Source organism: Thunnus albacares, chromosome 23 (genome assembly GCF_914725855.1).
Source record: "Thunnus albacares chromosome 23, fThuAlb1.1, whole genome shotgun sequence".
Classification (NCBI taxonomy): Eukaryota; Metazoa; Chordata; class Actinopteri; order Scombriformes; family Scombridae; genus Thunnus; species Thunnus albacares.
This window is the reverse complement of record NC_058128.1, coordinates 10,723,191-10,856,899: the sequence shown is the minus strand read 5'-3', so window position 1 is coordinate 10,856,899 and position 133,709 is coordinate 10,723,191. Positions and strand designations below refer to the sequence as shown.

At 39.7% G+C, this 133,709-nt stretch overlaps 6 protein-coding genes across 11 annotated transcripts; 3 read left to right on the top strand and 3 right to left on the bottom strand.

The window, feature by feature from the left end:
* Positions 1 to 12,466: 12,466 nt before the first annotated feature.
* Positions 12,467 to 23,805, bottom strand: mettl25 (methyltransferase like 25). Its single transcript, XM_044343252.1, has 12 exons — positions 23,493 to 23,805; positions 22,438 to 22,620; positions 22,182 to 22,288; positions 21,473 to 22,072; positions 20,979 to 21,126; positions 17,941 to 18,035; positions 17,616 to 17,645; positions 16,999 to 17,072; positions 15,495 to 15,588; positions 14,976 to 15,050; positions 14,410 to 14,481; positions 12,467 to 12,804 (listed from the first exon to the last, which is right to left on the bottom strand). Exons 1-12 carry the CDS (start codon positions 23,788 to 23,790, stop codon positions 12,697 to 12,699), a joined length of 1,884 nt encoding a protein of 627 aa, XP_044199187.1. The 5' UTR covers positions 23,791 to 23,805; the 3' UTR covers positions 12,467 to 12,696.
* A 716-nt stretch (positions 23,806 to 24,521) lies between these two features.
* On the top strand, positions 24,522 to 26,760 carry ccdc59 (coiled-coil domain containing 59). The gene is made up of 4 exons (XM_044343254.1): positions 24,522 to 24,785; positions 25,126 to 25,492; positions 25,998 to 26,106; positions 26,280 to 26,760. Exons 1-4 carry the CDS (start codon positions 24,638 to 24,640, stop codon positions 26,442 to 26,444), a joined length of 789 nt encoding a protein of 262 aa, XP_044199189.1. The 5' UTR covers positions 24,522 to 24,637; the 3' UTR covers positions 26,445 to 26,760.
* Positions 26,761 to 27,653: 893 nt separating this feature from the next.
* On the top strand, positions 27,654 to 37,828 carry cracr2ab (calcium release activated channel regulator 2Ab). 3 transcript variants are annotated; one of them, XM_044343251.1, is made up of 17 exons: positions 27,654 to 28,540; positions 30,016 to 30,127; positions 30,888 to 31,077; positions 31,241 to 31,387; positions 32,342 to 32,432; positions 32,541 to 32,636; positions 33,079 to 33,266; positions 33,435 to 33,506; positions 33,625 to 33,673; positions 33,772 to 33,854; positions 34,253 to 34,838; positions 34,958 to 35,096; positions 35,614 to 35,695; positions 35,825 to 35,939; positions 36,373 to 36,474; positions 36,697 to 36,773; positions 36,924 to 37,828. In XM_044343251.1, the coding sequence occupies exons 1-17, from the start codon at positions 28,388 to 28,390 to the stop codon at positions 37,009 to 37,011; spliced, it is 2,370 nt and encodes a 789-aa protein (XP_044199186.1). In that variant the 5' UTR covers positions 27,654 to 28,387; the 3' UTR covers positions 37,012 to 37,828. The 3 variants fall into 3 exon arrangements, 2 of the variants coding, with proteins under 2 accessions (XP_044199186.1, XP_044199185.1); XM_044343250.1 differs by having other exon boundaries at positions 34,160 to 34,838; XR_006400563.1 differs by lacking the exons at positions 36,373 to 36,474; positions 36,697 to 36,773; positions 36,924 to 37,828 and having other exon boundaries at positions 34,160 to 34,838; positions 34,958 to 35,092; positions 35,825 to 35,915.
* Positions 37,612 to 49,919, bottom strand: LOC122975068 (protein arginine N-methyltransferase 8-B-like). The gene is made up of 10 exons (XM_044343253.1): positions 49,066 to 49,919; positions 48,211 to 48,435; positions 46,595 to 46,750; positions 45,645 to 45,708; positions 44,352 to 44,494; positions 43,940 to 44,027; positions 41,736 to 41,851; positions 40,049 to 40,199; positions 38,543 to 38,664; positions 37,612 to 38,433 (listed from the first exon to the last, which is right to left on the bottom strand). The coding sequence occupies exons 1-10, from the start codon at positions 49,132 to 49,134 to the stop codon at positions 38,350 to 38,352; spliced, it is 1,218 nt and encodes a 405-aa protein (XP_044199188.1). The 5' UTR covers positions 49,135 to 49,919; the 3' UTR covers positions 37,612 to 38,349.
* Positions 49,920 to 53,174: 3,255 nt separating this feature from the next.
* On the bottom strand, positions 53,175 to 56,000 carry LOC122975094 (E3 ubiquitin-protein ligase TRIM21-like). Its single transcript, XM_044343297.1, has 3 exons — positions 55,907 to 56,000; positions 55,649 to 55,808; positions 53,175 to 55,509 (listed from the first exon to the last, which is right to left on the bottom strand). The coding sequence occupies exon 3, from the start codon at positions 55,505 to 55,507 to the stop codon at positions 53,876 to 53,878; it is 1,632 nt and encodes a 543-aa protein (XP_044199232.1). The 5' UTR covers positions 55,508 to 55,509; positions 55,649 to 55,808; positions 55,907 to 56,000; the 3' UTR covers positions 53,175 to 53,875.
* A 4,114-nt stretch (positions 56,001 to 60,114) lies between these two features.
* Positions 60,115 to 77,513, top strand: tspan11 (tetraspanin 11). Of its 4 annotated transcripts, none has more exons than XM_044343821.1 (9): positions 60,115 to 60,264; positions 62,723 to 62,830; positions 65,008 to 65,199; positions 68,841 to 68,915; positions 71,179 to 71,283; positions 71,710 to 71,871; positions 72,764 to 72,850; positions 73,909 to 74,031; positions 76,081 to 76,143. In XM_044343821.1, the coding sequence occupies exons 2-8, from the start codon at positions 62,744 to 62,746 to the stop codon at positions 73,984 to 73,986; spliced, it is 786 nt and encodes a 261-aa protein (XP_044199756.1). In that variant the 5' UTR covers positions 60,115 to 60,264; positions 62,723 to 62,743; the 3' UTR covers positions 73,987 to 74,031; positions 76,081 to 76,143. The 4 variants fall into 4 exon arrangements, with proteins under 4 accessions (XP_044199756.1, XP_044199754.1, XP_044199757.1 ...); XM_044343819.1 differs by having other exon boundaries at positions 60,116 to 60,264; positions 62,708 to 62,830; positions 76,081 to 76,140; XM_044343820.1 differs by lacking the exon at positions 60,115 to 60,264 and adding an exon at positions 60,438 to 60,765 and having other exon boundaries at positions 62,708 to 62,830; positions 76,081 to 76,142.
* The last annotated feature ends 56,196 nt before the right edge of the window (positions 77,514 to 133,709 follow it).

Here is a 133,709-nt window from a genome sequence, read left to right as displayed (position 1 = left end):
AAAGCTCACCACTTCCCTTCCAATTTCTGTCCTTTGATTACTGGAGGTTCCTTAATTAAGAGTCAACAACAATATGTGGTTTCCCCCATTCACAAGAAGGAACGGCCTCTTGGTCCAAAACATAACATTCATCGACACTAATGGATGAAATTTCAAGTCTATAAAAGGCAAATGTAGCTCTCTTCCTGTTTATTTGAGCTAGTATCTAAACTCCTGAGTCTTTTTCAAATTAAGGAGGTTAGCAGGAACTTGCACCATGAGAAACCTTGAAACTAAGAGCCAACTAAGTGTGTGATGCATTCATCCATCATTTCCTCCCATCATTCCTATTTTGCAATGAAAGTCAGCAGAGGTCGGATTGCCTTGCATGACTCCCCATGCAGACTATTTCTGTCTCCCAGTCTTCATCATATCCTGCAACCTCTTTTTCCTGTCTTCTGTTAAGTGCAAAGTCAGGAAATTGTAGTTTACAAATTGCCTTGATACTGCAGCTTTTGATGATTTCTTTCCAGCAAGTCTGCATGTTTGTTTGTGTGTGCTGGCAGCAGACCTTTTTATCATGTCGCTTTTCTCGTCTACTATGTGGGCACATGAAAGTGACCGTGCCAGTGTGCGTGTTTATATAGATACATGCGCACAAACATGCGTGCAAATATCAAGGATGAGACAGGTTGACAGGACATGACTCACTCTGCCACAACAAAGCCCAGCATCTATATCCCAAAACAAGCCTCGTTCACATCTTGAATTGCTTGCATTCGTGTCAGTCCGGTTTGGCCACTACAGCAGGCTGTCAGTGTGAAACACGGCAATGGATCCAAACATGGTCCAGGCACAGCAGAGAGTCTCACCATCTGTCTTTACCAAGATAAAAATAAAGCTCTGGGACCCAGTTTCGCCACAGTAATGTTGACAGACCTATGGATGGCCTACAGATGTGCAAGCTGCTGCAGCTAAAGTGACAAATAATAGAAGCAGTGGAAGAGGTGACAAAAGGCATTGCTTTGTACCAGCACTGCACTGTGTGAAAGTGGATCATATTTCCTTTGTTTCAGGTTAAATTTGTTCAAGACAGTCTCTACAGTTTTGTAAAAAGGATGTTCCTACAGAGCTTTAATCAACACTGTTCACATGCTGCCATTACCATTATTGACTCAGTGGTAAGTCCTGTGAGACACACAGGACGCAATATAACCAAATTAATGTTCTTTCATTTATTTTACATAATTTTAATCACATTGTAGTTTGTTTTGTTGTTTTTTTTCGAATGACTTGATCTCTCTGGGGGACGTGAAATGTGATTTTCATGAAACACAGGCCATTGTTGCTGTACTACTACTTACCTACACACAGTGACTCGGGCTGCCTTTCACACTAACCTGCCATCCTTTCATGGACCTTACACCTAGTTGGGTCTCTCTTGACAACATGGACATCATGGTTGTGATGAGGAGGAGGTGGGTTGCACAATAGGTCTTGTAATGTCAGAATTGAGAACGAAGGGATTTTGACAGTGTGGGAAAGTGGAAGTGAAGTAACAGAAGGAAATGGCAATGTTTACCCATGATATTTAAAGGCAGAGTGATGATAGAGATCTCCCTTACTGAACTTATGCCAAAGCTTCATTTCTGAAAGTGAAAAACAAGGTTTAATGTGATAAGCAACACAGAGATTTCGGCGATTAGACTCCGTCGATGTGAGGCACCTTCCTAAGCGTGGGCCCTTATGAAGATATGAGATAGGATAGGATCGCCCAAAATAAATGAAAGCATTCTTACCATGCAGAGGATGAATCATTTCTGAGAGGAGATAAGGAGAATATCATGAAACAACATATCAGACAATTAAACAATAAACATAATTAGCGATAGGAGTGAGTCGCCTACATGAACAATTGTTAGGATTTAAAAGATATGGAAAAAAAGGGAGAGGTAGAAATTCTGTGAAGGAAGATAAAGGCTGTCAAAGGCCATAGTAGAGAGGAGTTTAGCCCGGAATAGAGGGCCGTAGGGGGCCAAAGGAGAGAGGATTATCATGAATGTTAAAACCAGCGAAGAGGAAGAAGGCAAACATGGATGAGGTATTAATGTTATGAAATTCTAAATGAACAACCTATATGCACGACTTACCCTATGAGTCTTAGGGCTTCAGGGATTTTTTGAGCAGAGAGGATGATACTGGAGTGAGGTAGAGTGTATGTGGAGTATGCTGAAGATGACCAGCAGCCCATTTGTCGAAGAGAAGAAGATGAAACTCCCCGCATAGCCGTGGGAGTAGCAGCGTCAATCCTGAGGGAGCGGCTCGAGTACTGCAGAGGGCTTAGACACTTGCTTTAAGTTATGACTAAACCAGGATTTAGACATGGAATGAGGTGTTAAGAAGAGAGGAGGTGATGGGTGGGAATTTTCTGAGCTTTAAAAATGTTAACATGGAAACATAAGGACAGAAAGGGGAGTCTCAGTGTGAGCAATAATAATGGAACATGTTTGTAATGGCTAAGAAATAAAACGTAGAATTTGGGATGAAAGGTTAAGTCAGAAAATGAAACACTGATTTCAGGACTGAATGAATTGGAAGAGTCGGTGAAATCACCACACTTTAGAATCCCATATAGGCCAACAAAAATACACAGTTGAGTAGTGCGTCTATGTAGGTAGTAAAAAGCCATGATGGAGAATAGAAAGCATTCAGTGAAGAATAGAGATAGTAATAGACTGACAACTATAGAGGCTGAAGGGGAGACTTGAGCTACCACAACTAGGTAAGACTACAGTGAGTTTTTTTAAATTTTTTTTTTTTTTCCAAACCTTATGACTTCATATAATTACTCACTGACAGTATTTACAACAGTGAATAAATAAAGCCATTTGAATTGTGACTTAAAATGTTAAGACAAATGATATAATTTCAAAGTTTTTCTTTCAAACCATGTCTCACTTTATTAACATTTTAAATGAAGATGCTAAGCATTTGTCCAAAATTAGAGAGTAATAGAAAAAATAACAAAGCATGGAGCTCATTCAGGTAATTAAACTTAAGTTACAGTCATTTAAAAAGTAAATACTGTCTAAACATTGTACACAAATAAAGGTACAAAACATTATAAAAATGAACATGAACATGCTCCTGTAATGCAAGCTGTAACCAAAGTGAGTGTTTATAAGGGTTTGTAGTGAATGAGTGAGTGAATGACCAAGAATAACATGGTGAGTAACTGTGAAAAAATGTTTTATCTATTAAGATAATACCTAATTTATAGCACATCCATTCTTCAGTGTTGCATCCATCCAGGAGTTGACTAAATTTGGGATATTGCTGTAAATTGCTGATGTGTTTCATACAGGCCACTATGGTACTAAATCCACTAGTATTCAGGCATGAAAGAAAACAATTTCATCAGTTACAAAGTGGTACACACTACTACACAGACAGCAGTGGGACATTATCGAAATAAAATTAAGTCGTTTGGAGACGTTGGCATGTAAGACAAAGTAAAATGAAACTCACCGTGTAATTTGGAGCTTCAGAATCACAAGAATCCAGCTCCACTCTCAGAAATGTTGACTTTCCACTGAAACGAGAGATTATTTTAGCAACAGTGCAGATGTAGCTGGTTAGCATGACTCTTCTTAATTCAAGTCCACTGCTTTTCGCATTTAATTGGATTAAACTCGACTTCAAGAAAACAATTTGAGCCAAAACTCCAAAACATCAAGATTAGTTAATAAGTCAGAGAGAATCTCAGAGAATAGATCTCAGGCTTAACAAAAACATATATTCTAGTGAAATAGCTTATTTTGTCTGATGTTGTAATCAGATGGCAAAGTACCAAATCACTATCATGACAGAAGTAAGAGCTTAAAGCACAATTCAAACTGATTGGAAATGTAATGTATTTTGCCACCAATGCTACCAAGCAAAGCAACAAGCAACTCACTGATTTGCTGGATGAAGATGAAAAATCATAGCCTACTCTACTGTCCAGGCAGACATGTGCCAACTCTCTACTGTTGTTTCCCAAATTGCAGTGCAAAAATACTGTAAAGTACTGTTTTCTTCCCCTCAAGCAATTTATTCTGTTGCCAGCTCTCACACTAATTAAGAATAGAAAATAAATGCATTTGTGTAGTCTGATACAGCAAACAATATGTACGGTATGCTGTGGTAAGGGGTAAAAACAGTGATAACATTGTGTGGATAGAGAAAACCTGCCACAACTACAGTAGGGGGTCCAGGGGTGTGCTAAAATTGAAACAGTCTTTCAGCCATGTAATTGGTAAAATTCATGAAAAGCTTTTATCTACTCTATATGCATAATTACATATGAGAAGTAACATAAATACAAACATGAATTCAAACATTTTTCTTTGTTAACTACAATAAAACTATGAAAAAAATGATGCTATTACCAAGGAGGAAACAACAGAGTATTACTGTAATACTCTGTTGTTTAAAATATGTATCAAATAAACTAAGGCATCCATTGTTGCTGCGTAACACTTCGTCTTACCCGTATCCTAGTGTGAGGTTTGAGGTAAACAGATAAACAGCGCCATGAAAACCACTGACTTAGCACTTCTAGAAATCAAACCATTTGTCATTTTGCTGTTGTTTGTTGTTTGTTGTCATGGTCACGCATGAGACGCCCTTAAAGACGTACATTAGAGGTTCTCGGGGTTTACATGATTAGAAAGCTCCAGACCACATAATTAGAATTCTGTGCTCCAAACCAAGGGTTTGTATAACTAAAGTTAGAATTAACCAATTCTCCTTGGATCTACAAAAATCTATTTTGATCTCAAAATGGCAAATTTCACCAAAAGGTGAAGAGTTTGCAGCTCTGTTTTTTCCTTTGGAGTGAAATGGGCCACCATTAATTATAACTGACTGAATTCAAGCCGATCTCATTTAGGGAACTTCAAGCTTTTCAAAACCACCTTTCAAGTGTACATGGGGAGAGCCTTGGGGAGAGTTTAAATGAAGCTTTGATGGTTCAAAAGTTTGAATTTTTATACTTGATTTCAGGTCTGTCAGAAGTTGAAAGGTCAGGTTGACAAAACAGTCGGAAAAAAAGCAATTTTTACACAAACTCTCTGCAAGGAAGCTTATCCAGAGTCGCAAGGAAGATGACAGGAAGCAGAATCAGACTTGTTGAATGACTATAAAAAAGATTTATTCAGACCCATGTAACCAAAGAGCAAGGGTCTCCAAAAATATGAAATGAAAAACAAACAAATCAAGCATACTTTCCTTTGGTTGAACTCTCTTCTGCTCTCTCTCTTCAAACCAACAACTCTCCCCTTAAATAAACCCTCCAATCTGTTTTGCAGCACCATATTTCTCCCAGGGGTGTTTCGGTGTTCCCCACCTATCACAGTTAAACGACTATGTTACTTGTATCAGTTAACATTGTTTAGACACATTATCCAAACAATACCCCTCACTATAAGCTAAAAAACTGTGTACAAATCACACAAATACTAAACAAAACATTTAACTAAATACAATAAATCCCCCATACTTGGTCCAACCCATGACATCATTAGTGATGTCAGCAAGAGCATAAAAGCAGGAAGTGGTCAGGTGCCTCCCCCTTTTACTTCCTGGAAAGCAAGTGTAACAAAGCAAGCTAATCTATAGGCTAACTAAAGACTAAATCATTAAACAACTGAACTTAAATACTTTTCTGTCTCGATGAAACCAGAAATGCAGATGCAAATGTAACAAAATAATGCTAAACACAAAAAGCCCAGGACAGTACGAAAAAGCAATGCTACAAATAGAGCTGTTACACTGGTTAAACAAATGAAAAAGAAAAAGAAAAATAGCAAAGTGTAATGGGAACAAATGGTGTGGTCTCACCAACTTTGTCATACTTTCCCACAGGAAATTTGATTAGAAAGGAAATACAAAACATGATTTTCCAAACTCACATGAGCACAAAGTAATGTGATTTTATTTTTAAAAGAAATTAGTATAAAACAGTACAAACTGCTTCTAAATGCCATTTTAATTTTAACTCCAGACTTGTCCACCCACCTCTTCCCACCCAACAGGGCCTCTCTGCCGAGGCAGTGGATTGGCTACCAGGGAATGATAACATGCCAGACAGCCGCACAGTCAGGCTGTCATCATTTGATTTACACAGAATCAACTCCTAATTTTATCACATTGGGTTTCTGGTAGGGTTCCTCTGGTAATGAAGGAGAACCAAGCTTTAATGTGATTGGCCCCTGGTAGCCCTGTGCCGCTAACTGTGCACACTGATGGAGGCTCAGGAGCCAGAATTTTGTGCTTTGACAGTTTGATCGCCAGCTGACATGACTGGCACCAGAGTTGCCAGTTAATCCGTAAGCGAAAGTCGCCCTGATGCAAGCGTCTTGCAAAAGATGTTTTTTTTCTTCCCATATAGTACTGTTGTCTTTTTTCTATCTCGGAGGGATCAGCTGTGTATCCTCTAGACACTGTGGAAGTGTCCAGGTTCCTGTGTCTCGACAATGCTGCTAGGTTACTGGGCAACCTTACATTATTTATTTAAATACTACATGTGACAGCTCTTACATGAGGTGAGATGCAATAAATCATCTCAGCCTCATGAGGTAAGAGATAGCATAATACAACCTCCTCCTGTAGCATTGTCTGAACTTGCTTCTATATTGCATGCATGACATCAGCAGACTTCCCTGAGCATCAAAATGCAGACAGACTGAAAAAATCATGACTGCTCACTTAATTTATTAGTTATGGTGCTTGATCTATATTTGTTCTTGTTCAACATTAACCATTTATCAAGTCAAGCTCACTCACTCTACAAAAGGATAATCTTTTAAGATGTCAAGCATCATGTTTAATATGCAGCTTTTTCAACATTTATATACATCAGTAAAATGCAGTTTAATTTATTACCTACAATTCAAAATGACAGTAATCCCTATTAAGTGTTAAACAATGTGGATGTAATGGAAATCATATCCTGTTATGGCAAATTTAGTTCTGGTGTCCCACTGAAGCAAATCTGGAGGTGAATATTTTTGTTTAGATCATGTTTCTATAATTTTCACTTCTAACTAAAATTCAGCCATCATAAATGAAAAAGTGTCCCAAACGTCTTAATGCCATGCCAAAAAAAAAAAAAAAATTCAAGGGGAAAACACCTTCCTGAACACATTCCTGACATTTGACACTCTGTTTAAATTCATGAAGGTGTGTCTATTAACTGAATAATCTGTTCAGCTGTCAAATACAAGTTGCAACACTATTAGACAAGAACAAAGACAGAATAAAACCCTGAGGTTGTTAAGAGTTCATTGGAAAGTTGTTTTTCACCTCTTTCACATCTGCTTTTAAACCTGTTTAAAACACCTAAAGGACTAATCTGTAATTTTTATATATAATATTATTATATAATAAAGACACATTAACAGACATAGTTGGAAGAGTCTCAGTTTTACACAAATGTCAAATATCTGATCAGAGTTGCAAACATTAGTGATGTTAGCAAAACCTCCGAAATGAAAACACAATTTAAATTTTAGATTTGTGAAGACAGGTATTGTTATCTTATATTGGGTTTGCAAATTGTGCTTTGTACAATACCCATAGACTGTAAAAAATATGGACTGTCACTGTGACGTCACCCATTGGTTTGTGGACTGCAGTTTGTTTTGAAGCCTTGAGTTTAGCGATTTCACCATTGCCATCTTGGATTTCACTGTCACCATGTTTGATTTTTGGAGCCAGAAGTGACCATATTTGGATGAGAGCACTAGCTGCTAGTTTGGTTAACATGGTGGATTTACAATCTATGGTTAACAGTGATAATGCTAATGCTGATGCTAATTCTTGCTAGCCAAAAACAGGCCTAGAACCAAAAAACTGAAACATCCAACTCCTTAGAGGGTCTTTTATCACAACTAAATGCTGGAAAAGATTTTTAGGCAACCAAGATGTTATAATTAACTTTAATGAACTGAAAACACACTGAAATATCAGCAGCTATGCCTATACTCTGTGAATTTATGCCATGGTTACGTTACATAATCAACGTTGTCGCCATCGTAGCAACTTGTCAGTCACAACGTAGCCATGCCCTAAAGCATACGCTGCTTTATCATCTATTTCAGTCTAAACATGGCCATAATTTACAAAATGAACATCATGATGCATTGAAGAAGACTTGAAACTAGCGATTGAGACCATAAACTCATTAGTAAACTGTTAACTGAGGTAATAAATCAAGTGAAGAGTAGGGTCATTTTCTCATAGACTTCCATACAACCTGACTTCTTTTTACAGCCAATGGAGTCGCCCCCTGCTGGCCATTAGAAAAAAATGCAGGTTTAAAGCACTTCCGCATTGGCTTCACTTTTCAGACCAGGAGCTACCTGCTTGATAATATTTTTACCCTATTCTTTCAGCCAATTTATATTTGACTCTTTTCAAATTATTTATTTCAATTGTTTAGAACTTTTTCTTATGGCTGGAAATGTGAATGTGGCTCATCTTGTCCATTTCTGTCTTCAAGTATTTTGCCAGTACATGCTTGGGTCAAAGAACTCTAAATGGGAAGTCATTAAAGGAAAAAAAGATTTTAACAGACTTCCTGGTATTTAGGCGGTGGCTTACAGCATGTAAATTCATTCAGCTCTTCAGGTTTTTATAACACCATGTAGGTGCACCATACTCACAAAGTCTTTCTCTCACAAATGTGGCAGCATTTCATACATTTGCAGACTGAGCAGACTCTACTAGAAATGGTTTTGGAAATAACCTTGAGTGGTTGTATAGCTACATGCAACCCTTTCACCAAGAGTTCATTCAGTTTTGTTGATGCTTTTTTCAGCATTCAAAAAGTGGTTTCCTGCATGTTTGTCCTCTCCTTTTTCCCGTGACCACTTTCAAAAACCAAACTTAACAAAAACTCAACATTCATTTACTTTCCTTTTGAATTATGGCAATGTGGAACATAAAATGCATTCTGCTAGAGGTTTCCACATTTCTTGTGTAGCCTGCAATCTTCATCTAACCACTTTGTGCTCTATAACTCACTGCGGGGTCATAATGGAAAGCAGGACATACTGTATAGGCAGGCACCTTGGATATGAGGATTTATGATGGCGAATGAATGAATAAATACATGTTTTATAAAAAATGTCGAATTCCGAATGAGGATTGACACAAATTTAACCTCCTGGCTGAATTAGTTTCACAGCTTAATTGAAACAGAGAACCTAACAAGAATGAAACCAATGACACCATTTACTGCAGTAATAACAACATAATCTCTCTATAGCAGCTACAGGGGCAACTAACTCTTTACTGAGATGGACCTCAGCAATTTCTGGCAACTACCGTTTGCACTGAGTTGAATATAAATAATTCAAGACCTGAAACTATTTTCAAATTGCTTTTATTTTGAATAGAATACAAATAGACAATGAAATTTTCTGTTTTTCTGAGAGTGAGAGAATCTGTTTCAATACATTTTAATTAAATTAATAATCAAGTAGGAGAAAGGAGGGAGAGAAGAGGCGGGAAGGACAGGAGACTCTCTGACATTTTTAAAATCCTCAGCACTGCACAGGAGGCCTGAGATACTGCTGTGATCCTTTTAGGACTTTCATTTTGAAAACAGTACCTACTCCTGTTACTCTGTGGGGGGGAGTGGGGGGGGTTGTATTTTGGAAAAAAAAAGTATTAGTTTGTTGATGTATGTGTGGTTGAGTGTGTGGATGTGTGTCTGTCAGTGTGTGTGTACGTTATTTAGAACATCTAACCATATCCAAAGCCCCCCTGGTTTGCTCCTCTTGCCTCCTTGGGATTCTCATTTTCAAAGTTTAGCAATCTTATGTCCTCTCAGTCACGCTAGTTTTGGAAGAGAATACACAGCTGTGGAAACGTCCCAGTGACCCACAATACTTCTACACTCCACCATTTGAAAATGTACAAAATGTCAACCCCAGAGATAAACTGAGTATTAATATGATGTATAGAAGAGGTGTTCAGTCTTTATGAAGCAGTTAACACTGACAACACAGCGTAAAGCTCATGTTTGCATGAAGTATTTGTCTGTACTCATTAAAAAGAGGAGAGGTATAATCTGTAAAGTGAACATACCTGTGTGGTTCTGTTGGGCTTCACTGCTGCATATTTCCACAACTCTGTGTGTGTGTGTATGTATTTGATGAAGATGTGTCCATGAGAGGAGCAAGCATTGATATTAGATTAAGAATTTAACCATTTAATTAGCTAATCACAGTTTCTATTTCTGCACAGACACTGAGACACAAGTTGCTATGGTGACTTAGGCTCCCTACAGCAGGGTGTGTCTGTGAGGCGAGGCACACATGCTATGGTCAGGGTAAATAGGCAGGACACTGCTTCTAACAGCTAATCCATATAGAAAGTCTTTTAGAAGCATTTTTGACATCCGTCACTCGTGCGCCTCACAGAACTGATATGCCTCCATTTTATTAAATGTATCAATCCACACTGAACCCACATTGAGGTCAGAAAACTGCTGTAAAAGCCCTCTGGTTGGATGTCAATTGCAAAAGTCATAAAGGTTCTGACTCAGTTGGGTAATTTCTCCCATAGACTGCCATTATTTTGATTTTTAAAAATTAATATAAAATCACTGGAAAATGCGAGAAGAGAGAAAAATAATAGCACACATCTGCTGAATGAGCTGCACAGTTTGTCATTTGAATAGTTTTTCTAGCACAAAGTATGCAGCCGTTGAAAAGGTCCAAATAACGTGCGGAATGTGGAATAATAAGAAGTTGCTGGATAACAAAGAGTGAGAGGAACAAAGTGCGTTCAGCTTCCAGCAATCACAGTTATAAAAATGTCACGTATACTATATTTTTATTTGCAAATGCATTAATGACTAGAAAATTCATTTCCTGTGGAAAATGTGTGTGAATGCTGACAGCTGAAATAAATCGCAAAACATTGCTGAAAATGCCACAGACTTGTTCAGCATCCCCATCTGTACAACTTTGCTGAATTTGGTTACCATGGAATATTACATTTAACAGATATGGCAGTTATTAAATAATATGGTGGTGTTTCTAATGGCCAAAAGGTGGGGCGTTGGTGCCATGCTTAAATATGGCATATAATTCTCATGGAGAACTTGAGTACCAAGTTTCATTTTATTAAAGACAACAGAATTGTAGAAATATCATGCTATAATATTACAGTAGCGCCCCCTGTGGGTGAAACTGTACAAATGTTACACACTTGTGCAGTGTGGCTGTATGTACAACATTCCCAAATTTGGTTCCAATTGAATTTAGTATTGAAGAGTTATGGCCCATTAAGTGCATCTGGCCACACCTTCAAATTTTTGGTAACCAATTACAGACAAACGGTAAGTGATATCCGGAAACAAACTCGAAAGTTTTATTCAAAGGTAATCTAAATATGGTATGTACCAAGTATGGTAAGGATTAGATGAAATATAATCCAAAATGGCGGAAAATGTTTCCAGGCGCAAATGGGTGTGGCCTATATCAGTCGAATCGGCATCATCCAAGGAACACGCTGTACAAATATTGTTTTGATAGGCCTCACCGTTCATGAGTTATTAGTCAAAACGTAAAACACGCAGTAACTGACCATATGGTGGCGCTACTGGTGCCATGTTTTAATGTTAAGCATTTCCACATGGGACACCTGTCCATGAAGTATCTATATCCTAGCACTTTTAGTTTTTGAGATATCAACTTTAAAACTTTCCTCCCATAGACTTTCCATTATAATTTTTTATATTTTAAAAATGATATAAAATCACTTAAATACGCTAGAAAGAAGAAAAGTCACAACCTAAATGTCCTTAAAGAGCTGAACATTTTGATATTTGAATGGTTTCTGTTGCTGAAAGTATGCAGAAGTAGTTTAAGATTGAAAAACATATGCAAGAATGCTTGTCAGCATTCACTTCAACAATCCCACTATAACATAATTTGTTTTTGCCCCTCTAAATGCTCCGTTCCCCATTTACCCCATGTCGCCTTTTGTCTACTTTACTGTAATTCCCACCATCATAACTCATGTGTGTACTTAAGTCTGTAACATTTGTTGTCAAACATGTAAGAAGAGCGTGATTTATTAAATGACCAAGAACAGAGCAAAACGGAAGTAAAGATTAAAAAGGGGTCAAGGGCGCCTCTTGGCCCGTCTACTCCCCCCTCTTCCTCTGTTTTGGGAGCCTAGAAATGGAGTTTCCAGATCTGCACAACTCAACAGAGGGATCCAAGTCTCCCTAAAATCCCGCAATGGCTCTGGCTCCCTGAACGCTCCTTAAAAACTAGAGTTTCCTCAAGAGTCCCTCAAACATAAAGACAAAAGGCTGAGATGGATATAATTCAATCAAACAGGACTGACAGTTTTTCCAGGTGTTCTGGGCATGTGTTTTCATGAGTTGTCCTCCGGGAGAAGCACAAAGTCAAGGACTCAGCACTGGAAATATTGAGCATTTATTTTTCATCAAGGATATAAAACAAAAGATGCTACTGAAATTGATACTGGAACTGCATAAATAATTTACAAAATTAAGATTAAAGCATAGACAAAATAAAAACTTGCCACAGAGAATACATACATAATACATTCATGATGTATGATTGCTGATATGATTACAGATAATCATGACCACTCAGTCAGACCACTGTAATCATCTGCGTTTGTTCATCAGCTTGTAATCCTGTCTCCATAACTCTTTAGTCCAACGACAGCGTAACATCTTGGTGACAGCAGGGGATCAAAGAGTTGCACCAGCGCAGAGAATGATTCCTCCTCCTGCTCAACACCAAGAAACACACCCATAAAAACAGTAAGACACAACGGAACTGAATAAAAAACACATGGATAAGAAAATCTCGCTTCTCCTCCCAGTTTGGCTTTGTGACCTCTGGCATCCTCTGCTGTATGATGTTCTCACTATTAAAAATGTCTCTATTGAATCCCCTGAGATGGAACATCTGTACAAATATTGTGTCAGGTGGACTCCTGTTCGTGTGTAGAACACGTTTGTCTTCCTTGATGCTTAGTTACAAGTAATATTTTATTAAGCCTTTAAACCTAGGCATTATTTTATCCATTTCTCTCCTTTATTTACTGGCTTTTCACTGTTTAGCTTGTGATAAATTGTCATTTTCAGAATAGGATGGGCCACTCAGGAATACCACCACTTTGAATGTGAGTTGTACTAAATATGTTTAAGGACATTTGTTATGAAAAAATAGTTGTATGCACTATAAAGCTTTTAAACATGCCATTATGTTAGCATAGCCGACGTTAGCTTGAGCTGGAAGTAGAAAAAACTATTGGAAACCGAGCATTCAGAGCAGTCTGAAGCTGGTGCTTTTTGCTCACAGGGATTACGTCTATATACCTCATTATTTGACACTTTGGCCACGTTTACTATGAACATCCGACATTGTAACATTATATATATAAATATAACTGAAAATAAGGAAAAGCATATAAGGTCCCCTTTAATGCTTAACATGCTTCAGCACACTTATCATCACATGGATCATATTCACATCCATCCATCACCTTCTCTTTTTTTTTTCCTCCTTCGCTCCTTCTCGAGGGAGAACTCTCAAAGCTGACCAGCGCTCCTGACATTATATAGTTTGATTACACGACCCTATTAAGGAAGTCCATCTGACATACAATCACACGTGTAATCAGCGCTTCAAAGCCTTTCAGCTCGTGCATATCTCATCACGATGACTCAGACCAAAAGATTAGCTTGTTTTGTTTGGCTGCAGGAGCACAGGACGTTAAATTACAGGCTGGCTTTGATTTAGCCGACACCTATATTACTGTCAATAGTCTGAATTTGAAAAAAAAAAAAGGTTTAAAGATTTCAGATGAGATTTCTTCATGCTTACTTTTGTCATCCGGGAAGCAGATTTCAAATCCCAATCAACAAGCTGTACAAGCAAATCATTAAGATGAGTCGAGTTGTAAAAAGAGAACAAGGCGACCCTGTGTGTCACACAGCTACTGGATAAAATCACTCAGCTTCCACTACACTAACTTCAGTGTTTGTACAGTTTAGTATTTGTCAGTATTAGTTTTATTTCAATACTTTTTGCATATTTCTCTTAAATTTCAATCTTTTGTGTCTTAATGTGTTTTTATTTCATTTAAAGATGTTGTAAGTTCCAGCCTTTTTTTAATTTTTTCTTAATGATAATATCTGTGACTTACATTTAAACCTCATGTCTCTTTAATATTACTGGTGTGTATACAGGTACCAGGCTGTGCCATACTTATGTAGATTTGCTCTGAAGCATCATGGGAGCAGAGATGCACCGACAAACTGAAACACATTCTGTTGCAAAAAATGATGAAGACACCTTGATGAGTGTCCTAACTGAAGTATCTCACCTGTTCTTTCAGGTAGCAAAGGCGATCAAGAAGAATCAACCCCTCAATGCAGGGAGCCAAGGTCACCTTCAACTACACAAAGAGGATGACATGGAAGAAGAAAGATTTATTTGACCTTTTCCGAGTATCTAGTGCACTTTCCTTATGAGTCGGCCCTTTTACTACACAGTAAAAAACCCACCATGACTAGTGTCTTCCCAGTAGCTGGCGGACGATCCTTAAAAACCATTTGACTGTTTTATGTCACGAAGGAAAATCGGTTATGTTGGTTGACACTACAATTAGTGGTGAAACCGAATGCTGGTTTTCTTCCCATTCTATATAATCACATCTGTATTACTTCCCTGCAGACTGCAGTGATCTCACTTAATGGTCTGCAATTTATTGGCATTATGCATCTCATTTTACAGGAATGAAAATGTTTTACACAAAGTTGAGTTTTAACAGGTCATTGCGGCTGTTGTGTAAAAGCACGAGGTAACGATCAAATGCGATGATGCCCTAAAGCGTAGGTGTTGCTCATTTTTAGGGTTTTCCACTTTTGAAACAAAACAGCAAGGACTCACCAGATTAAAGGCGTGCATCTCGGCCATTCGTGGCCTGTGTGTGTCGTGGTAATCCTGGATGTCGCAGTCAGAAAGCTAAAGAAAAAGAGACAGAGAAGGAGGGCGTTGGATATGAATACAGGGGAATAAAAGTGAGAGATGAAGGATGAAGAACTGAGGTGGGAGAAGGAAAAGAGCTTCATGGCTTTTCGAATTGTGAGCGACATAAAACAGACAGAAACACGTCATTCTTATTCCTGTAATTATCCTCGGCAACCATACTGAACTCCTCAACATCAGGTAGTGTATGTGACGGTGCCTGGCAACATCCTGAAGCAACAGGGCGAGCATTTCAAGCACCTGTGTAGTTTACTGACCTGACATAAATTTGAATAATTCCTAAATAAACACCATTTCCCCTCTCGCTCTGCCAAAACAATGAGCATTTCTCCCATGGTGCTGCCTTTTTTTTTCACTCTACTTTCCACAATTTGTTTCTGGGAGATGTTGTCAGATGACTTGGAATATTGTGGTCTTGACCTTCGATTCATCCAGATCCAGTCTGCGCAGAGCCCGACGAACATAGTCCACGAATGATTTACTCTTGGAGTAGACGTTCCCCACTCGCTTTTCACTGTGGAACAAACACACATGCACAAATGACGCTTAACTACACCCTGAACGTCTCATTTCTAGCCAATGAAGTAAACAACATTTGCTCCTTTAGTCTCTGTTTGTCCTCTTTTTTTTTAATCATGCCTTAGCGACCAGAATCAAACTGTTAAACACTTCTAAAGGACCAAACAGAGATGAATAGGCGCTGCTTGGAGGAAAAAAACTAATGGATATTCTATCATGATCTGATGTTGGTCATTAAACTGAAGGTCACAGAGCACTGGGGACCAGAAAATGCTCAGTGTCTTATGAGAATCTTTGTCTGTACCGACAACATTTGATAAGGGCTATTTGTTATCTCCAGTATTTACTTCGAGAATGAAGTTTAGTCAGACTGAATGATTTGTCACCAAAGATCTGCAATGAATTATGCTAAAAATTTAGTTCTTAGTCATTTCTGCGGAACAACAACAGCAAATGACTTCAGCAGAACTTAAGGTTTTATGAGTGTATACCAGCAGGTTTCAACTTGTGAGAGCAAGTAGTTACTCATGTTTGCAAAGCACTGCATAGCAAAGTGAACCAAGGCCAAACAAACAGTCTAACTGATGTTCACATATTCTGTCTTTTCCATCTTCATGTTCTTAACTGGTTATATATGAGCAGGAAAGGTTCATTTCTATAAAGAACAAAAACAGGTGCATCAGGGCTGAAGCCAACTATTATTTTCATTATTGATGATATATGTTTGATTTATAAAATATTAGGAAATTAACAAAAAAAAAAACGACAGCAGGATAAAGCTTCCCAAACGGGTCAGTGACAACACAAGGAGCTGTTATATGCAGAGAAGTGAGAAAATTTAACATGCTAAATTTATGCAGGGAGGGAGGGATGCTACATGAGGAAGAATGCATTTGTATTTGTGCACATATTTAACATTTTTTGCATGCACCGGCTCTCCCTCCCTTTTAATTTTGTATGAAATATCCGAAAATAGTGAAAAATACACCCCATAGTTTCATAGAACCCAATGTGATGTCTACAAATCGCCTGTTCTGTCCGAACCCAAAGTCCATCACCCAAAGATATCCCATTTACGAGTCATATCAAAAACAGAGAAATAGCTAATGTGCATATTTTGCCAAAATTGATTATCAAAATTGATCTTGATTAAAGATCATTGTCTCCTGCTGACTACATCTGACTGCTCTGTGCAAGTCTTGGTTCATTTGTAGCCAAAATAAACCAGAAACAAAAACTTTACTTTTCTGGTTCATAAAGAAAACAAGCTGAGAATAGAAGACACTTATTACTGTATGTGGACACTGTGAAATAACCTTTTATTTAATGCACTATAATAGAAGAAAAAAAAACATATTCCAGGTGCTGGGAACTGGGTGTAATTTCACATGATGACATGAGTTACCTCTTAAAGGAGCTGTAGTGGTCCCTCAGAATAACATGAAGGACTGCTCGGTAGAACAGAGACTCCATCTGAATCTGTGAAAAACGAACAGATATAGGTATTAGATTCAACATTATGCGGTTTATTTTTCACTTTCAAAAAAAAAAAAAAAAGTTTGATTCATCCAGCGTGTGCACAAATGGGTGATGAATATTTCTGACACTTTCCAAGCCTGATGCAAGACTAGCAGGCAATCAAGTCTGTTTTTGGATTCAGACCCCAGTTTCCAACAAGTCATCAATCTTGCCGTGATTGCATTAATATTTATAAACATTCCATATTAATGGCTGGCGGTATCGTGTGTCAGCTTTTGGCCCGGAGCTCCGAGCTCCACATTTCAAGTAAATACACTGTAGTCAATCACAGACTTAAAACAATAGCAGAATTAAAGTGCTGATTGTTTGAATGCATGAAGGAGATCTACGGTGAAGATAATAGACCCTTGTGTGACTGTGAACATCCATATTTGATTTGTTTTGATGGGTGTGAAGTACTCGTTGTTAACAGAAAGACATTTAACTCCTATTCTTGTACAATGATGACTATTAATTTACAATTAGTATGCATGCTTTACTTACCCCTTGGCCTAGCGAAACTCTCTCCAATGCCTGTTTTTAGAGAGACAGCAAAGAGTTGAGTATAGAAAAAAAAACTGAGCCGTAGCTGTAGTCACAAAGGTGAAAACTACTCCTGACAACTTCATTAAAAAACTCATTAACTCTACTTCATCCAGATGTCTTGCTTGTAACCTACAGTAAATAAAAGGACAGCTTCCTATGAATTCATTATAGGGGCTTTTGTTACAGAGCCATCCCTGACAGCAGCCATTATGCCGTCAGGAGCTCATGTTTATGTAAAAAAAAGACTTTGTTGTGCCCTTTTTTTTTTTTAGTTTAAACTCACCAAACATGCTGACATCCTGGCGTTTCTGCCGCAGAACCAGGAGAGGTCGTGAAGGTACTGACTGAGAGGGAAACCGCACACACCGCGCAAACACTCTGCGGGGGGAACACACGGAGATCGACGGGTTAATTATTAAAGGCTTTTTTTAAACAATTGCAATCAGTGGATATGAATTTTGATTACTAGGAAACTTTCAGTTAGCAGGAGTAGGAAACGTTTTCATTTTGATATATAGAGACAGACAATTCAACCCTCTTCTTTTCACTGTGACTGTCTCATAGCCTTTATTGACCAAATAGTTCCAGGTATGAGGAGAAAAAGGTACTTAGGTACTAAACATGAACTAAAAGCGCCCTTTCCTCTCCCTATTTGCATTTCTATTGCATCTGATCCATGAAAATTAGCCTAATTAGTCCAATAACAGATTGAAAAATGGTGGCAGGGATTGAAACGTAACTTTCACACATGAGGAAACTACAGAATCATCCTGTTTTATGTCTTTACTGTAGTGTGACTGCAAAGTTCTAGTAGCAATAGTGATGAACGAAAAGCAGACTGAAAACCCCAGAATGCCTCTTTCCAAACAGAAGATCTGGCAAATGTTGGTTATTGTTCCTACTTTAGTCCACGATTAAAAAATCAGCAGGTTTTGACTCACTTTGTTGTCTCATTGCTTCTCCCTCTATCGACTACATCTCCCTCTCTCTAGTTTGCTCGTGCTCTCAGCTCGTTTACACTCTCTTTCCGTTGATCTTGCTGTTTTTTGAAAACATAACTTTGTTTATAATGTTAATGAACATTACCCTCATCCTAATCGTATTACTAGCAGTGCCCAGTACTTTCTTGTTTTATGAAGCAGCACATAACCTGCAGCAGTTGTGGTTTCAGCCCTTTTTCTGCCCCTGAAGCAGAGACTTTCTTGGCATCTCTATCATACAGGAACTAAATTTAGTCCCTAGTGTCTCCGGTAAAATATACAGGTAAAGTTTCTGAGTTCCTCAAAAGGTTCTTGGTCCCTTGCAAAAGTTTTTGCGGTGGAAACACCCAATTAGCACCCAATTATCTAAACTGGACCCTCATGATTCTTTACTTGCTGTTTGGCTTTCATTCACTCTTTAAAATCTAGAAATGTGGATTTTAGGAAATCTGATTGTTGTTGTGAGGAAAAACAGCAATAAACACCAAACATATGCAGCCGTAGCAGACCTAGGCACGCACGCACACACACGTGCACACACAAATTCCCAATGGGAGGTGCAGAGTGTGACTACTTGACAGTCTGCCATCCTTTTCATGTCGTTTCTACAAAGGGTCAGTGACTGAGGCCAAGGCGCAAGTGAATCCAGAGGGATGCAGTCAAAGGAAGCACTAATAACGTGCAGCTGGGGCCCGTCGGGCTCTCGCAAACTGCTCTGGACACGCTAAAACACGTTAGCAATCAGGTTAGCTTCCCTTCTGCTCGGCGCACGCCTTGCTGACACGGGCCCTCGGAGGCAATTGAGGTGGACAAGCCTTTCCTCCGTCTGAAGGGTAGATTACAGTGTGTACACAGAGCTGTTTATAGTAGCTAGCCTCATGTGAGCCACTGAGTCCACATCTGAAGTGCCCATGAACATGCACTGCCATTGAGAAAGACAAATATTTCTGACTGGCCACGTACACTTGCAAATATTTTGTGAGGAGACACACTGGCTCCAGACCTTTTTAGACGCTTTTATGTACTCATCTCTGAGCAGTTGTTGTTTTTGTGAGTATGAGACTGGATTCCTGAAACCACATAAGGTGCGAGAAATGAATGACGCATTTACAGTATTGCTTAATTCCTAAATGGGCAGATCACATCAATGTATAACTGCCCTTTAGAATTAAGCTTTTCAACTCTTTAGTGGTTTAGCTCCCTTTTAGGGTGAGGTAGGCCACCACAGGAGCTGGCCTGCATCCCAGACTGCACTGTAAGGCCAACAGAGTGTGTGTGTGTGTGTGTGTGTGTGAGTGAATGCCTTTGTTCACTTCTTTAAAAGATGGAGTTGGAGTTGGAAAGACGAGTACGGAAAGGAGTGCTGGTATGACCGGCGTGTTTTCAATCAGCTGTCATATCATTTTCCACTCTTGGCTGAAGCTTCGACGGGTCCCGAAGATGCGAGGGGTCGCGGGTCACGCTATTAACGAGAGATGATGCAATATTGAGCGCATACTGACCGCAGCGAGGGATCTTTCTTATAGATACGTAGAGGGCTACAGACACAGCATGAGGACACATGTAGAAGATTTCATACCTCATAAAAGTGAGGAGTGAGGGAGTGAAATCACAGATGTATCAAACTGGGATGATATCACTCAAATCTTGCCTTTTTGGAGCCCGAATTAACCGTCAAGGTGAAGCAGTGGTAGCATACAATCTCCTCTCCTCAGTGTGGCAGTCCAGGCTGACTAAATAACAGGGAAGTCCTGCTGAACCAGCATGATATACTACACACAAGTTGCAGAATCAATCATTTCCAATTGATTCCCTTCTAAATTAAAAGGTCAAAAAAAAAAATCTCATTTTCAGCGTCCTTAAACAGTCGTCCTAAATCCATAAATCCACTGTAATGGCTCTAACAGCGGGGTTAAGCTCAACTCAATCTCCAGAAGGTTAACTTGGCTAAATCTCATGGCGGAACATTTGACTTGTTTACTATAAAATTTGAATATGAGTGTTTATGTGGCTTTATGTGGGATGATAATATTTCATTTCAGATAGGATTAGAGTGATGAAGTGGACGCTGCAGGTGTCTGAGGTAGGATCAAGGACACAAAAATAGAAATGGAGTGAAAGACTGCCAGCTCCATGTACAACAGAAACCATATGTTCTCAAAAAAAAAAACCTAGAGTGTGTGTCTGAAGACTAGTACTGTCACGACTTTACAATACGCAGCCGCACCATGCTGAGAGACAGACACAAACACACTAATCTGTGGCTGGATGTAATCTGTATCTCCTAGTGTGTCACTGTCAGAGTGTCAGAGTGTGTGTGTGTGTGTGTGTGTGTGGTTACCCTGTCCGGCAGGGTCAAACTCTTCAGACAGCAGGTGATAGCAGCAGCCCACACTGCAGACTGCGGCCAGCTCCGACTTTGCCACAAACATCCTCAGGGTGCTGGGAGCCAGGTCGCCACATGTGTGCAGGCCGACCATGACCGCATCCTGGAATTTTGAAGAAAGCATGCAGAGAAAACAGAGAACAGGACGGGGGAGGGGAGGGGAGGGGGGGGGAAGGGAGAAGTGGAGATCGATGGTAAAATTGATTGATGATGACGTGCTGCAGATTTGGCACCGCGAAAAAACATCCCGCGCTCGCTCCAGTAATGCAAACTCCAGCCGCCTTGACAGACTTGTAATTTCAGGAGCTGCTGTGGGAATCTTGCTTCGCTACTATTACGGCTGGCCTCCTATCTGCGCCGCCACTCTGACACACATTAAATCTATTTTCAACATCCACTGTTGGCTTTTTTTTTTTCTTTTTTTTTTTTTCTGCTTTGCATTTGCTCACCTCCAGCTCGTCGATGAGCTCTCGGAGCTCCGTTTCCGCAGTGACGTAAGATGTGAGGGGTGAAAACACGGCGCTGGCGCTGTTTTTTCTGTTCTGAGCTTTCCTCTCCAGGTTCTCCCTCTTCCTCTTCTCCCTCTCCTCAGCACTCAGTTGGCTGGGGGGAACTCTGGGAGACGTAGGCTGTATCACGTCCACTGATAGGGCGTTAAGGAAGAGCTCCTCCGTTTCTGGGTTTGGCTCTGAATGCCCTTCCACTGCAGGGTCGACATTGGATAAGCCGATTAACGCCGGAGGTTGCGCCCTCTCCTCCTCCTCTTGTGATACGATTTTTGCCCCGGCATCATATAAAACATCATCTTCTCCATTTAGTCCAGATTTTATTTCTATTAACTCCTCCTGAGGTGATTGTGTGGCCTCTCCCTGTGCTCTAACTGTCTTGTTGTGTTTCTGGTATACCCTGGAGAACTTCTTGAGCTTCCTGTTCCTCTCCTGGGCTCCATGGGTGTTGGTGCTGGAGGAGTCGATGCCGTAGACCCGAAGGCCGTGCTGCAGAGACAGGAAGGAGCTCAGATAGCCCTTTCCTGAGCCAATGTCTATCACCTGGGTAAAAAGAAGAAAGTTTTTGGGTTGTTTTTGCAGATCACAATCTTTTACAAGAACAAATTAAATTCAAAATCAGGTCAATAAGATTAAACTTCCTTCTTCTTGCCTGTTTGACTCCACAGCGCTTGGCCAGACAAGCCACCACCTCAGACATGGACTGGACTTCATGGGATTTCTTGGAATTCATAAATTCATCTGGCTCCAGCTCAGCACCTGGGTTAAACAAAACAAAGGTGCCCGCGTTTTTTAAAATGACAACATATTCACCATAGCTATGGTCATGTTTTGAGCTAAACATTCCTTGATTTGTTTCCTTCTCTCAGCATGAAACAACATGTTCAGACCGTCCATCCTTCCCTTACCTATCTCTGCTGGTGGATCACCAGAGTCAGATCCGTTTTGTCTGAGGGCCTGCAGTAGTTCAACCCTGCTCATACAGACTCCAAGGCCAGGGAGAGAGTGGGCCTTGGCCGCCTGCAACAGTTCATGGGTATCAACCAGCCGGTTTGAATCATTGCAAAACCCAAACGTAGTACTGGATTGCTCTGTTTAGGGAGACAGCCATAGAAATATTAGTCAAGATGCACAAAATTGCATTAGGCTTTTTGGGTATTGTAACAATTGTTTTTCTTTTTGGTAGAACGTTGTTAGTTCTGTGTATATAAAAGATACTAACTTTACACACTAATTTAGGTTTTGCAGAATTTAGATGCAAGAAATGAAACCATATAACAGAAAAAAACACAAAACAAAAACATGTTTTATTGCATACTCCTTGCGGTCTCAAGCCATGCAGATAGTTTTGGGTTTATTCCGACAAAGAGGGTGGATGCAATTTCGTTTGTGGTGCATTCAGTATTGAGACATTATATTTTAAAAATCTAACAGCAACATCTTTTCCCAGAAACAATGCCCCAGTTACATTTGGATAATCCAGAGACCTCGCTGCGAATGTGCTTTCTTTGGAACTACTCCCCACCAAAAATAGTGCTTATGAAAACTGTTGGCTTTGTGTTCTCCGCAAATAAGATCAAATCAAGAAAAGATATAAATCTCAAAAACCACAGCAAATACAGCCAAAAACTATCCATGTGGCTGGATACCCTAGAGAGATTTTTTTTTTTTATTATTATTATTGTAATTTTGGTGACCTCTAAAGTTTTCAAGCAACGCATTAAAAATATTTAACTATAAAAAGAAGTCCAAAGTGTCCATCCAGGGGCTTTTAACAACCTGGCAACCCAAAGCTTATTTGTAAAGCAATGACAAATGACTTATTAAACATTATAGAAGCCATAGTTACAACTTACAACCCCTTTATAAAGGATGCCCTATTACACAGCGGTACCCTCATGAGTACTCTAAACTTTCATATATTAAAGGCCACTGTCAGCTCCTGTAGACTAAACATGTTTACCTTTTCCTTTGACCTCTGGCTCCCTCTGCTGGTCACTACATGAACTAAAGGCTGACAGGACCTCCTCTGGTGACACGGCCATGAAGCGGTTCCACACGTCGTGAGTGTAAAACTCCACAGTGTGAGCGTTTGCGATGCTGATTGTTGCTGACAGAAACCACTTGACTTCATCTATCCGTCGCTGAATCTCTTTGAGGCTGTACGAGGAGGGTATCATGTTTAAAAAGCTTATCTGAGGCAGACCTGAGTGAATGCGGCATGGACAGAAGAAGTCCACTGCTGGTGTACACCTAGACATTAGCAGCTGAAAAAAACTCATCGATGGATTTTTATTTTTTAATATTTATTTATTATTTATTTTTTCTTATATATGTATTTTTTGGTCTATACATTTGTTTGACCTGTGACATAAGGACTGTTGAAGGACTTTTACAATGTTCCTTGGAGATAAATAAAGGACTTTAATTATTATAGTGTCAATTTGTTCATGTTCTCATTTCACATTTTTTATTGGACGTTTAAACATGCAAAGGCAGTGTAAAATGCATTCAAATGCCGTAAATGCTTTGATTGCAATATATTTTTTATTGTGTAAATATAAAAACAATAAAAGATTTTAATAGTTACATAAAATAAACCTAGAAAATAATTAGGCCCAATTAGTTGTTTATAAATGGCTTTTAATTAGAGTGTTTCTTTTTGTTTTATCATGTTTTATTCAATTATTTATTCTTAAGATTTGTATTCATCGTCTTTCTATTTCTTGATTGCATTGAATTTATTCTAATTTGTAATTGCACTGTGTATTTTCTGTTTTTATGCCTGTGAAGCACTTTGTTAACTTGTTTTTGAAAAGTGCTATCTAAATAAAAGTTATTTTATTTAAATAACCCTGTATTTCGCACACTGATTTTTTTAGGTTGTACCCAAGTGCTGCACTTTTAGACACTAGCAAGAATTTTTTTTAAAAAAAAAGAAAAAAAGGACTATAGCTCGTTAATAGATTTGATGTTCTGCACTCGATTTTTCGTGTCTGTCTGATATGCGCACACGTCATCTGTCCCGCGACGGTACTGAGAAACACGCAGCCTAAACCCGCATGAGAGTTGTAAACATTTCACTTTTCCACATTATAATTAAGTGAAATGGCACCAACAGACCAGAAAACGAAGAATAATAAGTTTACAGGGAAAAACGACAACTGGAAGAAATCGAAAAATATGGCTGCCGGTGTCAAAAAGAAAAGGAAATGGATTCCGGAGCACAAAGTTTTCGAGGGCAGCGTTAAAGAAGGTACGTTTTTGCTAAACACAGATAACAGCTACGGTGTTAAAGTAAAATTACAGTAATTTGATACTTGATGGGAGGTTTGTTGCACTTAGAGAGACAGACAGCCATCATGTACACATCTACAGTACATCATATTATTTCAAGTTAAACGTGATGCCAAACTCAACTAAAAAACCTCACAATTTAATCTCGAATTTCTACGTGACAAACATTAAAACTAGCTAAAACATTCTTAAGTTCTTTAATAGGTATATCTAAGTCTACTTGTAAATTCGGTATATAATCAACTTTATTTGAATGAAGAATAAATTATATGGTGTGCCAAATTGTCTCCACTCTCCAGGTCAAGGCTTTGCTTTTAAGAGGAAGCAGAGAGTCAAACATGAGTACAACAAGCTGCTACGGAAGGAGAGAAAGAAGAACCCTGAGTCCATGTCTCTGTATAAGGAGGAGTACCCAGAACACCTCAAACATCTGTACATGGCCGAGGCAGAGAAACTGAAGAACGAGGCCTGGACAAACCGAATGAACAGGAGTAAACTGAGAATGAAAGGGCAGGAGAAGGGAGAAGAAATACCTGAAAGTGATGCACCTGCACAACAGACTGAAGCTGCTGCTGATCCAGAGACAGAAGTTACTGGTGGATCAGAGCTGACAGATGCTGTTTCTGGGAACCCAGAGCCAACAACAACAGCGGCAGAGAAAGAAAGGTAAGAAATATTTTTCGATATGGAGATTAAAAGCATTTTTTTAAAAATACAGGAACAAGTATTTTCCAGCACATTTTTCTCACCTGCTCTGACCTGTTTTCCATGAATTTGTAAGTGCATATTACAATCTAAAACTATGATACAGTATTTTAGATACAGTATTAGTTTCATGAGAGTTGTGCAAGCTTATTTATTTCAGCTGACAGAAAGTCATATTTATCTCGTTGTTATTTATCATGTGTTAAATAGATGCTGATCATTGGTTTTGTGGGTAAAAACCTTGAAACTTTGAACAGTAAACTCTTACAGGAATCTTTCTATTTTTCTTATTTTAGTTTGATTACAATGCATTTACGTAATTCTCAGAGTCCTAAAGTCTCATAAGACCCCAGAGAAGTTTTCAACAACCTCAGAAATCCTTCGGTTAAAGTGGAAACATGAAGATTGTCTTAATTACAGATTGGGAAAGGTGTAGTAATTCTGCCTCTATAACGTTTCCTTCTAGTCTTCCAATGAGCAACCGCATGAGGAAAAAAATGCTGAAGAAGACGTCCTATCAGAAGACAAAAGAGGAATTTGAGAGCGCACAAGAAAAGCGGAAAAAGAAGAAGGAGGTAACATGTTCACTCTATCATTTAGAATTAATTATTACACTTGGAGAAGAATAAGAGCTTCTTCTTTGCTTTTATCAGAAATTGTATTTCATGTTATTTTGAAATCAAATTCCAGTCCTACATGCTGCTGACAAGTGGTTTTGCTTCTTTCTTTCTTTTTTTTTTGATTCCAGGACTACCTGAAGAACAAGCAGCAGAGAGAAGAAGCTATTGAAAAGTACAAACAGAAAAAGATGGAGACGTTTCAGATGCTGAGCAAAAAGACCAAAAAAGGACAGCCAAATCTAAACCTCCAGATGGAGTATTTGCTTCAGAAGATCCAGAGAACTGATAAATGACTCTTAAATCAGAGCTGATACTGGGGGAACCAATGGAGTGGAACTATATTTAACTACGCTATTAAAAAAAAATTGAGTGGCAATCAATGACCTGTTTGCCTCTGAGCTTGGAGTGAAAAGCTTGTGGTTGCTCATTTGTTCACTGATTTCACTCTGATAATGTGATTTTGCAGTATTTTGTTCCAGGCAAGTTAATGCTGTGTCCAATTTTAATGTCAGACCACAAGATGGCATCGTAAGATATGAAGAGATGAGGAAACATGTAAAACATTAGTCAGTTTTTTTATAAAAACCAATAAATGTATGATGAGATTCACGTGAGTGTTGTGTTAAAATGGGCAACAAACACTATTTGTCATCCAACAGAAAATAATTATTCAATAATCAATCAGTCAGTTATTTTGGTTTTTACTAACAACACTTAAAAATGACATAAAAAAATGCAATTTTTTGATCTAACTTTGATTATACTCGGCTGCAGGCAGCTACTTTTCATGCCTTTTGAATTCCCTGATAAAACTCCAGTTAATCACACTATTAACATTCAAGAAACTAGTGGTCACAAATCTGCTGTCGTCATAGTTGCAGACGTTGTAAACATGTTGCATACGTGTGGCTGGCATAAAGAGAGTTCACTGCTGCAAGTCCCCTCTCTCTCTATCACTGTGGGAGCGGCGTGTGGACGCAGGCTGAACCGCCTCAGGCCTCTTCCTCATGACATCACATGGTTTCAGAATGACTTCTCTAGCATTCATCTGTGAGGCAAGACTTCCTAAACACAGAGCGCGATCACTGCTCTGTTGATACTAAGACTTGATACTAAGAGCGGAAAAAGGCTTCAGTTTCTTGTGGGTACCATTTGTAAAAAAAAAAAAAAAAAAAGGTAAGAGCTTTACTCTGTTTCCTGTTTATTTAAGGGATTAAATTGTACTTCACTGCAAAGAATGTTAAAATATCTGGTGATGGTGGGAGCAGAAAGTTTTGTATTTCTGGTAAAGAAAGGCCCAAAGCTTTTCTTATCTTTCATACTTGATATTTAATACATACTGCAGAGGGTAAAATACTTGATGGGAATATTTGAGGACATTAAGAGGAGTTTAATGTACTTAACGTCAAATTTTCAGTTTTTAAACATTTAGTTTGGTTTGCTACAAAGCTGAAACGCAGTGTCTTGCTAACTAATGGAACAAATTTTTATCACAAGGGCTTAGTTGTCTTCAAAATCTGCTTCTCATATTGTATTTGACATTTGCTGCATATCTAGAATCTCTGACAATATAATCTGCGTTCCAGCTCTCAACGGACCAAACCAAACAGCACTTCAAAACCTTGTTTAAGTCATAATGCAAACATGAAACCCTTTTGCGCTGTGAGAGTAGCAGAATGATACATTATAGTCTTGAATTCATCTATGACTCTGCCTCCTGGTAATGGCTCCTGCAGTCTTGCAGGCATTACGCTGTCATGTGTTCTGTATGGCTGGGTATTAAGATAATCCTTTACACTGTGTTTACATACCTTTGTGAGGTGCTTGTTCCTGGCTTATTAGAAAAGGGAAGTACTGTATAGCCGCAACAAGTGCTACACTGTTGCATTAATGTTCTGATGACTTGTGTAACCAGACATTTTTCCTTTAGCTTTCACAAAAACCTCCCCAAAGCCTTTGTAAAGAGTATTAAGGTTGATCACTGTATTTGTTATTTGCTATTTCTCTCTGTCTCTTAGGAGCCTACACCCAGTTTTGAGAATGTTTATAAGTTATCAGTGATCTCACCGTCTGATGCTACTTCCTGTCTCTGTCGTCATGGTGACTGCGAGGGCCACAGAGCAATGGATACAGGGCCAGTGAGGAGGCCTCATGTCTGATTCCGCGCCACACTGCCATTGAAGTACATGCTACTGGCACACTGCGCTGCTGAAGTGCCCTTGAAAGAGTTCCAGACATGGAGGAGGAGGGCAGGGTGAATGGCTTTGGACTGAACCCAGGGCAGAGGGGCTCAGACTGGGGTCACATCGCACTGCTGGACAAGACAAGGGAGTTCTTCCAGACATGCGATGTGGAGGGAAAAGGCTTCATCACCCGCACTGATATGAGGGTTAGAGAAGGAGACTGTGTGTGTGTGTGTGTGGTGTTGAAGTGTGTTTAAGTGTGAGAGGGGATGGAGTGTCAAGGGTTGAAAGCAAGTCTGCAAGCAACTGGAGGTCAAAGCTGCCATGTTTAGCAGGATTAATATATTGATGGCATGATTGTAGAGCTGCAACCTGCTGAATATTTTGCTAGTTATTCAAACAATTCAAAGTTTGGTCTGTAAAATGTCAGAAAATAGTGAAAAACTCCCGTCACAAGATATTCGGTTTACTATCATATGAGAAACAATAAATAATAAGATGCAACTCACTCAACTCACAATGATACCATGAAAGCTGGGTGCTGGGTCCTTAAAGTAGTTAATAATGAAAAAATAAAACTAGGACAGCACTCCAAATTGACTTTTTAATTCTGCAGCGATTTAAAAAGTCAATTTGGAGTGCTGTCCTAGTTTTTCTTTTTCATTACTATCAAATAAGACCATGAAAAGTAGAAATTCTTCACATTTGAGTGGCTGGAACCGGCAAGTTTTTGCATGTTTTGTTGAAAGATAACTTTGATAATCAACATTTTACAGCTGCTGAATTTCCTGTCGTATCAACTAATCAACTAATCTATATTCTAATCTATTATCAACGAATTGTTGCAGCTCTGAATGACTTTATATTTCCTTTAAAGCATGAAAACCTTTCAGAGAGCTTTGTTTGTCTTAGATGCGCTCATTCTTCAATGTCTCCTTCTTTGTTAAAATTCACGGTTGCTCTGCAGATGCATTAAGCCTCCACTAAGAGGAATAAAGGGTCAAGATGACACACTTTTACATCATTTGCATAATAATAACAATGCATAATTTAGTGTCCTGTGGTGCTGTAACGACGGTGAATGGCAAGAAGGAAACACATAGTGTCATGCTTGCCGTTTTTGCTCACTTCTGAGATTTTTTTTTTCTAGTGTTATATCACCAATGTTAAAGAAAAACACTTCTCCCACTCAACACACTCGAATAGCCGGTGAAGCAGCACCATTGATGGAAATGTTTATGAGTATAGGTGCAGCTCACTCATCATTGCACTGGCTGAAATGCAAAAAACACGAATAGGAACAATACAAACAACCCTCTTCAAAGCGTTAACAGAGTCCGAGTTGTGTTTGTCAGTTAATTAGGACGGGGCTCTTTTGAGCATCATTCCTGTTTGCTGCTGTTGTTTGTGTCGTTTCCAAGAAAACATAGCACTCCCTTAGTGCCTGTGTTTATTTTGCGCGAGGTTTGCTTGAGTTATAACAGCGCAGGCTCAGATATGGCAGATTTAAGGCTCAGCATTTTTTTATGACATTCTTTTTTTTTTAGAAACAAGTTATAGTGTTGTAAAAGACATTGCCAACCACGTCTTGCAGCCAACTGTATCATGTTTTGTCTGCCCTTTGTCTCTGTACAACAGAATTTAAAAGTTCTCTCTGTTTATGTTTTTTTTTTCCTGGCAGAGGCTCCACAGAGAGCTGCCTCTGTCTGCAGAGGAGCTGGAGGATGTGTTTGACTCTCTGGATACACACCACACTGGTTACCTCACACTGGAGGCATTCTCCTCCGGATTCAGTAGGTTACCCGCTGTCAGAGGCTTTTAACTTGCATCATACAGCTAACTTTGATCAAAAGTTGAACCAGCATTCACTCTATCAAACCTGAACAAATGATATAGTTGATTGTAAGAAGAACCCTAACACGAAGTAAGGGTGCACTTTAATTTCAGATAGTCCTTGCCATGCAAAATAATATACGTTATGCCATTCGTTTTATGTTTTAAACACTGTGTAACTTTGGCTCAATAGAGGCCACTATGGCCACAAGTTAAAAAGTATCAGCTAATGATGGATGATAAAATGTAGCGTAACAGTAACACAAATACAGAAGAGTCATAAAGTCAAAGAAATGACTCAGAAAGGTCAGTTACACAGCATCTAAAGTTTGCCAAAGTTAGATACCATTATCCAACAAAAGCTGCTAGTCATACCAGACCAAAGAAGGCTGTAGCACAAAAACCCCCGAGTGTACTGAGTCAAGTAATGGTGTGTTTTATTGCTTATTATTACTTCTCTCAAAAGTTATATAGTCGCTTTAAAATGATGTATTTCCTGAAGTCAGCTGACACAACAAAGACAATCTTGTTCAGCTGTTATATTTAGATTTTCATCCTTAGTGTGAATGTCTCTCTCCTGCATTATTTTAGCACCTTTTTTCTTCACAGTTCAAGCCTGAAAAAACAGGAAATATGATGGCATGATATGTTTTGGAAAATTACAAGTTAAAATAATCTCCAGATGATCATGAAACAATGACCCATGTGGATGTTTCTCAGGTCTATTCCTTCACGGCCGGAGAATCTCAGTGACTGACGACCAAAACCCGGCCCCCACTGCTGGCATTAGGGCCAAGGAAGCTCTCTACCAGAGCCAATGGGAAGCCAAGCTGTCAGCAGTAGAGGACGAGGAGGAGAGGCACTTCTGTATGCTGCTGGAAAGCCTGGGGGCCAGCAATGTATTTGAGGAGTGAGTGGGATAATTGCAAACCCTTACACACATGCACGGAGGCAGGTCCTACTTGCTGCACAACTGATCCAGCATGATCCATACTTGACCAGAGAAAGCCTCAGGTGTGGGTTCATTTGACTCATATCCCTCTTTATGTCTTCGTCATTTTCCCTTTCTCCAGTCCAGGCGAGGTGCGCAGTCTGTGGGCCAAGCTGAGGCGAGATGAGCCTCACCTCCTGACTAACTTTGAGGAGTTTCTGGCCAGGGTCACACACCAGATCAAAGAGGCTCACCAGGAGAAGAAGGAGATGGAGAGCGCCCTCCAGAGGTGGGATGACACACTTATGACACTATATGAGAAAGACAAGTTGTGAAAAGAAATAACTGAGGAAAAAAGGAAGGCAGAGAGTGAATAATGATGGAAGAAATGAGCATAAGGAAGGAAGGAAGGAAGGAGAAACAAATACAGGAAGTGCATTCAGGGATTAAATAAATGTGCTTTACAGCAAAAACAGTAAGTGTCGGGTTAAAAAGGCTATAATTGGTTCCCACACTTAAACACTTTATATGCTATGTACCACGTAAAGCACTTCTCTGTCATTAGCCACCTTAAGAATGGGTGACATAACGGTGGGTTTGTGTTTATATTACTGCCCTATGCAGGGCCTGCAGCCTGAGAGTGTTTGCGTGGATTTACCTGTAATTCTTTATAGAACAACCCCTTTATCCATGTCAAATGACCACTAATCTGGAGGCACACTCTGCAGTCTGACCACCTTCTGCTGGTGTGTAAACCCATTAATGCTATGCCTGAGGGGAGATGAAAAGCAGTCAGAGGGGTAATAAATCTTGGTTAGAATATTTAATATCTGTACTCCCATGATATGTAGAGCGACATGTTTGAAGATATGCCAAAATCCAGGTGTGTGTGTGTACAGGATGTTGTGTGTCAATGTGTTGGTAAAACATTCGTATGGTAGTTTTCCCATGGCACTGCATGGTACTATGCCTGTTATTCCTCTAGACTTTACTAATTGGCTGTTTGGGTCTTAACAGTTGTCAGAGGGAATGTAAATACCACTCAGTATTCTTTTGAAAATGAAGCTCAGGGTGTGTTTGCGTTCAAGTATTTACATGTAATTACAGATAAACAGAGAGAGTAATACAATCTTAAGCTCAACCTAGACAACAATGCCTCTCTGTTCCTAGATAGTATGATATTATGCCCCATCACTCCCCCAGGACGTTTAATATTCCTAATCACTGGTATTCTTGATTGCAGGAAGGCTGCAACACATGACAGTGAGATTCGTCACTTATATGAAGAGATGGAGGCGCAGATCAAAAATGAGAAAGACAGGCTGCTACTAAAGGTACAAGTCTGAGCTCTGGCTATAAATGTTGTGAATTCTTCTTCAGTTCTTTCAGGTGCTACTCCTTAACCGTGTGACCTTTAACTTTTTCTTCTTCTGGCCTTGAAGGACTCTGAGCGTCTTCAATTGCGCAGCCAGGACCTGGAGCACCAACTGATTTCAAAGGAGAAAGAGCTGGAACATCTTTTCCAGAAGCAGAAAAGGGTGAGTGGATATGTAAAACATGTCTCATAAGTCATTCCAACAACATTTATTCATACATTTAGATATTAAACATCCCTTTGAACTTATTGCAGCTACTTTTAATTAAAAAATGGCCTGATACAACTCATGCATATTCATTGTGTAAAATGAGGTAAGAAATGACACAAAATTTGGTTCAAACTGCTGAAAAATTAGAAATAAAAAGTTAGAATCATTACCAAAAAAAAAAAAAAAGAGAAGCCCACATCATTTCCATAAAGTCAGAATGTGTGCTACCACGGGAAAGTGGTTTGCTGGTATTAATCCTTGAACCCTGAACAAGTATTGTGGGGAGGGGATTTAAACAGCAGTCATACGGTTCCTTTTCCACTGCAGATGTATGTTAAGTACGCTCACCGAGCATTAGTGCATTTTCATTCCCGTGAATATTTTCCTCCTCCAGTTAGAGCTCCAGTGCCATGAGCTGAACAGTGAGAAACAGGAGAGCCACGTGGAGAACGTTAAGCTAAAGATGACCAACGACGAGCTGTGCCGAGCGCTGGAGAGCACCAGCCAGGAGCTTGCACTGGCCCAGGACCAGCTGACAATGCTGCAAGAGCAGGCTGCCCGACTGCACCAGGAAAAAGAGATGTGGGTATACACACTCACTCACCCATTCATTTTATATTGCCTATAATTTTTCCTCGCCTATACTCTTACTTAGTCTAACCTTAAACATACAAAAGATTTGCAAGACTAAAAGCACACATACTCACTTCAACTTGGATAGGCTTAAATATGCACTCTCTCTTGTTTCAGGGAAATGTACAGAGTAACTGAAGGACTGCAGAGAGAGAAGCAAAGTCTCATGAAACAACTTGACCTCCTCAAGTACGTAGGTACCTTTACGTAGGTAAAAGATTAGCAAAGGCCCATGTGCTTCTTATGCTTTTCCATGCATTTTCTCCACAGCATATTTATCAGTTATTTCTCTTTTCAATCTTTCCAGAGAGATGAACAAACATTTAAAGGATGAGCGAGACATATGCTGCGGTGTGGTAAGTATATATTTTATCTAATTCCATTGCAGCAGCTACTATCATGGCATTACCTGACGTGATAAAACTGTGTAACACATCCCCTTTGTTTAAATAAGCCTCGAACCTCACTCAGAAAGAAGCAGAAGCAACGAGCTGGCCTCGCCAACTTATTTGATGACACCAACCAGCCGGCAAAAAGGTGATTACTTTATCATCCCAAATCTCTTTTAACACATATCACCCTGTCAGATTCTTTCCTGTGTTTTTTTTGTCTTTCCTGTGCGAAAAATCATGTATTAAAAGAGGAGAAACAGAGGATATTTGATTTTATACACTTACAGTAATCAATTAAATTAACATTTTATTTTAGATATGACTAAATTCAGATGGCACACCACCAATCAGTTTTGTCTCAAGACATTTGAGTGCTTTGGCCTCCAGATTTTCATCTGAGTCAAGTGAATTGATCCAGCATATCCTCTGTTTCTCCTCTGTTTTCCAAAGAGCCCCACTGCTGGTGGACGGGTCCTACCAGTCTCTGGAGGCCTTGCCTATAGAGCACCTTCAAATCGTGTTTGTTGCTTCCTCCTCCTGCAGTGAGGATGACTCCACCACCGCTGCCCCCACCACCACCACCGCCACCACCCCTAGCGCCCCTGCATGTCAACAGCACCCTGTGGCAAAGAAGAACTCTGGCTTAGCCAACGGCTACGCCAACCCCGCTCCATCTAAAGCTCAGGATGTGAAAGCAAAGGTTAAAAAGGCACCCGGTAAGATGGTCAATGCTAAGAGGGTGATGGGGAAAGACAGAGAAAGAGTAAAGAAAGTGGAGATGGAAAGGAAGGTTCGGGTAGAGGAGGAGGTCTTGGATGCCCCTCCAGATGGGTGGCCCCTCCGTCGAGTCATCTCAATCGAAGAGGACCACCTGCCCCACCTGCTCCAAGGGGGCCCCCAACTGTTACTGCACCAGCTCAGTGAGGAGGAGGATGAAGAGGAGGAAGATGAAGCGCAGAGTGACACTGAATCTGGTGTTGTCATGGCAGTAGACCTCTCTGCCACCCCACCCTCCAGTCACATCCCAGTGCTGGCAGAAACTCTTCGGGCAAGGAAATCCCGCTTTTCCCAAGCAAAGAAGACGCCCACGTCTCCAAGAGGTCAACCAGTCGGGAAGGAGACTCAGCAAGTACATACACGGCTTTGGTGCTTTAAAATCACACACATATGTTTGAATTTAGGTCTTTAATTTATTGAATGCGATCCGAACAATCTCTCTGCCTTTGCATGTGTTTTATCTTTTATCAGAAGGCAAAAGAAGCAGCACTGCTTGCCCCAGACCGTCTGTTTAAGGTGGTCCTGGTTGGCAACTCAAGCGTAGGCAAGACATCCCTGCTACGCTCCTTCTGTGAGGGCCGTTTCCACCCTTCAACCACTGCTACTGTGGGTGAGAAGAAAGACATTGTAATAATACCATGTTGTGTTTCAAGCGGTAAAGTTTCAGGAGGTGTTTTGAACAAATTTGAGTGGCATGTGTGCGTGTGTGTGAGTGTGTTTTTTGGATGCTAACACTGAAGATCGAAGGGGGGGGACTTAGCATCACATGAAAGGGCTTGTGAAGTCACACAGCCTGGCACACATTGTACTGCAGATTATGTCACTTCTGATGAATTCTTTCTCCTTGCTTTCATCTTTCCCAATCCTCACTCGAGCCTTGTTATCTCCACTTTGTTTCCCCCCCCTTCCTTTCTGAAATGAGGCACATTTAATATCACGCCTCACTAGACCCCCTAGTGTCCGTTTTATGTCATTGGTCCTCTGTCAAAAATATATCAAATTTAAATTAGATATGAGAATTTAACCACAAATTGTATCATTCATACAACGAACTAAACAAAAATCCCCTAATAGGAAATTACTAATTTATCCTGGGTATAATATATTGATTGTTGTGTCTTGATCAGGAATTGACTACAGTGTGAAGACACTAACGCTGGACAATATACAGGTAGCCATGCAGCTTTGGGACACAGCAGGTCAAGAGAGGTGAGTGTATCACTTGAATTTGCAATGTCATTAAGAAAATACCCTGAAAGTCAAAATGATTAAAATAATTCATAATGTGTAATAATGAAATTCATACAGTTTATAAATGATGTTATGTTATTGACACAGGTACCGCAGCATAACCAAGCAGTTCTTTCGTAAGGCAGACGGTGTGGTGGTGATGTATGATGTCACAGTTGAGGAGAGCTTCAAGGCCGTACAACCCTGGCTCACCAACGTCCAGGTCTGACCTTTGACCTAAGGAAGTCTTCTGCAGCTGCTTTAGTGGAGTAGAGTAGGGGGGTTATGCAGTAGTTGTTTATTAATAAATCAGTGACTCCTTGTTTTTATTTCATATTATACTTTTCAATATGTACAGCTGTATGTCTTTCATTTGTAATCTTAAAATAGTTCTTTTTTTATTGACACTGTGAACATTATCCATAGATCAACCATATATTTAAATTCTTACTCAAAACTAAAGTCATGCTGTTGAGTTGCATTATGGGATTCAGTGTTTTTGAGCGTGAGCCATACTACAGACAAAATTCAGGATGCCTCTGCTGCTTTGATTTTGTCAATTTTTTAATCTTGCACATCTGGACATGATTGAAATTCAAAACTAGATCACCGAAGTACCTTTTTAAGAATATTAATCTTTCCTTTATCTTTTTAAGGAAGCTGCAGGAGAAGGGATCCCCATCCTCCTGCTGGGCAACAAAATGGACATGGATGAAGACAGGCAGGTGACATTCAAAGAAGCTGAGCAACTGGCTTATGTAAGTTTAATTCAGAAGCTCATTGATAATTTAACTATATGATGATTTTTATGCATTTTTATTCCTTTGTGCTTTCACCCAAAATCATAACAAGCAGTTCCTTGTCTGTTCTATTAAAAAATGACTGCAATGCTACTGAAATTATTTAAGATGCAATTGCTGACATTTCTGCTCCTGTCCATCAGTGTGTCTGACTTGACTTTCTGTATGTATCCTGTGCAGGAGAACAAAGTGATGTTCTTTGAGGTCAGTGCCTACACAGGCAAGAATTTGACAGAGTCTCTGACACACTTGGCCAGGTAAGATAATGAGTAAAATCAGTCTATAAAATAATAATGGCTGCTAGGAACAAACCATATCTAGAGAGTAGATGACCAATTAAAAATGTTATTAGGGGAATCGATTTGTAATAATGTTTAGCTCATTTTTCTCTTTCTGTCTTTTCTCAGAGTGTTAATGGAGCAGGAGGACACGGTGAGAGACACAACAGTCAACCTCAGTGCTCAGCCCATAAAGAAGAAAGCCTGCTGCAAGTGAAGACACTCTGATGGACAAAACAAACCAGAACTTTGGACATCTAGGATATCTACTCATATACTCAGTTTAGCAAGTGCTGGATCACTTTTGGACATTGGCCTTGCAGAGTTTGAAGACAACAATGAAATCATTTTTGGACTTTTTTCATTTGTTTGATGGTATAGGGATGTTGTCATAAAATGAAATTGTGCCTTTTAACAGGCAGTCTTCATTTTAGCTCAGAAATGCAGAAAACGTCCAAGTCAACATGAAATATTGTGTCTCCCAAGTGAACAAGAAAACTTCTGTAAAGCATAGACGATGAGTCTCACAGGAAGAGCTTGTCTAAAGTAAAATTACGATGCTGCACCATTTCCTGTAAATAATGCTGTGTTGGCAAATCACAGTAGTACTGTCTATACGATTTAAACTAAAGACATATTCTGTATTATAATTAGTATCAATAAAACCTTTACCCAGAGGAAAAATGATGAATATAGCTTTCCTTGTCTGGTGTAGTATACAGTATGTTAATGTAGTCGTATTTTATGATTTTGCTAAAGCTGAAATAAATTATTGGAAATGTTTTAAATGAAACTTATGTGAAGAAAATTGACTAAAATCTTTGCTTTGGAAGTCTTTGTCATTTTATTCATCATTATATTCATCGTTCTTTTTTTCCATATTCTTTGTTCATCTTTTTTCCAAAACAAAGTGGTACATGACATATTGCATCTGTGTTAGTTCCTGTTCTGAGGCATTGTTCTGTTTTTATTCTGGCACCAAAGTACAGTTGTTCTGAATTACCCTCAAGAAAACAAATAAAAGTTACATTTCACACCTTTCTGGAACCAATGAAGCAAAAACATGCATGCAAATAATAAAATAAAACACGATTAATTACTGTACTCTCTATACAATCATACAGTACATAATAAATCTTAATGACTAAAGAAAAAACTGCTCATGACTGTGCTGTAACCATCTCAACATCACGCAGATCAATACTTTTCAATTAGCTGCACTAACAATATAAATACTCACAAATGCTTCTCATTTTATACTGAAAATAATTTCCAGGAACTAGTGAGAAAGAAAAAAAAATCAAGTTCATTTAGGATCTTACATTCAACGACGTGCCCGAGTCAATCAAGTTGGTACAGGTGATGGCACTATTGCTGATAGATACTTGCCTATTCTGATGACATCACTTAGGTGCTGGCTTGATGGCATCCAATCAGATGCGTCTGGTCGCCCTCGCTGGCCAACGGGAATTCTTGTTGGAGAGCCCGTGCCTTCCCCCCCCTCTCCAGGTGTGTCCAGAGGGGCTGAGGGGTTCAAACCATGGCCTTGTTGCTCCTAACGCATTTTATAGTCATGGGAGATGGCAGCCTCACATAGTTGTCCCTTAAAGTCAAGCTCAAGGGTGAACTCCAGGTCACGCTACAAAAGATGAAACCAATACGGCAGAAATATTCAATTTGTATGAAAGTACTGAGTCAAACAAAACCTTCACACACAACAACAAATGCTCTCAAAAGATGTATCTTACCACATTCTTCTCATTGGGCCTGACAGTAATACTGCCAAAGATCTCCTCTCCCTTCTTGACAGTTAAGTAGTCCTCTAAGTAAAATACTGTCTGCTTCCAGTGTGTGCTGGGAGAATCCGGAGCTGAGGGGGAAGACAGGAGGAGTGGCAGGGAGAAGGGAGAATATATGTGTGGAAGCAAGATGGAAGCAGGACAATAGTGAAGGTGAAGTTTTAAGAGGAAATGGGGAAAAGCAGAAAAAAAAAACAGGAAAGAGGAGTTGAAGGGAGCATGAGAAATTACTGCATTTACAAAGCGGTTCTGATGGACACTTGGGTGTGCTAACATGGAAGATATTTTAACAGCAAAGCAACTGAAATTCATTCAACCAGTGGGAGAAATACAGAGGCTGATAGATGAGAACTCCTTCAGTGATGCTCACCCTCAGGCCCAACAGACTCAGCCAAACATAGAACCTCCTCTACACAAAATTATGTAAGCACTGGCTGTATGAATGTATTAAAATAAGCTTACATAACAGCTTAGCTTACTCTTTCTACAATAGGTATCCTCACAGCCACGTAACCAGAAGCGCTCGGTGATTCCATCAGTGCGAACACCGGGGTCGGCTCATGTAACACCAGCAGAGTGTAGCCAAGAGCTAAGATGCTGAAGTGCAGTAGTGGACACTGATGAACCATCACACATTCTTGGTTAAAGATTTCAGGGGAAATTTGGAAATCTTACTAGATATTTGACTGCAGGGAGGACCAGTCACCCTCTTTATGTACTTTTTATATAACCTCTACTAAATTCTTGTAGTTTTCTGACATCTTCTGCTTACATTACAGGACCAGTTCACACAAATAATGAAGAAACATATTTTCTCACTTACTTTTATGGGCATCTAGACATTGAGACATTTTGGTTTTATTTGCCCAGGTTTTGAGATATATATATGACTTCAGGATTACTCACCTATTGAACACACTGACAACAGTTTTCAAAGTGCCATCTGTTCAATAGACAGTAGTTTCAATGAAAACTGATTACAAAAAGTTCTGTGGATTATCAAGAGAAATGGGGACAATGTCTCTGAAAAGAAAATATCTGCCCCTCTCACCTTTCATTCATGCATTTCCTTTTGTTGTAGGCCTTACTGTTCATAGATAATCATTCGCAAATGATGTAGAGCTCCATAAAGACCTTCTGTCCAGAATTTATTAAGTTTGTGATACAGATGTCATGGTGCCTGGCAACAGTGCTATTGTTTTCTTTTGTTACTGACTAAAAAAAAACATTTTCTAATAAAATGTTTCTGTTCATTTTTTAAAAAATAATTTAAAAGTAAATCTCAGAGACAGATATCTCAGAATGTGAATAAAACTAACTGGGTGGTTAGATTTTATTAGAGGTAAATCAGAAAATATGTTTGTTTTGTAATTTGGGTGAAATAGCAGTTTAATGTTGGCATAGAAGAGCGTATGCATGTATATTAAGAAGGGAGTGACTCTGGTCTCGCCTCACCGGTGGAGAACCCAGTCTTCTTGTGACACTTGGTGAACTCGATGTTGAAATAGGTGACCAGGGCGTGAACGTAATCATTGCGCTGAATCTGAAGACAGAAGGCTGAGGTGAAGGAAAGATCCTCTGGCTTTACAGTGTAAATGTCCACTTCCTGGAAAAAAAGAGAAAACATGAAAACTGCTTTCAAGACATCTGAAGTCTTTTCAGTTCTTTCATTTGCCCTGCCATGTCGGAATAGCTGTGCGGTGAAACAACACAACACACAACATCACATGAACACAAACACACACAAGTTGTCGCCCCCACTCGCCATCTTGCACCTACATACAGTACATGTGTATGCCAATCCTCCTTGATTATTCACCATGATCATCGTGCATGTGTGAGTGTATGTGTGTGAAAGCCCACAGGTTGAATCACGGCTGGCTAACGCAGCCTGCTCACAGTACACATGCTGTGTGGGTGTCCTCCCTCGATTCTACAAGGGAGGGAGGGAGGTTGTATATGTGTGCGTGTGTGAGTGAGTGAACACAGCATCTGCGTGTTTGCTTGTGTCTATATCGAGCGCTGCCTTATGAATATGGTCACATAATCTAAATATCAAATTTTGTTACAAGCCAGCTATCGCAAGGGCTCCGAAATAAGAGTGGAGCAGGGGTGTCTCTGCTTTGCATGTAGATGATAAGACGACAAGGAGGCTTTTTACACTGCAACCTGTTCATCTTGCCCAGCCTATTGCCTGCTACAAAATGTGGCGTCAGCATGACAGATTGTGATTTAGCACCTCTGTCCTTTCCAATGATACCAGGCAAGTATCATATACAGCAAATTGTAGGAGGAGAGAAAAAAAAAAGTCCCCGGGAGCGACTTTGTAATTTTAGTGTGTGAGGTATGAGTGGCAGTTTGAATTAAGATGGGGTGAAGTGGCTGGCAGCGGGGGAAGGGGGTGAATAAGCCTTGAATACACGCATGTGAAACAGATACAGGCAGTGAGAATGAATTTTCAGACCAGAGTGTTACTAACTAAGTAGTAACCACGCTCACATAAATCACCTCCTTGACCACAAAAGGAGGGCCAGTGTTTATCGTGACGTGATGGAGAGCCCGTTTTATTCCCACTGGTGAATCAACGCCTTCTCTTGTGTGACATTTCACCATCGCGCAGAGGGAGAGATGGAGTGAGACCACCCTATTCGCTCCGACTAGTGAGGCCTGACGTTGTTTAAATCAGAGAGTGCAACAGAAGATGAAGGGTAAGAAGAAGTGAATGATTAGGAAGGAAAGAGTGAGTAAGAGGAATGGATTTTTAGAATAGAAAAAAACATGATATAAAGCAGAGAAAGAACTATGAAAGAGAGGGACAAACAAAAAAAGCTATCACCTCCCTGAATGCTCTTATCTTCAGTTCATTTGTGAGATGAAAGACACACCACTGTTGTATCTTCAAGCATGGAAACAGATCCGCAGACTGTTACAGCTCTTGAGAAACCTCTATTATGTGTTAGAAAATAGTCTCAGCAGACAGGGAATGTTCAGAGACTTGGGGAGTGATGACTGTCTCTGACTGTTTTTAAGGGAACTAATGGACTTGGTGACAGAACACAAAAGATGAATGTGTGCCTTTATCACGTAGGATTTTCAAGGTATAGCCTGAAATTACTTGCATATTTTATTTGTACACGCTAACCTTCAGGAGGCAGGCGTTTGTCACCACCTGCTTGGGATCCACCACGTCCACCAGCGGCTCTTTGATGGCCACGTTGCGAATGCAGCTCATGTCGAACCCATACACGTTTTCCCACCCTGTGCACACACAAACATAAACACCTAAACTACTATGCTCATGCAAATACACGTGGACACGTCTGGATTTTTACTTTCTTTATTTTCATACACTTGCAAAGCCCTGTTCTCTGTGTTCCTGCCAAGCTGTCAGCACAAAAAAAAATGGTAGCGGAGAAAATAAAACAGAGCGCTTAACCCTGCCAGGATGCTGTCTTTCTGTCTATCCTGTCACTATGTGGAGAAAGACAAGCCCTCCTGAAAATAGACTCCGGCCTACTCTACCTCCTCCACTGTGTCTGGCAGCCTATAATTTGGGCTGAAAACACACCAAGCAGGCCTTTCCTCCCCCAGTCCCTCTGTCCCTCCACTCCACCTTGCTTTGTCAAGGGGCCAAACACTAAGTCTGTATGATGAAAAGGTGAAAAATTTCCTCCGACGCAGGGAGAAACTAAAAATAAGTGTGAGTGTGAGGGTTTGGGTAGGCTGAGTTCTTTGGGGATTTGTGTGAAAGAATGTACCTTTCTGTGCATGTCTAGATGTACTAGAACAGAGAAGGCCACCTGTGCAGCGCGGGGAAACTCAGTAGGAGTTACTGACCCAGATTCTGTGTCTCTTGCAAGTCTGAATGGCACTTTTAATATTGGTGCCTTGATCTGGATCACAAGTTTAAGCTCAGAACTCCCTCTGTGATTGCTATTTGAACACATGGAGTGACTTTAGAGTAGAGTATGTACTGCAGGATAAAAACACCTCCCTGATTGAAATACTTTTGGTACAACTTTCTAATGAGGCATGCTTTACAAGTGATTTACATGTTGGAACTAACTGCTTTATCAATGTTTTTTAAAACATTTTTCAGCATGTATATCAGTAATAAGACTTTTTTAAGAGCAATTTGGGCTGCCAGGTTATGAAAAATCCCTGTGCTGTTAAATATCCTTATCCTAACTTGCTTTGTCATTTAGCTAGCTCTGCTAGCATAGCTAGACATTTCAACCACTTCTGCAAAAGGTCTGATCTGGACCAAAATCAGTTTAAGAACAGCTTTTTACAAATACAGACTTTATCACTCTTTATTAATGCCTTACTAACATTAATAACTGCAGACCTTATGGTTAATTACCTTTTATCATTTCTCACAATCTCTAGTTATACACCAACAAAACTGATTTTTCACAACCTAGCAAACCTTATTAATGGCTTGTTACTGCTGAATAAAGCATTAAAGTTGCTTTAATTAATATTTTTTTTATCTTAACAATGGGTCAAATGACTGTGTGTAATGTAAAATGGGTCACTCAGTGATGTACGCACCAAACTCTGCAGTTGCCCTCAGCTCCACAGAGCTTTTAAGCATCTTTCACTGTTTCTAAAATTAGCAACTAGCTGGTGAACATAATAGAGCATTTAGCAGCAAAAGAACCAGATATTTCTTTCAGTTCTGTTAGAGTTGCTAACAGTAAATACCTAACCAAATGAATATTGGACTTCATTAGGTGGCCAGAAACACAACTCCAGATTCATGCTAATGTTGCTCTCACCACACCTGCTGGATGTGAAAATAAGTATCTGTGTGCTAACATACTTTATGTGTTTACAGCTTGTTGTGCTGCCCCTAAATGCAGATTTAATAAAATATCTGAATAAATGTAGCCTATTAGTTACAGCTTGTAAACACTTTATAAAGTAAGCCTTATGCAATTTCATATCGGTAACACTTTACTTTAAACCCCCTATTTAGCAGTGTATAAACATTTAATAAATGGTTTATAACACACTATAATATATTTGTAAACAGATATGAGGACATTTTAAGTGTGTATTAATATTATCTTCTCCAATCAAGACTGTTTACTATATTGTCAATCATTAACTTCCATATACCAGCCTCCATGTTACTGCATTATAAATAATGTATTATATGTTGACATACTGCTTATACATGCTAAATAGGTGGGGTTGAAGTAAAGTTATGTTACCTTTATGTCTAACTTCATACAGTGGTCATTAATTATGCACACCTAAAAGAGAGACAGAGACAGAAGAAAGCAATGACATTGGAAAAACGTGAAAGCATCGGCCAACAAATGTGCTGTAATTACTCACAATGAATCTTGAAGTCCTTGTACTGCCTGTCCTCAATGGCTACAACGTAGAGAGCTGCTCTGTCAGGGAACATCAGGCCTCCAGGTTTCTGAACACAAGAAAAGCTTCGAGTATCAATGCATACACGCACACACACACGCACACAATAGGCCATCCATCATCTTTATTGTTCACACACCTGGCATGTAATATAAGATCACATGTGCCAAGTTTAAAGCCTGAAGGCAGCTACTGAGGTTAGAATCCAGATGACCTAAGCATCTGGGCACCAGACTCATGCACGCAAGTGTACAGTAAATCCTCTACTTCATCACTGTCTGGTGTGTTTATGAGTCAAAAGCCTTATTCATCCAGCCTGGCCACACATACACTGAGCCCAACATTCCCTGAGCCTCCAGCGCTCCCATCATACCAGCCACTTGTCCCTGGCGAAGATAACGGTGTTGAGCATGGACTCATAGAAGAGGCAGTAGCCCATCCACTCTGAGATGATAATGTCCACCTTCTCCACAGGCAGCTCCACCTCCTCCACCTTGCCCTTGAAGATGGTAATGACTGTGGAGTGGAGAGCCACAAAAACAGCAGGCAACAAATTACTTCACGGCATCTTCATCACATTAATGCAAATCGAACAGTGTCTCTATTCTCAGATGACACTGTTTTTATACCTTGGGAGTGCTGTAAATTAGTGCAGCTTAATTACTGCACTCATCTCATGCCTCAGTGTTATACGCATGCATTCTGTTTATCTTGTTTTCTGTTTTCCATTGAGGACTCTTTGACCTGTGATATGGAAATACAAGGAGATTTTGAAAAGCACCTCCTAAGTACTATCAAAGTAAATGAGATGTAACATGGTAGAGTTTTGTATTATCTTGGCTGGTAAGTATTAAGCAAGAATTAAAGGGTATTTACATGTGTAAGGTGAAACTCCTGTACATTTTGGAATCACAGAAAAGTTTTAGTCTAAAAAGGGAATTTTCAGCTGCCATATAACCAGAAATAAATATGTAACATTTTCAAAAAGTTTCTGTATGGTCTTGTTATCTGTGATTGCTTCTATCTGAAGAGTAATTATAAGCTACTGCAGAATTATTTGTATTGTACTTTCTACACAGGTGGAAACCTAATTAAAAAACTGAAGTGTTTGTACATTTAGCACTTTTCACCCCTTTGTGAAAGAGAAATCAGTGCATATAGTGTGCAGAAGCTTTCTTTGTAAACTCAACACCTTTTCAGCTGTCAGAAGCATGCAGTAATTGCATTTAGCTAATATAACTTCAGTTTATTTAACCACAAATAATCTTTTGGCCCTTGGGCTGTAATTCCTGTATGCCTTATGACAACCATCAGCTAAATGCCTGCATTGAAAATATAAAAGATGAAATAAAAACCAGCCGAACGTCAAACGTGCAGGTCATGAAAACCACCATCTGTTGCCAGACCTCCATCTGTGAAGTTCAGGGTGGCCTTTTACAATGGTAATCAGCACTGCTGGAGAATTCTGATTGATGGTACAGATTATGATTTTTTGACATCAGAGGCGAGCTTCCAGTTAACCATCAGAACCGTGACTAATATTGTCGGGTGTGACGGTAATGATGGAAATATGCTGATTTTTCACGCTACTTCTAATCCAAATGTCATCCCACGGCTCTGCATTCAGACATATAGAAATATGAGATGGAAAGCCACTTCAGCTTACCATTGTGTAGGTGATTCGACTTGATAATCTTCTCTGAATATTCGGATATACTTGAACATTCAATCTGTAGGCACAAGGACAAAACCACAGACTTGATTAAAATGTTATCTGAATGTGAAAACTGTTGAATGTCTTTTACAAAATCTATTGTTTATAGGTGTATACTTTCATGAAAGATACTTTTCAGTGTTTTCATAATTCATAAAATATTTCATATTCCTTAGGTGGAAAAGTGTTGATGTGAAGGTGTTGGCTATCATTTCCCCTCTACATACACAGGTTAACCTTTGGGGTAATACTTGAAGGAGAGATTTAATCAAATCCTGCTAATCCATCTAAACACTAATGTCCCTGGTTGCACATCTCATACCCTGCACTGCGTGAAAACCAATACATCATTTTGCTCTCCCATCCATAAGTGTAACACAGTATATGAATCATACATAACTGCGGGAGCCGGCGATGCCGGTAATGTCTAACCTGCGACTTAAAACATTGCTCTAAGGGGAGCCAGATGTCTCTTACTGCTTCTGTATGATTGTCTGAGAGATTACCAATTTCTGGACAGAACACTAGAGAGTAGCCCTTAAGAAGAATTTTAAAAAGGCAGAGTGTATGTGTATGTGTGTGTGTGTGTGTGTGTGTGTGTGTGTGTGTGTGTGTGTGTGTGTGTGTGTGTGTGTGTGCATGTGTGTGTGTGTGTGTGTGTGTGTGCGTGCGTGTGCGTATGTGTGTGTGAGATACAGAGAAAGAAAGGCCACGGATGAGAGATAATGTGACAGCAGAGCCAGATGTAATAGCTCCCCTTTGGATACTGAATGGATGTGCAGCTTTTCTTTATCATATAGGCTTAAACAAAAGCAGAGACTGAGACTTAGTTGATTATATGGGAAGATTAAAAATCTGCGGTGTATCTGTTTGTGGTCAAAGGCTGCATCTATCTGTCTCACCCCGTACACGTGTTTGGCGCCGGCATTGGCGGCGAACATTGAGAGGATCCCTGTGCCACTGCCAACATCCAAGACAATCTTATCTTTGAACACATGCTTGTTGTGATACATGGCGTTCCGGTAGGTAAGCGTCCGCACCTCGTCTTTCAGCATCTCCTGTTAAAATTAGAGATAAAACTGAGAGTTCACAACTGTAATACATCACAGTTTCTGCAGTCTTGAATCTCATGCATACCACTATAGATGCTATACTGAACTGACACATACTACTCAAAGAATGGTGTGAATCATACGAAATTCTCAAAGGAATACATAAAACACATGATGTTACGTAATAGACATACAAACGTGTATGCAATTAGACTATAAGTGGGCAGTTGCATATCTTTCTCAGTATGTGAATACATATTTTTTCATGATAGAAAAGGCAGAATTTAGGCCAAAAGCCTCAGTGACAGACTGACAGTGGCAGAGCTTCTTGAAATAGACAGGAGTACAACACAAAGCCTTTGGGGACCACCTGATATCCATCTCCCTTGGCTCATTCACACATCCCACTTTCCTCTCCTTTCTTGCTTTGCAACTTCTCTAATCAGGACACTCTCTTTGTCTGCAAGCAGACAAAAACCTGACCCACATGCTAAATATGGACACTATTTAAAAAGGTTTATATGTCCCCAAACTTTTCCACCGCCACTCCTTCACACATCAAGGTCATTAGCTAGGGCATTGTGCTACACTTTTATTCGGCGGTTCACTGTTGATGATTGTAAGAGATAGACACAGATACAGTAATTTTCATTTGTGAAGTGCTGAATATGGCCTATTAACATGCATCTGGTGTCTTTAGTACCAGTTGGTAATGGAAATATGTGGTGTGCACTTTAATCATTAGGCACTCAAAGTTTAAACGAAAATTCCTGCGACCTTCTCCCTCTCTGTGGCATGTCAGCTGAAAACACTTGAGGTTGTTCTCAACCAATCAGTTTGATTGTTCATAGATAGCCATTGACCTCTGTGGTTTAGAGTTGATTTTGGGCAATAATTTGGTTACATTTTTATACTTTAAAGCACGTTTTTACTACATGTGCTTTACACTTGTCTGAATTCCTACCAAACTTCTGAAGGATGTTTAAAATGATCATGCTGAAACTCGTCTTTGGACAAAGGATTTGAAAACTCTAGAGGACTGAGGATTTTGCCACTGCTGCTTTTCGTATAGTTTTGCATTGCCTGCATCACTGCATGCACTTGTTTTAACTTAAATTTGGCTTTTGTACTTAATTGCTTATCAGATACAATAAAAGATTTGGATTCAAGTGTCTGTATGCAATAGTTTCATGTATAGCAGTATGTATGCCAGAATGTATGCCAGAATGTATGCCAAAAAAAGAGATCTGGATCACCACCAAAATCTGATAGGCTGACTGTCTGTGAGAATTTGTCTGTGTTAAATTAGCTTTATTGACATATCCTGCTGACAGACAGCCAGACTAATAGGGTTGAAACTCTTTGGCAAGTTAAGAAGGATCAGGTAAGACAGACCATGAAGCATCTGGTGCCATTCTTTGACTCTGACTTTACCAAGCTGTCGTTTGTCCACCTGGCGTGCCTACCTCATGGATGCCAAAGTGGGCATAGGAGTCAAAGTAGTAGTCCCGTGATGTCATTTCCTCCGGACTGATGAACTTGGCAATTTTGCCTCGACCAGGACAGGTGGCCAGGGCTGCTACATGGGGCGTGTGGGGGACGCAGGGCACATGGTGGGTAGTAGGCACTGGTTTAGGCAGTGGGGAGGGCTGAGCAGCATGAGAGAAGGGGGACGTGACAGGCTGTTGCCGCTGTTACGGAGGAAAAAGAAAGAAAAGGAGGAGAGCTTGTGTCAGAATTGCAGAAAAGAATGAGAACAAAAAGCAATGGGTTTGTGAGGATTGGCAATTAGAGAACTGAAAGTAACATTTTGAGTGAGTGGACCTGCCTTTATGTTACTACGGGGCTGAAAGAGGCTGGGTTATTGAACCATGAGCAGTCAAAAATCATTAAAATAGCCTTTGTCTTTACACAGACGCCTTTACACACAGTGGTGATATACACTCAAGGGAAAAGCCGGCAAAAGCTGCAGGTTCCGTTTCAGCACCAAGGACAGCGGACATAGCCATGTTCAATACATCCATGCATCCAAAAGCTGATTTAACCTAACTGTAAATCTCCTGAGTACACCATCACTCTTATTGCAATTACAGCAGTTTACTCGGATCATCCATAACATCTGCAGGACGCAGGGCAATCCACTTTGCTCGCCTGCACGCCATCAGTGCAACATTCATTCCAAATGCGGTTACGATGATGATAACAAAAGCAAAGATATATGCATGAAATTCAAGTCAAATGTGGTGTCATCATTAAAATAAGGAGACTGAGAGTACACCGGTCCCGCTATTGCCGGGTGCAGGACACCACAAGGTCCCTACCTCTGCGCTGTCCGCCTCCGCCATCTTCCGCCGTAGCAGCAAACACCGCGACGAATGCCCCAGTCCCATGAGAGCCGGCGAGATTTAGGCTACAACTCTTTTAAGTGTACGAAGGATCCGAATTCTTTTAATAATAAAAACGTGACAAAAATCACACTAAGCCACCAAATATATGGCTTGAATATATAGGGAGATAACAGTCATAATAAGAATCGTGTGAAGATGTGAAGCCTGTCACTGTTTCATTAAATCCATTCTCCCAGAAAAGTTGTGACATGGATGTGCGCGATGTGAAACGTCCAATAATCCATACTGTAAATGTGATACAGGTTGTTTTGGGTGGGAGGACTCAGGATGGAGGAGCGGTCTATTGGCTAGAAAGCCTATGCTGCGACTGAAAGGTTGCAGGTTTGATCCCAGTAGGAGTCAATGTATCCATCAGCAGCCGGGCACCCAGTTTAGTCCATGCGCAAGACGCTGAACCCCCTCCTGCTCGCTCATTTTAAATCTCCGGGTAAGAGTACCCGAGGAAAAATGTAAAAGTGTCATTCACGAGCAACAGAGGAACCCAGCTGCGCTCTAAAAATACAACTCCACATCAGAAAAAAAAATGCTTCTTCTCTGTTACTTTACCGCTTGGAAACAGTGACATCTCTCAGCCCTGGGACTCGCAAAACCCGAAAGTCGCACAAATCGCATCCTCTTATGCGCTGTAGATAAGAGTGCTTTGCGTAAACCCCGATGGGTTTCCCGAAGAGAAAGTTAAAAGGGGTTCAGACTGTGAGGGTGCACTGCCGGTCCCTTAACTGGCATGAAATTAATCGTATTAAAAATACAACAATCATACTCAAAAAAAAAAAAAAAAAAAAAAAGGAATAATGTCTGCTTCACAATGACAGATGCCTCTTCACACCACAAAAGCAGAAACCCGGGCTCTCATTGAGCTTCTCAGCCGCTCGCTTATATAACAAAAGTGTTGTAGCCTGTGTGTGTGTTGGAAAAAAGAAACATACAGCATAGACTATGATTATGACATTGTGTAACTTTTTCCATCTGGTAGGCCTAATGTACTTTCTGGAACCACTGCTATATATAGCCTATGACTATAGCTTAACGCCGAGTTCAGGTGATACATTAACATAATAAATGTAGTGTAGTCACAGGTGTGCAGTTTAACCATTTAACTTGATTGGAATGCGCTTCAGCCTATCAGCACCGAGGACCAGTGTTCTAGAATTATCTGGACCATGTAAAGGACCAATGAGCTTGAAGTATTTGATTTTAGTGTCCTTGTTACATACTGTTACTATGGGGAGTTAAGTGTTTGTATTTCCTAGCAATGTCTATGTTGCAACCATGATAGTATATAAATACATTTATCTACAGTCAGTGGTTGCAACAGAACGCTATTTGTGGTAGGTCACAGTAATAATTCATGTGAGTTTTTTTTTTTTTAATAAACAGGTTTTTAGGCTATTTTCGCTAAAATTGTAAATTACAAAATTACAAATTACAAAGGAAGTAAGTTAGTATGTAGTCATCACCATTGAGCCCCACTGACAAGGCACAGAAAGTAAATGTAAAACCAGTATAACTTTCTTACACAGTAGTGAAAAGTAGCTACCTAAGTGCATTTAATCATCTACTGTTAAGTACAAATTTTTAGAGGTATTTCCATTTTATTCAACTACCTGATGATATGAAGAGCTGCAGTTCCATCAGTATGTTCAAAACCAAAGTAAAAAATCTGCTAAAAACTACTCAGCTCTGTAACCACTGACTCGAAATTTCATCTCACGGTCTTCTCATGAACGCAAATAATCTTGCTTTTAATTTGACAAGCTTAAATTGTTAATTTCTAGTCGACATTGTGAGTGTATGTGATGTGCTATTGTGTGTACCTTTGTATTTTGTATTATATGTCCTGGCTTATGTGTGTTTTTTGCTTTACACTGTTTGTTATTGTTCTGTTATATGTTTTAATTGTGACCTGCTGAAGGGACTGCAGATGAAAATTAGCTATAAGATAGCTCTGGTGCAGTACATCAAATGGTAACATTTATGTTTAACACTGTACATGGTCCCAATAAATACAATACAACAACTTCTACTCTACATTTAAGATGGAAATATTCTACCTTTTACTTTTTTACTACTACATTTATTTAACAAGTTACTATTACTTTTTATTTTATTGATATATTGTTATATATTAAACTACCCAGCCTTCGACCAACTACATCATTAAAGTACACCATTCAGAGTAAACCAAATTATAACACAATGTAAAGAAACCTATCTGGGACACTGGAAAGAAGAAACTAAAAGCCAAAGTAGATTAGAATGTTATCTGGCCCTAAAAAGCGATGATGAATTGGCAGAGTATCTCTCTACTGTCAGAGATCAGAAGCAGATACAGATTCTAACCAAGTGCAGGCTCAGTGACCACAAACTGGCAATTGAAAAAGGACAACATAAAAAAAAAACATGGCAACCAAAAGAAAACAGAATACATGGTCACTGTTCAACAGGTGAGGTTGAGACAGATATGCACTTCCTCCTACCATGTAAAAGATTCAATGAAATGAGTAAAGAGCTCAATGACATCAACAATACATCAATCTTAATGTTATGTTAATGTTATTTTGTTTCATTGACTCTTTGGCAATATTGTTGTTGCGACATTCATGCCAATAAAGCAAATTTGAATTTGAAAAAATTGATTTTTAGATCACAAGATCATACAACATGCATAGAATATAGATAGATAGATAGATAGATAGATAGATAGATAGATAGATAGATAGATATCAAGTACATTTTGCAATGTACTTCTGCGTTAATGTACTGACTTTTACTTGTAATGCAGTATTTTTATAGTGTGTTATTACTAATTATATGCTATACATATATACTCATACCAATGAGATAAAAATACAAATTCATAGTCATAGCTCAAGAAATATTATTTGCTTTGCAATCATAGAGAACTTGTTGAAACTGTATCACGTCAGACTTTTTCTGCCCTCCTCTGTATGGGCTGAAACTTTCAAGCACGTTGCCCTCTTACCTCATCCCAATCAGTGAAGTCACAGCAGGTACTTTTTTATTGGCGTGCTTAAGGCAAAACACCTACTGTGTCATCACTGACTGTTGGTGGCTCTATACTTACACTTTTAATCTTTAGAGAGTGGCATGATTGGCCATTTTTACACTTTTTTTGGGAGTTTTCCAATATTCACTGCCCTCTCCTGGTGTTCTTTCAGGTCACAAATTCTCCCGCTTTAGCTCTGTTGCAGAACACATCAACCTCCTGTAGGGTCGACCCTAAAATCATTCTATTTCCGTTCTTCACCTCATTTAAACAGCTGACCCTCATCTGCCTGGTAGTGAGAGATAAGAATATAAAAGTAATAAAGACACGATGTGTGCTGTTGGTCTTGTGCATCTATACCTCTTTCATTCTGTTCACTCATACTGTGTCATTCAGTATTAACCTACTTTGGAAAAATATTACAAGACATTTGTCACAAGAAAAAAAAAGGGCTCACGTCCCATTAATGAAAGACAAAACACAATGAAACAGTCACAGTTATGGATGAGCTCCATCAGTGGTGCTTAAGAACATCAGCCCACGCATCACACTCGAGGAGAGTGTGTGCGTCCACTCTATCTCACACACACATACACACACACATAAACCAGTGTGGGGGCAGGAGCACATACGCAGGAGTCAGGAGTGAAAGCAGTGGGCAGACTACTATTGATTGACTTAAAAGCCTCATAAAGCTAACAGCATGACAACACCATGAGAAAATATTCCATATCCGTTAAAATTGTTTCAAACTACAAGTAGACTTACTGTATATTCAGATGTGGCTCTGTAGTTAGATGAAGTTTAGGTGACCTGAATGTCATAAGGTCAGTGCCCTCAACATCTGTCTGTCTTTGTGCAAAACACTGAACCTCCCACCTGCTACAGCAGTGCTGGTCCTGGCTGCTCTTGTGCTGTAATGCCTCTAGTGAAATGTGTACAGGCACTAATAATTACCTCATTTTATCAAATGTATTTCAATCAAGGATTGTAAATAGCTTAGGTCTTCTGGACATAATGGTAATGTAATTTATTTATGGAAGTATGGTCAGGGGAGTGTGAGTGAGGGTCCTCGTTATTAGGAAGCCATTATACTCATGTTATGTTACATTTTTACACCCACATTGTACACTCAAGAGTTGTTCAAATGCTTTATATCTGGCAGAGCATCTAGGTAGGAATGACGCAGGGAAATCTGTCACGATTTTCTTCATTTCAAGACACTGTGAATTACAAGAAACAAGCAAAAAGAAGAATTTAGATGCATGCGTGTATTCCATCTATTACTGTCCCTTTTTGCAATTCTCCATCAGGTAGAGGTTGTATATATTCCTTGATTCAAAAGGCAAACCAAACTTGACACATGATTTTGTAGGAACATTAATTTTGCATAAAAATACAAAACAAAATATCTTAACAAATTACATTATATTATGACATTGGTACCATTATCCATTGTAATACACCGGGATCTGACAATATGACTGTGCAACATCAGCATCACTAGTTTACACTTACCCGTATGAATTATACTGTAGAGAAAGGAACAGAATGCTACTTACAGGACGATGCAATGTCATATGTCTTTTATATATGTATGCATGCCTTGATTAAAAACATTTTAAATATAGTTTGATTACAAGTAACATTTGAATGTTGTGGTTAACACTCGTTCATTTCTCTGTGATCTCTAGAGGACCAAAATGAGAACAAAGCTCAGTGTGTTTGAGGTACCGGGGTTATGATGAGAGGAGCAGAGTTTGTTCCATTTTCGCTCACTTCAGGGCAGAAGTATGGATAAAGTTTCTCTGTGAAGCGGCGGCCAGTGTAAGAATAGATATGAGATTTAGAATCCACATTATAGAAAGAAACCACTCCCTTATTATAGTCCACAAAGATGCCCACTTTTTGAAGCTCTTCTTTCAGTGTGATTTTAGCAGAATTGTTTTCAAATATTGAGTAGTTGCCCTCATCCAACCTAAAAGTCCAAAAACCATTCTTATCTGACAGGTTTGTGTTCCCCTTTCTTTCAACAGACTCTCTGACCACTCCGACAGTCCAACAAGTCTTTCCTTTCACCTGCACTTCATAGTAAAACTTCCCTGTTGTGAATCCCTCCTTTGCTAAAATGTCTGGAAACGTGTCAAATCTCTTTGGATTGTTGGGAAGCTTTTGGTCTATGTATACATTTGTCACTTGTTTTCCATCCTGGCTAATGACAAGTGTGCAATATGCTGTGTCAGGGTCAAGAGTCAAGTCCACTGCATGTTCTCTCATTTTTTTCATTTTGATCTCAGGAAGCTCTTCCATTATTTCATCGACTCTCTGTTTCAGCAGAGTCACAGCTTCTCTCACTGCCTCAAAAGACAGATCACTGTGAACATCAATGTTGGCCCAATCCTTCTCTAAAGGAGAGCACAAGGTTTGAAAGTTCTGCAGAAAAAGATGGTGATCCTCAGACTGTGACAGCTGCTCCAGCTGGCTGCTTCTGTTTTCAAGCTCAGCGACTTCCATCCTCAGTTCTTTGAGAAACCCTTCAGCCTTTTCCTTTCCTGCTTTGTGCCTTTCCTCAATCACCTCAACAAGCTCGGCCTGACTTCTCTGAAGGAAGCAGATCAAGTCAGCGAAGACCTGCACACTGGCTTCTTTCTCCTTCTCAGCTTCTCTCTCGCAAACATCAAATGAGTTTTCAATCTCACTTATCTTCTCAGACCGTGATTGGATCATCTTTTGAATATTTGCCATTGCGTCATCTTTTTTTGCCATCACTGCTTCATATTCTTCCTCAAGTGGGACAATACTGTGACTCTTGTGATCAGATTTGAAACATAAGACACAAATAGAGGCTTGGTCAGTCCTACAGTACAGTTCTGTTATCTTGTTGTGTTTTTTGCACATCCTGTCATCAAGATCCCTCACAGGGTCTATTAATGTGTGGCTCTTGAGAACTGCAACTCTCTGATGAGGCTCAAGGTGCACTTCACAGAAAGACGTTAGACATATCAGGCAAGATTTAACGGCCTTTTCTTTTATCTCAGAGCAGATGTCACAAAGGACGTTTGCTGTTTCAGTTAATTGTGGGTCTGGAGTGGAGGCTTTCACTTGAACTGACTTCTTAAACTCAGCAGCTAACTCAGACATGACAATGTTGACATGGAGTTCAGGTCTTGGTGAAAATGCTCGTTTGCAAAATGGACACTGGCAAATGTCACTGTTGTCCCAATACGTGTGGATGCATGCTCTGCAGAAGTTGTGTCCACATGGAGTCGAGACTGGCTCAGTAAACACATCCAGACAGACAGAACACAGGAACTTCTCCTCTGACAGCAGACAGCTGGCTGTTGCCATATCTGTAACGTTACGACAACCAAGAAAAAACATTACACTCACAATTCAACTCGGCAGACTCAGTTAACACTGTACATATTGTATAATATTTTATCATACAGTATGTAGGCTATGACAAGAGAAATACATTATCTTTCTTACCTGTGAAGTAAAAAGTAAAAATACAAAGGAAAACTCTACTTTGCTCCTGAAAAACTGCTGTTCAAAAGTCTCCTCGTTCAGTTTCGTTTCAGCATGTTGACGTTTAGCGCCCCTCCTTGCTACACTTCCTGGTAGAAATTTAACCCTTTAACCCTCCGTTCTGGTAAAAGATTAGAAAAGATTCACTCCTCCTTTTTTTATCATATTGCCAGATATCAAAACCAAATTTCATCATTACAGTTTATTTGTACATCCTACCTTTTAGTTGTACCATTGACTGTATTTCAATATGAATATTGACGTCATGACAGCTGCCCAAAAGTGAAGCCAAATTATCTCGATCTGCCCCTGGTGGCTGGCTGCAGTATAGGTCATAAGTCCCGCCCCCTCCATGTTAGCTGAGGGGACATGACCCAAACTAAAAAAAATTTTTTTCTTCTAAAAGATGGTTTCTATCATTTTAGGTAGTTCGTATCACGCTGATGTTTGCCCAATTGCTCATTTTTCTGATAATTTTCGTTTTTTCTTTGTTATTTGACGAGATTAAAAAGGGGTGTGACGTCATGATTGACAGCTGTAACAGCCGCTCTCAAAGCCGGCAGTACAGCTGAAGGGGCGTGTCCCGCGGGTTGTCATCCCGCCGCCCGACTCTACTGCGCAGACTCTGGTTCCAAATGATGTCACACAAGCAATATGGCAGCTCCCGGAAAGGAGGGGCTTTTTTTTCCAAATTGTTTTTTTTTCAAAAAAAATTTTTTTAATTGAACAAATTGCACATGTCACACACTTAAACAATAAAAATAACCACAGTGCAAAATTCACACATTCAAACATGCCAGGAGGTTAAGTTAAATAAATTTAAGGCACAATTTGTAGTCCAAGAGGTCGACCCCTTCAGAACACTGGAGAAAGTCAGTGAGACACAACATCACTGGGATGCAAACTGTGCTCACAACAGCTAATAAAGGAGATATTTAGACTTCACTTTTGCATAGTGGCAACGCGTCGTCGATATTTATGTACAGTCAGTGGTTCTGATTGTATCTCTGGAATCTTGTTTCTGGATGAAATAAAAATACCATCTGTTGCACATATTTTTTCAATTAAAAAAAAAATTAACTCATTTCTCAAACTGCACCTGTATATTTCCTATTACAGGTAACTGGACCTCCCCCTGATTGTAAAACACGTAATATTAAGCATTATTTTGTATGACAATATAAAATATTGAAAATAATCATTACGTACCAATATAGCTAATAATTAAAAAAAAGAGTCAGTTGACAATGAACGACTTGAGCAAGGAGATATGTCATTTTTTAGTTACTGTCTTTGTTTGCAAACTATTTTATCTTAACACTCATCTTACTGTACAAGGAGAAAAGGGAGAATTTCACATAAGAATCAGTTAGGGACAGAGATGTTGCTGTCAGTAAAGGTAATGTCTAGTTGTTCCACTCTTAAGTCACAAAAGTCTGACTCCCTTTTCCACAAATAGTATTGGATTAATTCTCATTTTTGGTGGACAATCTTACTTACAGTCCAGTCCACTCCAGCTTCAAGTAATTCTGAAACTGCCTTTCATCTTAAAATAGAATAAGAAGCTGTGCCCGGAGTTACACCAGCCGAGTATCCCAAGAGTTCCTCTACACAGATTGCTATCACCACGGATGTTTCTCTACTTCTTTGTATGGTTGTAAACTGACATAAGAAGACCTCTCCTGAACTTTTACAGTGGCAATTTCCAGCTCCACCTCCCAAACTGGATCTTAGTTCATGTCCAATTCTCTGGTTCTCCTCTAAGATTATTATCATGTCATACTGGCTTTTCTTAATCCAGGAAAAAAAGTAGGAAAGAGGATAGCACAGTCTAGATATTTTTGCATTTCTTTACTGACTCTTGTGTATGTGTGTGTGTTACCTTTACTGACTTTGTCAAACTTGAGTTATGCTCTTTTTGAAGAGGCCATTCTATCATGTGGCCTACGGGTGAGTCTGACCACAAGAGGTCAGGCACAACAAGCGGAAGCCAAGTGGATCAGGGTACAGATGGGTTTGGCTTAATGCTTTTGGAACTGAACACCCATCTCTAAAATGAAAATCTGCATGAAATATGGGTGGTTTGGAAAACATATTGAGATCATACAAAGGACAGAAGAGGAAACTGAAAAAGTAGTTTGGAATTTTCTTCATCAGTAAGAATAACTTAACCCATTATGTTTTCATAGGGCTTGAAAAAAGCCAAAAAATAGTGATTTACAATGCAAACGATGCTTCATAACAGTATTATTTCCCTTTATAATTTAGTATAATTCAGCATTTCAATTTAAGCTAGACATTTTTTTCATCATTTCATTTTAATTTTCCTTATTTACCCATTTTTTTCACACATTCTAACCATTTCTCTTCTTCTCTGTGCACCATTTCACCACAGGACAAACACCCAGCGCTCTACCTAACGGTACAGGCACACATCCAATAAAACATGTTAAAACAAATTTAATGTGAAATTCAAATGAATGGATGTACTTCAGTATCAATTGTACAATTCTGACTTTTCTCTCTCTTATTTTTTTTTTTACACGCATACCTAATTTCCCTTTGTCACTCATGCAAACACATGCACACACCAATGCACATCATGTTTGCTTTTCCCTCAACCAGTTTGTATTTAACTTGCATGCTCAGTCATGCCCCACTCGTACCCCCCATATGGGAGAAAGCATTAGCGAGCTTAGCAGGTCACAAAGCATGAGAGGCGATGAACTAACAACAGCAGAATGAGACTGGACAGAGGGGCACTGGCTCTGCATAGAAATGAGCTGGCATTAGGGGGAAACCACATTTCTGTTTGTTCTACCATGTGTCACTTATGCAAATATGAAGAAATGCAAAACACTAGAAGGCTGATTGATGATAATCTGTTTTTTTTTTCATGCTCTGGTTGGATGATGTTTATTGAGGAGAAAGCTTGACCTGATGGACAACATCCTCTGCTAAGTAATGTTGTTTTGGTAGACTGATTGTCGCCAGTGCAGGTGACCACTGCAGAACCCCTCCCCCCTGCTGCCATCATCTACACTAATAGCTTGCAAGCTTATTGAATTAGTAAGGTGGAAAAAGAGGAAAATACATAGTGAAGAGTCTGTTTTGCCAAAAGAAGTCTTGCTATGGTGAAGAATCATAATTACATTGAAAAGTCAGAAGGACAGGGCCCTGGTCTTTCAGTTGCTTTATATTATCGGCATATATTATGTCATGATAATGGTTATGGGTACCAGCAGATATTCAATCATGATTTATTACTTGTAAAGAGTTCTGTGTCCTTCTTTTCTCCTTGTCTGTCTTTTTACAAATTCTTTTCTTTGAAATTTTTGTCTTGTGGATTATGTTTCTTTGGTGATTAAATGACTAATGAATAAAAAAAAGGGAAGCAATCCTAAACACTCAAAGCAATGTTGATTAGCTCACTGCTGAAATACCAAATTACCATTTCTCCCTTTGAGGTCACAGAGGCCCCCTGTTAAAGCATTTTGTAGTCTACTTTACACGATGAAGAGCTATTTGACAATTGATTGTTAGTCTTCCTGGCTTGATTGGAATTCATAATGAGATGTATCCAAGTTAACAGTAAAGGCCTCTATTGTACATTTATTAATATATATTATTTTATGCAGAAATGGCCTTGCAAAAAAGGCCTACACACCACTTTTGAGGCTATGTTCACTGTACTCTGTGCTTTTTCTCTGGCTTTATCTCTGTTTATTCATGTACACCTCATTGTGAAATTCTTAAAGTGGTATGTGGTTACATTGTAACCAAGGTTTTGCTGTTAACAGCACGGTGGTATTCAGCCTATCTGGTAAGGTGGAGTGCAGCAGCTCTATTTCCTTCTCTCTGTCACTTCACATTGACCCTGTTCACACCGCGCTGCCTTCAAGGACTGTCAGAAATTTAATAATTGGAGTGAAATAAAAGTGAATAAATAATACTATGATCTTCTCAGCATTTTATGTAGCTTAGTAATCTTACATCTTACCTGTTTAATACACCATTTAAATAACAAGTCTCGTCAGCGTCAGTTTCACACCTAAAGTGTACTATAGTGTTATGCATCCTCAACATAGGCTATATATTAACTAACATGAAGCTGGGTTTATTGTGTGTATGTGTGTGTCAGCGAGAGGAGTGTTTCTATTGCATAGGGTTGTGTGTTTATTACAGGTATTTTGAACTTACATTTAGGCTGTACTGATTGTATTTTGTAGTGTTTATGTCTATGGAAAGTCGCGAATAGCTAAATCTACTAGAAAACACCTTTTCTGTTTGTGTGAGATAAATATTTTCACATTTTGTGTTGTCAATGAAGCATAAGAAAAAGCTCAGTTGATATCTATGACCTGTTTCTTCTCTGTTGGACTGTTATTGAAAGCCCAATAATGCTCAAAAACGAGGTGCACCCAAAGGCAGCATCCGCACTAACCTGCTATCGGACAGTCTGAGAGCAACAAGCTTGGCTGGACTACACATTCACTGCTGCAGTGTCGTGCTCTCTGATTAGACGGGAATAGCAACAAAACGAGGACATTTTTTTTTCCTCACTAAACGTTGGTCTGGTGAGTATGTTGTCGGCTATGAGACGAAAATGTTAGTTTGTCGATGTAACAGCAACATAATTCGGTTAAACTTTGTCCTGGGCATCAACGACGCAGGTAGAGGGGTGTTTTTTTTTCAGGATGCTCGAGTTGACACCCCAAGAAAGTTTGGTGAAAATAGTGTTAAAGCGTGATGGCCGTGTATTCCTTTGATATTTGGGCCGAAGGACACCTGCTGTGGTCAAAGTCCGAAATATCCAAGGCGGGGCATATCAGTCCTAGAGGAAATCACCTTAGTGGGAAACCGACGTTTAGTGTTCAAGGGTAACTAACCCCGGTGAAAATTGGTGCCTGTTGAAACGATTTAAACTGCAAACTGAGAAATTGCATGCTATTTCTCGGCTAGTAGACTTGTATCAAAAACGGCATGTTTGCTTCCTGGGCGAGTGATAAAAGTGAATTTTGTTTTGTTTGGCGCATTAATATTTAAAGTATGTGCGGACATAGGTGACTTAAAATCAGGTGAGTACAGGGCGGGAACTATACTCTAACTGCCATAAAGTTATATGAGTAAATGAGAAGACCTGTACAACATTAAGTATATTTTTTATTTTCTTTCTTTAATGCTTGTTCATGTTTTATTCAGTCAAAATGCCATAACAGGGCAGTTCATCAGCATTGTTTTTGATCATAGAAATGTGGAACAGTTATGGCAATTACTTTATTGGTTTACCCAAATTACAACAAACAAACAAAAACATATTTTCTCTCTTACCTATTTGGCCTGTTTTTATTTTACAAGGTTTGGAGATATCTATTTCTTAGGTGCCTGCTTCCATCCTAACTAGGGCTGGGCAATATATTGATATTATATTGATATTGTGATGTTTTTATACAGTTCATGGATATGAGACTAGATATCGTCTTAGATTTTGGAAGTTGTGATATGGCATAAGTGTTGTCTTTTCCTGGTTTTAAAGGCTTCGTTACGGTAAAATGATATAATTTTCTGAACTTAACCGACTGTTCTAGCTGTTCTATTATTTGCCTTTACCCATTTTGTCATTATATCCACATTACTGATGATTATTTATCAAAAATCTCATTGTGTAGCCTAAATATTTTGTGAAGGGACAATCCCTACAATATCGTTGCTATATCGATATGAGGTATGTGGTCAAAAATATTGTGATATTTAACTTTGTCCAGCCTAAATCCTAACACAATAGTAGTAAAAATCATTTATATTGTGGTGATTGCATCATCCAAAACTTTTATAAAAATTAACAGCTATGTGTCATTTGAGAAACGGTGTCATATTACTCTATAATCCACAGAGGACACTGAAATCCAAAGTAGTCCCAATGAAACCATTAACTGTTTACACTGAGATCTAGATAGATCATGAAATTCCATTTTCTTCTTTTGCACTGGAGTTGAAGAACATACAGCATCTTAAATCTCATGTGCTACTAGAAGTAAGTGGAAGAAAAATGTAATATAGATAAACCTTCTACAAGGCTACTAGTTTGTTCATGTACCATATGCAAGTTTAAGGCTTGTTTAAGTATTATAAGTAATCTAATACTCTTCCTTCTTGACAAATACTACCCGTACTGACTATTTTAGCATAAAACAAAATCTGCACTTTTTCCTTTGATGCTCTCCACTGAAGGTGTTGTATAGATCAATTTTATGGGTCTAAGTGCTTCCTGCCTTTTATTTACACTTACTGAAACTGTGTGCTCAATTAATCAACCTGAGGTTTATGGTCCGTTCAGCGCTATGAATAATTTAAATTGTGGTTTGTGGATATAACAAGAGAAGATGATATTGCGAACTTGGATGCTGCATCACTAAACAACTAATGGAGACCTTGATTTCGGCAGTATAACAGAGGGAGTTGCAAATAGAAAATGGTTATACTTAAAATAAAAATATTCAAGGTGCAGTTCAGTGATTTAAAAAAAAAAAAAAAAAAAAAGACTTGCAAGTGCTGAAAAGGGACCTGCAGTAATGTTGCTGCTGAGATTATTCTTTTGTCATGACATTTGATAGGCAGCTGTATCCCTTTTGATAAACAAAACCACTCCATCATGGTATTTGCATTACAGAACGAAAGGAATGCAATACTGTGACTTCTTATGACTGTAGACTTATTTGGGGTTATATAGGTAGTAAACATTACACATACATTATGTTATATAAATCGAATACTTGTAACTAGCACTTTTATCAGTGTTCAAGCAGAGGAAGGTGAAAACAGCCTTCTAGTGTCAAACTCTGCACATACGTCATTCTGTACAGTGAAGCTCAAACATCATTGGAGGAACAAGAAAAAAAACACATTTTTGACTGTAGGGGGACTTTAAGTTTATTATGAAAGCTTTTTAATCATGGATCCCAATATCTCTGCTATAAAATGTTTTATATTTCCCACTATCCTCTTCTTGTTTTGTGGAAGAATCTGCACTTCTAGGATTGAATTGGAGGAAGGAAGATGTCGGCAATTTATAAAGATGACCAGGAGGACTGGCTGACTGTGTGTCTCAAGTACCTGCTTTTTGTTTTCAACTTTCTTTTCTGGGTAAGTGGCAATAAGTAGGCAATCACCTTTTTATGATACCAACACTCACATAAAGCTTACTTTGTCATCTATTCACTTGTATTTATTTGCAACTTCTAACTCAGACAGCATTACATAGCATCATTTTATGTTTTATGACTAGGCCTGTCACAATAATTATATTATCGGCTTATCGTATGATGGCTTAAAATGGTCTTAAAACTGTGATATAAAAATGGCTTAAAATTACAGTGATATCGTTTATCGCAATCACATCTGGGACAATATGTCGTCCAGCAAAAGTAGTTATCGTGACAAGCCTATTTATGACGCACGGTAAAAATGCTTTAATGCTCTTTGGAAACTCCAGGCAGAGAGACAGTAGAGGGAAAGAGCAACGTAGAAATGGAGAGAGGATTAAAATGAGTTCTAGGTCTGAAAAAGGCTGAGCTATGGACTTGGCCCAAAGTGAGTCATAGATTATTTAGGGGCTTGTCAGTGTACGATGGGGAACTGTGTATCAAAACTGCTCTCTAGCAAAACACTTTATGATACCGCAGGTTGCTGCTAAAACTGTTCGCTCTTACATCTAGTGTGAGGACCGTCTGGGGTCACTTTGAAACATTTTCAAAGTCTGAGGTAGAGTCGGTGTGCTGAGAGAAAGACAGATCTGTGTGTGCGTGGGAGAGGTTAAAGAGAAAAGAAAAAGGATCGAGCTTTATCTTCAAGCTTTGGTTAAATCTCTGTCACCACCTTAAAGCTCATCTCACAAGGAAACCCATAGCCTCCCTCTCCTCTTTGCACCACAGACTCTCTTCCCTATTTTTCACTGACATTTACTCTAAGAGTGCTCACATGAATTTCAGACTTTTTTTGTCCACTGAACCATCTTGGAGGGTGGGGAGGCGGTACATCTTTTGTCAAAACAGTGGCTTCGACACTTGTTGTCCTCAGAAATTGTGCCATGTTAGCTTTGTGTGCTCTGGTTGTGCTCCAATAGCTTATTCAATTTTAGATTTGATTGCAAATTTAGGACTAATTAGACCTTTTGGGAAAAAACTCTTTGGCTTTCTTGCTAAGAGTTAGATAAGAAGATTGTTGCCAATCTCATATCTGTCTGTTGAACGGTTGTCGCCAGCTTTAGAGGTGCTGGTAGGCAGACTTTGTTGTCATAGAACAGAGCCAGGCTTTGTTACGTTCAGACTCTTTTCATCTCATTTGTTTATTAGTGAAGAGCAATATACAAAACATTCATCTAGTCATATAAGTGAATATCAAATCTATTATCTATCTGGTCAAACTTGAGTTTTAGCTCTCGGAATATTTGTGTTTGAGTTGTAGTTCTTATGTATTAAATTATTTATAGCTTTAGTTACTTAAAGGTACCTGATGGAGTTTTGGTTCACTAGTACGCTGAAGCAATGGAGCAATGTTTTTATGAGTGGGTGAACATTTTCAAAGAAACATCAGTCTGTTATAATTCAGAGGCACTTTCTTATTGTGCAGGTTAAACATAAAATAAAAGTCCTAATTGTCGTCTTCCTCTGTCTTGTTTATGTATCTAAGTGGTGCCTCCTCGGTAGGGCATGTGTTGTTATAAATAAGGCCTTTGATGGAAAGAGATGGGAGACCGAAGGGGAAAGACACACTCAGGCATTTCCTACCCTATGTGCTTGTGAAACTGATGAAAGGAACAGATCTGGACGCCACCCTGGGATTGTTATCCAAGATTTGTTTGGAAGGAAGTGGTCATTATGTCCTGACCTACTGCAGCCTCCTGAATTCTCACTGCTCTTTCCCCAGTTATTTTTAAGGCCTGACCACTTCTCTCTCTGTTTCCCTTTCTATTTTCTCTTTCATTTCTAACCTCTATTGTGTCCTCCCCACCCAACCCCACCCCTCCCCATTCACTGTTCTCTCATGTTGTAGCTTGTTTATTTCTGTGACTCATCGGGATAGCATTGAACTGATAGCATTGAACTCACATCCTGTTTGTCACTTCCTGCCCTGTACCCTCTACAGTGCTGTGCTTTTTGGTCTTTTATTTGTCTTTTCTTTAAGATTGAATTTAAACACTCAATGTTAAACAATTTCTTTTCTTTTCGCTGTTCATAAAGTATCTCTACTTGCTCCATTGCTGTCTCTCCAGTTTATGACCCATACCTTTTCACCATGCTTAAATTGTGCTTCTCTTTCAGGTGGGAGGAGCAGCAGTTTTGGGTGTAGGAATCTGGACGCTGCTGGAGAAGAGCGACTACTTGAGTCTGCTGGCCTCCAGCACTTTTGCTGTCTCAGCGTATATTCTTATCCTGGCTGGGGGCCTGGTGGTGGTCACTGGCTTCTTGGGCTGCTGTGCCGTCATCCGGGAGCAGAAAAACTGTCTGTCCACGGTGAGACATTGGACCCAGGGAGGGGTTTCTACTGAGGTCCCTGCCTTTATATACCCAGCTGTAAAGGTTTGGGTATATGGTGTAATGTGTTACAGTATATGATGAAGGAATGTGCTTACTTAAAAAAAATCCAAAGAAAAACATTTTGTTTGCACACATATTTGTTTGTCAAATGGGTAACAGTTGAGTACCAATCAAAAGTTTGGAAACACATCCCATTCACTTGAATGAGAGAGTGTCCAAACGTTTGACTGGTACTGTGTATCATTCAAAGCAGTGTAGTTTTCTCTGAGTTGGCCTAAGTACAGGTAACTTCCAAGGTACCCTTAATGTGAGTGTGTATATGACTGAGAGTAAGTCAGCCCTGTTCATTGTAACATTACCTGAAATTCATGTCATATGAGAACATCTACCTATAATGATGAATAGAATAGTATTGTTCTTTGGTCTACCATTCATTGTGATGTAATAAACTACCAACTTTGGGCTGAAGAGGTCTCCAAAGTAACTACTAGTAGTAGCTTTTAATTCAACCCTTAAATGCAAGGTTGGGGATACTCTCTTGATTCTCTTGAGTTTTGCACATTATGAATTTTGTGCAGCCATACTTTTTCATAAGTTATGTAATTGAAATGATCATATGGACAACAATGACATACACCACACAGAGCAAACAACAACAACTGCAACTATGCAACAACATAACATGGAACTCATCCACGCTCTCCCTGGTCTAAGGTGTATCACTGGATGCTGACAAACGACTCTGACGGGGCCCTTACTCTCTTCATTATTTTACAGAGACAGGGCCCAGTGGGAGAGAAGCAGGCAGGAGGTGAATGTTCGCTGCCGCAGGACTATTTATAGATCTATCCACTGTTGATTGATGGAGTAACTGGAGAGAAGAAAGGAGTGAAGAGGTGGATGTGTTTGGAGGATTTGGAGTCTGTGGTGCATTTTGGTTGAACACCAACTATATCGATGTGCTATTTATAGATTAGTTTTGGGTGATTAATGTTACTGAATTTGTGTGTGTGGAAGGGGTGAAGTTGGAATTTTGTGTGGGCAGCATGCACACAGAGACTAGAGTGTTTTTTGAAATCTTGTAACCAAGAGATTCAGAGCAGGCTGTGTTTCTGCATGTTCTAATCACTGTGATAACTGCAAAACAGAAGTGAACATTTGCTTAAGTGTCACAAATATTAATTCGCTGAGATCATTGCTCCCCTACAGCTGTTTATCTTACCAAGGGTTCGCCATCACTTCGTTTCCCTCGTCGCGCACGATGGGTTGTAGCATCTGTCTCTCTGTAATGGCCGTGAGCAAAACAGAGCTGGTGCTGTTGTCAAACTGTTGTGTGCCACTTTGTGACAGGTGGGACTAATGAGTTGTATGTGTGTGTTTGCTTCATGTGGCATGGCCACATGTTTGTAAGTAGGGTATACAGTGGGGTCCAAAAGTCTGAGACCACATTGAAAGTCTCTAATATTGTCATGCAAACTTGGAAATACTCAGAAAGTTTGAAAATTCAGAAACATTAAAAGAACACAAGAAGTAATGACGTGGAAAATGAAGAAGAAATATTTAAGATTCTGCACTTATGGATCAGCAATCAAATTTAACTTAACTCCTTTGTACAAAAGGTCAGATTTCCTTAAGTTGTATCCCTTCCACTGAAGCATCCGTTCAGATGACACTCATCAGAGGCTCTTTCAAGTAACTCCGTTTGCAGCCAGTGTTCACCTGCTTTGAATATGGCTGTGCCTCAAGTTTCCCGCAGATAATTGCTTACTAAGTAGCATTGTGATCATGGGAAACATGGCAAATTGTTGTTCTAAGCAAAGAGGGGCTATCTCAGTGTCAATCCTGGCTAAACTAAAGGTTTCTAAGGGGGCAGTACATGGAACTCTAAAACGCTTTGCAGAAACTTGATCAGTTGTGTCCAAAGCGTGATGGTATATACATGTTCTCTGTATTATGTGTGTTGAATAAAGAAATCAGTTACACCATCAGAAGATCAATACATCAAGCTTAGTTCCCTGAGAGACAGAAAAGCAACTTCATCACAGATACAGAATTTGCTAAATAAAGAACGTAAGACTCCAATTAGCAAAAGTACTATCAAAAGAAGGCTGTCTTGCAGTGGTCTCAGAGGACGAGTAGCAGTTTCTAAACCACTTCTCAGGAGGGGAAACAAGGCCAAATGCTCGAGGTAGGCTAAGAAATGCCAGTATTTCACAGTGGATGACTGGAAAAAAATTCCTATTAACTGATGAATCCATGTTTGAGATTTATAGCAGTAACAGCAAGGAGACGAACAAAAGAGAGAATGATACCGCAGTGGATCTAAACTGACAGTGAAACATGGTGGTGGGAATATTCTGCCTACTGTGGAGTTGGACACCTGCACTGAATTACTAAGGAGCAGTACCACTCCATTCTTCAGAGACATGTTGTACCCTCTGATTTGCATCTTTGTGTAGAGGGATTCATACTGCAACAGGATAATGACCCCAAACACACCTCAAAGCTTTGCAAGAACTACTTGAAGACCAAAGAAGACCAAGAAGTCCCGACTGTCATGGACTTTCCTCCACTGTCACCTGACCTCAACCCCTTTGAACATTTATGGAGACACTTGAAGACTGAGAAAGCCAAGCATTCACATCACAAGAAGCTCTTTGGAACATTGTCAAATCATGCTGGGATAACATGGGTCATCAGGTTTTGCACAAACTTGTGGAGTCCATGCCAGCTCAAGTGCATGCTGTCATTAAAGCAAAAGGGGGACATACTAAATACTAAGATATTCTGAAATGCATGTGCATTTCTCAGGGATTCGACTTTTCACTCAAATTGTTAAGCTGATATTGTCATTTTTAACCAAGAAAATAGTATTACATTCAAAACAAATGCAAAATAGAAGTAGTAGTGGTTACCTAGGGGTCTCAGACTTTTGGACCCCGCTGTATATATGAACAGTCAAAAGTTTGTGCTTGTGTTATTTGAGTTTGTGAAAGCTGTAGTTTTGATCTTGTTCATTCCACAACAGTCTGTCGGCGCTCTCTAAACGAGTGGGCGATCTGTTCACTACACATTTTACATAACTGTGCTCTGCATTTCAGTGCATACAATAGTCCTTGTCATTGAGGATGAAAGGTTACAATTAAAGCCATCAGTGTCATTCATTTATGTGACATATTAATTACACTGATCTGATGTCTGATTTACAATATTATTCCAATGTCTTCCTGAGGAATACAAGTGTATGGTGGTGTTCAATATTTAAATCACCTTAATTTAGTTTTTTCTAAGATTGTATAATGGAAGTGCTCTCAAGCCGCATGAAGAGCTCCTTAAGAGATGCCCGAGAGAGATCTGATTCTACAGTCTGTCAAATAGCTTTCTGGTTGTCTTTTTTTTTTTTGTGCAGCGTTGCCATCTGTGTTGGAAGCGACAGATGCAGCACAATGACAGTTGATGGAAGTCTTTATTGAGTCGTCACGAGTGTTAGCAATTTTCCTCAAATTAGTTAGCTGAGGGGGCAACTGTTCTGATGACTCTGAGGTTGAAACTTCTGGATGAACTGAAGTCCTTTGTCTAATTTTGTTGAATTGCTTCATCCCTTTTCTCATCCACAGTATTTCTTCTGCCTGCTGTTTATCTTCTTAATTGAACTGGTTGCTGGAGTACTGGCCTATGTCTATTACCAGAGGGTAAGTGATCACTGCTTATGCTTGATTTTTGCTAATAATAGTAATTTATTTTATTTACAGAGTGCTTGATAGATGTAGTTTGGAGTGGTGCTTTACAATCAAAATCCAAATTGCCGAAGCAAGTCCCAACAGTTGAACCAATACCCAAATAAAGAAATAACGGCCACACAAACTACATTTACACAAATAAATTGAATTATTATCACTTTAATCAGAATTTAACTGTATGCCACAGTGGTCGGTTGGAATTAAAGTATCACTGTATACATTTCATTATATCACAACAACATAGGTGCCTAAAAACAGACACTCCTTCAACAGTGTTATAAAATAGATACTTAAAAATCAAGTATTATTATTATTATTGTTATTATTATTGTCTTCAGGGGATTACCTTTATCTTGTGGGTGATTTTGATGAGTGAGGTTAGAATGTGAAATTTGGTTCAGACATTTACATTCTCCTCTGCATAAATGATAAATTAGAAGTTTTGATCTGATGATCACAAATTTAAATAAACACTTTGGTTTATGAGCAAATATCTGAAAAATTAATACCATGCCCGTCAGCCTCAGCTGCACTTTGTGTTTTGTGCTAATTAGCAAATGTTATCGTTCTAAAATGCTAAACTAAGATGATGAACGAGGTAAATATTTTGCCCGATAAACAACAGTTGGTGTTGTTATTGTGAGGATGTATCATGCTGAGTGTTGTGACTCTGAGTCTTGTTTTCTTATGTGAAGAAAGTTTCCCAGTGTTCTTTGTTCCATGCCATAGGACATTGGTGATGATGAGTCACTGGAGAATCTACATTAGATCTTTTAGCTTTGCTGTTTCTTTGTTCCTTCCTTTTTATATGTTAATGTAGGTTGTCACTTTTTGCCACCTGCACTGTGCGTTTTGTTCAGTATCTGGACTTTATCTAACACACAGGATCTTGTTATCTCACAAACATCTGCCTGTCAGCCAGCCAGGTCTGCAAAGAGCATTATGCTATCTGTGGGCAGAAGCACAGTGATTTATCATAATGGAAAAGATTCTCTCTCTCTCTCTCTCTCTCTCTCTCGCTCTCTCTCTCTCTCGCTCTCTCTAATGCGATTTCATTTCTTGCAGTTCTGTATGCTTTATTGGCATGAATATCAGAAGAACATTATTGCCAATGTGTCAAGGATAATACGATTCATTAAATAAAATAAATGAATAAATAAAAACAAGAAAATGTCAGAAAACATTAAACACATGTTGTGTGTGTTTGTGAGGGTTGTTTGATGACTGAAGATTGGCGAGGCTCATCTAACTTTCGAATTAATCCTTAGGCCACTCTGTGTGTGTGTGTGTCTGTAACTCTACTATGTAGTTACTGTACATTTACTTTGAATAATCAAATTTACAGATCAATAAAATTATCAAAGCATCAAGGATAATGCATTTCAATTATGAGATGAAATAAATACAATCCATTAAATAAATTAAAATAAATAAATAAAAAGAAAAAGTGTGTGTGTGTAACTCTACTATATAGTCACATTTACTGTACAGTGCTTGCATTTGTAGGACTCTGTAAAGTTGCAATGATGTTGCCAAAGCACAGAAACCGTGTTAAATTATGATAAAACAAAAATGACATTCACAATAATAATCAATGGAATAGATAAAATAACCATATATACAATAGACTACGTCAAGATAACTATGTGTCATATCCAGTGATTTTTGTTTTGTGTCCCTCAATTTGTGACATACAGTCACATATTGTGCAACTAAATATGCTGCATGTCCCTCTCCTACTAGCATCTGTTGCTTTTCATCTAGCTTTGAATATCTCTCTCTCTCTCTCTCTCTATGATTCTCTTTGTCTCTCCAGTGTGTTAATGTCTGTGCACGGATGCACACAAACATACACACACACACACACACACACACACATCAAAGGCTATGTTTAAAGTCTATTTTTTGCAATGTGTTGTTCATCTGTCTTTTTAATCACAGCACTCATGGATGTGTGGGAGTTGTTACCTGTCTATCTTCTTGCCCTAATCCTCCCACTCCTTCACTTTTGTCAAGCTTATCACTTCAACACTCACTTTATAGTCTTTGCTCCTACACATTGTTGCATGTATTTATGTTCCATTTGTAATAAATAAAGCTTGTGGTTACAAAGTAAATTTCTTTCCCACAAGTACCCACTGTTTTCTTTCTGTGTTTGTGTGTGTGTGTGTGTGTGTGTGTGTGTGTGTGTGTCTTTTTGTTCGTTCATTTCCAGCTGAGTGAGGAGCTGAAGCAGCATCTCAACCAGACTATGACGGAGAACTATGCCCAGCCAGGGAAGGAGGCCATCACATTAGCTGTGGACAGACTACAACAAGATGTATGGACTATATTTGCCAAAACCTCTGAGGTTTTGTTCGGTTTATATAAGACTGTATGCTGCATTTCTGCAAATTAATTTTCCATGACTCTGTCTGCAGCTACCATATGTGAAATTGTTTTAAATTATGCTGAGATTCAGTAGAAGAAATTACTCATAGGCCCTGTGTTATCCATTGGGATTTGCTCAAAGTATTGTTTAAAAAAATGAGTAGTGAAAAGGCAGAGCTACAGTAATTACAGTAAATATCCATGTCTCTGAAAGAGGGAAACGCCACTGCCATTGCAAGAATAATCAAAGTTGACAGTGTACTGATTAAAGGAAATGGTATTAAACTAAATAAATTAATCAAATATAAGCCCTAAAAACTGGATCAGTTATCACAAATATAAAATATATATTACTTTCACCTCCCTCCCTCTACAGTTCAAGTGCTGTGGCAGCAACAACTCCCATGACTGGTCGATGAGCGTGTACATTACTTCGTCACAGCAGGCAGAAGGCAGGTTGGTGCCTGACAGCTGCTGCAAGACCATCACCCCTAACTGTGGCAAGAGAGACCACCCCTCCAACATCTACAAGGTGGAGGTCAGTAGGTTACATGGGACTGGAAAATAAAAGGGCTAAATGACAAGCACCGTATTTAATCTGATCTCTAGCATTCATATAATTTTCTGTAGCTTAATTATAATGTTTAAAAATTTGAAAGAGGTGACAGCGCTCCCTTTTAACACCCTGTTTGTGAAATAATGTGTTGTGAAAATAAATTTACACAGAACTGATCATTAGAGTATTAGAGACTTATGCTACGTCTGAATTTCTCCTCCTGACGTTTCACTTGAGGAGCTAAAATGGAGAGAAATGCAGAGAAAACACTGAAATTTGTAACTTTTCTCTGATAGAATGAGCTCTCTGGAAATGAATAAAACATGAGGTTTTGACAGCTTATCCATGCCGCACAGGTGAAAATTTCCACCACCTTGTGTCAAACCTTTCAGCTCCCCTGCTTTTAGCTCATAGTACACTGTCTGTGTCATGTGCAAATGCATAAAGATGAGGATGTACTCTGCCCTCAGAATTTAACAAAAACATGATGAATATATCCACGTACCTGCCTCTGTTGATCACTGTGTTGACGCACTTTCAGTTCAGATTTGGGATGAAAATATAATCAGTATTTTTTTTGTAGTTTTGCATGTTGTTTATCTGTATTATCTAAGATATTTACATCTATTTTTTCTGACATTTAAGTGATTAGACTGTTGGGGAAAATAATTAAAAGTGGTCCCCCTGCAGGATGGCTTCTTGTTTGCTGCAGCAAGTTTGATATTAACCATGGAGAGATGCTGAGACTGAAAATTTCACCAAAAAAATGCGGGATATACATTGAACATGTTTGGGAGTCTAATAGTTATCTGTTCAACCATATGCATGATCTAGTTTATGATTTTTTTTTAACTTTAATTCTTTGGCTCTGCAGGGTGGTTGCATCACTAAACTGGAGCAGTTTCTGGCAGACCACCTGTTAGTCATTGGTGCTGTAGGAATAGGAGTGGCTTGTCTGCAGGTAAGTAAAATATATGATATGTAGTTCAGACAGTTGTTAAAGAAGCAGAAAACTGTTCCCTATGTCTGGTTGGCCTCTGTTGAATAAAAAAACCTGTCAAAACCCAGACAGGCAAGATTTAAATCTTCCCATTACTGAAAATGTACCATCGCAGGTCAACAACCTCTAAATGGACACTTCTTTTCATCTCACCCTAGCCTCTCAGTCATCATTATCTGATTTTTTTTTTTTCATCCCTGTTATTTGATTTGTCCCAGTCTGAGATGGACCCGAGCTTTTATAGTTGACAGAGTTCATGGAGGTATACAACAGTGCTCTTTTACAATTCTGTGCTGGCTGACAGCCCTTTTATAGCCGCACACCATCTCTTTGTAAATTAACTTAAGAGAAACGTGAGACCAAACAAACCTACATTGATTCTTTCCAGTGGTATCTGTATGACTGATATGTGCTTCCATGGCCACCACTGTGCATGCTGTTCAGTCTAAAAAGTTCTTTATCAGGCACAAAGGACAGAGAGAATAAGGTCAAGACATCGTTTTCTGACGTAATAATGAAGTCTTGCAACAGATGGTGGTGACAAGGGAATTTAAGAGCACAGCTTTCCATTTGCCTTCACTTTCATGTGAAGATGGCAGTTTTATTCCCATATTAAAGGGATTTTGCTGAACATATACATCAAGTGCTGAATATCTGGAGAAATGCATGTAAAATAAAACTGTCCGTGAGCCTGTTCAGTATGATTCAGTACGTTTAAATCCAAGCATTCTGTATGTCTGCTTTGTATATTTGTACTGTAGGCTTACTGTATGTCTTGTCCTGTCAACTGTTCCAGTCTTTCTTAATGTTGGTGCACTTTCCTGTCCCTAATACCTGTCAGACTGACTGAAATATTATTCTAGTTGTTAAAATTCATGTTAGATCTGACTTTTTGTAGTTTTTGTCATAAAACTTATGACATAAACTACATGTATGTCTTCTGTACCACACTAACCTGTCTATGGTGCCTTGTACTGTATGTCTTTATGTCCATGTGTGTATGTGTGGTGTCACTGTAGCTGGCCGGGGCGTTCTTGACAGCCTGCTTTATCTATCTGCTCTATAAAGAAGAGGAAGAGGACTTCGGTACATTGTGATTAGCTCTAGAACAACTTTGTGGTTTAATCAACTGGCGAGACAAGGTTTGAGGGCATTGTGGAAACTTGATATCTGTCTGCATGTTTGTTCTTGTGTGACTATCTGCTCTATGTTAAATGTGAAATCTGCAGGCTACTTGTGTACTATTTGAACATATTTATGTTCTAATGTGTTCTTTGATAAGCATGTAGCATGCAGCTGCCTGGCCTCGCTTTATGTTGCAAATTGTTACTTCTTATCATGTGATAATGGGCTGCTAATGGCTTATACAGATGCGATAGCTTGAGAAAGGTCAAAGATATAATGAGAATGGCTTGATTAACCAAAACTTAACTGCTGCTGCATGATGGTAAGAGTTCTGTATCTTCATACTGTTGCATCTCATGCTATAAGATGCATGTACAGAGAAGAACACCAAGGTTTTGATATTTGTCCTTAATTACAGTTTTACTTTAAATTTGAACCTTTTCACCAGGGTCCACCATAGAAATTGGTTTTCTGTTTTTCAATAATCCTATTTCATTCAGACATTTACACTGTTGATCACTTGTACTCGCTTTATTAACAAGGTTTCAGACCTCAGTCCTTCATCATGTAAAATTCATGATGAATGTGCGTTTTGTTATTTACACAGTCAGAGTTTATGATCTGATGCATCTATCCATAAGACTTAGTAACAGGAGTAATTGACTGAGTAAATTACATAAAAGACAATACAGAGACAATTTATTTTCCTTTGTGTTACTTTATCATGTAGGTAAAGCATTGATGTTGTTGCTATAGTTACCTGCACTCTAAAATAGAGTAGGTTGCCCTGAGCACTGAGTTTCTTGAATAGTGAGTAAAATGTTGACTGGATTTATGTTTGAGGTGACCATGTGTATAACTTTAACAGACAACTGCCATTTTCTTTGGCTAGGTTAATTATATATTTTTCCTCCGACGATATTCCATCATTGCTCTTAACTACAAATATCCATGATCTTCTCAAATTAGGCTTTAAGAACATTAAGAATCAGAGAGGCGTTTTTTTCTCACATCATTGTCTTTCCGTTCTCCGTCATATACGTTGTCACCGGTGGTGGTGGCAGAGTGGGGGGGGGGGGGGACAACAGAAACTTGCCTGAAGATAGATTGTAATGAGTCAATACACAATGCTGACTCGCTCGATAATGCTTTCTCAGAAGGCTTTTAGAGACTCAGAGATGGAATCTGGGCACTTGCCTGCTTATCCATCAAGTCTGGCAGGCCCAGTGGTTTCAGTCAGTATCTGTACCTGCTGTTCTGTACTTTATATATTTTTGAGCTTTTCTACAGTTGAGTAGGGTGCTTTTGTAAATCATGCCTCAAGTTAAGTCAAGTGAGTTTTATTCATATAGCGCCAAAACACAACAGGGCTCTTTTCACATAGAGCAGGTCTAGACCGTACTCTCCGTAATCCTCATGGATTTTTGTTTTTTAAAAGGTTTTGTATACACGCAGGCTATTACTCAGGAGCCAAGGGATTAAAACGTCAGATTGTGCGTGTTTATAAATGTAGAGATGAAAATATGAAACAGTAGTCTCACTTTATCGTACAGGATTTGTTACAGGATTTGTTGAACACAGTACTGTTTTACATAAAACCCCTATAAAGATTAAGATCAGAAAACCAAACCTTTTTTCTTAAAGTTTACTTTAATTTTCAATAACAATTATAATCCCTAATTACACACAGTAAGCACATTTCATTAGTATCCATTACAGTGGTTGTTTTAGTCACCATATTATTTGGAGTTTGGTTAAGTTTTTGGAGCCTTTTACTGTGTAGAAAACAGAATATTCAAAGATGATTAATTGCGCATAAATCTGCTTTTGTACCCACCCCCAGTTCTTTATTTTGGATCTGCTTGTGCAAGCCTGTGCACACACATGTTGCTGCAATAATGGTTGCTTGACTCCCTGCGTCCCCATAGTAACCTGCATACCTTCCAGCAGTCTCTAACCCACTCACCTTTAACCCCTCTTTCTCCACAGTCAATAGCACTCAAGCTTCCTGCAGTCTTCTATGGTGACTGAGCTGTAATCTTTGACCTAACACTTCCTGTTTTCAGATCTGTGGGATGGTGTTTACCTGCTGCTTGTACAAAAGGATCAAGATGGACCCTTACTGAGCACACCGAACCACCACTACAACCCGCTCAACAGGCAGATGGAACAATGACCTGCTAACTTCAACTTCTTTATCTTGAACTCTGCACAGCCATGTTCCAGGTCACCCACATCGCAGCAAGAAACAAATGGTGCCATTGACCAACCAGGCTGATTTTTAGTTTCTTCTTATACAGTATCGTACTTCTTCGATCCAGACTTAAAAAAATTCTAATGCTTGACTGTGATCTTGGCGTCCTGGAGCATCATGTCTGGTTGCATTGTTTCCTTGGTTTTAGATGCATGCTTTACTTTGAGCAGGACAAAAGAAAGGGAAATACTTAACTCTTATCAACTAATGATGATGCAAATTTATTTTTCATATTTCGCAGAGCAGAGATTTATATAGTGGTGGGTTATTAGTGGTCATTCTGCTACTTGAGTAAGCTGGGTAAGGGCACTTTGTACACGGGTGTATCTGGTAATGAAGAAAGGAAATGCATCTTTTATAAACACAATGTGCCTCTATTACAATTCTGCTGGTAAATGATTATATAATTCAGAAATTCCATTTAACTCTGTGCCTGAAATCTATAAAGGGGAGCTGAAAGTGCACTATGATATTTGGCAGCAAATTAAATATAGTTTATTATCTTTATATTTGTATTTATGTTTATGTTCCTGAAAATGGCACTAAATGTTAAACTGTAGGATAGTTATTCAAATTAACTGAACACTAATGGTTGCACACAAGTGTGTTGACAACAAACATTTAGACAGTCTAGTAAGTAAAGAAAAGAAGTGAAAGTTGTTTTCTGAAATGGTTGAAAAGACTTTGACATCCCTGAGTTTATAACTCCACCTAGTGGTTTCACTAGTCATTAGCTACACTGTGTGCAGTATTGTAAGGATTTATTCTCCACAGACGTTGACGTTGACCTTTCTATGAACCAAAGAATGCAAGGACTATGTTGTTTTTTACTGCTTTATCTATCACTTGACTTCTCCTTTCTGATAGCTATTATGTATGGAACCATGAGCAGCAAGCTTATCACTATAGAAGTGGTAAGTCTTGGTTTGGCTGTTGTAGAATATGAAGTAAGAGACATACTGTCTGGATACAGTTGTTTCTGTTACAAAGTTTAAAAAATATATCCTATTGATTTTTTTTTTTTAAAACCTTTGCAAAAACACATCACTGTTGCCATGAATCTGTACTTTGTAAAGGGATCTCTTAGGATTTGTTTTTTCTCCTGATTGACATATAATTGAAGGGTGCTAGGGTATGAAAATGGTTGTTGAGATAATGACATAAACACTGGCATGTGCTTCAACTACTGACTGTACTATTCAAAAGATTCATAAGAAACTCATGAATAAATTTTCAAATATTGTTGCATTAAGAAATTTCATTGTGTTAATGAAAGTTAAATATTTAGAGTTGGTTTAGACAGGCAGCTATAATGCCATGATTGCAGTTTGTCTATGTTTATTGGATTATGATCATCAGGGTATGAAGTCAGTTTATTTACATAGCCCAAAATAAGTCATATGTTTTTCCTAGAGGGCTTTATAATATGCACCATATGACCTCTATCCTGAGTTGCTAATATCTCAGGGCTGTGTCAGTTAATGTAGTTAACCACCAGAGGGAGACAAAGAATCAATTAATCATGTAAAATAATATTTCTGTTCTGCTAAAACTGATCTGATTTAGCCAATTTGGTCTCACTCAACGCTCAGAGTGGCACTCTCTAATAACAAGGAGCACTATTACCTGATTGTCATGTAGTGTTATGTTTGCAAAGATTCAATTTTGACATATCTGATCTGTTGAGGGCCTCTTTACTACAATGTGTAGTATGTAAGAGTCGAATCTCAAACACCTTTGATAGTTAATGAGAACCAAACTCCTTCTCTACTACTTACTGTAGCAAACTTACGTGTTTTTACAAGCCATAGTTTTGTGTCAATCTCTTCAAATGTCTTTTTTTCTGTATTTTCTTTTTGCATAATATTTTCCACACAACAAACACCTCATCAAAATCTTGCAAGCTCATGTGAGATCTCAGGTCAAGGTTGGTCATTTTATTATCTAATGTCTGGGCTTCAATAAGAGAAGATTGTAAAAACACTTGTTATGTGTGGGGTCTCCCACAATTCCACATTGGAAAACTTTGGAGTGTTCCCAGTTCAAACCACATTTATTCTTGATGCAGCGCTAGTGCAGTTTTGTGTGGTTTTAGGGGTCCTGTTGTGGGAAACTCTCCATATATATTAAATACTATGCCATGCACATAGATTTTTTGTGCATTATTATATGTGCTATATTGTTGCCATATGACCCAGCTATTTGTCTTTGAAGCAAAACTTTTCCATTTTCCTTTGTTTCCTCTCAGATCTAGATTACTTACAAGACACAGTGTTGGTCCCGAACAATCTATCATTGTCACCCAGAAAAAGGGCAAAAAGTTTTAAAAGAGTTTGGATGTTCTCCAACATTTTTGGCTTCAAGAGCCTATAGAGTTTGTCAGTCCCTTTGTCTTCATCAGCTATAGGAGGATGGCTCTCATTTCCTGCAGATGTCACACATACTACAATGCACGAAAAGGGCACACTGATGCTGACAAGATAGAAACACACACACAACCCAGAGGTTGTACACATTAGCATGCGGTTTACACTCCTTGCCAGGAGAGACCCATAAGGGAGAATTGGGAGCAGCTGGTGATTCACCACTCCCATGTGTTGGGAGTTGAGGCCTCTTTGCATCACAAGCAGACACAGACGCACACATACACGACTTACAGACACCCACCATCCTCATCACACTGTAGTTAGTGGGACGATATTTCAATGGGACAGCTCATGAAGTTCCTTAGAACACATGTTGCAATATCCATTTATCTGTCAACCATGGAAAGTGCGTTTGCATGTGCACTGATAAGTGTGACACACACAAATACCTGCAGATTAACCCCAAAGAGAGCAAAGCCTTCCAGGACGGAGCAAAAACAAAATGTACTGATGTCATTTCTAAATTATAAATGAATGCATTAAACTCTGTTTGGTTTATGTCCCCTTGCATGTCAGTGCGCTATCACACACTTGGGTTATGGGTTTTCTGTGTCTATAAGGCTTTTGTTGAGCTCTCATAAAACTTATTCTGGCACAACACAGCTATTGTCTCAGTAAGTCCACCTGTGTTCAATATGTGCAGAAAAACTTAAGGCCTCAATTGTGGTGATCGAATGCTGTGGTGCCTTTAGCATAATAGATGTGTGGGAAAGGACTTCTGTAACACATTTTGTGTTGAATGTAACACGCCTGAAGGTGCACATTGAAAGAAATGGATGAAGTCTGGTTAAGGATCCATTGTGTTTCCGTACCTCCTTTACTCGCCTCTGTCTTCACGTCTGCGTTAAGATCAGGAAGACAATCAGCGTCTTGTCTCAAACTGAAACTAGAATTTACATCAATGTCCAAGGATTGGCTCTTCGTTTGGCCATAGCTAGACTAGACATGCCTGAAGCCATGGGACTATACAGACAAAATAATGCAAGCAGTTCATGGAGAAATACTTCGAAGTTAAGTCAGTCACAATTACAGGCATTGCTACAAAGGTGGGTCAGATTAGGTTGAATGTCAGTTAGCATTTGTCAGTTATTAAAGGGTTTTGGATATGCACTTCACAGGAACATGACAATCAGTCCAGATCCAAATAGGCTAAATCATCTGTGTACAAACTGCAAGTGTATTTGTCAAAAACCTGCAAAATTAGAATAATAGTTGTACCATAGCAAGCACTCTTTTAGTCGTACCCTGTTTTACCTTTATATAAACATTAGCCACTCAGCCAGTAAGGAGTTACCTTTAGCCTTAGGATGTTTTCTAAATATGACCTCTGGTTTCTACATCTATGTTCTGTATGTTGATGGTCATCCTCTGATGAATGAGTTTGCCTCTGGCCTGAAACACATTAGCTCTGGCCACAAGTGTGTTTGACAGATTTCTACAGGGATCAAAGGCACAGGGAGGGAGATAGCATGTTTAGATAACTTCAGCACCGGACGTCAAGGATTAGGAACCCGAAGACCTGCACGCCAATATAAATTGAAAACTAATATCTGCCCTGATTTACTCAAAAATACCTTTATTTAGCATTTAGAAATGATTGTGGGTACCAATGTGGACATACGTTACTTATATAAGTGAAGAGTGGGTGGCAAACACAACTGAATCTTGCCTTAGAATGCATTTCTTTGAAAGGCCTCAGGATGCTGGCTCCAGAAGTGCTCATAATTCACTAAATCAATAAAAAATCCCCCAACTTCTCTATAGAAATCAAAGCCAACCATTCTTTTGCTCAGAAAGTCATGGTTTTGGTAGTTAATGTCTACTGTGTGTCTCTTGGTAGTGGTTTTGCAAGAACTTCAAGTCTTAAAGCAGTGGTTCCCAGCCTGGGGGTCGCAACCCCCCAATGAGTCAATAAATCAGAGGTGTCACAAAATGATTAATAGATTAGCAAAGCAGAAAACACACTTTTACTACCCAATACTACATTTATTTTTCTTGGCTTTTTTGTAATCTTGTAATCTGGTTTTTGCTTACTGGATAATCTAATTTATTTAGGTTTGAATTAAAACAATTTTAATCACCCTGTATAGACATAATGCAATCTGTGATGAGGGGTGACAAGAAAACAAAGCCTCATTTTAAGGGGTCATGCCAAAAAGGTTGGGAACCACTGTCTTGAAGCAGACTATGTTTTGCCTTGATTGACAGAGCTCACTCAACTCACTTTAACTCTAACTACGCTGCACCATGTTGCCCAATTTTTGATTTGACAAAGATGGTGCCTTCTTCAGGTTTTAAAATGTCCATTCTGAAACTTGTCACACTATGTTTGTATAGACTGTGAAGGGGAGAAAAGGCAGCTTTTGGTTTTAGGGTTTGTGCTGTCACAACTGGTCTTGTAACTAAATCTAAACAGCATTTGTAATGAATACTCTCATATTTAATAAATCTGTCAATTTTGTCATTTCAAAACGCTTTTACCTACTGCAGTGAAACTAAATAAGTAAAGACTAAATCCTGGACATGATGTTGTAGTATTTAAAGACAACTACATGTCACATAGTAATTTGAAAGGGGGCTATAAGTGCCTACCCCAGACCCCTTCAGTTCCCAGTACCCCCACAGTTGAGAAAGCTGTGGTTTCTGAAGTATGTGTGTGTTTCAGTGTGTGTGTGGGAGGGTATTTGTGCATGGGAGAGTGAGTTTAGATGGAAACAAACTTATGAAAGTGTTTCAAGACGGCTTTTAAAAAGCCTGCTGTCTGATAATGATGATGAGTGTCATGTTGATGAGGACGCTGATTGATACCAAACAGATGGCAGGGTGGTCGGAAGGTTACACAACCGTGTTGTGATCTATTGTTGCGCTTACTGCACAGGTACCGTAGTGGTGCCTGTGAAATGGAAATTAGAGACTGTTGCCAGCGCCAGTATCCTCTGAATAAAATGATGTTGTGTCGTGTACTTGACTAGCATCAACCATTTCGATAAGTACTGACAGTTTAGATTAGCATGCTTACATAACCTAGGTTTGTGTATCAGTGTGTTTGTTTAATACCCATTCTTTGTACAGAATAAATTGTTGTGATTTGTGGTACGTGATCAGATTTGCTTACATTACTGTCAAACTTGACGGACTTGTTTCCCAGCGTGAGTCAAAGAGAACTGTCTGTTGGGTCAAAAGCATCTGTTTCAAAGTGATGGATGTTGTGTTGCTTATATGTGGTAAAGCGGGCCAACAAGGCTATGGAATTTCATGCTTCAAGTACGTCGGGAGTGCCGGACTTTGACACAGCTTCTTTGACATTCACTGATGGTGTCGTTAGACTGTAACTTATATGGGCTGAGTGGCGTTTCTGTTAAAAGCGGGGGTTGGAGTCTGTAAACTTTTACAAGCTGGCCGTAGTCTATCTCTACACCCTATGGATTGTTCTGTCAGTTTGTTAGCATGCACATACGGAAACTATATAGTCAGCTTTGCGGTGTTGTGAAATGTATATTACAAAAATCCTATAAAGAAGGAAACGCTGCAACAACCCAGAATAAACTGAAACAATGTATGTACAAAAATACTCTTTAATTACTAAAATCCAGCCTTTTGTGAAAGTCTGTATTTTTGTGAGTCTGCAACTGAACTGTTTTTGTGGTTATGTTTGTGTACAACTAACACGTGTGGTTTTGTAAGTTATTTCCACTTGATATCAATAATATCTCTACCTTTCCGCTCAATGAAAAACACGACTGCCAGTCTTTCAGAAAAGAAGAAAAACAGCGTTAGTTTAAACACAGAGCGGTGAGCTGGAAAGGATAAGGCTTGTATAAAAACAGATTAGTCTGTCAACCTGTGTTTATTTATGCTCAGAGATGAATAAGAGAAGAAGAAGCGGATATGATATTTGGAGGGAGAGTGTATTTATCATACGCGGAGAAAAAAAAAAAAAAGAGGGGCAGAAGGAAAATAGCGTGAGAGGAAGTTTTGCTTCCCCCTCTGAGATTGATGGCACGGAGGAGAGCATGGGAGCGACCTTGACTTGGTCATGAGAGTGGTGTGATCTTGGACAAAGAAACAGAGAGAGAGAGGGTTTTTATTCAGTAAACAGGTTCTCGAGTGCCCCTTAGGAAGTAAACACTTAAACATGAGGCGCTCTGCCATTATAGCACAGAGCTAAGATACGGACAATAAAGACAGATGGCAAATTGGTTGAAAGGGAGGAAAAAGCTGTTTGGATTTGTAGAATGCACAAAATTCAGTAGAGATTTTAGAGTAAATTAGCACAGGCATCATACTGAAATGCACGTTCTTTGTTTTAGAAAGCACGCTCTTTTGCTGAAAGGCTAAATGGTTTTTGCATAACTGTAGGCAACTTATGAAGCAATTATCCAATTATCCTACTCTTATTGATGCTTTTGTACTGCACTTCAAAACTTCACTTTTACACTGAGACAGGACTTTTTAGGTCTCATTTGTCTTTTGTCTCTAATGTCGTACAATCACACATTAATTGCCATTTAGTTCTCTAATGCCACTATAACAAAGATTAAAGCATATGTTCACAGTTTTTCAAGCCCGTCTTAAAACAATAATCAGGTGGCCATTTGAATGTTGAAACAGGTTTTGCTTGCTGTAATAATGACCATTAGAAGATCCCCTCCAAATGCGATTATAATGGAAGTGATTGGGGACAAAATCCACCATCCTCCTTTGAGAAAAAATGCATATAAACACACAAATGTTGCATCTGGTCTTAATGTGTTAAAAGTTTATCTTAAGATAATAGACTTCAGCTGTCAGAGGTACTCTTTTTAGTAAAAAAAAAAATCCCCTCTTTGTGCCTGACAGACAGTGTTTTCCTGTTTAGCTGCAGTGGAAAGATCGTAACAAAAGAGTGAATTTGGCACTAAAAAGCTAGTAGCTCTGAAAGATATTGACTTGATTTGACAAATAAGATGACGGAAGCTTCATATTAACTTCAAATAAACTTTTAAATACATTTTTATTATCCTTTTTTTTATCCAGGAAGGTCCTATTGAGATATAAGATCTCTTCTTCCAGGGAGTCCTGGAAGAGTAGGTGCTTTTAGCACAGAGGGAGGGTTGTGGGTTTTGTCCCACATCCTTTACAATGATAGTACATTATGAAAGGATCTCTTAATGTCCAGTATGAACAGGAGATTATTGTTTTATGACAGATTTGAAAAATGGTGAACTTATCCTTTAAAATACATTCTACATCTAAGTCAGTCAATCATGTCACTCAGGTTTAGTTTCTGACATATCTTTTTGTATCATTTATGACATATGAAATCCACATTTTTAACCTGTTATCCATCCTACATTTAATACACGTGCATTGCAGTAGTCCAGAGTGTTGTTAACATCCTTCCCAACAACTTAAATTATCTTCTCCAACTTGTCCAACATCTGTCATCACTCATATCAGCCATTACTGCTCGAATTATCGAACATTCCTCTCCTGAAATAAAGTCTTTAAAAACCTTTGATTCAGTCAGCAGCACGTGAAACAAGCATATGGATTTCCTCATGCCAGGGCTCACTAGGAAATGATGTGTTTACAGAAAGCAATATTCTAATTGACAGTTTCACAGCAGCAGCGCAATTGAGCTATTTCTCTTTATCATAGCCTTGATATGCGTGTAATTTTGACATTTATGGAGCTATAACGCAGGTTTGGAAATATAAACACTGCATGGTATTTCATGGGAGTGTGATTGTGTTTATGCTTGGAGCTCTTGAAGAGTCAACCTTAATTTTCTTTTTGCTGGACTGAAAGGTGCGTGTCAGGCCTTAAGGTGTGCAGCTGTGGGAGATATACATTCTTTACATCTGGATATCCTTTTTAAGAGTGGCTAGGATGGAAAGTGTCTCAATAAATCAGGATTTGTCCGGTGAACATGATTTTGAATGTTGTAGTTGTCGGTCCTGGCAGCTGCTGCATCCCATCTGTGAAACATATCTGCAAATAAAATGATTACAGGCCAATGTGATTTATAAACAATGATAGCTTTAGCCTCAGGGATTTTCATGTAAAGTAGCTCTCCTATAGGCACAAACCAGTATGCCTGTATGAAGAAACTCGATATTGTATACCCTTGATACACTACTGCAGAGCAGACATGAGCTTTGAGTTTACCCACCTGGCAGTTTGATCAGAAAAAAAAGAAATGACCTTACCCTCAATTGCATGCACTATTAAATATTGCAAATGTAAGTGAAATCTACACTGTTAACACTCTTCAAATGATCCTAAAACAATATTATTTGCCCTGCATTTAATTTCAGTCTAGGATTAAATAAAAACAGCTGGTTTTGTGTCCATAAATTATGTTAAAGTTGGTTTGTTGATGGAAGAACGCCCCAATTTACAGAGTAAATTCCTGTAGGTTCATACACATTCCTTATCCGCTTTTTTTAGAAAAAGATGCAAATAAGATTCATAAAATATTACATTTATCTTCTGTGTTTTGTTCTGTGTTGAACCTGATGTACATTCGTGGGGACTGGTCAGAAGGTCAGAGCCTATAGATTTTGTACATACTCTGTTTTCAATTAAATATATATTATATATATATCCACATATATATATTGAGTTGGCTGAAAAATTCTCACTTTTTTAAAGAAAAACATGTCACTGGTCTCGAAAATGAAATGAGCATGGTTAACCAATGTTTTTAGTTTTTAAATATTTTGTCATATAGTGATATTGCACAGGTTTGATTGCAATATTACGTAACATGAAATAAAATTGCTAACTGTGGTTTTTATCGTATTTTATGTGAACCTCATAATTTGTAGCATCTTAGGAACTCTCATGCCAAAACGCAGCAGATCCCCCAAAAATTATACCATTTTCAATGATCTTGCAAAACAGTCCATCCTCCAGTCAACTCCTCGTCATTTCGGTTTTCCCTCTCAGGTGATTTGAATTATAGACAACAAGATTTATTGGTGACAGTTTGAACTTAGTTTGTGGTTTGGTGTTCAGACAGTTCAGCAGACATTGGTAAGCTGTTTCTTCTGTGTGGCAAGGAAAGTTTCACCAATACTGTGACCACAAGTGCATGTCTCTGTGTGTAAGGGAAACTCTGGATGACTTTAAAATGAGCATACCATCGCACAGACATGCATGCACACACGCACGCACACACACACACACACACTTCTTTTCCTCTGCCAGAATGGGATCTATTATACACATAACAGGGAGTTACTTACACTAATGTGCTGGCAAGAGTCAGCATTAAGCATTAAAATAACAGGATCAGGATGACAAATGTAACCAACATGCGATTCTCATTGTATCCACCAGATGGACTCGGAGATCTAAATGGACATTTTGGCAACCCTTTCTATCCTCCCTCCTTGTTAGAAGTGTAAAACCTTCAACTTGGACTGTCTGCTGATGGCTGTGATGATTGTGTGCATCAGCGGTGAAGATTTCGTATCATGTATCCAGCAATCTTCTGTAAAACAAGAGCAAGCTTTAACAAAATATCGTTCGCCTCTATAAAGAAACTAAGGTTTCTTTATTTGTTTGCTGTAGTTACTTCCTATTGTTGAATTCTGGCAAGAGTATTTATTGTGCTCATTTGCGGTGCTCTAAGAGCGCTATGTGGAAAATGAAAATAGTCATGTGGTTATGAATAAGTAATTGTTTTTTTTTGTGTTTTTTTTTTTTTTTTTTACACAAGGAACAAACACAGAAACAGATGCAGGGGGCAAGTTCACATGGGCACTAAAACAATCACCATGGAGACCAGGATTTAAGTGTGTTTGTGTGTGCTTTGTGCGGTAAGCACATGCGTGTGCAGGCTCATGTGTGATGTTTCACAGAAGCTGGCCCGACGTCTATTACAGAAGTGTCTCTCTGTGTAAGGAAGAACATGCCTCCATTTGGCGAGCTAAATCGGCCATGTCCGTCTCTGGCCAACTGGTGTTGTGTGAGGATAGAAGAACACTGGTGAGGAGAAAAACAGGGTAGGTGTTACTGATCATCACAGAGGCATAGAAATGGGATCTTAAGGCAGAATGTTCTTCATGAATAGAAACAGCCTTGTAAAAGCGTCCCTTGGATGAATTCCTTTATCTTGCTATTTTACTACCATCAGAGCTCAGGTTTTAGCAGTATCCGAAGTAATGATGTCAATCTAAAGTAATGATGCTGTAACAAATCGTACAAACATGTATATGATATAATCAGGGAATCCTCTCATAACAAAAATGATTGCTTCACCCAGACACTTATTGACACGCTTTCATTTTAATTCAATATAACCACTGTGTGCCTCATGAGACAAAGAGTGTCACCGCCTGCCGCAGATTTCTGCCAGTGCTCATTATGCAATCCTAAGCTTTGATAATTCCTCCAGTGCACCGTTTAATTAGAAACACATGGCCCTGAGATCGCAGAGGAGTACAGAGCTTCTAATGTCTATACAGCCTGCACCATGAGTAATTGTTTCTCCCTCGCTAGTGGCGAGCCATTTTTTAACCTGCTGACAGCCAGCAAGCAGGAGGAGGAGGGAGAGGGAGATGAAGGAGAGAAAAGAAGAGCGATATGAGATAAGAATTAGTCCATATCTTGAGTTTTTATTGTTGGTATTTTGCTTCAGAGGAAAAAGAAGATGTGAGGAGAAGTGAGAAGCAGAGGCAAAGCTTATGGATGAGGAGGTTGGTTATAACCCCGCCACCTCCCTTTTTTTTTTTTTTTTTTTTTTGTTCTTTTCTCTCAGCCAGGAGTTGTTAAGAGTGAGGGAGGTCCCAGGTGAGCCAGAGACCAATGGAGGCTGACATCATGACAGGACACTTCATCAAAGCCTGTGGAGGCTGTTTGGATACCTGCCCAAGCTGAGGAAGAACTGTTATAGCTTCTCCTATATACTGCCAGGCAGTGCAGGAACTCTCAAGTTCACCGGATATCAAGATCGTAATAGGTCATGAAAAAAGTGTGCGTATGTGTGTGTATGAAAGACAGATGGAAAGTGCGGTCATTTTTTCTACTCAAACCAGTTGAGGATATCTTGTAGACGTTTTATCTTTTTCCATTACATGTCACCCCTTTCGGTCTTGATTTGTGATAATTGATTTGTCGCCATGGATATGATATTTATTTTTGTCCCCTCTTTACTTTTACGTGTTTTCCTCACATTAACACACCACAAACATGCACACATATGGCTTTTACACTTTTACAGGATGAATAGATTATACAGCAAAGGATTGAATGAGTGAAAGTCTTGCACAACTTTAGGGGAGACAGAAGTAGAGCATAAATAGTGATATTTTTGATGCCAGCTGTCTATTTCTGGTAGTTCCTTATTTGTAGTTATTATAAATCATCATTTTAAAATACTTAAATGAATAGAAAGTGGGTAAGTTACACCCTTAATTAAGAGTCTCCATTTGGACATGATTAAGTTGATGGCATGAACACTGAAACAATCAGTCAGTTATTTGACTAGTTGATAGAAAATTAACTTTTTTTCACAACAATTCTTAGATTTAGCTTTTATTTCAAGGAAAAATGCAGAATATTCATTGATTTTAACTTGTTAAATGAGAATCTGCTGATTTTCTGATAATTATAAATTGCGTCACCATCAATAAATTAATCAAATAATAGTCAACAGATTAATCTATACTGAAAATAATTGTTAGTTGTGTGCCAAGAGGACATTATTGAGTAGAATCAATGTAATACAACCCAGTTATTTAACATAATCTCACACATTTCATTCGAGGCATCAATGGGCAGCATTGAGGACACAAGTTTCTATTCTCGGTGAGCGGATTTCTACTCATCATTCATTCTCTTGTCGAACTTTGCCATGCTGTGTTCCATGCCTATCTCTTCTTTGTCAGATGTCAGTCATTCCCAGCCGGCGGGTGCTACCCTGCTGGGTGGTGTGTAAGCTGAACTCAAATACCCACAGCTGTTCACAGACATTTTAGATGGAAAGACTGAGGCAGAGTGGAAAGTAAAGGAGGAGGAGGAGGAGGAGAGCGGAACTTGAGAGTCGTGAAGTCGATCAGCTTCTCAAAAGTCCCGCTAAACTCTTTCCCTCTTTTTCGTGTCTCTCTGTGCCCTGTCCAGAATAACCATTAGGTGGTTGGAATCCCAGCTCACATGACTCAAATCCTCCTCTGTGGGAGCTAACTGTTTGGCACCTTCTGCTTGTGGGTTGATGATGTCACCGATCAGGGGGCCCCTAGTTGTCATCGGGGAGCCGGACTCCGGGCTGATGTCACAAAACTGGCGTGTGGTGAGCTAGAGGCCCTGACGGACAGCTTGGTGTGTTTGTATGGCACAGATGGTTGGGGAAGGGAGAGGAGGAGAACTCGGGTGCCAGCATAGAAGGTGGCAAAGACGCGTCTTATCAAGTGGTGCCACATGCAGGCTCTGATGTGCCACTGTGACAGGACGTTTCTCTCCCTTTCATCTAATTTTGTCTCCTATTGTCTATTTTTTCCCTATTGTTCCTCTTTGCCTCATTCTTCTCAAAGTCATTAATTAATTTCTCTTTGGCCCATGCCTTTTTTTTTTTGCTCACTCTTGCTTGTTCTTTGTCTTTCCCTCTTTGTCTTCCTCTCACTCGGTCTCACTATCTTTTCTCCATCTCTTTCAATTTGCCAGTTTGTTTGTGGTGGTTTATCTAAGTCTCTCATCAGTGCTCTCTATAGCTCTTTCCTGCACTGTCTCCTCCATTTCTAATTGGAATGCTTTTTAATCCCTCTCTTTGTCTGTCTCTCGCTTCCTCATGTGTTCTCTCTCTCTCTCGCTCCCTCTTCTCCTCTCTTCTTCCCTCCATCCCTCCCGTTATTCTTTGTCTGGGATTGTGTCTTTTTCTCCTTTGTGTGCTCTGACAGGCCTCTTCCTCTCATTGATAGTGATGGCAGGCTCAACCCCACTCCATAATGCTGCTGATATTTTTCCCACTGGAGACCCCACTGTTGCTGCTGCTGCTGCACTCCCCTACATCCAAAAAAAAAAAAAAAAAAATGGACAGAGGCACCCCTCCTCCCTCTCGATCCATACTTCTCTGTTTCCTCCAGCTCTGCCAAGCTTCTACTATTCAGCAGGGGAGCAGTTTCAACAAGACTGGTTTGTTTTGGAGAGTCACTAGGCCCCAGCTTCATAGAGATTAATGCTTAGACAGACTGGGGTGACATTTATGAGGCATGGACTGTAGTAAAAGATGGAAGAAGGGGAAATTGTACAGGGTTATGGTGTTGGATCAAATGTGACCCTGTGCCGATGCACAACGCCACTTCAGAAGAAAGCTTTTGAGAGACAGAAGGAGGAACAAAGTATGTTTGTGTGACTGAAAAAAAAAGAAGGCCATATCTACAGAATGTGTACAGTGAAGTCATAAAATGAAGTCACAATGACAATGAGCCGGCCTCGCATATGCCGCCTCAGCATCATCCAGTGAAATGCTAGTGGTCATTCTGATTGATGGCGACAAACTCAGGGCCAGCCGAGTGTTAAAGTAACTTAATTAAATAATTCATCTCACAGCTATTTGCTCAGAGCAACCATTAATACATGTATCGACATAGCCTTCAGTTAGAAGTGATCGCTGCACTTGAACATACACACACACAGCAGTCATGAATGCATCCATAAATGTGTCCAATTATATCCGCTTTTAGCAGAATGATGAATATTGCTCAAAGGCTGTAAAAGAGGGCTTACTCTATTCTGCAACCTAACATGCACTGCACATCGCTACAAAAGGGTTCTAGGGGAGAAGTTATCAATATTAGAGCCAAATTAGAATGGATCTGAGAAGAATTAGAACATGCACAGCGCTCTCTCCCCGCGCCGAGGTCCATCACTCTTCACAGCCAAGTGATCAATTGGGGCTGAGACAGTGTTGCCAAGCTGCTATCCATTCTCATTACTGGCACCGCTGTCCACTGGCGTCGCTGCTTTATCCTTGTTGTCCGGCAGAGGCTGAGACACTGCAGACAAGACAAGCTGGAGGAGTTGTCAAAGTGGATTTGCAATAGTGTTGAAAGCGGGATTCAAATTGCCATGTTCTTCACAATGGAATTCGTGTTTTATTGTGTGACCTTTGGCTGAACTTAAGACGTGTCTTCAGGGAACGATGATGAACCTGTGCAGTGGCATTTGCAGGATCATCGCTGTTAAAACTTTGTCTCTGTTACATTCCTTTTCCTTGCACTAAAACTAGGACACATTCACACTTGGTCTGTCCATTACAAAATATATAATATGCACATCCTCCAGATTTCATGTACATGTACATATAAGAAAGTATTTGCACAGTTGTTGCACAGTATCTGCAACATTCTTTACATAAAAAGGAGTGCAGGAAAACTAGAGCGAGCATGAAGGTCAAGGCATGCAATTTCATCCAAAACATGCAAGGAACATGAATGGCATGACTTTAGTGGCCTTTTGTGCTTCCCCAGCCAAGTCCTGTGGAGTTCAGATTATCATCAGCCCCCTATAACAAACATTCCTTCTTCTTCTTTGAAGTTGTCTGAAGTAAGCAGAGTTCCACTGATTATATTCTGTTTCCCAGAGATTTCATTAAGTCATCTGTGTCACATAGTGAGTAATTGCTTATGATGTACACATGCATGCATGTACAGTCACATACACACGCATTTGTGTATGTGCACAAACCTCCAACCACACACAGCAACGTATGGATACACTGTACATTTTCAATGCAAACTGCTTTGGACAATGAGCCTATATGTGCATGTGCTATAGCCTGCAGATAGTCCGATGAAGATAAGACACAAGCGTTTGCGCACGAGTGTGCATGTGCACCCACACTGACATAGCCTGGTCTGTTGATTCTCAATAACTGGGCCTCCTGTTAGGGAACATGCCAGAACACAAGATACATCTAGTCATGTCTTAATTCAGTTATTTCGGAATTATAAATATCCATGCTTGTTTGTCATTCATCAAAATTATGTCAACTAAAATTCCTGCTCAGCTTTCTACAAACAGCTCCATTGTGAGTTGGAAGCCTTTGGGGGCAGGAGGAATCAGGATAATTAGATTGAAAGGGTAAATTATTTTTCTCCAAACACATCAGAGTGCTGTTGTCATGTATGAAGCTAATTGTTTTGGGGGGAAGAGACTTGGTACTTGGGTACAAGAAGCCTTTTGTTTTGCTGTGTTGTCTTGTGTGGTCAAACACTGAGCTGTTTAAACAGCCAGAGACATTTGATTTGAGTTTAAGAGCACTAGTGTAACATATGGCATGGTCCTTAGGGCTTTGTGGGTAATTCAGACATGCCAGAGGCCATGGGAATTGCCAATTGGGAATGTTCAACACTGACATATCTTTTCTCCGTAGAACTTTATTTTAGGTTGGGTAGCATACTCTTGTGCAAGAGACATATATGTTACTGTGACCTTAGAAGCACCACTTGTGTGGTGATTCATATCTTATCCGTGTTGCACCTGTGAATAAGGCTAATATCATTACTCACCCAGGAGAAAAAGGAAGTAATGAAATCTTGCATCTGGACCCATTCTAACAAAACAAAGCACTGTGTCTGCAGCACGTATATAATATCACATTGTGTTGTCATGTAAATATTTTCAAGTAATCCGACAGTATTCTTCTGTTATTAACCCCAAGTGAATTTTTATGACTGAGAACAGGCCACAGAGGCAACAATGAGCATGAAAGGTGATATCGATTTTGATGAATGCCAAATGCGCGCCGCTGGAAATGGGAGTAATTTCACAAGGGCTGAGGGCTGCATTAAAGCACAGTGTGTCTCCAGTTTCAGCCAGTGTTCATTTGGGAAGTGCGGCATTCGATTCATTTGTCCCTGTGTGTTGTTTCATAGACAGGGTAGGTTACTGATGGTTGTGGTGGCAAAGCAGTCCTCCATCATGGCTGACGGGTGTGACAGTAATGCAGAATGTAGCTGCTAATGGGACCGCCGGGACTTTCCGCTGTGTGCGACATCAATCAGGGTCCTCAGCACGCTCACTCAAATGGCCCTCCTCACTCACTCAACACATAGCAGATGTCCCACTCTGATCCTCCAGCACACGTATAAATAATGCCAAATGCATGCTAATGACGTTGTTCTGTTGCTTTGGCAAAACAAATCCCCATTATGGCTACAAATGGCTGCAAGGTGCTGGGCGTGTTCCTGCATCCTGTTCAATTCTGTTTTACGAGCAGCTTTCACTGTTTCCTCGAAAATTTTTAGTCTAGTCAAAATGAAAATCTCTACTGAAATGTTGCTGATGACAATTTCTGATATTGGTGGGCCCAAATGGTTGTTGACAGGGTTGAGTGTTTTATTGCATTAAGTAGGAGAACACTTCTGAACTCCCACTCCTGCTTCACATTAAAACTAATTTGATTAAGACTTGATGAATGTTCAAAATATCTACTCCTCCTTACAGCCAAGACACCTGTGTTGTGCTCTAACATGAGCAACTGTGTCTGTCGTACTGGAATGTAAGGACTGGTGTTCTGTAGGACAGGAATGGCACGGTAAAAGGTGTTATCTACCTTGATTTGCCCAAACTCCAATAAGTGACTGCTTTCTTCACCTATTTCTCCAACGAGCTCACTGTCATTATTGAACAATGAGTGACTGCTATTAAGAAAATGTGTTATAAAAACATTCTAGTAGTTTGTTCAATTGTTGATGGGAATTAGTGGGTGGATGGTTAAGATTAGTGGTTAAACATTAAGCATACTGAATATATGTCAGTATTGCCACTTACAATCAGTAACAAATGAAACGATCTTAAATTGCAAGTTCATGCTTCGTCATCCACACTTGAAGGGCTGGATGCATTTTGGCTGTGGTGCGGTACAGCACGTATCCCGCCGTGGTTCACCCTACTGCATTGTTCCACCAAAGGACAGGACTAGTCCGCGGTGGTCCCAAGGGTTCCTGCAAGCAATAAAATGATTCACCTTCACAAAGGATCCCACAAGTTCTTCAGAGTTAGTCGAGATGTCACTTTATTCTTTCCCTTTTACCATGTCCCTCTGGCCAGGTGCTGAATCGACACACCAGTGTCTGTTGGAGCGAAGCATCGATCTCTCCCCCAGTCAGCATGTCCTCAGGGGGGGAAAGAGAAAGAGAGTGATATGCTTAGAGCAGCATAGCCCCTCTTGTACCAAAAATGCTGAGACAGAGAGGAGATGCGCTGATCTGTGTAAGATACACTCCTGAACGCTGCATGATGGACGCGATAGACTGTAACCTTTTGGCAAAGTTTCAAGGTACATCAATGTGAACAGCTTTCGAGCTTGTTGTGGTGCTTGTTGCAGTTGTAATCTGTGTATGGAGGGCACAAAGCCTTGATTCTGACAGTCCAAACAGCTGCATCCTGCTGCCTTTTTTTTCACTCAAGGATATGTGTATAGTGTGGCTACCTCTAGCACTACCTGTTCTCCGTGTTGAATCAGCTTCTTTTCCTGTCGCTGTCCCTTCAAGAACAAGATAGTCCTTTTGTCTCTATGTACCTGCTCATTTCCACCATTTCCAGAGTGACACCGCTGGATTAAAGCCCCACGATTTCCTCGCTGCCATCATTCCTACCCCCCTTCACCCAGACAGGGAGGGCTTTTTTGAAGTTGGTCCCCTCCCCCTGTAGGCTGTAATCACCCTGAGAATGGGGTAATTAGGGCCACTGTAGGGTAATTACCAGAGCTTGAGTTGTTTAATTACGGCCTTCTCTGGAGCTGTCTGATGCCAGTGACAGTGGAGGCGCCACTCACCGATGGAGTGATTTCATCCTCTTGACTGCAGCAGCTTGTGAGGGACCGAGAGAGAGAGGAGACACAGTGATAGAATGAGTGGGCGTGAGTGGGAGGGGTTGCAAGAGCTAAATTGAGAGTGAGGGGTACAATATAGGCAAAAAGCAAAATATCCTGTGTTGATAAATGTCCATGTGTACAATAGTGAGGGGAGGCAATGGATAACAAAGCAAAGCAGAGTTCATTTATGAACAGGAGATGTACTGTACCTTTGCATGATATATTTCACCTTAGTTGTTTTCTGTTGGTATTTTATTTATTGTGGGTTTTTTTTTTTTTTGAGCATGTGATTTATTAAGCTTCTCATGACTGTGCAACAACAGCTGGATCAGGGAAAGCAGCTGAAATGGTGCATGGTTTGTGTTATGTGTGATTTTTTGATAATTACCCTACAGAAACTTTATCGGCAACAAATTTCATAATTTAAGTTAATTTTTTAAATCATTTATCAAGTAAAAATGGTAAACATTTTCTCATTTTATTTTCTCAAATGTGAACATATTGTCAGGTTGGGGGAAGCAGGAGTGGACCCAAACGCAGAGGCCATAATGCAGATTTGATGAAAAAATCTCCTTTAATCGTGGATGGTCATGAACAGGCAAACAGAGCTGAACAGAACTAGCAGATGAAACAAAATGAATGATCCAACAAAGACTCAACTCAAAACCAGACCTTAAATACAGACTAAACTAATCAGGGAATGGGGAACAGGTGACGAGACATAAGGGCAGGCTGGGAGTGATTGGCTGAGGAAACACAGGAAGCAGGGCAGGGCTGACAAGACTGATACAGGGCAGGTGTGGGGAAGACACAGAGCAGAGCAGGGCTAACAAGGGTGAAGCAGGGCAGGTGAGGAGGAGTACATGAACACAGAAGGGAAACACAGTAACAAAACCAAAACCCAGAAAACACAATACAACCCACACCAACCTGTCCAAGAACCATCATGAACCTAAACTAAAGTATACAACACACCAGGCTAAACAACAAAAGGCAGTCCAAACCTACCACCCAAATATAACAAGAAAACCCATATGACCCGGGGGACTAAACAGAAGTGCAAACCAGGAGACCCCAAAGAGCACAAGAACATAAAAAGACCAAAAAACACACAAAGTCCAGGCAGGGTGTGACACATATGCTGCTTTTCTCTGCTTATATCTCTGTAAATGGAATATCTTTGGATATTTCACTGTTGGACTACACAAGCAATTTGATAATGTCACCTACATTGGGTTCTCATGAGGTTCAATGAGCATTTTTCACTTTTACCAAGCATTTTCTGACATTTTATAGACTAAATGGTTAATTGATTGATTATTAATTGGATAAATAGTCAACAGATCAATCAAAATAATCATTTGTTTCACACACAATGTATTTGATGTAAACAGTAGACATATCTGAAGAACACAAGGAGAAAAAGGTAAATAAATGAAGTCAGCTGTGGTGGGCATAAATGCTTTGCTGCTGAACAGCCTTTGGAGTCTGTTTTGGAAAAATCTATAATGTATCCAATCTATGTCTTAGAAACTGAGAAATGATAATCATTTTTTCTAGAAATGTAGTTATTCATTCAAATGACCAGTTTCCAACACAAACGGCAGGGGACAACATGACAAACAAGCTTCCCACTGGCAGCGTAAAAGGTTCCTGTTTAAAGAATCACACATGAACGTGACCGAGGGAACCTAGGCCTCCCTTTTGTCTCTACCAATGGGCCATGACACCAATGGATGGCCATCTTGGACTCCAACAGTAAAGGACCTGTGGACCTGATGATTTGTGGGGCAAAGGGCAGGGTGTCAATCCCCAGACTAGGGAAAAGGAATTCACCCGGGCGGCCTGAAATTCCCCCAACTGGAAAGATGACTCTGTCTGCACAGTGTCTCAGACCAATCCAAAAATAGTGTGGGTGAGAAGTTTCCCGCCACCCACAAGCCACAATTCCAAAATCTTAACCAGACCTAATTAATACACATCATTTAAACCATGTTCTAATATTTTGACCAAAAGCAAAAGGTCACCATCGTAAGACTGCATAACAGTTTTAGATTTAGCTGGATTAGAAGGTCTGACTGCAGTTAAGAATAAGTCCACATTTCAGTCCAATGTGGTCAGTAATTGAAAGGGTCTGTTGGACACATTTGCATGCATGTTTACCAAACATCATCCTTTCCAATGTTTCTGAACTTTATGACTGATGATTGAGAGGCTTTTTAATGGTGCGATGACCTGTTAAATCTTTGTTCGGATTCCAATGAATTGCATGTGAGCTGTGTTTGTATTTCCACTGTACCAGAGACCCTCGTAACTCTAAACACCAGATGAAGATGTAAAGACAGAAAATATTTCCCGACAGATGTGTCGATTGACAGTGGCCCTTTGACCTCTTGAACTTTGACCCCACTCTCCCATATCTGGGATACTAGGTTTAGTAACACTGACCCTCTTTTTTGGGTTAGGTTTGTGTTGGTTGTAGGAAGTGTTCGTTGATGCAGCACTTTAACTCAACTAATCCCAGTCCCTCCGCAGCAAGTTGTAACTCTCCCTGTTTCTGAGAGTTGAATGACAGACATGTGTTTCATATACTGATCTTCAAACAGATGAGTTACAGTTATTGTGAACAGCGCAGATGTGACATACGACCATTCTTTAAGATATTTCACATGGTGCTTGACAGATGTTACAGCATGACAGTGGAAGTCCGTTGGGGAGGGATCGTGATAGATGAACCGGCTGCTTTCCTCGGCTGATGAACCCCAACAATGCGGGGAATCACCTCTGCTTGACAAGGATGACTGACTGAGGCACCTTATGGTAAAAACCACAAGACCTTAAACCCATGACCCGCTCAATATCTCATTGAACTTTTATTTGTTTTCACTGAGTGTATATTAACACTGTGTGACTGTCAGTCAGGTGGAACCGTCGGTCATATAAGTGTAAAACGAGGAGATACCAAAGGCTTGTTGAGAAGTGCTATTTCCAGACAGCCTTGCCCTCCCTGGCAGTTACGATGCAGGGTCAGATGGACACCCTCAAAACATCTTTGACACTCTGCACTCACTATCTCTGTCACCAAGTCCACTAATGTTTCTTCTAGGATGTGGAGACATTACAATTTGGTCCAATAACACTCTGAGTAATTTTTAGATTTTGTTCACACAGCATTCAGGTTTATTTCAGAGTAAAGAAACAGGAGCTTTGTAGACAAAACTTTTGGCATGGTTCAACAAGCACTTTCTTGTAAGGGCCTGTCCATATGTTGTGGATTTTCACTGATGTATTTTCCATGTGCGGTATCCTCTCATAAACTAATGAAGGTGCAGGCTTTGAATAGTTAGAATTTTATTAACTCCCTTTGCTTTGTAAAATTATTCTAATCACAATAGTTAAAAAGCTGTTTGCTGTTACTTTGCTTTGATTGGCTGAAGATTGATTGCACAACATATAATTAGTTGCTCCCAGCATAATTACTCTTTCAGTGTCGAAGTTCCCATACAGAAATAACTCCACTGTATTTAGAACACATCTCTTTTGCCAACATGTTTGCTGCTTACGTGTGGTCACCTGGCAGATTTCTCTCAGTTCAATAGCGCTTTGCTGTCTCATGGGAATTTATGAAAAAACATGGCACTTTTGAAACATTTCAAAGCATTTGAAAGAAAAAGAGGAACTTCATATCAGTGACCTTCCTCAGTTCCAGCTATCTCCTGCATCCGTCCGTGAGTCTTCTCTCCAATTAGTGAGAGAAAAACAACCTAACTCAGAGAACTGAGACAAATTCAATCGTAGACTGAAAAAAAAGCAGCCTGTGTGTTTGATCTCTGCAGGCAACGGTATAAAGAAACCTTCACCGAAATGTGTTATCTTCAGAATAGAGTGCAGCCTCACCTCCTCCACCTCAGTGACCTTGTCATTTGGCTCTCCATCTTATCAGAGAAGGGAATGATGTCAGCACTCATCCCTTTTCAGCATAACAAGGGGTGAAACCAGACTCTCCTGCAGCCAGTCAGTTAGAAATAATTAAAGTGGAGGCTCAGTGATTTAACAGGAGACCACAAATCGATAATAGCCTGTAGTGTGAAGACTGAAAATGCTGGGTAGGTTTTTGCAGAAAATAAAAATAAAATAAAAAACCCTCTCCATGGATTCTGATGTGTTTCCAGCGTCACATGAGGGTCAGTGTAATGCAGTTGGCTGCCAAACTCTGGTTTTTAATTGGCTCCCTTGTGTTGATCATTGGACTGTTCTCTCCTGCACTCCTGAAGCAGCAGTACAGTGCTACTGCCTCGCTGCCTATTAGAACTGACAGTTTAGCATCCATCACTTAATGTGTCCAATTTCTCATCCTCCTGTCTCAGGGCAAACTCAGAGACTAGTCCGGCTGCTTTACTTTCTCTTGTTATTTCTGCTTTGTTGTCCTTTTGTTCAGGCTGTATGGATGTATGCAGAATAGCATTAACCCCGTCCTCTAGTGTCTGTCAATCAACACAGTGCCTGTCCTTTGTGTATCACGTCACTTTTGCCAAGCGCCTTTAGCTGAGATGAAAAAGCCACCTGACCTCTTTTAAAGAGGAGCTCCGCTTGCAGCCGTGTGATCGCTCTACCATTTGTGCCCTTCCCCATGGTTTGGGTTTGCCCCCACATTTCATGGCTTCAGACACTCTCACTGAGATCAAACTCCCAAAGTCCCTAACCCCTGCTGGGACTCCCTTCGAAAGTGCTAATGACCCTGTTTGTCTGAGGAGAAACCAGCTCTTCTCTTGCGTCCGCCTCCCCCCAAGCCCTGAGTTCGTCCTCACTTTATAGTTATTACTTTGCCACCTGTGGCCTACTTGTATGACCTTAACTGCCTTAAGGTGGAGGATGTTTGAACTTTCACTGTAGGTCAGTGTCTTTGGTGGGAGAATAGTGCTGGTCTTGTTTTTTAAGGAACAGACGGGGCAAACACCTGCTGACTTGCTGATGACACAGGTGTTGACATGTCCGTGAACACGTCACATAGTGTAGATTTCTATATTAAAACTTGTTAGGCCTACAGTTTCAGATTTAGATTTAGTCAGGAAAAGATTTACTGTGTCAGTTTGATAGACCCACAAGGACAAAATACTGTCGGTAGGAGGACTATTAAATGTTAGCGTCAGCGCTGGCTGGATGTTCACAGCCTGAAAATGAATAAAAAATTGGGTGTAAATCCACCCCAAATCACAAGACGACAAAGGACCAACTGTATCATTTTCATCTGGCTATGTTTCAATAACACAAACTATGTAAGGAATCTGATATGAGAGCTGTGGCTATGTATCCGGTGTTTTGCAGTGATGCGTTTTTCCTTTATGTCAGCGGTTAGGATCGCAGGGAGATCATCTGAACTGTGATGATGCTTTCCTGGGATCAGACCAACTCTACATTATCCATGAGAGTTGAATTTGCCACTCCTCTACCCCCTCTGCTTTAGGCCTCACATTACCATGAGCCCACAAAGTAATTTGTAGACTGATAATTTCAATGACCTCTGACAGCAACTAGACATTGTTCACTGTAGTCCTTGTTTGGTAGAATGACTTTCAGAGGTTGATCAAGTTGCTAGCATTGGGAAGCTGGCAAGAGTGTCTGTGGTAGCCCAATTAGTGGTTTTGGCTGATGGGGCAGGGGATCAGTGTTAGTTAGTGGAGCACAATAATGTGCGTCATGTTTCTTCATCTACAGTACAACAGGATAACCAGTGAAAAATGAAGACACATTTTTAAAACATATTCTGCTTATTTTCAGTGTGCTATGTGAAGAGACACAGTATGTCCAGCGGGCTTAGTGCGGGCTGGATGCCATGAAAATCTGCTCAAATAACAGAAACAGAGAAGCTGGAGTCAACTGAGAACTCAGCCATCAGTTCTTGCATCAATCACTTGTGCAGATGCAGTAAATTTATTTCAGTTTTAATCTGTGTTGCTGGGTCTTTGTGGACTCACACTTACAGAAACACACAAGAACTCCTTAAAAGCGTAACTTATCACCTCCAACCCAGAATGTAAACAATGAAGGGCAGTAGACACTCAGCTTGGAATTGAAATGTGAAAAACAGTCCCAGCAATTCCCTTCAATCACCCACAATGGATATGTTCTGTAGACATGATTACGCTCCAAAAATGGATAGTAGTGCATATGATCACTATAGTGTTTCCACTATAATTGTACAGATCTGGCGGTCTGCCAGGCCAATGAGAACCCCTGCCAGGCCAAAAAAAATTTTTTTAATGCCAAAAATAACGCCAAATATCCATTCATTTGGAAATCAGTAGCGTTTGGGAGCCTCTGTGCAGCACTGTTCCAAAACGTGAGTCAACCTCTGTGTCGTTGCCTGGGAAACTCTTGGCAGCGTAGCTCCTTTTAAGGAATAGGGCAGTGCGTAATGTGTATAGAGAATGAGCGGTCGAGTGAGAGAGTGAGCGGCAGTTTGTCAAGACCAAGAAAAGTCCCGTCTGTTGTTTACCAAATTGCTGGAAAAGTGAAGGGGGTTAGCTCAAAAGTTAGTGACAATGGGTTAGCCTAACGTGACGACGCAAAAATCAATAGAAAGCTGAAAAATGAACTTATTTATGTAAATTAGGCTCTGATTTGAGGAGAAGATGAGTTATAGTAAGAGTTAAAAGTAGCTAAATAGTAGTTATAAGTGTTAAAAGTAGCTTATAAAATATATCATCAGTGGACACTGGGTTGACGTGCTAATTAAGTGATGCTGACAAAAAATCCTGAATGAATTTAATGTTCCCAAAAGTTTAACCAGATATTGTATATATATATATATGTGTGTATATATATATATATATATATATATATATATATATACACATTATATTCACTTTTTGTCAACATTTCATTCTGGTTTCATAATTTTTGTGGATATGATAGATTATACAGTATTCACTATGGTTCGCTATCTATTTATATCTATATATCTATATAGATATAGAAGCCAAAAACAATATAAGAGGTTCTTAATTCTTGCACATTGTTGTCAGAGAGTCTGTTAGTTGCTGGGACCATATTGTGTTACGATAGTAGTGATGATAATATGATTTTATTTATGGTTTACTTATTTCTAGGCTATTGAGATCCATTTAGCCAATAACCTTGTAACATTTTTGTAGATGTTTTATATGTGGGCAGAGCTGCTATTGAAAAGCCAGCTATTTCTTTTTTATTACTCTCTCAACATAGTTAAGCAGTCACATAGTGGTTAGTATAAACTTGCAACACATCCACAATGAGCATAAAGACTTCTTTTTCAGCACAGAATGGTATGTGAAACAGCAGAAAGCCAGTGACTGGAATACTTTTTGGCAGATGCCCTGATTTTGTAGGAAAAGGCCACTTGTGAATGAGTTAAACCCACTTTGGGGGGTTCATTCCTGCTCCGGTACCTGTGAGAAAACCACTCACTGTACTGCAAGTCTCCAGTCTGATTAGTCAAGGGTTTGGATTAAGCCCCTCCGAATACTTGTGGTTTTCAATTTAAAGCCTTGAAAAGCATCCAAATAATCTTGTGGCAGCCCCAGAATAACTTCTCCGCTTGGTGAAATCTGGTATGTAGAAGCAGCAGAAGTCCAGTTGTTGATTTCATGCCCCTCGTGTGATTAACTAATCACAGTCAGTGATGAGCCATGGTGAAATGTAAATATTTTCTTCTATACAACAATGTAACTTCTAAGCGCCAAACTTTTAGATTGCTTCCTCTTGTCAGGTTGTTTTTAATCGAATTCCAAGAGCAAATTATTTTGACACTATGATTCATTTATGCAAGATGAGAAGTTAAACAACATCAGTGGAATATGGACACTGTCTGAATGCAGACTTGCTGGTGTCCATTTAAGATTTAAAATGTAATGTTGTAGCACAATTTATTATTGTTTTAGGCCTCATGTTTAATTTCTCCTCTATGCTACTTTTTAAAAAGTACCTCTACGTCTACAGAAAGATGAAAGTTGATATATTTTCATGTGCTTAAATGTACCGTATGGTTGTGGAAGTACTGTTGGATATTATGTCTCCATATTTTAAAGGGATTTTGACTTTATATTAGTGTGTTAATTTCCCAAATGACTTGGAAAATAATTTTGTATTCAGGGAAATAATGTAAACTAATCAGCCTTCAATAAATGGCATAAGATTTTCAATGCAAATACTCTTTCATTACATAGTTGACAAATAATTAACTACTTTAATTAATTCATTCATTCATTCATTAAAGTCACCCCATTTGGTGATGGTTTGTTTTGTATGTCCAGCAAAAATCATGACAAATATAATAAATGTTCTGTTCATTAGCCAGGTCTTTAAGTAATAAAAAAAACATTTTTTATGAGTTTAATGAGGTTAATGAGGATTCTGTTAATCGAATATAAATGCATTTTATCTTCTTTTCTGCTGCTTCTTCAATGCTCTGAGCCCCCTTCACAGCTGGAATCGATACACTTTTTCCTTGGAATTCAATGCACGAAAAGATAATTACACTATGGTACAGGGAGAGCGCCAATGAGTTGCAAGCGTTCTTTAATTACTCTTTAGCATGTGAAAATGAGTGCCTGCAGTGCTGATTCTAGTGCTGCGAGTGGTGGTGTTAAAAGGAGCTGATAATGCCTGCAGACTCACCGCTAGCTCTGGAACAAAAGTAGGTTACAGACTTAAGATGTGAGGAAGAGCTGCTGACCGTGACAATACTGTATTCTACTACATTATGGAGTGGAAGAAACACTGAGAAAATGTTTTAATTGCTCTTATTAATTTTCCTGTTCATCTGTGTTTAAATCTGATTTATTTTTAACACTAGATTTTTCAGGTCTCAAATTGATGTCTAAAGTTTTACTCCATGAACTGTAGTGCGCTGGGGTAAAATGCTCGAGCATTGTGGGGTTTTTTTGGCCCAAGACAGTGAAAGCTTTTTTTGTTTGGTTGAATAGAAAATTGGTCAAATGTGCATCCTTCATCTGGCCATGGGCTCCTGCATCCTCCAGAGTGGGTGATTCAGGGGTGAGGGATGACGTAGGACTGAACAATGTGCCAGTCGTCATCTAAAATTCCCCCACGTTTAACTACCCATGGGTGGTATTAGTGAATGCAGTTAAAGGCTACTTTGTGATTAGACTGTTCAACATCAATGCCATGTATCTGTTTTGTTTTACACTTGATGGAACGAGAGGACGTCAGCTAAACACACAGACATTCAAGTCTGATTCCTCAAAGTGTTTTCATGATGCAACACGCCAACTTGAGCATGACGGCCAAGTGCAGCCACAGGATTCCATTACAGGGAAGGAAAGGCTGATTTTAGACATGGGTGTACGATGCATAGATGAAAAATAACCTTTTAGAAGCCATGCGTGTTATCCTCTGGGACCGTCTCCACGCCTCCATTGTGTGTGTGCTGGATATTGTTAGGAAAAAGAATCAAAAACCAATTTAGCGCTTGAATTGTTTTCCTTCAGAGGGGCCAGAGTCTTTTCTGTAGGTATGTGGGTTCACTCTCTAGCAGTAGAGACCCTTGTTGTGGTGTGGTGGCTGTGTTGTAGCAGTGCAGCAATATAACAGATCTCCTGTGGGACACTGATTGAGTTTGAAATAGGGCAGGTCAGCCTCAAGATATCTGAACAGGTCTAATGGACCTGCAGAAGCCCCTTGAGGGTGAGGCTGGCTTGTACGGGTCACCGCCGGGTCTTGTTTATTCAGTGCATCTTGGAGTGTGCCAAAAACCACGTGGTGCCTCCTTGTACCCCTTACCCCATTCACCTATTCTGTGTCTCCAACCCTGACTGACCGTGAGCCAGGCTCAGGCCACATCTGGATGCAATTCCCCTTTAAGCTGATGCTTAGAAAGTCTCCTGAAATTTTTTCAGGCCGGGGGAAGCAGGGAGATGTGACCAAAATTGAAGGAAGATGAAATTGTAAAATTGAACTTATTTTCTTTCTTTATTTATTTTTGAGTGCACCATGGTATCTGTCAGCCTTAAACGATTGCTTGTACTGTTGGCTGTCAAATCTGCAGATTTAGACAAATGTGACATATTTATATGGATATTCGTAACCTTGTGGGATTAGGTGGAGGGAGCACAGTTTCATATTTGAGGCCTGTTTAAAATGTGCAGTCACATTTCATTAAATTCCAACCAGATTTTGGAGTACCTGCCAATTGTTAACTACACTCTTTGTGAGTGATGCAATGGGGAAACACACTGTGCACGTGAGGAGCAAAATAATGCACCGAATGTGTGACAGAAAAAGAATAAGATGAGAGGGTTGACTAGTTCGCAATGCAACACTCTGGACTGTGGCTCAGCTATAATAAACGCAGTGTATGATCCTCAATGAAGGCTTGGCACTCGTCTGCTATGTAAGGCCAGCCGCCACCTATTAGCTTCACATTTTATCAATAGTTGGAAGAGAACTGGGCTGAAAAATAGGAATGCTGTTCACCATTAAAAATCTGAAACACTCCATTCACCATCACATTAGTGGTAACTTCTAGCATGGTTTAAAGTTCCTCATTAAATTTTATGTTTTGCTCAAATTTGTGTCAGAAACAACAATATTATTCAGTGAACTCAAGAGTTATAAATGGAAATAGAAATATTTCATTATAAACGTAAACAAATGAGGACTCTATTGCTATTAGTTTGCTTGTAATTTAATATATTTTATTGGAGAAAAAATGAGAAAAAATAGGGTAAACCAACACATTTAACACTGAAATAAAAAAGGTTATTGCGCTCCGGCACTTTGTAATGTATTCACATATCTGAAATGTGATCGGAGTACAAAAGATATAAAGGATAATCTTGCTATTATAGTTTTACTCAGGTTACATTCTGACGAGTTAAAAAGGTACAAATCAATCATCAAGGCCTGCTTCCCATCTGTAGTTTCTTTTCTAGGCTCAATATAGACATGGCATTTTCTTACACAAGCTCAGATTTTATTTGGAATTATCTCATTATTTGGTTATTTTGTGCTCCCAATAGGACAAACTAAAGTTGAAGCCAAGTTACTTTGACTCGAAGTCTCACAGCGTGGGCAACAAGCCCTCACGGAAGCCTATGGCTACTCAGTTGGCTTCGTGAGTAGGCTCGGAGTTAAATTGCTTGTGAAAGCTGTTCATTTGCATTGATGGGCAGTGAACTTCCTCTCACCCTTGGACCTGAGAGCTAAAGAATGCAACTCCCATTGACTTCAAATAAAGGGATTGACTTAAGTTGAACATCCTTCTAATATGGAAAAGAATATATGCTGACACCTGTCATGTTCTGTAAAACTGAGTACTGAGTAACCAAAGAATATGAAAGGTGTTAATTCACAGATGCTGTCTCTTAAAATAAGTGTTGATTTTTGATTGTTCTGGAGGCACTTTTGTGTCTTTGGGTGCACATATGTTTCAGCGCACATGCACACCAGTATTTTCTCTTAGGTATTGGCCGTGAATGTGCGTTTCAGTGTTCATAAATGTGCACTCATGAAAGTGTATAATTCAGGGAGAGCGGTGGTCAAACCCCAGAGGTCTACTGGGATTTGAGAGGTATCATGTTCAGCTTTTGTGATCCGGTGTAAGACGCTGACTGACCCCACTAAGACAGCAGAGAAGTCAAAAACAGCTGGGAGACTTGACACACTGTTTACTGATATTTATCTGTGACTCACTCTGATTACATGAATACTATCAAGGAATGGTGAGATGGTGATGGAGAACGAGTCATTGAGAGAAAAGTATTTGACAGGAAAGATTGGCAAAATAAATGGTAAGGAAAAAGGAAATAGCTTAACAGAGATTCAGGGAAATTACCCATATAGTTTTTGTTTAATCTGCTCATATTTTGAGTAATCCATCACAGGATTTTTTCCACAACCCAAACAAAATGGAATTAAATGGAATTTTGTTTGTGGTGCTCAAAGGAATTAAAGTTCTTCCAATGAAAACTGTTGACAGTGCGGTCTGGTGAATTCTCCGGGGTTCTTTTTTTTTCTGGAAAGACATGTTGCTATTAAAATTCAAATGTATTTTTTCAATGCTGTGAGCACCGCAAACAACATTCCTTTCACCTCAAGCGTATTGTGTTGGCAGCATAGATATCCCGAAGTTTCCGCATATAAAACCAAGTTAATCTTTTTGTTATTTGGATGAAGTGACCCTTTAATGATTCACCCTGAGCATTTGCCTGTGCTCACAATAACTGTAGACTCAAAGATACAGCAGCAAACCTATGATGGGAATCAACAAGGAGCTGAGGTTGCATGCTGGGATGCCTTATCCATGGGCCTCTTCAGCCTCACCTTCTCATCAGATCATGGGCAGGGAGGTCAGGGGCTCTGGATTAGCACCCCCCCGCTTTTGTGTCCTGTCTAGATCTGAATGTTATCAGCTCTGTCAGATTCACAGACAACGGAGGTCTGGGACCCTCTTCCTGCCCTGCCCATCAGCTCCCATAGGAATTCCACTAATGAGGCACTATGGGGAACAGATGCAGAGAGGGCAGTCTGGGCAAAAACAACCTGCCACACTCACTTAATGATCACACACACGGTTATGTCACAGAGGCTTTCAGGACGGTTTGTTTGTGTGTGTTTGTGTGCTTGTGCCATAGAGTAATTATATTTGTTTCTGTTTTTGTGAATCTTCATTCCATGTGTACAACTAAATTTGCAAACAGCTGTGGAGGGAAACATTATTTAGCCTTCCACAATGTGACTTATTTTCTTTGATGACTCATTTGATTATTTTTTTCTCCTCTCTAATACGTCACAGACTAACATTTTATTCTGTCTGTGTCAATCCTTGTCCTCATTTGAAACCATTTTGAAGTACTGTATCTGGGAGAGTGAGTGGGCTGCTGAAGGCATATGGCATACGGCACATTCATTACTATTGGCTTTTATTTCTGTACATATCAGGAGAGATGCCCTCAGCATCTGGTATGTAATTTCAGGAAGGGCTGTGCCTTCCAGAACACTCTATCCATCCTTTCCGAGAGATGAAGTGGTTTATTATTACGGTACAGAAGTAATATCAGATGCGATGTTTCCACACGCCAAGAATAATGCCCAGAACATGCCTCGAATCACACATGGTCACTGTTCAACCCCACGCACATGCACTCTGCCTGCCCTTGGGAAATGGGCTCATTCTGATTCTCCAAGGTTTCAGGCCTTGACTTCAATCAAAGCTGTAAATGTTAGGACATGTTTGTGTTGTGCAATTGCCTAGTGTATACTCCAATGCCCCGTGTTGTTTGCATCAATTGTGGTTGGATAGGATTAAAGGGCTAGTTCATAAAAACAAGTGAGGGCTGCCAAGACCAAACAAGAGAATGAAAGGAGTGGAATCTGTGCCAAGTACTTACAGACTATAAGGAGTCTTTTGAGAAGAACTCTTATGTAATTAACATAGTTTAGCTTTATTTCTGTCTTCTTGGTCAGTCGTCTTCTTGATCAGTATTTATTTTAATTAAGTATGACTACACTGATATCAAGTTTGTTTTCTTATTTTAATAGGATCACCATGTATCAAGGGAATGTGGTGGATGGGAGGAGTTAGTTTCATATATGGAAGGAGGCGGCATATCTGCTCCAGATGTGTGTTGACACACTGTCAAGTTGTGTGATCAGGTACCATGAGGCCCAGCCTCTCTGTCTGTCTGTCTCTATCTCTTCTTGTTTCTCCATACTCTCACTTGTTCTCTCTCCTTCTTACTTTTCCTGTTTTACCTCCCATCTTTCCATCTTCTCCCAGTGAGACTATTTACATGTCCACCTTATAAGCCCCATTTCTCTGCCTGTCCAAAAGAGACAGATGATCCAGACAATGGAAATGAGCACATACCAGCTGTTGGTAGCGATCAGCTCACGCTTACCTCAGTCCCAAATCGGATCACAGATTAAATACAAAACAGAAACCCCATGCTAACTGCATCTGGATGCAGATTCCTTTTCATGAGATTCTGAATCGCTTCTGGCACGGCATCAGCAGAGGCCCCTCTTTCATGTACATATTGAGATTTATGGAGTTCCAGCACATGAAAAAGTTGATTTATAGGCTTTGGCAGGTACATATTGTGAAATACAGACAGGGGTTTATTTCAGAAATATCATAAAAAATTATTTAGTTTAGTAGTAGTCTTTTTTCACTATCACCAAATCTATTTTTAACATGGGCAGTGCTACAATATGCCAGGAATACAACTTGCTTGGATAGTTGTTGGACCTATTGAATTGGCATTGAAAAACATATATATACACCTTTCTAAAATGTATAAGGTTTAATTTCACTCTGTGACTATTTCCACAATCTATCTGTTTCTCTTTTAGCAACACAGTTTATGTGTCTAGACACATTTATAATTGTTCACAGTACCGTCCATTTACAACTAGCATTAGCATTTTCCTGGCATGAAACAAGTGTTGAAATGCCAACTCAACAGTGTGGCACAATGAAATCAGCCCTAAACAACTTGGCCCACCCAAATCTAAACTGTTTCACAATGTGAAAATAAGAATGTAACAAAAGGTGCACTAGAGGTCCAGCGTTGCTTAGCGCTAAAGGTCTTTAAATGTCTCCCAGGGGAAAACAACGGCACACGTAGAGTGAGGAGTCAGGCTTGGTTAGTTATGAACTCAATAAGACAAATTTTGTGATTGTGGTTTAACTTGTACAAACATGTCAAGTTCCCCCTGATTAGCCCTCTGCAAAATCCCTGGACACTACGTGGGGGAGACCTCGATGATTGACAGCCTCTAGGCACCTTCTCAAGCTGCCCAATCAGCACAATTGAATTGGGACTTGGCAAGTCTTTACAGATTTTTAACAGCCCCTGTAATCATATTGATTGGCCTCCGGCTCTAGGTCTGAGGGTTTGTATTGAGTAAGTCATAAATAAGAGCCATGTTTTAGTAAGAGGAATTATACCACAAACAGCTACTGAATTTGAGCGTTTGAAGTGGGCGGTTGAAATCGCCATGAACTTTGTGGAAGATTGAACTGAGGGCTGGAGTTGACTGACTTTAAAACTATAATCTCCGTACCAAGGTGCTGTTGGGGTCACCTCCTTGATTGAATAATCGAAGATGCACCGGCAGGAAATGAGGGAATCAGTTTAGAGGGATTGGGTTATCTAAGTAGAAAATTACACTATTGATTTTCATTAAAGCGCCTGGCCGCATGTGAGTGAATTCATTAAGAGGAATTCTTTAGGTCAGACTGTCTGCACTTTCACACTATCTCTGTCTTTTTCCCTCTGTCCCTTGTCTCTTCGTATCGCTCCTCGTCTCTTTTTCTCATGGTGTATAGTTTGGCAAGACAGTCAGTGCCCATCAAGTGCTCTCCAATCAAATCATACAGGTGAATGCAGTCTGCTCCTATAAAAGAGAAAAGAATTTCAGAACCGTTCTTTGTAAAACTCACCTGTCAGAGAATATTATCAGACTACTTAGGTTTCAAATCTTCAAAGGCTCGACTTGCATTCCTTTGTGTTTTTGGAGAATATTTTGTGTCTGCTAACGTTCCCACCTCTGCGTCCGGTTTCATGTTTCCATCCATTATGAAACCTCCCTCGTAGCTGAGCATGAATGACAGGAGCACTGCTAATGCAAGGTTACTCATACTGAAACTCTGGTAGAGGAGCCAGATCAAATCTCACCATGTCGTAGACAGCACACATTACAGTCTTGAAATGTCTTCATTGTACGAATAGACAGATTGTCAAAGACATGCTCATAAGAAAAAGAGCTATTACAAATACAATGTGCCCTCTGTATTTGTGCTTGCCTGCAAAGCTCTTCTTTAAAGCCAATATCAGTTTCACAGCAGGTTCACTTTGCGTGATCTTGATCCAGTGCTAGAGAAGGACAGTTACAGCTGAGGGTGATGAGGAGTTCTTGGTGAAATAGATATTTCAGCAACTAAGGTTTCCTCCTGGATTGGATGTTTAGCACAGATGGACATTGGCTTTCATGCACTTTACCTCTAATCCCCGTAACCTTTCGTGAAGTGTTTCCTCACAGGACTTCAAGTACCAATAATTGAACTTAAGTCAAACTGATAGACCTCTTAAGCGGAATGATGAAACGGCACCTCCTGACCTTTGGGATTGTTCAAGCCGCTCTCTGTTTTACCATTGCAGCAGGGTGTAAGTCATGATGTCAAGCTCCCTAAGCCGGGGTCCATGCATCTTCCACAACAGATGAACCGTCCCCTCTCAAACCCGTTGACCTCGCCGTTAATACAGGTAACACCCTGGTAATACCAGTATTGAGGCAGCATTGGTTGTAGGTATTGAGAGGAGAGTGAGGCAAACAGAAAAGTGCTTGGCTGGAGCATGGGAATCAATGGCTAGGTGGACAGAAGGCCAATGCAATCAGGGAGCCGAATGAAGCGGACTCAAAGCCTGCTGAGCCAGCACCAATGCAGAAAGAGAGTCATTTGGAACTGGGTGCCTTCTACTTGTCCTCTGGGCAACAAACACTTCTGCAAACACAACAAAGCTACATGCATTACAAGCAGGACTACAAGCATTACATTTTCTCCCACAGTTAATCTCGATCATGCATACACTCTAATGCAAGCACACACTCTTTTCTCTTTACAGTTCTCAAACCATGCCCTGGCTGTATTTATTAATAAGAGTTCCTGAGCTGAGACAGAGATGGATGAATTCCATTTTGATTTCAGTGCAATTTTCTTTGAGAGGAAAAAGGCTGGAGCAGGAAAGGAAGTACATTTTTTCATAAATAAATGTGTTGTGTTGAGAGAACTGCTTGTATTTGCAGGTTGAGGTCGCTTGGACGGTTGTGCAGTGTCGTCATTTCTGTCCCTCCGAGTGCGTGTGCATGTAGAAATAGTTGTGTGCATGCTGCTTGTGTATGTTTTTTTGTGGTGCTGTGTTTGTTTGTGTGTTTGCATGTGCGTTGTGTTCTGCAGAGGCTTGTTAAAAGTGGTGACAGAACCCCGCTGGAATTCCAGGTTCACTTATAAACATCAGCACTCGGATGTTCTGCAGCTGCGCCTCCCCACCTCGACTAGAAAACAATGTCTCAGTATGGGAAATCTCAACATAGGTGCTTGACAGCGGGATTCATTTCATATATGCCTCAAATTCCGATACTTTTTCTCTTGGAGCTTTCACTTAAGGGTGGTCTAGTTGAATGCAGTGAGGTCACTCCTTTCATTTATTTCCAATGAAAGCATGGGTGGTGTGGTTATTGTAGACCACAGACAGTAGTAGTTACAGTAAAATCAGTCAAAGACTAAACGGGTCTTGCTGCGGAACAGGCAAAATGGCCAATACAGGCTCCCTTGATTTGTAATAATACAGGACTGTTGTCTTTGTGAGATCTCTACTGGCTGGCCAACGTGCTGGCATGCTGTTTTCCTGTTAAATCTCGGTTGAGGTCTCTGTCTTCTGGCTCCATTGCGTACTCAGCCTCATCTGTGAGCACAGTTGGAGTTTTTCATTAGCTATGTATGCACTGCAGAGATTCTGTGTGTGCATGAGTACATGACCTTAAAAATTTGCATGCACAAGAGAATTGTGTGTGTGCGTGTGCATGTGTGTTTGTGTGTGTGTGTGTGTGTGTATGTGTTGTTGTTGTTGAAGGCCACAGCCTGACCCTGTGCAGGAAGAGCCATTGTTGTTTTGACATTTTCTGCGGAAATTGGAATTAATGAGAAAAAGTTTCAAGTCAGATAACCTATAGCGATACCAAGAATCTGACTCTAATTTTAACCTGAGTGACATTTTCTTCACACTTGACACTTTGACATAGAGAAATCTGAAGTTACCAGCAGATTCTTTGTATTTTCCTGTCTCTCAACTTGACATTGCAAGAAGCAGCCGACGTAGGTCAAATTTTGATTAAATGTTGTAAATGATGTGGATTTGTGATTTCCAGCATTAGAAGGTTTTGGTTTTCATTCATAACTGTGAAGATATTCCTAAATCTCAATAAATCATTTTTACTTAAACGGATACTTAAAAGGAACACTATTTGTTTTGTATTAAAGTAATGGTATAGTATATTGAGAAGGTGTTACTGCTGAAGGAGGTTTGTATTCTCTGTTTATCTTTAGTTAATACTAGGAAAATGAGAGAAGAAAAAGAAAGAAGGCCTTTTTACCAATTATGTAACATTCACATAATCCATCTGTTTTCTGTCATCTAAATTAAATTATTTAAGCTCAGTGCCAATGTATTTGTCACTAAGAAAAATTTTCTTGAGCTGCTACATTACTAATGAAAAGGAAAGATGCCTTTCTGGTGGTTTTTAGTGTGGTTTTTTGTGTTTATTTTCAGTATTAACATGTTCAGTATTTTCTGCCTGTTACCAATTATGACATGAAGATGTGCCAATGTCCTCGGGAAATCCTGGTTCATGCATGATGTCATCAAAATCATCCTTGGTATTTGTGTTGATGACTCACATAGGAAACTTGCCTTTTAATTAAAAAAAAAAAACTTTGTCTAACTGTTTAGAACAATATAACACTAAGTAATGAATGAGGTCTCAGTAGAGGTCTCTTAAAGCATGTCAGTTGTTGCATTGGCTGCGTGTGAGAGAGAGAGGGTGTATGCATGCAGGGTTAGATGACCGACTGGGCAGTGTGAAAGCACATTGTGGTAACTCCACTCAGGTCAAACTGTCTCCTGGGACTGAAAGTGGAAAGTGAATGCTGCCAGTTTGGACATCGGAATATGACAACTGCTCTCAGCAGCATCTCATCTGACAGACCTATTAGTACTGACGCCAACACACAAGCACAGAAACAGCGGACAGGCACATAAGAGTATAAACACAGACTACAGTAGGGGTAAGTCATGCTTTAAAACAAAGTACAGAGGAAAAACTTTGACATCTGTCCTCTCCTCATAACTCTTAGTATACAGTAGGCATGCAAGTACACACATCACCAGTAGGCAGTGAAGGGCATATTTCATATGGTGCCTCTTTAAACACATCACAAACCTCAGACCACAGGGTGCAAGACATTTGTGTTTCATTTCCGTTTACGTACTATTTGCCAACAGCCGCCTCTTCCCCACAAAGAGGAAATTGAAACATCAAGCCCCTGCGATTATCCAAAATATAATTATTTTCAATTGATGTACAACATTGAGGATGGTCACTCTTGGTTGAGGTCTAATCGGGTCTCATGAAGACAGCATAAATTAAGAAATATCGGGTTACACTATCCAAAATAGTGCACAACTTTAGGGCAGTTAGCTAAAATTGCCTGTGGCACTTTGAAATTTTGGTTTTACCCAACACACTTCTTTTCACATGGAGGGAGAAGTGTTTGGTAGAACTGGCTAAGGATTAGACAAGTTCCAGCCCTTTTGCATTTCCTCTATCCTCATGTGATTGTTTTCAACAGGCGTCTCTCTAATGACTTCAATCAAACATTGTGCTGCTGAAGCATAGAAAGAACCCAATGCCCTATGTTAATCATTTATGGCACAATCAGAGACAGAAAGTGGCGAAGAGAGTTTCACTTGGACCACTCACATAGAATAGATGATGCAGGCAGTTTGTAGATTTCTTTTTAAAGTGGCTTGATTTTGTTTGTGCTCAAGGCTCTATTATTGCCTCAGAGTGGGTTGCGCACAGTTGCATTTGTTAATGGGAAGTTCTTTGTGGATTAGAACTTGGATCTCGGTTATTTATGCAGACTTGAAGTTGTTTATTGAATGTTTACTGCTGAGTAATTAATGTGTGCAGTTTTCTGTTATTCATATTGTGTTGTGTCTTTGATGGCGTGATTCAGGTTTCATTCCAACGTCATTGGGTCAGCCATTTGTGTGCGTTTTCTTAGCTCCGGCCTGTGTGATCAGAGGTCTTGATTTGTGCCGCCTCGTTCTCAATCATCTATTCTGGCTTTGATTTGTCTGGCTGACGTTGTTGCTCAGACACCCAGGTGTTTCTCATCAGTTCCGTAAGAAGGAGTTTACTACTCACCTAAACCTTTCCATACGTAGAGGTGCCCTTTTTCCTCTTCTCAGGTTTCAGCTTACTCGCACTGATGAACCTCGGACAGAAAGCTCCACTCCTTTAGACCTGGAGTTTATTAGGGCTTCAGAAAGAAATCCAAGATAGAAGAAGGAGCTGTTGAGAGTTGTCGCGACTTGTTAGTTTGTAATGATTCCTGCTCCTTCACAGACTTGTCTGTAGTCTTGCACAGTGAGGTCTGCTTTATGGTTCACATGACACTGCATAACCATACTGCAGATTTGTAGTAGTTTTGTAAAGTTTCTAGTAACTACATTAGAGAGTAACTATTAGAGATGCACTGAACCAATACCAGTTCTGATACCTCAACTCTGGGTATCTGCTGATACCAAGTACTAATCTAATATGGCCCTCTCTTTTTCCCAAATTTAAAATTTGTATACCTCACTGTGTGGAACTCATTGAAATTATTTGATATATAATAATATGAATAATAGTAAGTTAACAGGGTTTGCTGTGGTGCTAAGAACTATTTCTGCAGCCCACTGTGAATGTACAGTAACTGAAAGCTGAAACTGTTGAGGCTTTTAATATTATAATAACATTGACAAAGAAACTGTATTTAATTTGGATTGGTAACGTCATGGCCTGACCTGCTTAATATGGTGATACAACATATCAGATTGGTGCTTCCCTATAGATACTGTATTTGAAAAAAGTAAAATGGTTATCAGTCTTGCCCAACCTAGTTTTTGAATCTGTTGTATAACCATGTTCATCATAAAAATAACTGAACCAGTAGCTCTGCACACTGTTCTCATTCAAGAAAAACTACTGCTAATATTTTATAGATGTAACGTATATGTGTGAACTAATCAGGATATATCAAGTTGCTTTTTTGCAGGCTTATTTTCCCTGTAGTAGCTGATTTCTCAGGGTTTTCTCATGATATTTGAGATATGGTATTGTATCCTGAATTATTATTGTTCCTTACAGGATTACAATAGTTATTTTTCCTACAGATATAACATTATTAAATGTGTTCAGAACAGGGTCTTTATTATAATCCACCCTGGGCCATGTATCCATATTTCTGTTGTATGTTCTGAGACGGAACTAATCTGCCATGTGTTATAATGGTTAGCAGACACCTGTCAGTAAAACACCACTAGGTATTGTGAGAGAGGGCACTCAACCTTCACAGGGGCCACTGGCCAGTACTTCAAACTATTAGAATGCCTGGCTGAATTCATGCTTCTCTGTTTAACAGCCCTTGGCCCCACTTTTAGGAAAACGGGCCTGTCCTTTTCATTGGTGCACCTGGAACAATTTTATTTGGAGCTGCTGGAAATATTCAAGGTGCAAGGAAAGGGGACATTAGTGGAGCTGTGGTGGAATGAGTCTCTTGGCTTATATTGTCCTGAGCAATGCCAGAACACTTTTCATTACTTCCTCAAATAAAAAATTATTTTCTGTTGCTCAGTAGGTTGTTACAAAGTCAAGCTGAGTAGTTCTGAATAGCTTGGACATTTTTGGCAGCTATTGGAGTGTCTTCTTTTGTCATTTCATTTATGCAACATGACTGTTTAATGCAGGCCATCCCTGGGAGAAATTTAAGGCTCATCCTTGTTACAGTGATGTGAATCCATGATGTCAGCTTTTTTTTTTTTTTTTTTTTTTTTATTGGTGCAGAGTACATAAACACAGAGCAGAGGTAGTGAGAAAATGTGACAAGAACTAGACAATAACCCACAAACCATAGATTAAAAGCAAACAATCAAAAACAACTGGGGCTCAGGTAGAGGTCAGACAGGTTGGGCCTGTTGGTCACACACTGCACACTTAGCTGGTCTGCTTAGGGCGGCACCCTGACCCTTGGGAGGGTGCTGGTCCATTTGCAGATCATATGGTCCCTTTTTAGAACCGGCTCTTAAACCTCCTGGCATGAGCCAGCTCTGACAGGAATGAAAGAATGGTAAGTGTTTTGCGGTTTGTTTGCTTTTTTCCCTCCCAGCTGGAGGTCCTGGTCCTTGCCCTCACCCTGCCCGGTGACCCCTCCCCCACCCCCACCCCACCGCAAGGCTACTGTAGCACATTGCGGAAACTACTGAGGTTCCCAAAGGTGCCCGCCCATAACCTCAAAGAAAAAGTAAACAAATAAAATAAATATTAAAAAATAAATAAATAAATAACTTAATTAATAAATAATTAAATACATAAATAAAAATAGAGAGGAGAGAGAGGAAAACATATCTCTATATATAGACAAATCAGTAATGATAGTAATAACGATAATAATTCATGTAATTATGTTGCTAATAACATACAATAACAACAACAACAACAGGTAATAGTAAAAATAAAAATAACAAAAAGCAAAGCCCGTCGTTAAAACTAAGCAAAAAAACAATGTAATTAAATAACAATAGGAGCTTTAAATAATAGTTGCTAATCTTGTTGGTTGAAAAGAGAGAAAAATAAAAAATAAATGAATGAATAATATATTCATACATACAATACACACAAAGGAGGAAACAGTAAGGGTGTAATGGGTGAAGGTTTACACAGCAGCAGTAATTGTATGTAAAGGTACCCTATGTATTGGAGGTTCATCTTTCAAGGATGTGGATATTTTTTTCTTTTTTTAAAAATCAGAGACAAATCCGCCAGGTAGGGCAGTGTTTTGATGTGAAGTTGGTGTGAGCGGAGTTATTGGCTTCACCAGCAAAGGAGGGAGGCTGTTATTTGAGGCATGATTATATGTGAGTGAGTTACTGAGTGAGTGAGTGATTACACTGTATATGCTTGTATGCTAATAGGGTTACTTACACTGTAGAACTGATGAGTGGGGTGAATGGGGCCCAATGGAAATTAAACTGGTCAACTTGGTTTTTTGTTATTGCTTTGAGTCTTTCCACTGTGATGTGCTCAGATAATAGGTGAAGCCCCTGGGATGCTAAGAGGTTGTGTCTGTTTTTCCTGTAGAGTAGAATCGTTTTCTTGACAATTGTTAAAGCAGTCAAAGTTGGCTGTTCATTGGTGAGTGGGGATTCAACTTAGGAAAGTTCTCCCAAGAGACATACAGATGGGGAAACTGGAATGCTGAAACCCAGAATGGAGGAGAATTTATGAGTAACAGTTGTCCAGAATATTTGAATGGGTGGGCAGAGCCAGGTGGCATGATAGTAGTCGCCCATGGCATTTAGCGTGCAGTGCGTGCAGTGCGTGTCTGTGTGTCATGTGTTGTTGCCTGTGAATTCCATTTTAAACATTTTCTGTTGAGTGTAGTATACTCTGTGCGTGATTTTGTATGGAATGAGTTGTATTTTAGTGTTTTAGGACATTGTTATTCCAGATTTGTTTCCAATAGTTGATATCAGTGTTAACAGCTAGGCCTTTTCCCCAGTTTTGGGCCAGAATGGTCAGGTTGTCATCACTTTTTTTAGAAAATCTTGTAGATTTTTGAGAGGGTTTTTGTGAAAGGTTAGTTGTTTAAGTTGATTGATCATTGGAGGTGGTTTAAGAGTATTGTTTAATAGGTTGATTTTACCCTTAAGACAGTATTTCAGCTGTGAGTACTGCAGGAAGCTGTTACCACCAATATCATACTCTGTTTGAGCACTTCATGTGGTATCAGTGAGCCATCTGGATTGTGCCATAGTGGTGTCAATTTATTTTGGGTCAGGGGATGTCTGGTCATTTGGTTTCCACCAAGCTGTCAGAGTCACTGCTATAAATGGGTTTTTGAAGCAATTATGTTTTTTATCTGACTGTGTATGAAATGGTAGATCTGATATTGGCTATTCCTGGCATTCATATTATTCGATATCCATCCATGGGTGTTGTGATTGTTTGTTAATTTGAAGCCATTTTGTTATGTATTGAAGATGGTTTGCAAGGTGGTACAATCTGAAATTTGGGGAAGCTGGACCTCCATTGTCTTTGGGTTTCTGTAATGCTAATAATCAGATTCTTGTTTTTTTTTTATGTTTCCATTAGAATTCAATGATAGAGTCTAAGGTGTTAAACTAGTGTGATGTAGGTTGGACTGGGGTCATTAAAAAAACATAGTTTATTTTTGGTAGTATGGTCATTTTTACTGCTGCTGTTAAAATACATGGGTAAGTTGTTCCAGCGGATAAGGTCTTTCTCAGGTCTTTTAGTAATGGAGTGAAATTTAGGAGAAATAGCTCTGACAACTTGGTGGAGATATTGATATCAAGATATCTGATATTACCTTTTGTTATTGTGAAAGGTAGTTTTTTCATTGAAACCTTCCAGTCTTTCCCACAGAGTGACACAATTATTGATTTAGACCAGTTTATAGTGGTCTGAAAATTTTGAGAAATTGGAGATAAGATTTGAGACTTCTGTTATAGATGTTGGTTTTGTTAGATATAAAAGTATGTTGTCTGCATATAAGCTAATTTTGTGGTGGAAGTGTTTTATTTGTATACCTGTAATGTTATTGTTTTGACAAATGGATACTGCAAGTGGTAGATGAAGATTGCAAAAAGCAATGGGGAGAGTGGACATCCTTGTCTTGTGCCTCTCGTTGAAGTATAAAACGTTGGTGCAATTATTGGTAATAACAGATGCCGAAGGTAAATTATAGAGTGTTTTGATCTGTTGAATGAATGACTCTCCCAAACCAAATCTCTCAAGAGTGAGGAAGAGGTATTTCCAATTTACTTAATCAGAAGCTTTTTTGGCATCCAATGATGTGATAATGGTGTGTAAGTGGTTTCTTTGGGATGTGTTGATTAAACTTAATAGACAGCGCATGTTGGAGGATGAATGTCTGCCCTTTATAAAACCTGTTTGGTCCAAGTGGATTATATAGGATATGACTGATTCCAGTCTGTTGGTTAGTGCTTTACTTATTATTTTGAGATCTCAGTTGGTCAGGCTTATTGATCTGTAGCTGGAGGTGAGTTTTTGGTCTTTGTTGGGTTTGGAACAGATATGAAATGAGAGCACTATTCATGTGTGGTGGTATATTTCCTGATGATTTGATTTCATTAACCATTCTGAAAAACAGAGGAGATATGAGGTGCCAAAACTGTTTGTAGAATTCTATGGGATATCCATCTGAACTGAGTGATTTATTGTTAGGAATGGAGAGGAGAGCTTTCTTGAGTTCTTCGCAGAGTTATGGGTTGGTCTTATGCGTTGGCCTGTTCTACGGATAGTTTAAGAAGTTTGATGTTGTCAAGAAATGAGTGGACACTCGAGGCGTGGCATTCATTGTCAGAGTGGCAGAGCTCCTTATAGTAATCATGGACGATGTGGTTTATGTCACATTGTCAACTTCTGACATACTCTCTTTCTCCAATGTGGCCTGTATTGCTGAGTCAACAGAGCATTTTTGGATATTTTTTTTTCTTCAAATCCTTGTCCCTTTCCCTGTTCCTAAATCACATCAAAACCTCAAGCTGTTTCTTAAGTGCCTACCGTGTTGCTCATTTTTTTCTTTCCTTTAATTGTACCAAACATAGTTTTTTGAAAACCACAAACTCTTAAAAAAATCACTGGCCAACGGCATGGCCGGCAGTCTTGAAACAAGCACTGCATTTGCACACACACACTCACACAAAAACTCACTCACACACACATCTGGTTTCAGTTTCGAATGCCTTTCCTTATATATTTTCCCCGTTCATCCTCACACACACAATAGTCTTTTTATCCCTTCTAAATCTGGCAATGCTCGACCACAGTCACCGCGTCCAAATAGGCCAATGAATCGCAACATGTCATCAGCATAATTAAGCCATTTAGTACAGAGGGCTGAATGTGTCATGCATTTCATATGATGCCTACCACTTCCCCATATAGATCAGGTAAAGTATTTTAGCTGCTCTTTAGGAAAGTCAGGGAGGAAAATAAAGAGTCTTCAGTGGCCATGGCATTTCACAAAAGGCAATTACCATCAATCATGCTGAATTCTGTGTCAAGGTGGCCTGGAGTTGATTTCTGTACCATAGGGAGAACGTTTTGACAATGACATAAGATCCTCTATTGGCCACAAGCAGGAACATAGAAGATGAAAGATCCTATTGGACCTAATGGGGGCCATGTTCTGAAATGTAATGCATGGCCATTGACTATCATTATGTCCTTGAAAAGCCAATAAACTGCTGTAGGACACAGACCATTATATGTCATTAGAACTCAGCTCATACCCTCCGTCTAAACACATTAAATAATACTGTATCCCTTTAGCAACTAGACTGTGGGAACAAAAGTGTGCTTTTCAGTAAAATAAGGTTGGAGTTAACAAATGACATCACATACAGGAAGGCAGGGAGACTAACACAAATACGCTTTTTTTTGTACCAAATTTCCTGTCAACATAACCACAACTAGCTCTCCTTCCCAACCCATATTCTCTTTCTCCTCTCTCATTTTCCACTTGACGCTTAGTGCCACTGCAGTAATGTACACACAAGGAGTGCATTTGCACACGTAATAATCACCTGTTTCCAAGTATCTTCCTGCGAGTGTTTATAGTCCCAGAAAAGGGAATTGACAGATCCCACTTCTGTTTTTCCCGCTCTCGGCACGGAGCATTCCAGAGCTCCGCAGAGGTGTTGGCTAATTAGTCACCTGACCTTTCAGGTCAAAGGTTGCTGGTGCATGCAGCCTCAGGGGAACCCAGTGATATTTTAAGGAGTTTTGATTGTGGATACTTAAAACAGAGAAATACCCTCAAGGCCCCGCAGACCATCTTAAGTGCATTACCTGGGTCACATAGTGACAGGTGACAGGTATCAAGATGGAGCTTTTGTGATTTTTTTGACCCCTGATGCTCTGCTCCCCCAGAGCTCTCAGGTAAGGAAAAGAGCCTGTAGTTGATGATGCAAGGGGAAAGGGGCAGTCCTTCAAAAGCTGACCTGAAATAGTTGCTTTGGGCTACGGTTGAGAATTGCAGCATGTTCCCTCTTTCGACTGGGGAGGCTCAAGGGACAAAAGAGATAATAGCTTACCATAGCACCTACAGCCTAATCATAGCCTCTCCCCTGCATTTAATGGACTTAGAGAGAGTTTAGAGTTTATTAGACAATTCCACAAACCCAGAGTTTTCATATTCTCTCTTTCTGCAATATCTGCGCATGATAACTACATTATGGTTAAGGAAAGATCATGGTTATGGCAAAATAAATTATTAAGGTCAGCTAACTAAAACATGGGAAAGATTATGGAAACAGTTCATAAAAACTTGAATGGTTATGCAAGTCTGTGATGGAATAGAAACTCTGCGCTGCTGCATGAAAGTCGAATTCACTACACCCCCACCCACCACCTTGACCTCTATACCCTTATTCTCTGCCTCACTAAAGTAGGGCATACCACACTACTTCCTGCATCAGCACTTAATGTTGGCATTGGGCATAAATCGTGAGGTGCAGAATTGTCTAAAACTGATGGAATTCTTAGGGATACTGGGCTGTAAAAATGATGAACCAAACAAGCTGAGTCAAGTCAGTTTTATTTACATAGCTCAAAATCACAAATCGCATCTATCCGTAGAAGCTACATTTGGAGGACAAAAAAACCTTCAAGGTGAAGAAAAGGAGAAACCTCACCAAGAGCAACAGAGGGATTCCTTTTCCAGGACAGATAGACATGCAAAAGATGCCTTACATATAGAGTAGAGAATAATAGAAATAGAGTGATAACATTAAGTAACAAAACAGAACATTGTAAGAGAATCTGCTGGTGAACTAGGGAGTCACAGGGTTCATAGAAACATCTCACCTCCAAAGACCCAAGCAAACAGAGACAGTGACAGAGTAAGAGAGAAAACAGGTGTGACAATGGGAAAAAAGAGCTATAACCCACAAACATGGAAACCTCATTTACAAGCCCTGGCTTCTTCATTATAGATCTCAGCCTGTATATCTTCCCCACTTTTTGACAGGTGATACCTGACATGCATAAATCCATGAGCATTCCTTTCCACTGATCTCCCACTGTATCTTTACTAGTCACCACCCAGGTGGAATATATAGCTGTACATATTGAAAGAGTACTCTCACTCTCTTAGCCCCAGGGGTGTTTGAACATAGTGCAGATGACCCGCCACACCATTAAACTTACCAACCACCGTGGTCAGGTGCAGTAATGAAAGTGCATGCTATGATTTACTCAAATGATTCAGTTATTTGCCAAGACTTAACCTTGGGCTCACTTGTGAAATATTTGTAAGATAGATGCATTTCTGTAAAACACAAACCAAGGCTGATTTGAAGAACTGCCTCACTGTACTTTACTGTAGCTTGGATGTAATAGTCCATGGTGTGCTGAGACCACAGTTTTGGTGGTGACAGTGGTGTTTTCGGTGGGGGTTTGGGTGGGAGGAAAAGAGAAAAAAAAAAGTCCCAGTCGCCATTGCAGTGCTGCTGCATCCTTGATAAGTGTCCTTGTATTGCTGCTGCAGACACAGCTCCACTCTTTCTGTTGTGACCGCAGTGCAGTGCATTGTTTTGTTTTCCTTTGGTTACAGAATGTGTTTGGCCATTGTCCTACCAGTTAATTAGTCCTCCAACATGAAAACAAAATGAGAAAGTGAAAAATAGCAGCCAAAAACAGTCGGTCTGAGCTGACACACTCTTCATGTAACTCATTAATACTTACCTTATTTATGACTCTATGAATATGAAATGTGATGTCAAGAACTCTTTTCTTGATAAGGTTTGTTGTATTTTGCAATATTAAATTTGTCACCACTGACTATTATCATTTGTAAACCATAAATATGTTTTACCTTTGCTCTGTACTGTAACCCTGGGGTTTGCCTCCCACTGTGTCTAAATCCATGTTTTTTGCAGTGGTGTTATTGCACAGTAAGCAGGACCAGCAGGGGGTTTACAGAGTGTGTAAAGCATTAGGAGGCCACACAGACAGTAATAAGTCTGCTCCACCATGAGTGATAGGTCCACTTTATTACAACAGCAAGAGAGTGCTGGAGTCCCCTCAAGGGACACATAGCTATCTGCATGATGGGTGGAGATTTTAGTTATATCATATCCCCTGTTCGCTTTGGGAAAAATAAGTTTTTCACTTTTGTTGAGGAGTATTTTTGAACAGCACTATTTGGCCAGTATGTGAACAATTAAAGTGCATGGAGTGGAATGTCAGAAGTTCAAGCTGATAAGATATTGTGGATTTGGGGGAAGACAGGTTTTGCAGGGTGATTTGTTTCCTCTCTATCCACCGAGGATTCGAATGAATGAGCTCCACTGTGCAAAGAGCCCGAGCAGTTAGGAAGTTTGGAAAGTGTGAAAGTAAGTTGAAGGTGCTAAGTTGTCAACCAGCCATCAGGCAGCAGGGTGGATGTAATGAGCTCACTGCGTGTGTGTATATGTGTGTGTATGAGTGCTTTTAAGAGAGATCGAGAAAGAATGGGGTGTTTTTGATTGTGTGTGTGTATGCTTTTCAGTAAGTGTATGGATGTGCGTACCTATATGTGTGTGTTACAGTGGTCATTCCTTTCTGTTTACACACACACACACACACACACACACACACACACACACACACATGCCCGCACAGGTCACTTTGACACCCATTTTAATAGGAAGAGAACAAACACTGCAGATTTATCAAGACTGACTGCTTTACTGGGGCTTTGTTAGCGCACTAATCCCTACAAATACAGGATCAATGAACACTATTACAAGCCACGCTAAACTTCATTTCCTGCCTGTTTACAGTGGCCTACTGCATAGTACATCAATACCAGAAAGGCTATCTTTCTATAGAGGTGGGTCTTTGTTGTGATTGTTTTTGAGGTCCTTGAATGGAGGTCACTGCTGGTGTTGGAGCACAGCTTTGCATATCGACATCGCACAATGTTTGAAAACATGACTTATTGATTCATATCAGGTCGTTAGGTTTATAAAAGTCCAGCACTGATGGATGGTGGTACTTGGCTCAAAAACATGTCAGGCTGCCTGATGGATGTTCAGCTCGGGTAACATGTCAGTATTGATAAGCAGGGATTGAGGGATTCTGTGCTAAAACATGCGTGTGTATTGATTGGTTGATGCAGATGAACCGAATGTGAGGGTCAGAGGGGGCCCTCGGGGGCGCGTGGACATGTTGGTGTGAATGTCAACCAAGGTTGGATCCAGTCGTTTTGCAACACGTGTGTTTAGAAAGGGCTGGGGGCTGGGTGTGCGCGCGCTGTATTGCCCCATAGATGTGTGTCTTGTGAACATAGATGCATACACATTGTCTCTTCAAATTTGAGTGTTTCTTGCATGAAAACAATTTTTTTTTTAAAATTACCAAAACATTTCTACCAGATACTCTGTGAGCGTCTGTGGTCAATGTCAAAATTTTGCAGTAAACGTGCAATAAATGTAATTGTATGGCTATCAGTGCTATGGCATGTAGCCATACCTCAATCATTTTGCGGAGAGAATTGTTTCAAAAGGTTGTATTTCAAATGCAATATAAACTAGACCTCTAAATACATCTAAAGTTGCATTATTCTCATAGTTTATAAACTGTCAGTAATGTTTCTGACATTGCTTATGTTGGCAAAAAACACAAAAAACAATAGATAGACTGAAAATGACAAATACTGTTAGAGAAACATGAAGTAAATAAAAGAGGGGGAAACATGACCAGAGGGGAATTTTCCATTAAGCGCCCTTTAGAGTGAAGGCATTTCTCCTTGACTTCTGTAGACACCTTGGATTGTTCCCTGATTCATGAGCGCTTCAAGTTGAAATGAGCATGCCTTCTGTCAGTAGGAAGGTTGACACTTTAATTTGGTAAAATAAATAGCCAAATGTTCAGCTCAGGTCTTTTGTTGCCACGGGGCACGCAGAAAAAATGCTCTAAAAGCCTAAGTGTCTTTTCCAGTTTTGGATTGTATGTATTTCAGTGAACTTAGTTTAAGCATTTTTTTTTTAATGCAGCTCTGTAATTCTGTTATGGCCATGAAGGAGGGAACACCTCTTTCACCCGTCCTTCGCTATCAATGTTTGAAAATCTTAAGTGTGGTGTAGATTTCCCCCGATATTTGTTCAGTAATTGCTAACAGAGTAATCCTTGTCACTAATGTTACAGTTATTATGTTAGTTTTGTCACTATATGGCAATTAATCTTATCTAGACAATCCTCTAGGTGATACAGCTCAGTCAGATATCGTCATTTGATCCTGGTGATCTCACAGTCCGGCCTGTCATCGCCAGATAGCAGAGGTTATTACACTTTCCAATGAATACACTTCCTATTTGGATAGTATATACAATGTGCTCCAGTGGTTTGGATAATATTGTGACAGGCTGTGTTTGTTAAAATAGCCAAACTGGCAAACACAGACTACTTGATTCTGCTCTGCCATTGATCACATTGATTAAATTTCTGTTCAAGTGCAGCTTTGTCTTAGAACACTTAAAGTACTTTTAAGGCACCTCCCCTCTATGTGCGTATCTGACCTACAAACCTGGACCGTGTCATATTTAATGCATCTGGGTGCCACGGTGAGTTAGCCTTTCAACTTGGCTCCAGTTTCTGTCTTTTTGCTGCTTTTACCATTTCATTTCCCAAAGAGAGAGAGGGAGAAGGTGCTGTGCGGTGCACCTCTCTCATCCTCACACCTGCCCCCGCTGTAGAAAAGAAAGGGAGGGAGGGAGGGAGGGAGAGAGAAAAGCAACAGTGGATCACATGTCTTCATGGCTGTCCAACAGTAAATTAAAATGAGGAGCAATTTCCTGAGGCCCAATTAGCAGAAAATTGGTCCTGTCTGTTGGAGTGACTCCCTTGGGAGGAGGGAGAGGTGGGGGCTGTTGCTGAGAGAAAGAGAGAGAGAGGGTAAACTCTGCACAGATTGTCACATTACAGTGTGTGAACGAGAAATGGTGTGAGACGGTAAACTAGGTTGAATTGACAGTCAAAAATAGATTACAGCGGTGATGGAATGAGCAAGATTAAACAGACATACTGTAAACATGGAAAATATGTGTGGTAGAAATTGTGGGCTAAATCTAAAAACGCTGTTTATGTGGATCCATGTGAGTATTTTCTGGTTATTTTCATAAAGATCTAATCTAAATTGTCTGAACGTTAAAAAACAGCTGAAATTCTTGTCTGTTTTCATTCAGCAAAGAAAGATCAAAAGCAACAGCTGGTTAGACCTCTGATCTGTCCTCTACAGCTTTCCATTGTCACTTATACTGTGTTTCAGTATAATCAAACTCACACTTTAGTTTTTCTCATTGACATATTTTTTCTGTTTCCGTTGACAGATAACTGAAAATACTGATATCCTTCTGGTTCATGAGTGCTACCTTTTAACCAAGCTGAACAGTTTTTCCTGCGCTGTTGCAATGACACATGGGGTTGGGTACTGTTTACATTTAGACTGATATCAGTATCAGTACCCAACAGTGCCTTTTTTTGGTACTTTACACTATCTGTAATAACAAAGTACTATATAATAACAAAGTAGTATTACTTTGTTACTACGTATTACTTAAAGAGACCATACGTAAACCTATGGTCTCATCCATATGTTTACATAGGATTAGCATGCTAGGCTAACAATCCGTCAGCTGTGTGACTTTATATCCGCGCTAAACAGGAATCACACTGGCTGCACTTTATTTTTTCTGCAGTCTATGGGCTACACACAGTATTGCATGGCTATGCTGAAGATGCTAGCCATGCTAACTCGCTGCTAGCCACAGTGCAGGCTGGTAAAATGGATCTATTTCTTTGTATCCGTAGGTTGGTGCTCCTGTTAGCATCGGAGCCTCCGTGTGAGATGCTTCGGTCAGTAAATGTGTGTTTTAAAACTTATTTCAGGGCTCCACTATTTCAGGCCAGTGAACGCAACGCAATTCAGTCGGTACCCTTAAAAGTTCGATACCCAGCCCTAATGACACTTTGATCAAATTGTCATTGTTAAACAAAGTCAACATAAATACAAGTTAATGGCAACACTTGGATTGTATGATCAGGTTTTTGGGTTTGAAAAAATGCCCAACTGGCTTAGCATGGACAAAAGGCCAAAACCGAGGGGAAAAAGTTGCATTTACAAATTTGGGCGGCTTAGTGTGGACGTAGCCTAAATGTATTGGGAAATTTACAAAGCAAGGCCAACCCTGTCTACTACGTATTTGTTTTGCTGACAAACATAATTGTTCCCTGGATTATGTGCACGGACAACATTTTTGCGAGTGACGGCAGAGCTACATTCTTCTACCACACAGAAATTGTAGGGTGTATTGTGGGCAAATAAATCGCAGGACACAAGAAGTGGTGTTTGCATCCAGAGTCTTGCATGTGGTCAGGTTTCAGCAGCAAAAGTACTTTGGTTAAGGTTAGAAAAAGTGATTTCAGTTGCATGTTAATACAGTAAACACAGTGTGTATTGTGCTTCAAGTCACTTTTTCAATTTTCAACCAAAACCATAATTTTCCCCTAATTTTAACCAATCTCTCTGAGTGCATAAATATAACCATAAAACATAACCATAAAAATGTTAATAATGCTGTTGTTGCTACGAGCAAATATTGTACCACGAGAGCGGAAATTGTAGGAAAACAAATGACTTATTGTGTATTGTCAGTGGTCATTTTACAGATTCGTTCACTTGCAACATTTTGTGACTTGGCAGATACGTTCACTAACAGTGTTCCTCACTCTTTAGTTAAACCTAATCAGAGACGGGGTTGACAAAGGCTTTAAGCAAATAGAAAGGCGAATGAGAGGGAAAATAATGCAGGAAATTAGCTTTCTAGGTATAATCAGAACCACTGAGAAGCTGGATTTACTTTTACTGATAAAGCAACAAACACTTCCACTCTTCATTCAATCAATTTCCACTTTTATGTGAGACAAAAGTCAAGTATGTTTTCGCTCAAATCACAAAACGACCACATAACTAATGAGGCGGAATCTGCTGAGCTTTAATTAAACCATAATGGAGAATTGATAATGGAGGCAGCATAGTGATGGATGTGGGTTTTTGGATGAGGTCCAGTGCCTCCACAAGTACTACTCTGCATGTGCACACTTAAATCAATTCACACACATTGCGCCCCAAAGGGCTTAGACTATTGATGACAGTGATGATGGACTTGGGTAGACACAGGACTCATGTAGGGAGGGAACTGGGTCAATGTCAGTCCTGGTTCGGGATCGACCCGTCTCGGGTGCCCATCACTCAGTGTTAATGAAAGTGCCTAATCGATGCCCGGGCAGGATCCCGTCACTACAACAGAAGCCGTCAACCCTGCTAAAGTCATTGACCGACAACAGCCATTGATGGAATTATTGTCGTTGTTCTGTTAATTAAGTAAACATTTATCTGAGCTTCTCTCTCTGCTAGGGTTTGATTCAAGGACGAAAATCTGTGTCCTAATGCTTGTCATAAATCTTTCTCTCCAGCTTTTTCCATGGTAAAAAAAACATTTTGTCGGTACTTTTGTCAGCACAGTGGTCAAAAAACATCTGAAACAAAAAACATGACCTAATCGTGGCAAAAATATAAACCACTAAAACTGCTGACAGACCAACAACTAGCAATGCAGTTTATGTTCTTGGAAGTATCAGGATTATGTATAACTATAATTTTGGTCAAAACAATATAGTAGGCTATATTTTTCATCAATGATTGCATATTGCATGGTTTTGGTTTCTAACAGTTTAATCTTTTGTTTTAATGTTGCCACGCAAACTCTGTAAACTGTTACCATCTTAATAAGACTGAGATTTAAAAGAAATTATTATTTATTTAATCTAATGAGACAAATGTTTATGCCTTAATTAAAGCATTTGAGTTCTGGCCTAGTTGGTATGTTTGAAAATGAACACCACAGCGTCAAATGACAAGAATAGCTTCTACTCCGAGGACCTGAATCATCCTCTTCGTTCATTCATCCTCTTATTTTAAATTAAATAAATGATGGCCTGTCCATGTTAATGAATTTCATCTTATCAAAAAATCATCCCCGCCCTCTCTGGATGAAATTATCATGTTCTCCTAGAATCAGAGCCAGTCAAATATATATAAATGTGTGTCTAATATATGTGGGAATTACTTAAATTCTGTAAACTCAAAGTTAGACTCTAATGAGACACATTTCAAATAATCCCAAACTAATTTTGCACACATTAAACATATTTGTTTTGCCAGCTTTATAGCGCCAATTTTAGCACAATGTTTAGTCACACTGTGAATGTAGGACAAAACTTTCAAAGAGTATGTGCCTCTGTGGACCCAACAAAGAGACTAGGACATGACGATCCAGTATTGTCTGCTTCCCTGTTGTTCCTTGCTGATAAGATTCAGCTCTGTGTCTGCTCATCCATCTAATTATCTGTCTACCTGCCTGCCTCTGTCCATCGCCACCCTGCTCTATTGTCATTCACTCCAGGCAGGACAAACATGACTTGCTGACCTCTGGCCATTAAAAACCTTTCAAGCAAAAAAAACAAAAAAAACCCCAACTGTGACCCTTTTTACCTGTAGCGCTTAGGGTCATCGAACGCCACTGTTTCAATGCAACATGCCATTATATCATCAGAAAACAGTATAATGGCGGTTTGCCAAGTTTCATAGCCTCAACCCAACTTCAACTGTGGCTTCCAAGAAGACAAAAGCAAGATAACCCTAAGTGAAACCAATTGAAAACTTACCCTCCTTTAAACATCCACAAACACAAGGACAGAGCTTCTCCTGCACTTGGGGGTTAATATATAATCACACATTCAGGAGTTTCCTCCAAGATCTCAAAGACACAGGAGGGACTTGACCTGGATTTTAGTAAAGCTCTAACTCTGGGCGATAGTCGTACTATTCAGGGATATCGCATCTTATCATATTCTCTCTTTTTTTCTAAGTAGTATCGCTTACTTTCGTAAAAGCTCTGGCTTGTAACAATACGCCTTATTCTCTTGGTGATTGAGGTGCGGCTTTATGCTATAGCCCTCGATGCATAGGAAGGTAATTTCATGGCTCCTTCCTGCAGACACATATCAGACACAGTGCTCTATTATCAAGCCCTGGGTATTAGGCTCCTAGGTAAGGGATGGAGGCAGAGGGGATATTAAGCCTCAAAGTGTGTATATGAGTGTGTGTGTGTGTGTGTGTGTGAGTGAGAGAGAGAGAGAGAGAGAGAAAGAGAGTTGGAGACAGAGCCAGAGAGAACCTGAGTATACGTGGTCTTCATGAAGCAATAGCGAGGGAATGGCGGGGAGGTCTGGAGCGGTCCTGTGCATGATGTATCACGTTGCCGACTGTGTGGCTGCTGCCATCACATCAAAGAACAAAGGGGTGTTTATGTCAAGCCTGACTGATTTGGTTTTTATTAATGTCTTACCTCCCTTTCTCCCCCACTACCATCAGCTTCCACACATCACTCCCCTTCCCCCATTATATTAAGTCCAAACGGTGCTTTGGAGACCACACTGATTTCTTATGCATTTGTCTCCCACCCTTCAACACACGCACACACACACACACACACACACACACACACACACATACTGTGCAGGGCTCTTGCCCTACTCCTGTCTTAGCTGGGGCCTCTCTGAAACGTGCCATGTATTCTCCCAGAGTGGATGAAGCGCACAGGCAGACATTCATTCCCACTTGAGTTCCTCTTTCTCCCCCTGAGCCATTTACACAGTGGAAAAGGTTAATTGCTTGAAACACCAGCGGTGTTATTTCAGCTGATTCCAGAAGCATTGCATTTGATATTAAACAGACAAGAGATTACTGCGATGATAACATACTGAGTGTGCCAACGGATTATTTGTACATGTGAACGGGATACGCTCTAATTCTTGGGATACGTTATGGGGATAAGTTTAACAGGCAAGACGCAAATATTAAAGCTTATCCTCCATGCAGCCACTGTACAGTATAACGCCATACATCCACAGAGGGAAAGACAGAGAATTCAGAGCAGCTCCAAAGTTGTTAAATCATTTTCAGTTGAAACTGCCTTTGCTCTCAGCTGTCCTCACCCATGAGTGATGGGTCCATGTGCAGAGAGCTGCGCTAATCCCTTACGACCACATTGCGCACAGTATCGTCACCCCATGAAGACCATTACCATCATAGCTGTGGGTGATCGCTCTCTACAGCTCTGGGTCAGTGCTGGGTTTACTTTGAGGTAGCAGGAGCCCATAAGAAAGAAAGATGTGGATCAAAGTGAGGGTTTTGGAGGAGAAGAAAGAAGACAGACAGAGACAGGGGGGGATTAACTGAAAGAAACATTTGACTCGACAAAGCGGAAAGCTCTTGTGAAAGAAAGATCCATCCCGCAAAACTTAAACAGGTGGTTTCACTAACTCACTAATTGGTTTCCTCTCTCTGGCTTAAGGTGTGCTAATCAATCACATCACCTGTGCTGCATCCCAATTCAACACTACTGAAAGAATGATTAGAAAACTTGATGTACTAATGTTAAGAGAGTCTATGTTGTTTATACATATATATACTGCTTATGCACAGTACATATATTCCTTTAAATGTTAATTATTTAATTACAGTGTATTTTTCAAATTCATCTTTTAGAGTATTTAAATCTTAGCTTTAATTAAACCCAAGATTGTGAACGCTGGTCCGATTTTCTGCTGCCTCACCTCATGAATTAGAGTTATTTTATCTTCATTCAGCTTAATCAGTTGTATGCTTAAAGTAACATTTTTCACTATGTATGTGCATATATGTGTGTGTGTGTGTGTGTGTGTGTGTATAAGTGTAAATGTGTGTATGGGGGTGTATGGGTGCTGTGAATGCTGAAACACATTAGGTGTAAGTGGCATCGGAGAGGCTAGCATCGTCAAACAAATTACACAAAGAGAGAGGTAGCTTGTGCTTTCAAACACGTTACAGTGATTGAGCTTGAGAGGTAGAGTGTGGCATTCTTTAAACACAGCGTGTTTGGGAAGAGGTGGCGTATTCAAACACATTATGGATAAGAGAGATGGGGGTCGTGTAGCAAAATGCATTACGGAGTCGGAGAGGTTGAGGGAGTGCAACGTTTCTAAACATTATGCTGGAGTGACGATGGCATGCTTAAACAGAGTGTTGATGGAGAGCGGAGAGAGAGAGGGGGTCAAGAGAGTTTCTGTTTTATTTCGGTGAGGTGTGTGTGCTTTGTCTGCCCATTGAGTGCTGACTGAGTTTTGACATCGGCTCAACTTGGGTACACAAACTTAGCAAGTTATTTGTCTCACCCAAAGTATACGTGAGGGCTTTATTGGCACACACATATATTCACAGACTGTCAAATACATGCACATAGACATGGAAATGTGAATAAAATCACAATTTGACAAGCACACCCAGTCTTTCTTGTGATCTTCAAAACTTGAGTCATCCAATAAAACCAGCTTGTAGAATCACTCCCAGAACTACACTCCTAACCCCTCCGATAAAGCCCGTCATGAAAGATTAAGCTCAGATCCAGCAAAACACTTCAAGACATGTTCCCCCATACTTTATCTTGGCACTGTGTCCAGCCCAATTAACCTTACAAGCAGGCTCTTTTTCACGTTGCCAACTCTGAAGCAGCAGGGGTACCTCATCCCTGGCATTTTTCTTCGCCTGGCAACAGAACACCTTCAACAATGTAGGAAAAAACGCAGAAAATGCTGTCTTCCACTCTTCTGCTCCTGTGGCGGCACTCAGGTCGAATCTTTTCAATTAGCCAGGTTGACTTTGCATGGCTAATTAAGTCCTCATCCTTGACGAGCTGTCTGACTTCTCCTCCAAGCCTCTTACTGGGGGCTTACAGCCCCGCAGGGGCCACTGGCCAGACGGATTGTTGTCCAGCTGGAATGGGATTAGCAGCGCGCCAGGGGCCTGAGGCCCACAGTCCCTGAGCCTTTGTTTGAGTCTGAAGTGTGGAGTTGGAAGGGGTGAAGCAGGGAGAGAGGATTGAGGTAATCCCCTCCTCTTCAGGACTGCTCCCCAGAGGAGTGAATCCCCAGTAAACCACTGAATGCTGTAGACCACCAACCACCATCAGAGCCACTGTTTACCCATCAACCCCCAGCAGGTAGAAGGCTAAAGAAGAAGACTCCTCCGCCTTAATATGATTTAATGTTCTGAAGGATAATTTCCAATGGCTGTAATCAAAACATGTTATTCCTTGGCCAAGCCCAAAGTATAAGTGTTGTCTGGCAGGATTAGAGGCTTTATGCTGTAGAACAGCAGGTTATGAAACCCACCTAGTCCACTGGGATTTT

What these genes read in the sequence shown, in the direction of transcription:
- LOC122975094 (XM_044343297.1), bottom strand. Translation starts at nt 55,507, where the DNA reads ATGGCAACAGCCAGCTGTCTGCTGTCAGAGGAGAAGTTCCTGTGTTCT.
- cracr2ab (XM_044343250.1), top strand. Translation starts at nt 28,388, where the DNA reads ATGGAGGAGGAGGGCAGGGTGAATGGCTTTGGACTGAACCCAGGGCAG. An exon ending in CCTGGCTCACCAACGTCCAG is followed by an intron (nt 35,940 to 36,372) that starts GTCTGACCTTTG and finishes TATCTTTTTAAG; the next exon opens with GAAGCTGCAGGAGAAGGGAT. An exon ending in AAGCTGAGCAACTGGCTTAT is followed by an intron (nt 36,475 to 36,696) that starts GTAAGTTTAATT and finishes TATCCTGTGCAG; the next exon opens with GAGAACAAAGTGATGTTCTT.
- ccdc59 (XM_044343254.1), top strand. Translation starts at nt 24,638, where the DNA reads ATGGCACCAACAGACCAGAAAACGAAGAATAATAAGTTTACAGGGAAA. An exon ending in CGAGGGCAGCGTTAAAGAAG is followed by an intron (nt 24,786 to 25,125) that starts GTACGTTTTTGC and finishes TCCACTCTCCAG; the next exon opens with GTCAAGGCTTTGCTTTTAAG. An exon ending in ACAGCGGCAGAGAAAGAAAG is followed by an intron (nt 25,493 to 25,997) that starts GTAAGAAATATT and finishes GTTTCCTTCTAG; the next exon opens with TCTTCCAATGAGCAACCGCA.
- LOC122975068 (XM_044343253.1), bottom strand. Translation starts at nt 49,134, where the DNA reads ATGGGACTGGGGCATTCGTCGCGGTGTTTGCTGCTACGGCGGAAGATG. An exon ending in CGGAGGCGGACAGCGCAGAG is followed by an intron (nt 48,436 to 49,065) that starts GTAGGGACCTTG and finishes CCTCCGTAACAG; the next exon opens with CGGCAACAGCCTGTCACGTC. An exon ending in CCCACTTTGGCATCCATGAG is followed by an intron (nt 46,751 to 48,210) that starts GTAGGCACGCCA and finishes TAATTTTAACAG; the next exon opens with GAGATGCTGAAAGACGAGGT.
- mettl25 (XM_044343252.1), bottom strand. Translation starts at nt 23,790, where the DNA reads ATGTCTAGGTGTACACCAGCAGTGGACTTCTTCTGTCCATGCCGCATT. An exon ending in TGATCCACCAGCAGAGATAG is followed by an intron (nt 22,289 to 22,437) that starts GTAAGGGAAGGA and finishes TGTTTAACCCAG; the next exon opens with GTGCTGAGCTGGAGCCAGAT. An exon ending in AGCGCTGTGGAGTCAAACAG is followed by an intron (nt 22,073 to 22,181) that starts GCAAGAAGAAGG and finishes CTTTTTACCCAG; the next exon opens with GTGATAGACATTGGCTCAGG.
- tspan11 (XM_044343821.1), top strand. Translation starts at nt 62,744, where the DNA reads ATGTCGGCAATTTATAAAGATGACCAGGAGGACTGGCTGACTGTGTGT. An exon ending in AGAAAAACTGTCTGTCCACG is followed by an intron (nt 65,200 to 68,840) that starts GTGAGACATTGG and finishes TCTCATCCACAG; the next exon opens with TATTTCTTCTGCCTGCTGTT. An exon ending in CCAACATCTACAAGGTGGAG is followed by an intron (nt 71,872 to 72,763) that starts GTCAGTAGGTTA and finishes TTGGCTCTGCAG; the next exon opens with GGTGGTTGCATCACTAAACT.